Source organism: Sinohyriopsis cumingii, chromosome 15 (genome assembly GCF_028554795.1).
Source record: "Sinohyriopsis cumingii isolate HCF-2022 chromosome 15, ASM2855479v2, whole genome shotgun sequence".
Taxonomy (NCBI): Eukaryota; Metazoa; Mollusca; class Bivalvia; order Unionida; family Unionidae; genus Sinohyriopsis; species Sinohyriopsis cumingii.
Window position 1 is genome coordinate 82,221,437 of NC_142975.1, and position 144,179 is coordinate 82,365,615.

General features: G+C 34.0%; 4 protein-coding genes across 4 annotated transcripts in view; 2 read left to right on the forward strand and 2 right to left on the reverse strand.

The window, feature by feature from the left end:
• The first annotated feature begins 39,129 nt into the window (after positions 1–39,129).
• Positions 39,130–51,110, forward strand: LOC149782190 (transcription factor HES-4-B-like). Its single transcript, XM_089935078.1, has 4 exons — positions 39,130–39,180; positions 39,430–39,525; positions 40,730–40,863; positions 51,089–51,110. The coding sequence occupies exons 1-4, from the start codon at positions 39,130–39,132 to the stop codon at positions 51,108–51,110; spliced, it is 303 nt and encodes a 100-aa protein (XP_089791204.1).
• A 1,318-nt stretch (positions 51,111–52,428) lies between these two features.
• Positions 52,429–70,076, forward strand: LOC149782191 (transcription factor HES-2-like). The gene is made up of 4 exons (XM_089935079.1): positions 52,429–52,479; positions 52,740–52,835; positions 54,105–54,214; positions 70,022–70,076. Exons 1-4 carry the CDS (start codon positions 52,429–52,431, stop codon positions 70,074–70,076), a joined length of 312 nt encoding a protein of 103 aa, XP_089791205.1.
• Positions 68,250–109,551, reverse strand: LOC149782192 (uncharacterized). The gene is made up of 14 exons (XM_089935080.1): positions 109,453–109,551; positions 106,097–106,303; positions 105,745–105,974; positions 103,638–104,557; positions 102,165–102,445; positions 101,683–101,868; positions 97,937–97,946; positions 93,245–93,294; positions 82,944–83,150; positions 81,606–81,835; positions 73,988–74,886; positions 72,585–72,865; positions 72,090–72,275; positions 68,250–70,471 (listed from the first exon to the last, which is right to left on the reverse strand). The coding sequence occupies exons 1-14, from the start codon at positions 109,549–109,551 to the stop codon at positions 70,391–70,393; spliced, it is 3,867 nt and encodes a 1,288-aa protein (XP_089791206.1). The 3' UTR covers positions 68,250–70,390.
• Positions 109,552–128,385: 18,834 nt separating this feature from the next.
• Positions 128,386–144,179, reverse strand: part of LOC149782193 (uncharacterized) — a 20,649-nt gene continuing 4,855 nt past the window's right edge. The window contains exons 2-7 of the mRNA XM_089934850.1: positions 141,445–141,636; positions 140,101–140,330; positions 132,823–133,754; positions 131,403–131,674; positions 130,906–131,091; positions 128,386–129,305 (exon numbers count right to left, since the gene is read on the reverse strand). Coding sequence (XP_089790976.1) covers positions 129,225–129,305; positions 130,906–131,091; positions 131,403–131,674; positions 132,823–133,754; positions 140,101–140,330; positions 141,445–141,636 — 1,893 coding nt within the window. The 3' untranslated portion in view covers positions 128,386–129,224. The remainder of the gene's footprint in view (positions 129,306–130,905; positions 131,092–131,402; positions 131,675–132,822; positions 133,755–140,100; positions 140,331–141,444; positions 141,637–144,179) is intronic.

Sequence of the window (144,179 nt, forward strand, 5' to 3'; positions counted from 1 at the left end):
CGAAGTCCCTACTAAAATCTAGTGGTGTACATTGGTGGTGTGACTGCAGTGGCAGTATTTATGGTTGGAAACCGATAAATTACACAATGGAATCAATAAGAAGGGACTTGGCAGATACCGTTTATGTCACCATGGTGGCAAATGTGATGCATATGTACTGGCGAAATGTGCCTGGAAACCATAGTTTTACTGACCTAAAGTGGCGTAGTTAAAATAGTTCCAGGTGTTAAGGGACAGTCGTATAGTTTCTACGGCGTGAACTGCTGACGGTACGGAAACCTAACGAAGAGAAACCATGCAGATGTGCGGCTGATAGATATTTGACAGGTTGTAAAATATGTGGTCTTGCACTGATTAGAGTAAAATTTATGTATAGAACGGGCACGTGGGGCTTTCTAATTTACAACTGAAGTTGTATGGAAGTCTTTGGAAATTTGGGGCAAACTTGCGACTTTTAGCGGGAATCGCGCCGGGGTTTGACACCGCTCGGTCAAGTAAAGACCCCTGGCTTGTAACAATACTATATTATAGCAGAAGTCAAACAGGTCACGTATGTGCATTTACTCATCTTAATTGAAATATAAATTGCTGTTTTAAAATTTAATACTATTTTTTTTTTACCCTAGAGTATTCAATCGTAATGATTGAATAATCCACGGCTCTCATCAAGAAACTTCCAGGCAGAAATTATTAGTCGGTATGGAGTTTTACAGTGGGGGACAGCAACTATATTGGGCCAAGAAAAAGATGACGTCATAATCTAATCGTAGCATTACAGGGCAGTACGAATTGGTTGATAAACATTCGTAGCTTTCATTGTGACATCACAGAGCGCGACATGCAATCTGGATGGTACTGGATCGTACCTGTAGATTGATCCCGTCCAAAACTGTCCACGTACTGTAACATTGATTTTTCCTTAGGTACTTCTCGAGGCGTGTAATTAATGACCGTCCACAGGAATATGGATGTATGAGGACCCAAATAAATAATTGCTATTTAAAAGTATGTAGAATCAGGTTAAAAAATTTACACTCATTGCTGAAATAATTGATGTTGAACGCATACATAACAACAGAAGATTGTATTATCGCATGTCTATTACTGACCAATGTATCTCATGCTATATTTATTACATAACGGTTGGCTATGCTGTTGTTAAAGAGGACTCAGTGGATCAAAAAGCTTTATTGGTTATCATGTCTTGATGGCATTGTATGAATCGTGACAAACAGCATTTCATGTGAATGGAAAGTAACACGATTAAACAAGTGTTCCATCGTAGAACAACGGTAATTATGTTAAAAAGGTATAGCATAAACACTGGAATAGGCATGAATGGAATAAATAAAGAAAGCTTAACAAAACTATCGATAGTGTTTGACAAGCCAAATTTCTTCGAACGTCATGAACATTAAACAAATTTTCTCAAAGATGTCGAATAATGTAATTGTTCTTCTCTTGAAATATGTTAGTAAAACCCTTGCAATAAAATGTCCATCACAGAAGCAGATTAAATTATAATGTTAACTATTTCCTGAATAAATAACGTCTTAAAGTTAATAACGAAATACAGTGGAATCTTCTTGACTATAACTGGCTTTGTCGGTACTGGCAGAATCTCTATATTTCTTACAGAAAATTAAACTCAGAATGACTAGAACTGCATTTCTTGGAACCATCCATCTAAACTCTGGTCCATTCATTTAAAAATCAGCTTCAAACTGTCTGGACAACATACCATGACAGTCTGTCAAGTCTTGGGGCAAATGCCACCCGCTTTGAATCACTTTGAAAATGGTGTAACCGAAACAGGTTATTTGCCGAAATGTACAGCACAGATCAGTCCATTCCATGTAATAGGTTATATCCTTATCAATATCAAGTTCGTAAACAACATCAAAACTGAACTAAGTTGAGAGAATAGATTTTCCGAAAAGCCAGTGTTGGTCAATACCGAACTCTGAAAAAAATGGCCAGGTACCTTGGAGTTCATCATCATCATCATCTTTATTTCCTTCCATGGAAGATTACATGATATAAGAATAAATCATCTGAATACAATCAATAAATATATAAAAAAAAAAAAAAAAAAAAAAAAAAAAAAAAAATTTTCTATATTGGAATACAAATTCTTACACAATATCAATCAACAAAGTGTTCGTCAACTCATAAGTTGCAAGTTTCAGTACCTTATTTACAGAAGATAGCTGCACACTTCATGACAAAGTATGCTGCATACAGGACGAATAGCTTGGAGTTTTCTTTGTCGATTACTCCTGATGGTAACCTTTTACCTAAAAGATATTGTAGTTGCAGCTCATCTTCTGCATTAAATAACGTAATGTGCAGGCTCAGGGGAAATTTATCAGTAAGGAAATCCCAGAAAGAATTTCGAAAGTTCGACATATAAGGACAACTAACACAACAATGAAGTATCAAGTCTGTATAAACATTCCCACATCTAATACACATATCAAGCTGTGTTTGTGGAACAGCAGCCCATAGTTTAGCTACATATGTAAATACCTTAGTGTGTTGTCTAGTTTTAGCCGACTGCCACACTGAGGCAGGTCGTAAGTATTCGTGTATCGAAGAGAATCTATCAAAATCTGCTTGATTAGACATACGAACTCTCCAGAGGCTATTTTCAAGACCAACAATTTTTGACCTTACAATTTCTTTCCAATTATGTTTATCTGGAATTTCAGAATGATGTAAATAATCAGTTAGATACCCGAGCAAGTCAAACTTCTTTGAGGTATAATATAAATTTGAAATTAACCCGCAGCTTGACATGCATCCGCTCAGAATGAAGTGAAATAACGCAACGTTAAACACACGTTTAGTATGTACATTGTTAGGCATCAAACACAATCTGTGTAAAAACATCAATTTTCTTCTATCAATTTCGGACTGCGCTGATGTCCATCCTAGCATTCCCAGGGCAATGTCTGATCTTGTATGTATTGGAAAACCTTGTAAATGTTTGGCAAAATACCTCAGAGTTTTATCCAATAAAGCGAGGTCACTTTTTGAAATGTTACACCATAATTCACTTCCATAAAACACTGAAGGGAAAATTACCTTTTTAATTACATTTGCAGCAACCAAAGGATTTAAACCATTCGGTTTAATGCCAATACCAAACAGACCGTGAAAAGATTTTTTCCCTTTCTTGCATGCATCGAGTATTGCGTCATGCGACGTCAGCTTTGAGTTAATCCGGTGACCCAGGTGTGTTGCCGAATCGGTGACCGGCAAACATGACGGGCCAAGATACCATTTCATATTGATAAAATTCTTGTATTGGGGTCCGAAAATGATAATGTATGACTTTGTAACACTAAGCTCGAATCGCCACTTATTACTGTAGTCGTATGCTATATCTAACAGCTTTTGTAGATTGCTAGGATATATAGCCAAAAGTGAAATATCATCAGCTAGGGTTGGATTTCCCACAGCTAAGGATCCAATCTTTGCTCCAAATCCACTATTTTCTAACTGTAGCAGCAAGTCATTTATAAATATTGTGTACATCAAGGTTGACAAAACACCCCCTTGTCTCACTCCTTGGCCAATTGAGAACCAATCTGAAAATTGCCCATTTACAAGAACTTTACTCTGTAAATTTGTATACATGTTAAAAAATATCAAAAGGGATTTACCCGTAATTCCCAACGTGAATAATTTAAAAAGCAGTCCTTCGTGCCACACGGTATCAAATGCCTTTTTTGTATCAAGAAAAGCAGCAAAAACCCGTGAACCCATGTTTACATTATATTGTACTGATTGCAACAGCACAAAACTCGCTGTTGTGCAGCCTAAACCTTTTTGGTAACCATGTTGTTGTGAACTGGGTATACTAGAATTAGTATCTTTGAGCCAAGTTACCAAACGTTCATGAATAATTTTCTCAAAGGTTTTGTAGATAACAGGCAGTAAAGTAACAGGCCTGTAACTTTCGAGGGAGTTCTTTGATTTTCTGTTACCTTTGTACAGTGGTATTACTAACCCTTTTTTGCAATCTACAGGTATGTAAGATTGATCAATCATCCGAGTAAATAAAATTGTCATACACTCGATGAGGTAGTCGCTACCATAGATCAAATGTTCATTGCAAATTTGATCATGGCCCGATGCTTTTGATTTCTTTAGACCTTTAATGATTTCTCTTACTTCATTTAAACTGATACTGGTCTGTAAGGCCTCGATATGGCTTACTTCGTCCTGTAGACCCCGATTTAATTCTCTCTCTATAAATTCATAAAAGTTTCCGTCAAAACTATGGTTTAAATTCGGCGTGTGAATGTCCTCATAGTATCTAGCAAAGCCATTTGCGATGGAATCATCATCACGGACACAAACTCCATCAGTTGATAGTTCCTGACAAAAATTTGTATTGTTCCCTCTCTTAATGTTGATCATTTTCCAAAAGTGTCTTACATCGCATTCATGTGCTTTTTCAATTTCTTCATACACCTCCCCCATATATTTTTCCACAGCCAGTTTTTGAACGTTTCTAAAGTCTCTCTTCTTATCTTTATATTCTCTGTAAGAATTAAATTGACTACCCCTCGGTCTTCCCTCATTTATCCAAGTATACCTAGCTTGTCTTTGAAGTTTATGTGCTTCTTTGAGTTCATTTGACCAATATGGTTTGGCATGATAATTGAATTTAGACTTTGGAAGCGCGATGTCGCTTGACTGCTGTATTGCATTAACAATGTGCTGGTAAAAGCTATCAACATTGTCCGAAATAGTATCTATATCTAAAGTTTTCAGGCGAAGGTCCAGCTCAGATTGATAGTTTTTCAAGATATCAGCGTTTAATTTATTCCAGGCTATGTTGTTTCTCTTCATAGACTGTCTGAAGTCTCTCCCACAGGTCACTGTACGAAGGGAAGTAAGGATAGGGAGGTGGTCAGATATCGCGTGCTCTTCGTGATCTGAAACAATGTGCACACTTCGTAATCTACCTATGCATTGATCCGACAGTACAAAATGATCAATCATCGTTCTTGCTGGGGTGAACGTATAGCGGGAACCAGTGCATATTATTAAATGTCCAGCACTCACTAGATTATTATATCGCAAGAACTCATGAAATACTCTATCTTTGTAATCTCTGAAAGTGGCTGGTTCAGCTACTGCATTGAAATCACCAGTAAAATACACGTCCCCAGCTGTGAGTACTGATCATAGAGATTTTGAATCAACTCAATTTGCGCTTTGTAACAATCTATGCCATATAATAGGGTCGGCATATATACACAAAAAATATATACATTTTGCATATCAGGAAATTTGAATTCTATGCCAACAACTCTGTCACTATTAACTTCATCTATAAAGTTAGCATATCTCATGAGAGAAGTTTTGCAGAAGATTGCAACTCCTCCTTTACCACATTTTATTAACATACAATTAGAGGAAATATCCTCTGCCTTAGCAGTGCATTTATAATCAGAACGAATAGTATCGCAAAATGGAAGTATGTGCTGTAATAGTTTATGTTCAGTTACGCAAGCTACGTCAACATTATATTTATCCAGCATTGCACTAAAGCTAAGAGCAGAGGACATAATTCCTCTAACATTCCAGGTCAGTATATTAAGATTCATATTAACTTGCAATATAGGCATATTAATACTTATGCATCGTGAAAGCAGGACTAAAATGACAAAGATGACAAAACACATTAACTTACGACAGAACATAATGGCAAATTTATGAACAATTAACTGTCACCCTAGTCACAGAATATCGCATCCTGCACCTTCATTTGCCTCCTGATCGCGATTGCTAAACCTGTCTCGCCAAGATTGATTCCCATACCACCTTCTTACATAAACACCTTTTGGCCATGTTACATCATTTTCAACAGTGTCGCAGTCTGAATTATATACAGTCAGCTTGGCCGATAGACAATTACGTCTACTGTGGATAAACTTTATGGATAACGGATCTATATCGTATTCTTTCAAGAATTTACCGAGGCCTTCAGCAGTAGATTTGACGCCAATGCCACCCACATAAAAGCGCCTTGTTCTACGTCTAACTACACCTTCAAATACAACATTCTCATTTTTGTCGTCAACATCCTCATGTCCAACAATACTCTCTGAACCTATTTCTAAACCTGATTTACCAAATGATCTAGGTCTTTCTACCTGACCCCCAATAACGGTAGGTATCTTGCTAGGAGGGGTTTTCAAGTCTATACCTTTCACATTACTGTTGCTAGTAATCGGATGCCTAGCGTTCTCTATCCTGGTCGAAGTCGAAGTTAACAGTTTATTTTGATTCTGAATGGGTGTGCGCACAACATTTGTCACATCAGGATGAACACTGGCTTTATAAATCTGTGGGATATTTCCATCGAAGGGGGCGATATGTCTTCTAACGAAAGTCTGTGAAATTATATCCGACCTTTTTGAAACCAGAGTTTGCAGAGCACTGACCCCACTCTTTTCCATAGTTGTTTGGGCCGTTACACCGGTTCGTGACTCCACTGCCGTTGTACCTGGTGTAGATTCGTCAGCCTCAACCAACACGGGAGACAAACAGTTGGACACTGCAGTTCTGTTCTGAGATTCACTTGATAGGCGGCAGTGTGTATCGCAACCAGTTTTGTTAGAGTCAATCAAGACGGAAGATGAACAGTTAGACACATGAATCTTGTTCTGAGCAGCAACTGATGGAGAGCTATCACCACATCCATTGGGACTACATGATAGGTTACTTACAGCTGGACTATTCGTGCGAACGACATCCGCATAAGACATGGGTTTACTCAAAGATTTCATCAGCTTAACTCTAAGTTGCTCGGTGATGGTGTGGAGCAAATGCCACCCGCTTTGAATCACTTTGAAAATGGTGTAACCGAAACAGGTTATTTGCCGAAATGTACAGCACAGATCAGTCCATTCCATGTAATAGGTTATATCCTTATCAATATCAAGTTCGTAAACAACATCAAAACTGAACTAAGTTGAGAGAATAGATTTTCCGAAAAGCCAGTGTTGGTCAATACCGAACTCTGAAAAAAATGGCCAGGTACCTTGGAGTTGAACTGTGGAGATTTAAATGTAATTTTCACTGTATATGATACTCAGCACTTAGACATTTAGAGAGGTTAATAGTGAAAATATGTACCATCTTTTAGAAGTGTTACGAGCAGGAAGACGTATCTATTTTTGGTCATCGGTTTATATGCTTTAGCAACCATGGTTATGGTCTTGAGAGGTGCAAGCAATGTGTGATAGTGAGTTAACCCCAGTTATATAGAACCAAGAAGGCAGAGACAAGTGACTAACATATTAGCCATAACTTAGGGACTGAAGCAAGACCTTACTGGAGAATGATATAGTTTTGATAGAGACCCATATACCATTTTTAGAGCTACAATTTACATCTCTTGTTAAAGTACTTCAAGCGTTCGTCCCCTGTATTTTTTAATGCCTGTCCTTTTGGGAAAAAACTCTGATCCATACATGAAACAATGATGACTCATGTTAACAGTATTATACTTAAAACGTCGCGTCTAAGATGTCTGACATACATTGAGCAACGTGTGCAATACCTTAGTATTACGTCTGATCTATTTTGTTTTCAAAGAATGTTAAAAACAGTGAGTGGAATTTCAGATCATGAAAAACTGCCTCATAACAGACAATCTTGGTACAGGTTTGAAGGAAATAGCACAAATGGTAAATGAAATTTAAACTGATTGCAGTCATAATTTAAATTTCAAATTGAATTTCGTAATACTATATTTGCCGACGTGGAAGACGTTGTAGACATTTTCATTGTTTACAATTATTATTCTTGATTATACATGTCCTTACAGTAATCTGCCATATTGTTAAGCACATCTGACAACTATTGGCATCGTACATATCGATACACAATCCATCTTCAGAGATCATAACGGCAGTTCCTTCCAGGTGAGAAACTTTGACACTCTGCCTGAATGGGAAGGTATAAACTGGATTAATGCTAATTTCTCCAGGTGTGTCGACGTGCAAAATAGCGTGGATACATCTTTAAAAGTGTCACCACAGCCATTGATCTCAATATGCTGATGATCAATTCATCTTCACTCCACATCTGTCATTCACTGATTATTCCCAAAAACTATAAACATTTGTCACCTGAGTGAAATCGTTACGAAATTAAGTGCAACATAACGATGGCATGCAACATCTGCATTGCTTTAAGTTGTTCATGAAAAACAGCTTTAAACTGAAATATGTCACTTCTAATATGTATCATGTCATGGAATGATTCAATTTAATTCAATGTGTCGTAGGGTTAGTTTTCAAAGTTTATTATGGTACTTACACGAGACAATGATTTACTTCTACTCACACTTTTTAAAGTAGTTTTCAATGAAATTATTATGCTGACTGATTGAATCCTTTAATATGAAAAGCTTGCCTAAATATCAACTCTTAACCTTTATTGAGAGAGAGAGAGAGAGAATATAAGTGTTCAAAACGATTAATATCAATAAATAAGTCATCCATTCATGATACATGCCCTGTAATAAAATATGTTCATAACGGGCAGTTCTAAACATTATTTTTTTCTAACTCCATTCTTTTTAAAAACTAAAAAAGACATATCTAATTTAAACAATGCAGCAGAATCCTGCAGCTAAAGCCATATCGTCATTATTTATTTTGTAGGAATTTATCATTGAAGTATCATCAAAGATTCAATCAAATACCCTCCCCCCCCCCCATAATAACAACAACAAAATAACCATAACCCCACAACCTGTTAAATTGAATAAGTTTAATTCGGGTACAGATGACTGGCTAAAAGAAAAACTTGCACTTGCAAAACAAATATCCGATCTACATTTTCCATCATTAAAAGGAACATATAAATTCTTAAAATACATAGTAGTGGCAAAGATATTACAGCTATAGACAGAGAGAAAAGTGAAACTAGAGTTCCATTAAAAATCTGTAACTAATATTTTAGCCATCTCTTGCCCAAGAACACGTGTCTAGTAAATCTTCCATGGTCTTTCAGGAAAGGATTGCGTGGTCTGATAGCTTTTACGTCTGAGATAAAGTTCTGTTATTTTCTGTTCTGGATCAATTAGTGTGTTTGATGCACATTTAACCATCGCAAATGTTTATATCTTATGCATCGATACAGCTAGAATCGCTAAATTTAATATCTTTTACATCGATACAGCTAGATAAGCTGAATTTAATATCGTATACATCGATACAGCTAGACAAGCTAAATTTAATATCTTATACATCGATACAGCTAGATAAGCTGAATTTAATATCTTATACATCGATATAGCTAGACAAGCTAAATTTAATATCTAATACATAGATACAACTAGACAAACTAAATTTAATATCTTATACATCCATACAGCTAGATAAGCTGAATTTAATATCGTATACATCGATACAGCTAGACAAGCTAAATTTAATATCTTATACATCGATACAGCTAGATAAGCTGAATTTAATATCTTATACATCGATATAGCTAGACAAGCTAAATTTAATATCTAATACATAGATACAACTAGACAAGCTAATGTGAACATGTACTACGTCAGAGCGGTTCATGAATCAAAGACTCAGCTGATTGAAAAACAAGGCCATGTTGCATGGTTAAATTAATATCCATTCCTGACTGTCAAACATTACGTATTATGTCATTCTTATTTTTTTATCAGGACAGTTTATAATGCATGTATGTTTGGTCAGATTTTACAAAGAAAGAACACAAGACGTCATGCTCATTTATTAGAGGGGGTTAATTCAGTGAAACTGGTTGATACTTTTCCTGCAAATAGCAATGTTTATATATTCACAACGTAATCTACAACGTTCTTGCTTCATAGCGGCTAAAAATTCCCTCTACATAATAAAGCTAATCAGATTCAAAAATCGTTTTATGAAAATGTTGGAAAACTGGTTATTTTTGCTGCAATAAGAAAGACACATGTAGTTTTTGTAATCAAATAATAGACATTTTCTTTCCTTATAGAAAGAAATGGATTATAAATTCTCTTTCAACTTATTGACTTGCACGTTTTTATTTTCATGTATCAACTTATTATTATGCAAATAAATGATTGTATATTTAATCGAGAAATCATAAATCTGAATATATGATAACTGAAGTCATATATTCTCAAAAGATAAAACTATTTCGATGCGTCAATATAATGCGGTACTTTCAATATCCTTTATTGTATAGCAAAATTTACATTTGCTTATATATATATATATATATATATATATATATATATATATATATATATATATATATATATATATATATATGCAGACTTAAAGAAATGCTTGCCTCTCCTTTCTTTCTTTCTTAACATGAAGATACTTTCCGGAGAGGCGTATGAAACATTTACTTTTTTCAAAATTTGCATGGATGGTTATTCTAATCTGTATGGCAGAATGTAAAAACCTGGAAAGTGGAAAGTAAAGAACAAATCAATAACTATAAAAATAGTAATAATAATAATAATAATAATAATAATAATGACATGAAAGATACTGACATCGCCTAAAACAATTGAAATAATTACTTGATCACACAGAAATTCCATACACCAGAGACAAAGAACGTTGTTGAATCTTTTGCGTTCATATTGTCTCAAGGATATATGAAGGTCATAACCTTTAGTGAAGCACTCTAATGATTCTCTGATTAACTGGGAAGTGCAATAGTGTTGTAATTTTAGCCCAATTATTTGTCTGTGTCGCATTTATTTATGGTGCAAATTTGGCATTGATACTGAGAGGAAAGTAGTAAAAGTATTATTTCAGTGATGTTGACGATAAGAATGCTCGTGATGTTTGAAAAATTAACCAGTTCCGGGCTGTCACATCAATTCTGTCGGCGCACCCCAGAAGTGCATTGTGGGTGAACGCCGAAACGACGCTCTAGGTAATGGAATCCCCAACAGATGGCGGAACCAGTTTCTATATGAAATCGATATGAAGAAAGATAACAACAAGCTCCAATTATATTGAATTGCAATCTTACATTTCAACGTTCGAAGGCGTTAATTATGACTGTACTCCTGAAAATTAAGATTTACCGAAATCGGTTAAACAGGGCAAGAAAAATGGATATTTGCGACAGTAAAACCAGCATCATGGTTCTCATATCCCAAACACACGACCGTTTTCTTAATTCTAACACATTCTGGAATATTATTTCGAAAAACATCCAAAATGTAATTCTCCCTTGCACTAAGAGCCATAACGTTTTAAAGTCCTAGAACTTTACACACGTCTATCGTAGATTTTACTAGACTGTATCAATCTCTTTCTTGCAGGCTGATCAAAGGTAGTACCCTCTTCCACCATATTGTCTTTATATCATGAGAAGTTTCACTCCATAGTTTTGTGTTTTGTGGGTGGCACTCCAAACAATTGAAAGTAGCGGACACACAAATATAATTTCAAGCAGAAACTGAATACTTAATTTTGTATGCATTAGTTAGAAATTCCTCAAACACGTTGGTAGATTTTTCAATGTTGACACGTTCGAGAGCTTTTGTCCCTCCTGTGTCAAACAAGCACTGAGTGATGAAGTGTCGCCATAGTTGCATGTGCACTTGTCTCAAGAGGGATATAGATGAAATCATTTACCTTTTTACCAACTCCCGAACCCCTCCCCTCTTTGTAGTCTCGTTGCATTGGTCAGAAGTTCAAGAGCTTCTGCCCGTCTTGTGACAAACAAGCACTGAGTGATGAGTGACGCCATAGTTGTATTTGTACTTGTTTGAAGAGGGATGTAGATGAAAACATTTACCTATATGTCCCCTCCCTCCCACCCCCAATCTCTCTCTCAGGATTAACAAATCTTAAAATGTGTGTAGGCTGTAAACCCTCTAGTATGCATTTATTTAACCAATATGGAGATGCTGATCATAAACATAGTAAGCGATTTGCGAGAACTGCGTGAAGCAACACTCATGGGTTTTCCAATTGTCGATAAGTAGTAAAAGGGACATACCTTCGTATAGATGCGACTGGTTATGAGACAAACTTCTGCAGCAAAAAGCAATTTCCATGCCGGTGATTCCCATTTACTGCATAAGTTATAAAATACATGAGTTGCTTTTGTTTTTGTTTTCTTTTTCTTACTGCAAATGTCACCTCTGTTAGCACAAATTATCAAGCATCGCATTGCATGACGGAAAATATTTCTTTTTTTTTTTAAATAGAATGATGCATTTTTCACATGTTAAGATATAGAGAAAAGACATGAAAAATATTTCACCGGTGACTTTCTGTATTTCACACTTCAATATATGAGATATAATGGTAATCTTTTCATTTCTCACGCGTAAATGTTGCGCCAGGGGTTGATTAGTTAACACAGTTACATACAACACAATAAATTATTAGATATGAGTTATTTTATATGAACAAGAATCAGTCACCCTGTGAAATATGTACCTATAAACTTAAACAAGTTATGGTAATTAGTTGCACTCTTTGTCACATCTTTGTACAACAGAATGATACAATTTTCAAACTTCTAACAGGAAAAATATATATATATATATATATATATATATATATATATATATATATATATATATATATATATATATATAATGAATTATTGATAATATTCCCCCCTCCCCGTTCTATTTGACCTGGTAATTTCATGTCGCTCTCCACACGTTTTGCAAACTGCCACTTGCAGGTTTAAACAATAATAAGCCAAACTGTTAAGCTAGAAATCAGCACGGCTTTGGGGGTGATTTGGATGTAGCAAATGTACATTGGACGAGATTCTTAAATATACTGCGAATATATCTTAGACGATTTCTGCATGGAGTCAAGGGATATAATCCTTTTGTGGTTCAAAGCATTCTTTCTAATTTAATATTGACTTTGTTCAAATACTACAAATCAATTCTATGCATGCACTTATAAAACTTTGTTTTAAAACTGAAGATGAGATAATCGTCGGACTCGAGATAATTTTCACCCAGTTACTGTTAAGATACCAATTTTAATATCCAGTTGGGCCTAGCTGCATATTTACGAAAAATGTTAATTGCATTATCTCATTTTAAATATTAACGAGAAAAGGAGAAGAGACAAATGCTATACGGAATATAAATAAGAATAGCACGAACATAACATAATAACAGCTTCCAACATGTCCAACGCAACACTGTTAGGACATTATGGCATAAATTAAGAGCGCACTTGATTTAGACAATCTTCGTACATAATTAGAGCACTTATTTACTTCTCTGACTAAAGAGCTTTTGATTCGTGCAATTCAATATTCATAACAATTTCGTTTGTTGTGACTGTTGTGGCTGTTGCTGGTGTTGTTGCTTTTGGGGTTTATTAAATGCTTTATAAACAAGTTTGTCACACAACATGCACATGGTCATCTTAAATCAGTCCTCTCTGTAAGCCAATTATCCTAAGCCATGGGGGATAAACTTGTATCCATTACTGCGTGTGGATTAAAACAGGACAAAAGGAGGATTATTTACAAAATCGTACATGCATATACCAGTATAAGATAGCGTTGAATCTTATCTCTGTAGTTTCCCACAGTAGTCTGCATGACTATAAAATCGGATCTCATATGTTCCTTTTACTAGATTCACATCAACAATTTCCAGCAGCCCTCCTAAATTCAAATCTTTTGCAATTACCATTTCTCTACGATTTTCACTAAGTTATCACCTCGACACACAATTCATTTACTTAACAAATATTTTCCTCTATTTTCACAGTCAGCAAAGTACCAACATTACAAATTGCGGTCATTGCCATAAAAAAACTGTTTTAAGATATCTTCTTAAAATATAGGAGCAATTAACAGCATCTATTCATTCTCTCAAAATGTAAGTGTATGTTCGTACGTTTAGCTTTCCAAGCAAACATTTCTATGTCCCACATCAAATGAACTTTAATGCCTTTAAATCATTTTCTTTTTCCAATTCCCAGTGATACTTCTAGTAAGGCATTAGTAACCGATCATAATAAAACATTAACAGAATATAATGAAAACCCTATAACATATTTATGATATATAGTGAAAACAAGACGTCACAGTTTTTGTAGGATACAATGAAAACAAAACAAGACGAATTTATAGAATATAATGCAAAATAAACAAAACACATTTGTAGAACATAATGAAAACAAAACACACTTACAGAATATAATGAAAACTAGATACCTATATCTAGAGCATAATGAAAACAAGATATGTGTAGAACATGGTGAGAACCGGACGACACATTTGTAAAATATTGTGATAGCTAGACACCAAAATCTTTCTTATTATTACATTTCGTTTTAGTTCCGTTTAATAGAAGAATCTTTACTGCATATTTGCATATCGGTCTTTTGCACACATATTTTAATTATTGAAATTACACCGTGTAATTGAAAACGCAATAATTTACTTCATAATCAAACCTTCAGATGTATGCTTCAAAATATGAACCATTATTATTCTTGATTATACATGTCCTTACAGTAATCTGCCATATTGTTCAGTACATCTGACAACTATTGGCACCGTACATAACGATACACAACCCTTCTCCATAGGTCATAACGGTTGTTCCTTCCAGGTGAGAAACTTTGACACTCTGCCTGAATGGGAAGGTATAAACAGTATTAACGCGAATTTCGCCAGGTGAGTCGACGTGAAAGGTAGCGTGGATACATCTTTAAAAGTGTCACCACAGCCATTGATCTCAATATGCTGATGATCATTTCATCTTCACTCCACATCTGTCATTCACTGATTATTCCCCAAAACTATAAACATTTGTCACCTGAGTGAAATCGTTACGACATTAAGTACAATAGAGCGATGTCATTGTGTAATGCAACGTCTGCATGGTTTTAAGTTGTTTATGAAAAACAGCTTTAAACCTAAATCTGTCAATTGTTCAACCGTAATGTCTATCATGTAATGGCATGAATCAGTTTAGTTAAGTGTGTCAAAGAGTTATTTTTCATGACCAAATATTATTGTGGCACTTCCACGTGAGAATGATTTACTTTACTCACACATTTTAAAGTAGCGTTAAATGAAATTATAACACTAATTAACACCAATTAATTTAATCATTTAATATGATAAGCTCGTCTAAATAGCTGAACCTTTAAAGAGAGAGAGAGAGAGAGAGAGAATAGAAGTATTCAAAATGATTAATATCAACAAATTACTGATCTATTCATGATACATGCCTGTAATAAAATAAGTCAATGCGAGCAATTCAAAACATTTTTTCTCTCATTGTATTCCTTTTAAAAGCTGAAAAAGACATAGTTAATTTGAGGAGTGCAGCAGAATCCTAGAGTAAAAAGTGATATCGTCATTATTTTCGTTTGTAGGAATTTATCATATAATTATGATAAAAAGTTCAGTCAAATACGCCATATATATATATATATATATATATATATATATATATATATATATATATATATATATATATATATATATATATATATATATGACCATAACTCTCTAACCTGTTAGACTGAATAAGTTTAATTCGAGTAAAATTGACTGACTAAGAAACTTGCACTTGCCACACAAATATCAGATCAACATTTTATATAATTAAGACTAAGATATAAATTCTTAAATAAACAGTACCAGCAAAGATATTACAGCTCTCAACAGAGAGAACTTTAAATTATCGTTCAATTAAAGAACTGTAATTACTACTGTTATGCACCTCTTGCCCAAAGAACACCAATTTATAGTAAATCATGCATGGTCTTTCAGGAAAGGATCGCGTGTTTTGATAGTTTTTACGCTTGAGAATGTTTTGTTATTTTCTTTTCTGAAAGAATAAGTATATGCTTCATACGCATTTGCCTAACAGAATATGTAATATCTTATACATCCATCGATATAGCTAGACAATCGGAAAATGTAATATCTTATACATCGATATAGCTTGCCTATCGGAAAATGTAATATCATATACATCGATATAGCCAGACAAGCTAAATTCAACATCTGATATATCGATATAGCTAGACAAGCTAAATGTAATATTTTATACATTGATATAGCTAGACAAGCTAAATGTAATATTTTATACATTGATATAGCTAGACAAGTTAAATGTAATATCATATACATCGATATGGTTAGACAAGCTAAATGTAATAGCAATGTTTATATATTCGCAACGCGATCTACAACGTTCTTGCTTCATAAGGGCACTATATATATATATATATATATATATATATATATATATATATATATATATATATATATATATATATTGCTTTATAAGTGTACTTATACAGCAGTGTGAACTAACAAATCATAGGAAAGAAGCAAAGGAGTTGAATAATCCAAGCGTTGTCTTTGATTTGTTTGCCATCATATGACAAACAGCAGGTCTGATGTTTGATCTCTAGCCGTGGGGAGATTGCCCTCACTCGTCTGTCGATGCAAATTTTCGTATAACCTTTAGGAAAACAAGCCGGCAACTAATTCCTCTTACAGACCAATGAATATTACCGCATTCTGAAATACTGGACCGTGCTTATCTCCTCGGACAATAGAAAATATGTATCTGTCGTATATAACTTGGTGCTTACTGACATGGAAAGAAAAAGTGTGCATCGTTAGTCCGAAATTTGGTAAATAGTTTTGATGTGGGGGAAGTGTGGATAAATCAAGATGTTGGGAACATCTAGTTTTTCTGGTCATTTTTGTGGTCATTTTTCAAACAACAGCTAGCTGACCGGTTTATCAACAAAAAAAATTGGGCTTCAACAATCAGTCATCAAATTTTAGCTATATGGAGTATTTTGATATAGTAACAGTGACAATATTTAGAAAAGCCCGTTCAAGAACAATGGCATCTGCCCATACTTTACATACTGAATCAGGGCGATGGAGGATGTCTGCCCGTAGTTTACACATTGAACCAAGCAGATGGAAGAGATCACAATGCACTCCAGTAGATCAGTTAATTTTATGGGTCTTTTGGCCACGTGCTGGAAGATGAGTATCACATTGTATAATAATAACGATGCTATTTGCCGCTAAGAAAGATGTATATAAACTCTTATATTTGGAAAGTGCCTATGTTGAAATTCATTACATTACAAAATTACAAAATTCCACTAAATCTAATGCGGTTAGAAATATGGGAAATCATATTCAAAGAACAATAATTAAACGTAGTAAAGTGATGAATTCTACTTAACATTACGATATTTAGTTAATTTATTATTATTATTATTATTATTATTATTATAATCATTCCTTTTTAAGTGCACTGTTACTTTCATCTCATCTTCATTTCATTGTTTAATACATGCATTAATCTATCATATTTTATACATAATGTTCTTATGATACTATTAAGAAAAGCATTTTGAATATTGTATATAAATATGTATTTTTATATTATTGTATGTTAATGTTTGGGTTTAACACCATTTGTCAGCACATGATAGGCTATACGTGGTGGCCACTATAAATGGTGGAGGAAGAACCTGGGAAAATCTCGGTAAAAACCTCAGACCCACGGGAAGATACTGGCAGCTTTCTCTTATACCCACATTAGATGTAGATAAAGATTATTCTTTCTATCTTTTCTCGCCAACGTGTGGCCATTGAGTCACACTTTATGCTGCTGGCGATGTCTCAAAGACGCAATACTACAATAAAGGAACCTTTATACTATATTTGAGATTTAAATAGCGCACGTGCTCTAACGTAAATAATTCACCAGTTTCCAGTAAACGTCGAGAGATATAGTGATACATGCAAGGCCACGTGCAGTTTCCAATACAAAACATTTTAAAAGATAAAACTTCGTCCAAGTTATTAAACGTAAATGTCTACAAACCACTGCATGGTATTCAACAGGAAATCATGTATGGAGTAAAAACAAACCCCTTATATGACTAATACGCACTGTAAATGTACGTATGTGTTAAACTTCCAAAGTCACAAAACGAAATTTTCACAGGAAGCCACCAGCTAAAAGCTTGAAATATTTGCTTTGACTTGCGTGAAGAATTTCATGGCTATTTAAATTAAAGTCCGTACGAATTAAAAATTGAAGATAAAACAGCTATATTAACTATTCCAATGTATATAAAAATAATTTTAGCGTGTAATGAGCTTTGAGATTACTTGCAGCGATGTCGTATCAGATAACTTCTGATAAAACATTGACACCATTTTTTTTAAATCTGTGATAATTAGTTTTACCAGATAAACAAAAAAAAAAAAAACAAACAAACAAAGGTGAAAACAAAACTTGTATTAAAAGAAAGTAATAAAGTAATTTAGACGTATATAAATGCAATAAATACAAATTAGTCTTTGCACATAAAATGCTTCATTCAAATGTGATACAGATGATTAAAAGAACCCAGGATTATGTGCAGGATGAATATATATATATATATATATATATATATATATATATATATATATATATATATATATATATATATATATATATATATATATATAGAGAGAGAGAGAGAGAGAGAGAGAGAGAGAGAGAGAGAGAGAGAGAGAGGATAAAATAACAGATCCTGCGATTTGTTAGTTCACACTGCTGCATACTGCCTGAAAGGGAAAATCATATATAACAGATATAACTTTAGTTTGCTATATATCATACAGTTATCCTGTATGAAGGAAACTACCTTCTGTTATAACAATATATTCGTGTCACATTTTAAGTCTGATTTGCTCTTCCGACTTACCATAGAAAATATTGTAATTTAACAAGTCTGTTGCAACGCATGATCGCGAGTTTTAAATTCAGTCTTGTTGTAAATTTGAGTATTTCCTCGCTATATCTGTTTGGTAGTATCAGTTTAATGCAGTCACTTATACTCAGCTTTAAACCATTTTGTTAACACCTCTTACAACGAGTTAATCCTTATGACACGTGTTTGACATTTTAAAGACAGGATATATGTTACGTTTGGCATAAGAGAAAAATAGCGAATAATAATTCCGTCATATGTCTACAATAGATTTCAGTCCAAAGGGCTTTAGATACGTACGATTTTCATTAATTGTTCTCCGTTCAAGCGTATAATTGACCCTTAGGCTGGCAATATCTCTCTGCTGGCGCGTGCCGGATAGTTTTGTCGCTTAATACCTTCAGTTACATTCCACAACAGGAAACACTGTATCAGCGTGTGATTACCGCTGCATAACCAATCATAACAGTGCTTTCGTCGAGATGACGGTTTTGGTACTTGTGTTTTGAAATCTGATTGGAAGGAGTTCGAGATTTTAATGCCTCCATAGCCATATATAAAACCGCCGTTTGTAAAGACTTCTCATAACTGTTCAGTTGGAAATCAACAATTTTTGTGTGGATTTATATCTCTAGTTTCGAGAAAAGACGGAATATTCTTGTGTCTAGATATTATTACGCATCATGCAGGAATTTCCAAACTCCTCGACGATGGCTGCATCTGTTCTAAGAAAGGTTATATATATATATATATATATATATATATATATATATATATATATATATATATATATATATATATATATATATATATATATATATATATATAGGCTGACACATAATACATTATGAATTTAAGAGGATATATAAGCATAGTTCATGTAGAAATTATAATTACGTATACATGCGTTTACAATCAGTTATTTAATTTTTAAAATATTATTCATTACTATTAGAAAGTAATATCTGGAATATTTCCAGTCTACGTAATTTTAAATAAGATCCCCTTTATTAATAGCATTTGTATTTGAAAAATTATTTTCATTTTTTATTTAGTTATTTTTTTATTTATTTTATTTATGTATTTATTTATTTATTAAGATTAAAAAGCCCATTATAGAGAAGAAGAGAAGAGACAGAATAAATCATTCTCTGGAGCAGTTGAAGAACATTTTACTGGAAAATGTCAGAAAGACGGTAAGCATTACATATTCAATTCTGTTTGACAAAAGCATTTTCTGAATACAACTATTTTTGCTACTCTTTAAGAATCTTGTGCAATGACAAAGAAAGTATATCTACATTTTCTGTGTTCTTCAGCTTTGGTAAGAATTTGTCAGTTCTAATTATAATTTGATTTGTATTTAAAATATTTACATGTATATGTGCATGTATATGAAATATCACAATTTATGCTTTTTTAAAAACTGCATGTTTGCAGACACACAAATGGTCTATAAATTTATCGGTATGTTTATTCTATTTGTTATCGGCAAATTCATTATATTTGCCATAGTGAATTGATTATACTTGTTATCAGTAAATTCATTCTACTTATTATTTATGAATTGATTATATTTGTTATCGGTAAATTCATTTTGTTATCGGTAAATTCATTTTGTTATCGGTAAATTCATTTTGTTTTCGGTAAATTCATTATACTTGATATTGGTGAATTGATTATACTTGTTTTCGGTAAATTCATTTTTACTTGATATTGGTGAATTGATTATGCTTGTTTTCGGTAAATTCATTCTGCGTGTTATTGTAATCTTTGTGGATAAATATTCTAAATGCAAAGCCCATATTTGCTTGGAACTGTATCAATCACCGTTACTTTTCTTAAAATGTATGATTTTTTATGCCTAATTCTTTGAAATCAATTCAGTCGAGTTTTCATTAAACTAATTATTTGTGAACACATTTAATTTTGGTAGAGCTAGTAAGTCGTGTAATATTTATTCAAATTGCATATGTTGGCCTTTACCACGCATTATGTTTCTCGTATTATTAAATCTTGGTTATTGTTATTTCAACAGGATACGCCAATTTCAAGATTAGACAAAGCAGACATTTTGGAAATGACTGTCAAGTACATACTGCAGCTACAAAAACAGATCAGCACATCGACAGTGGCGCGTGATGACACAATAGCAAAGGAATACAAATCTGGATACGATGAGTGTACACGGGAATCTATTCATTATTTGAATTCTGCGAACGGAGTAAGATATGACATTAAATCTCGTGTGGGGATTCATTTATCAAACTGCGTTGGTCAAGTTAACAGTGAACTATCTACACTTAAATATCCCCAAAGAAATTCAGCCTTTCATACGCCTCTCGCTGTTCCTGGTAATTGTTCTTACCTCACACCGCTTAATGTCAACATTCCATCTTCCATAAAATGTCAAACTACAACGCCCAGGAGACTGGATTATAATAGAGCATTGCTAAAGCCAGTGCCCATTCATCCAATATTGAAGACAGAATCACCCTTTTCTCCTTACTACCCACCGATCGGAAGTGTATCCAGTATTTGTTCTACCCCAACGGATGATCCGCTCTCAGATCAATCCTCCGGGTACGGTTCGTGCAATAACCAATCTTTTCAAGGAGCTGATTTGTCAACGGATTCGTTGGGCATCTCTGTGAACAACAATTCCTTAACGTTTGACAGTGTATGGCGACCATGGTGATATATGTACTGTAGATAATATGCAAAGGTGTTCTCTGCATTTATTTTGTAATTTTTTGTGACGTGTCGAATGTGTGTATAAAGTGCTATTACACTTTCGAAACCCGTCACAACAACCTGTGATACATTTTTCGATATTATTCATAATACAATTTTAATGTGACATTATTTCGTTGTCTTTTTCAAAAACAAAATCTTTCTGCACAAACACAAAGCTCTGCTCTTCTTTATCTGTCTCTTTATCTATCACGACAGATAAAGTTCTTATGTTCTTTTTATCTGGACATGTATTGACACTGCGCTTAATATCGGTCATAATTGACGACAAACTTAAGAGCGAAATTAAGACTAATAGTATCAGAAATAAACATTTCCATTTTTTCCCACTAAAAACTTCGAACGCTAGACATGCATTTGGTGAATGACTCTATGCCCTTGTTTGCCCTTGTAACCTCACACAAGCGCACAAGAGCGCGCGTTTGTGTAAAAACAAAGTACATTATTTTTATAATTATTTCATTGCATGTTGAACCTCATTTAAATATATTTTGGCTTAAACTTTTTCATCGCATTATAGGTATCTTTATCCAAACACGGGCATATTCAGCAGATCAGAAAATTGGGGGTGGGGGCCTTTATTTCTTCCTGAACATATTATATTGTCTGAATGAAACAAGTGGTGTTAGGCGACAATTTATGCAACTTAAGAATCGCTCTTCTTCAAAAGTATTTCTGATATATAGTCAGAGAGATAGACAGGGGTGGTGTCGATTGTAAGAATGTAGAAATGAAGTTTGTGTTTTTTTACCGATGGTGGTGGGGGCCCTTGTGAGGGCTACCGGAAACTCCTGCATTTTAAGCTTTAATCGTCTTGATGTAACGAAAACGTATTTTATAAACACTCTGGTTCTTTTCCTCTCATTGTTCTTTGTTTCGTGTTGTGTTGTGTGTGTTTATGTGTGTGTGTGGGGGGAGGGGGGCTATTATTCGATCTTCTGACATGCTCCTCTCAACAACATATTTCCTTTTACCTCCGCAACATAATAACCAGATAAAAAAATTAAAAAGGTGTTCGAATGTATTATATGTTTGATCAAGGAACTAAATTACATGGAGAATATAAATGATGGCTGACATTAAATGGATTATGCAGCCAGCTCAGAGATAACTCCAGCTGTAAGAGTGTAATTTTGTTTCCCATCTTTCACTCTTTTACTACTTATGCAAAAATTGCGTAATTTCGGACTTAATAAAATTATAAATGATGCAACTCAACAATTTCATCTTTTTCAAAGCCGAAATACGAAAGCACATTCATATGTTGATCATGAAATAGTCATACGCTTATCATCAAACATTCATACGGTTATCATTTAACATGCATACGGTTATCATCAAACATTCATATGCTTATCATTTAATATACATACGCTTATCGTCGAACATTCATACGCTTATCATTTAATATGCATACTCTTATCATCATTCATACGCTTATCATTTAACATGCATACGCCTATCATCAAACATTCATACGCTTATCATTTAACATTCATATGCTTGTCATTAAAATTTCACATGCTTATCACTAAATATTCACACGCTTGTCATTAAACATTCATATTTAATTATCAAATCATTAAAAATTCATACGTTTTTCCTACATTGAAAAAATCAAATTGACTAAATAGAAAATAGTAGAATTATCCAGGCATTTATAGGTAATGGAGTGCAACAGATGGGTGAAATCTTGAAGGGCAAAGGGGAAAATAGAGGGTGAATAAAGGCAGAGGAAGGAGCGCACCTGTTTCTATCAAGCTGGCCGCATTGAGTTATCTATTGAATTATATTTTGTAGTAAGAGTTTTTAGCTCCATATAGTTTTTGAGTCAGATGATTCAAGTTTATTAGCATTAGTTTAACCCATGGAAATAATAATGAAAGAGTATGATCACAGTACAAGTTGCTTCCATATTTATGATATCACGATTGAGAGAGAGAGAGAGAGAGAGAGAGAGAGAGAGAGAGAGAGAATTTTATGAAGAATTTAAATAATTTTAATAAAGAAATGCAATACATAATGGTCAAAAATAGATAGCTCAAAAACTTTCTAACCGTATGAATTAAGTATGATTCTAACTTTTATCAGCTTCTAAACAAATGCATTCGAACATTATTATAAAATGCTTTAAAAAGACATGCCATTATCTGATCTATTGCTGCTACATTCTATATTCTTTCACATTTCTTCAAGTAATCTTTTTTTATATCATTTCATATACACATTTTTATCCTTGTATATTCTTTTACTGTTGCTATCTGGGCCTCTAACATTTCTTGCTTTGATCCATTCTCCACGGACTTTTCTCTTTTTTTTGGATGAAACTAACAGAGTCCGTTTTTTCCCCAGTATGTCTTCAGATGCAATCTGAAATAAGAGTTCGGAATATATTTACATGAAGCCAATTTTACACGTGTTTGTGTTAGTTCATTGTACTTCTCTATGCTGTCCATTTATTTATACTCTAGGCAAAGTTCAGGATTGCATTCACGTCATATTATTGCATGATCAATTCCTTTAGATTAACCAACTTCCATTTATTTCTTCGAGAACTACGTGTTTTCGGCTTTCTTTAAACAAATCTTTTCCAAGTGCTGTAGTTACTGGTAAGAGATCCGATTTTGCCTAATTTATTACATCATTCACTGTGTGTGCTTTAAATACCACCTTTGATTTTATCAAGAACTAGCATATAATCTAGTGTAAAGGTCCGTGATATGACGTCCGATCTATGAGTTATGTCATGTTCTTGACGTTTTGTCGATGCGATAGGAATGATGTTTCTCTGTTCTGTTCTGTTTCTGAGTCAGATTTCCTCTGGATGGAAGTATCTCTACCGAATGGAGTTTACAAACAATATCGGCAATACTGTTTCTGATGACTGTGTATATTTCTGTTCAAATGAGCATATATCATACACATTAAAAGCATCACAATATTATGCACATTGTCAGTTCTTGTTGTTTAGGGAAAGTAAGTTGCAATCAAAATGACGTGTTTCAGATCTCTTATTATGACTTATGGCTTCATAATATCTGACGGGTAATGGGTGGTCTTTTACCTATCGCCATCATTTCACCTCTGTGGGTCTCGGTCAATGAACTAATGTGAGAAATCTTTCCAGTAGCTTTCCGTGGGGCGGTGGTTCTTACCGGGGTTTTCCCGGGTCCTTAATCCACCAATTACACTGGCCACCAGGTATAAGCCTATCATGCGCTGAAAATTTCGTTAAACCCAAAACAAAAGCAACATACATAACTTTTGATAAGTCGTTTTGCAAAGCTCTTAATTTACCTGATAATGATTGGTAAAACAAGGAAACAGCTGAAACTTTCTATAGCAGTATGATTCTATTTAGCTGGAAAGGCTACTACTTCGAAATCGAAATGAAGTTTATCTAAAATGTTAGATCCTCTTCATTAAGCCAATTCAATTAATTTCTGCGTGTAAAGAATTGCAGCACAAACATTTCATGTCGAGATAGTTAGCATAAATGCAATTATAACACAGAACAGTTCCTTTACCTGTGTTCATAGGCACAATGTGTTATATTCATCATAATTTTCATCGTATGAAAATTCCTCTTCACACTTTCTTTTTGAGATACATTCTCGACATTTTGTTTCAGAACTCCAAACACATGATTGTTTATCGTCCGATTAAAATATTTCCTCAATACATTTAGTAGAAATGTAAATATATTTTATCCATTCCTCTAAGATCTTTCTTATGTAAGGCGGACGAATGTTATCGTCACACCCTCCGTCCTTCAATAGCTTGTTATAGCTGTCGTTACGCTATTGAATATTTTTCTTTATATGATATTGGACAGCAAAATGTGTCTTATTTTGTGTCTTATAACAGGTCTAGAAACATTCATTCGATATCTGCTGGATTTTGGTCTAATAATAATGATCTCAAAATACCCAAATAATATATATTTCCTCATTTCTATGTTGACGAATGAAGTGGAATCAGTCGTACTGTTGTGTTTAGTTTTTAATTTTAATTAATTTATTCAAATTATTCACTGAAATTACAAAGTGTTCATTAATACTTCTGAAACTAAATCATTAATTTGCAATTATAGTGAATTCTGTCAGGGACATTTTAGATTATATTATTGTGATATATCAAAAGACTCTTAACACATCAGCACATTCCAGGCCATTGGTACATTAACACCTTTGAGACTGCAGGCACACCAGTATATTCAATACTGTAATTTATTTGGAATATCATTGAAATTCAGTTGAAACTCTATAGATTTGGACTTGTGATAGAACTTTGAGGATTATTTGTGCTATAATTCACTTTACATTATGTTCTTTTTAAAATTTTCACTTTGTATGCTATGGAAATAAGTTAAGTTGTTGAATCTTACAAAACACGTTGGTTGTCGTTCTTTTTTCCAGCGTTTCTCATTTTTATGAAACACGCTTTGGCCTTCTGATGATCAGACAAGAATATTATTTTATTCGTGCAATTTTTATTTATTTTATTGTGATACCATCTTTAACATTTTTCACATCGTAACATGTTGTATTAATTTATTGGAATGTTTACTCTTCAGCTTCTCTTGCTCTTTGAGACGCAACGGCAATAATTCATTTCGTTTACGTCATACTCGTGTCCTGCATGCAATTATTGTAATATAAATAGCGCATCAATGGTATTTAACAGAAAAGAATTTATGGGGTTAAATCAAAACATTAATTAATGTGAAATGCATTATAAATCTGTTTCAGTGTTCAACTTGCAGCTTTGCAGAACCACGTATACACGAAAAAGTACTAGAAGCGTGAAATATTTGCTTCAAATAGCGTGAAAAATCTCCGGTTCATTTAAATTAAAATCAAATGGAAATTAAAAATGCAAGACACAAACAAGAAATTATCTTACCTGTGAACCCGAACGTGCATTGAACCCTCAGATGACCTGCAACATTGTGTCATATCATTATTGACAAAACATTGCCAACTACTATATTTCTTTGTCACAAAGCCCTTTTTTCTGAGAGAATGAGATGCACCAGCTAAAACAAAACATTAAAACGAACTAACCAGTACCGAAACGAAAAGAAAACAGCAATTTATTCGTATATAAATGCAGTAAACGCAATATCGTCACTGTACACAAAATAAATACTTAAAAGAGCGAACAAACTTTACTAAATCAATATTCATAAAAGCAGAGACATTAAAACACGTACAGAAAGTAAAACTACTAATACAAATATACAGAAAGTAAAATTGCTAAACAAAGAATATATACTACGATTTATTTAATTCTCAATGCGACATTATTATCAGAAAATTACACCGCATATTAACAGATATACCTTTAGTTTCTAATATATGATACAGTTATTGAGTGGAAAATATATGACACAGTTATCGAGTAGAACATATATGACACAGTTATCGAGTAGAACATATATGACACAGTTATCGAGTAGAAATGAAATTACCCGCTTCTAGAAGAATGTAAGTAACTGTTTTCGTACGTTTTATATCAGTCTTGTGTGAACTACTTCAGTTTGTTTTCTTGTTTTATGTTGGTTGTGTTGTTTATCTTTTTCGGGTTGGGTGGGGGTGGAAGTGTTACATTTTAAGTACGACAAGCTATTCCGACTTACCATCGAAAATATTATACAATTTTTCTACAAGGCTTCATCAGAAGTTTTGAATAAAGTAAGTCTGGTGTAGATTTAGGGATTTCATCACTATATTTGATCGGTAGTATCAATTAACACAGTCATATACACGTGTCTTTAAGCCAAATAGTTTTCACCTCTACAAAGAGTTAACAGATATGACACGGGTTGACATTTTAAATACCGGATATATTTTACGTTTTGAACAAGAGAAAAGCATTAAACATTAATTCCATCATCTGTCTACAATAGATTTAAATCCCAAATTCTTTTAGATACGTGTGATTTTCATTAATTCTTCTCCTTCCAAGCGTAAAACTGACCCCTAGGCTATCAATATTTATCTACTGGCACGTGCCAGATACAGTTTTGTCGATTAATACCTTCATTTACATTCCAAAACAGGAAACGTATTGTATCGACGGGTGATCCATTCTATCTCACCAATCACAAACATGTTTTCTTTTATATTATGATTTATTAGACTATGTGTTCTAAAATCCGATTGGAAGGTTCGTGATAGCTATTACGGTACTAACACGCAATATATAAATCGAAGCTGTAAAGACTTCACACAATTGTTCAGTTAGAAATCGACATACATCGTTTGGATTTATATTCTTTGTATTGAAAAAGGAGTAAATAACCTTATCTAAAATAAAATCATTGCTAATTATGGCGGATGTTCCAAAATCCAAGACGATGAATGCATCTGTTCTCAGAAAAGTAATAACGTATTTCAAAAAGACCCGTTCTTAGCAACAATATGGTTCACTTACAAGTTTTGTGTTTCTTTTTATAATTACACGAATATGTGTTTACTATGAATTATTTTATTTGGAAATCTTATTCATTATTATCAGAAAGTAATATCAGGATTATTTGGAGCCTCTGTAGTTTATGAAATTATCAATAAGATAATAAAATAAAATGTATTTGTAACATTATTATTATTATTATTATTATTATTATTATTATTATTATTATTATTATTATTTCAGATTAAAAAGCCTCTTATAGAGAAGAAAAGAAGAGACAGAATAAATCAAAGTCTTGATCAGTTGAAAATCATATTACTGGAAATTGTCAAAAAGAAGGTAAGTATTACATTTTCGATTTTGGTTAAAATAATACTTATTAATTCCAACAATTATACTATCCCTTAAGAGTACTGTGCTATGAGTCCTGTACTAAGAGTCCTGTACAATCCCCCAAAACTATTCATGCATTTTATAGGTTCTTCGAGTTTTGTTAGAGTTTGTCAAATTTTAAATATGTACTTGTATATATATAATATCAAGTTACATACTTGTTAAAAAACTGTACAGGTCGAATGTATAAAGAAATATTACGTCCTAAGGGCTGAAACTAAAATACAAGGAAAGGAAAAAATTCAACAAGCATTCCTAAGTCCAAAATATAGATTTATTTCCCTAAAATTTAAAGTCAAAGTGAAAAATTTAAAATAACTTACATTATACTATGAATCCCATGAATATTTTCTAAATGTACTTTCAATTTCAAGGAACCAGGAAACGCTTCATAAGTATCCCTAATAACAGTTGTATGTACTTATGTGCTAACACCACGGAAAAGTCGCTGTTCTAATATAAGAAAGATTTTTCTCGAACACTATACCCCTCGCCCCTCGCCCCTCGCCCCCCGCCCCTCCGCATCCCAGGCGGACGCTATATCCACTTAGGCCACTGGAGAGCGGACTAACATGAACTTAAAGATTCAGCCTTGATGTATGAATGAAAATAGTACTACATTTTGATTTGCACTCTATACACAGGACGTAACCTCAGCTTTAAAGTGCATTATATAGTTTTAGAAAAACAATTAATAGAGCATTATCATTAACCCAAATTACTCAAATAAAAAATATGTTATAAAAATAATATATCTGGTGTAGATATCCGTAACAAGAATAGCTATACATTAATGAGTTAGTAAAGAGCTTCGAACTTTGATTCAACTTGGCATCGTAATCTGTTTATATAAAGGTCAATTTTGTGGTGCTGTTGTCTCTTTTCTTTTCTTTATGACAAGTTGTGAAGAATTTAAACCTAAATCTAGATAAACTATAAATACTCAATTCTTTTCACGAGAATTGGGGTTTGTTTTTACTAATTTGATTACATTTTAATTCGGTCCATTTCTATATAAACGAGACAGTCTCTACAATTTTAATTTATAAGATATAAGTGACTGGTGGAATAGGGCTGACTTTGCGTAAATGGTCTATGATGGCCTTCATTTCAGTTTCACACGTATGTGTACTCTACCGGTATTATAGTGATTCATGTTATCAACTCTTGTTTACTTTTATTTTCAATTAGGAACATCAGGTTTCAAGATTAGACAAAGCAGACATTTTGGAAATGACTGTCAAGTACCTACAGCAATTACCAAAACAGGACATTACTTCTACAGCGGAGCGTGATGACACAGTAGCAAAGGAATACAAATCTGGGTACAAAGAGTGTATACGGAAAACAATTCATTATCTGAATTCTTCGAACGGAATAACACACGACATGAAATCTCGTATGGAGAGTCATCTATCTAGCTGCATTGGTGAAGTTAATGATGAACAATCTATACTTAAATATTCCCGAAGAAATTCGGCTTTTCGTTCGCCTCCTTGTGTTCCTGGCAAATCTTCATACTTCACACCGCTTTATGTCGATATCCCGTCATCAACACAATATCCATCCACCAAAGCGAGGACACCGGATTCTAACGGTGGCTTGCTAATGCCATTGCCCGGTTATCCAGTAATCAAGACAGAAGACCCTTATTCCCCGTATTATTACCCTACCCCGCAGAATGACTCCATCATCTGTGCCATCCCAACGGAAGATTCCCTTTTAAATCAGTCCTCGGGGTACAGTTCGTTGAATGAACAATCAAGTCAAGGAGTAGATTCTTCACCATGCAGACTTTCTTTGAGCAACTCGGTAGGCAATACATCGGTTACTTGTGATAAAGTGTGGCGTCCATGGTGATTTATGTACTATGAAAAATATACTAAAGTGTTATCTGCACGTTTGGTGTAAATTTTTGTGACGTGTCAGGTGTGTGTATAAAGTGCTATTACGCTTTCGAATCCTGTCACAAGAACAATCTGTGATACCTTTATTTCCAATATCATTTAAAATATAACTTTTCATGTGAAATCGACATGGGTTTTTTTCTAAACAAGTTTTATCTAAACACATGAAGTTTTATTCTCGTCATATTTGTTTGTTTGTCTGTCTGTCTGTCTATCCATCCATCCATCCATCCATCCATCCATCTATCTATCTATTTATCTATCTATCTATCTATCTATCTATCTATCTATCTATCTATCTATCTATCTATCTATCTATCTATCTATCTAAAAAAAGTTCATGATCTGATTTAAACTGGAAATATTTGGACACTATCAGTCATAATTAACTGGGGCCCCGAGTGGCCGAGTGGTCTAAAGCGCTCACCGTTCCGGATCACTGCCATCTCACCTCTGTCTGCGTGGGTTCGAGTCCAAGGCTCGGCTAGCGTGGGTACGTGGGAAAGCCTGCCGGCAGCTTCTCGTGGGTCGGTGGTTCTTCCCCGGGTTTTCCAGGGTTCTTCCTCCACCAGTTATACTGGCCGCCATGTATAGCCTATCTTGTGCTGAAAAATGGCGTTAAACCCTAGATTAACAACAACAACAAGATCATAATTAACTAAAAACGTCCTGAGCGTTATTAAGACTATTAACAGATAAAAATATTGCGATTTTCATCAGCTGCAAACTATAAGAAAACATTTAACTCCTACCTATATATATATATATACACGCACATATACATCCATGTGCATGCATACACATCTGTATGCTCGCGCACACATACATGCATGTCCATGTATATACACCTGTACGCGCACGCACACATCCATGCATGTGCATGCATATACACCTGTACGCGCAAGCACACATCCATGCATGTGCAAGCATATATACCTGTACGCGCAAGCACACATCCATGCATGTGCATGCATTTACACCTGAATGCGCACTCACACATCAATGTATGTGCATGCGTATACACCTGTACGCGCACACACATATCCATGCATATCCATGCATTTACACCTGCACGCGCACGCACACATTCATGCACGTCCATGTATAGACACCGGTATACGCACGCACCACATCGATGAATGTTCTTATGTTACGTGTTTAAGCTCGAATAAAACGTATCACAAGAATGAGTGAAAACTACAAGCTTTATTTCCCTGGAAAAATACTGTGAAATGAAAAAATATAAGCTTACGGTTTTAAGAATCAAATCCAAAAATAATCCGAGAATAATCCACAAATAAAATTTTAGAAGTCCTAATAATAAAATGTCCTAATGATTTCAAGTTCAAGCCTCGACGAAGAATCCAAAATGGAAAACTATGACGCATGATGTAACCTGTACTGTTTTGAAGTCTACAGTTCCTTGTACAAACAAGAAACATCACTCCGGTTTTGGAAATCCGAATAAATTTTTATAACAGGCTGTCTTTTTACAAGAATTTCGTTTGAGCACACGTATTTTCCAGGAAAAAAGAATTAATCCTTTTGAATCCAAATAATTTGAAATAACTCCTAACGACATAGCAGAAACTGCCCAGTGTAAGAGCCCAACTGAGAACATTTCTCTAAAACAAAGGTTATATCGTATTCTAAAACGCAGTTTCGAAAATCCCCAAAGTGCGAAATCGAAATCACGTGATCGTGTTTATATCACGTACGCCTAACATGACCCTGACGAAAATCAATCATTTTACTCGACGAAATAAAATACAAAAGTTGTTTACATCTTAAACTAGGCAGTCCCATCATGACCTCGACAACAACCGTTCATTTTAAAATAAAAATAGACTTTATTTACGTAGCTGCTACTAATTTTTAATCAAGGCCAGGATCTAGGTCAACATTTGGTGTTTATTAAAAGAAACAGTCAAGGTCAAACTATTTTCTGGAAAAAGTATGAGTTTCTATTAAACATTTTGACATATAATGAAAGTTGAACAAATAAAGATATGTCATTGCTTGCAACCAATTAAATCAGATATAATTAAATCAAATATACATAAAAATGCCCATGGATACACACCAGTATATACACGCACCACATCCATGCATGTCCATACATGTACACCTGTATACGAACGCGAACGCACCACATACCTTCATGTGCATGCATATACACCTGTATACGCACGCACACATGCATGCTTATGCATGCACATATATATGTATACGTACGCACACATACAGGTGCATATGCATGCATATACACCTGTCTAAGCACGAACACATCCATGCAAACGCACACATCCACATTTGCACACACATAGATGCATATGCACACATAGACATCTGCATATACACTCATGCATAAGCAAACATATACATTTGCATACAAACGCATATACATGCAAACGCACACATCCACATCAGCACACACGTATACATGCAAACGCACAAATATACATCTGCACACACACATATACATGCAATCGCACACATATACATCTGCACAGACACATGTACATGTGGATACACACATACATGCACTCTCACACATACACATGTGCACACACATACTTGCACACACACATGTGCACACACATACATTCACACGCACACCCATACATATAAATCTATATACACATATACATTTACATTCATATATGCATATACATATAGATACATATTCACATACACATACACAAAACATACACATATGCATACACATACACATACACTTGTCACTTTGCTCGTATGCTAATGAAGTGATCAAATGAATCGTGAGATAGATTCAAGAAAAATTCAACTTTCAGTAATATTTCGGATTAAAAAACCAAAACAAATTTCGAAACAAAAACACATAATATTTTTAGTTATTTACTACCGAATGTGTACAGGATATATCTTCCTCTGTAAGAGTACAACTCAGTCGGTACAAAAGACCTTTCCTAAAATATATATATATATATATATATATATATATATATATATATATATATATATATATATATATATATATATATATATATATATATATATATATATATATATATATAGAGAGAGAGAGAGAGAGAGAGAGAGAGAGAGAGAGAATTATAAATATACAGCAGTTAGAATGGAAAATTTTATCTCTGGATTCTGTAGAAAAATGCTTGTTAATAGAAGGCAGAATTAATATTTTAATACAAATAATACTATCATCCAGGTTTGAGAATTTTTAATTCGTACTCTACGGATTCGAAGTCAGGTCCGCGGGTAAACGGCATCCATCGTCTTGCCTGCACACACGAGCCCATATTCCCTCACGACTAAGCACACATCACCAAAAATGATGTCACTCAGTCGGTGATATATGCAATCGTGCGTAGCAGACCCACTCACATGATGACCTAGTAATTAATTCTCATGTATCTACACGGTCATTCCGGATTCTTATGAAAAAAATCAAGGTATATAGAATTAATTATAGAGAATTATGAATATACACCAGACAGAATGGAAAGTGATATCCCTAGATTCTGTAGAATAATGCTTGATACAAGTAGGAATTGGCAACCAAGGCTGCTCGCAAGAGCGCACCAAGGAAACAGTATTTTTTTCGAATGAAGATTAGAATAAAAAACATTGCAACAAAACATTAATAACAATTTACAAAAGTGAAATGGAAAGCACAAGAGTGAACTGTATTCAAGTAAGCGACAACGACAGGAACAAGGAAAGCGAGAAAACATGGCGGCAGCATACAAGGAAATACGAAGGCTTCATAAGTCTTTTAAGATAAAGTGTGTTGTGTTGTGATATGATTTGGATTTTTAACGTAACTTTAACAATTTTTCAGTCATATCGCTACGATGTCTGCAATGCTGCAGTTTATAGTGATGTCTAGCACTGGGGCATCATGCCGCAGACATATAGCATGATGTCCCACCTAGTCACATTATCCTGACCCCCAGGCCGGCCAGTCCCTAACACGAACCTCTTAATGCTGAGCGCCAAGCGTGGCAGCTGTTAGTACCATTTTTGTAAGTCTTTGGTATGACTCGGCCGGGGATCGAACCCACGACCTCCTGCATCCGAAGCGGACGCTCTGACCACTAGGCCACTAGAGCGGTCTTTTAACATAAAGAAGAGTGTAAACAGAAGAGGGATCTTTTCTTGAATGCTTATACAAAGAAGGCACCCAATAATTAGACATGTCAGCAACAAAGGCTACATTCTACGCCCAACAGGGAACATGCTGATAATACCAAACGTAGAAATCAATGTTATGGTGGAAAGAGTTGTAGTAAAAAAGCCATCACCATTCCTAAAGAAAATAAAGAAACAAACAGGAGAGCGCCACCTATCAGACATACCTTAGGATATTCCACTAGAGGCAACAGTGGAAAGCTTCGAAAATAAATTCAGCATTAAAGTTATATCGTCAAGACTAGCAACAATCACACAGACATCTGTGTACAAATGGACTAGAATTCTTGAAATTGAGAAAAGCAGATTGCGAAAGATGAAAAGGGCTTTTTTTTCTAACCGGGTTTCTAAGTCAAGGTACAAAGGGTATATCCACCACAGAACATGAAACAGGTGTGAGAGAACGGGTCACACTCGACACAAATACCAGAATAATCAGGAGACTCAAGTGAGGGCAATTGAACGAAAGAAACAAACATTCGTAGCGATGACCGAAAACCCTACAAAAACAAACCAATAGGAAGAGCAGATAGAACAACAACAACAACAACAACATATACACCGAAGTAATCAAGCAGAGATTCAAGCAGCGATAAGCAAAAAAAAAATTAAAAAAAATAAATAAAGAAATCCATGAGGTGACCGCAAGTATATTCCCAAAAACGAAAAACCAGAAAGACAACAAAAACAACAACAACAACAGTCCCACCAAGGGAGAAACCAACGCCAAAGAGAAGAAAAACTAGACGTAAAACAACTGCGGCAAGAGACACAACAACAACAACCAAGACAGAAGCAAACTCAACAACAACAAACCCTAGTCCAAGCAGAAAAACAAAAACTAGTACATCAAACAATTCAACAACGAAAAGAAGATATAGAACCACCACTACAACAACCAAGACAGAAACAATCTCAAAAACTACAGCAGAAACAAAATGAAAATGAAATGGGGAAACAACAACAGCAACAACAACAAGTCAAATATTTTCCCAAAAAAAACCCAGCAAAAACAACAGCAAGAACTTGGACGAAAAGACTAAACCAGAAAAAAAAGTATTAAGAAGTAGTACGTCAGAAAACACCGAACAGGAAAAACTAAAACAACCAGAACAAAGACGGGGCGAACAAGACCAACCAGGAATACCATCAACAGAGACAAAATCTAGCGAAATAAAACAACTAACCGTAACAGATGATTTAAAAGAACAAGAAAGAGAAAGAGCATAGAATGATGGAAACATATTTACTGGTGAAAAAATGTTTTGAAGATTATTTTGTAAATATATAAATAAAAAGATAAATATACGCCAGATAAAATCCAAATAACTTTTCTTTTACAAATCTTAAATAATAACAACTCATACAATATAACAACTCATATATTTAGCACACACTTAATAGTAGGGCAGGAGGGCCTTCCAAACTGGTCTGCGAAGATCAAACAGGTGAGAGCACCCTCCCCCCACAAAAAAAGATAATAGTAGGCAGAATTTATATATATATATATATATATATATATATATATATATATATATATATATATATATATATATATATATAACTGATTTGCAGTATTGTCGTGTCGTATCTAAGCTGTATAAAGCATTGTTAAATATTCGTTTTGTTTGTCTGAAAACGTCCCCGCTGATTCTGAGAAATAACCGTGCCAATTAAAACAAAAGATTAAAACCTAATGGCTATTATCAAAGGAAAGCAAAATAACACATTTTTTTTTACGTAAATACAGTAAATACAATATCATCGCTGCACGGAAAAGACATGCTTGAATGAACATTGTTTAAGAAAAGAAGCACAAACTGGCTCTCTTCATTGGCTCTATTAAATCAAAATTCATAAAAGCAGAGGTGCATAAAACAAGTACATTGGTATTAAAATATAAAGAAACAAAATAAGAAGAAACACAAAGATACTGAAATTTGTTTAATTCATACTACTTACAATTGTGACCGAAAATTTAATCGGATATCTACAGATATAAATTTAGTTTTGTTGTATCTGACATGTTATTGAGTATAAAAAAAATTACCCGTTTCTGGAACAATATAATCGTTTTATTGTATTCCATGTTAGTAGTGCATGTGTTATTAATATATATGCTATATGTGCTAATTATTATGATGGTAGATCAAAATGGTTATTTACTAAATAGCATATTTTTTTACTAATATTCTTTATAACTGTAGATGTGTACTCTAGGATGGGTCATTCTTGTATACACATTCATAATTTTAAAGATAGCGAAATGTACTCGTATTGAAGTAAACATGTATATGAGTTCAGTACAGGTCATAGGATTCCCCCATGAGAAATCCAGATGACCTAATTTCTAAGTGGCTATCCTCTACACTACTTTACCTTGCTTACAGTTAGTGTGATTGAGCAATGCCAAGACGATTAATTCAAGCCTACTATTGTTTTCTGTATTGCGTCTCTGGTTTTGACATAAGGGATCATTTACTGGAAATTAGTTATTCCTAAGATTATCTATGGTATTAGAAAAAACAAATCGTTGCGATCATTTAAGTGCATTTATTTAGTTTTGAATTATTCACTGGAATTATAAAGTGTGCAGATTTCTCGGATTTTGTAGCTGTTTGGAATTAATGGGAATTTCTTTGAAGACATTTTGGATTATATCTTGTGATACTTCGAGATTAGTGTCACATCAAAGCAATAGTGACCACCATTTGGATTTACGCTGGAACTCATTTTGGAATACTCGATAATTTTGGGCTTGTGATAGGACGTTTTAGGATTTTTGAGGATTTCATTCATCATAATGTAAGTTAGTTTGAATTTTCCCTTTCTATTTTAGGGAAATAAAGTACACTTTGAATTTTACAAAACCTGTTGGTGTTCACTTTCCTTTTTTACTTAGTATTAAGACTGTATTGTATTAAGCAAAGTAATAGAAAAGAGCAAAATAAAACAAGGTTTGTAAAATTCAACAAATAATTTACACCCCATGAATACAAACTTAAAATTTTAAAACGAATTTGCAATATTGCGAATTACATCCCAAATAGGTCAAAACGCTCTACTACCAGTCCTATGAATAACATTCTAACTAAATTCTAGCGGTGTTTGAAATAAGATCCAGTGATGTGCATGTAGTCTTGAATGTACTAACGTGCCAGTAGCCTGAAGTGTGAGGATGTACTAACAGTCTTCCATTTAATCACAATAATTTAGTCCAAGATGTTCTTGTCTAAATTCATTGTAATTCGAAGTTAAAGCTTCTGTAATAGAATATATTTTACATTTGACTTTAAGCCAATTAATTTTCAGTTTTATTATATTAAAATAACACTTGGCATTTCCAGTGAGTATAATTTGAATATATAATTTCACCCGAGGCAAAACCTGAGCACAACAGTACAAATGATTTCTGCTTCAGATATTATAGCAGGAATGAATAATTTCTCAAGTACACATTATTGTATAACAAAACATAAGACAAAAAGAAAAAGCAGGATGATGGTCAGGTTCATTTCTCTAAAATTCTAAGCAGTTAACATGATAAACGTTGTTACTGAAACTACAATAAAGAATGTAGTAAGCATCAGGTATAACAGGTTATTCCGTGGGAAATACCAATGTCCTAGACCCTGACCCAAATAAATATTTATACTTTTATTAATAATGAAAATAATATTTAACCTAAAGTGATAGGGAAAATATTAGCTATGTATTATTTATTTACCCCAAAAAAGTTACTGGTCAGGTAGACAATGGACTTGATTTCGGATAAAATCCAGTTCATAATACAAGTATGTATAATATAATCATTGATAAACAAGCCAACAAACAATCCGAATTAAAAAAACATAGTACTTAATTTAGGGCCATGGAGTGATAGCAATGCAAGCCCTTTGTTGCTTTTGTAGATGTTGTAGGTTTCGTTCCGAAATTTTACTACTTTTTTGTAAGTGTCACGCTTTTAGTCTGACTGGTGCGTCCGACTTACCATCGGAAATATCGTTGTTTAAATAAATGGCTGCAAGACATCATGAGGAGTTTTGTATAAGTTTCTGGCGTAAGTTCAGGGATTTCCTAACTACATTTGTTCGGTAGTATCAATTAACACCGTCATATACACGTGTCTTTAAGCCAATTAGTTTTCACCTCTACAATGGGTTAACATATATGACACGTGGTTGACATTTTAAATACAGGATGTATTGTACGCTTTGAATAAGAGAACAGTATTGAACAATAATTCCATCATCTGTCTACAATAGCTATCAGTCCAGGATTATTTTAGATGCGTGTGAGTTTCACTAACTATTCTTTGTTCAAGCGTACAATTGACCCCTAGGCTAGCAATATTTGTCTGTTGGCACGTGCCGGTTACAGTTTCGTAGGTTAATACCCTTTAAATATAGGAAACGTTTTGTATCGACGGGTGATACACCAATCGCAAGCATGCTTTCTTTTGTATTTCGATTTATTAAACTTGTGTTTTGAAATCTGATTGGAAAGTATGTGATTCAAGACGCTTGGGATCACGGTATTGCAAATGTCTCCTCACGCAATATATAAATCGTGGTTTGTAAAGACTTTTCACAATTGTTCGGTTGGAAATCGACAAATACTGTGTGGATTTTTATGATTAGTATTGAAAAAGAAGTGAATAGCATTGTGTCCGAAAATCGTTACTACTTATGGCGGATTTTCGAAAGTCCTCGAAGATGAACGAATCTTTTCTCAGAAAAGTAATAACTTGTTTCAATAAGACCCTTTCTTTGCAACAGTATGGTTCACGCATAGGTTATAATTACACATACTGTATATGTGTTTACGACCGATTATCTAATTTAGAAATTTTATTACTTATTATAAGCAAGTAATATTGTGATTATTTGTAGTCTTCGTATTTTATGAAATTTTCAATAACATTTATTTGTAACATTTTTGTTTGAAAAGTTATTATTATTATTATTATTATTATTATTATTATTCAGATTAAAAAGCCCCTTATAGAGAAGAAAAGAAGAGACAGAATAAATCAGAGTATTGATCAATTGAAGAGCATTTTACTGGAAAATTTTAAAAAGAAGGTAAGTATTACATTTTCAGGTTTGTTTGAAAATAGTACTTGCGGAATACAACATATTTATTATACTATCCCTTAAGAGTTTTGTACAATACCATAAAAGTATGCCTACATTTTCTGGGTTCTTCGAGTTTTGTCAGATTTTGTCCAATTTTAAATATTTGCACTAATATATAATATCAAGTTACATACTTATATAAAAACTGCTTAGGTCGAATGTATAACAAATATAACGTCATAGGGGCAAATACTAAGTAACAAGACAAGGAAAAACCCTACACGCAATCTTTAATTTAGAATATACATTTATTTCCCTACAATTTAAAGTCAACAAAGTGAAAGGATAAAAAATAACTTAGAGAATTTGCTATGAATCCCTAAAATATTTTCTAAATGTATTTTCAATTTTAGAAGAATTTGGTAATAAGCATCCAAAAGTATCCCTTATGAAGGTTCTGTTGTACTTATCTGCTAAGACCACATAATTGTCGCTGTTCTAATATCCAAACGATTTATTTCGAATCCGTGACCCCACCCTCACCCCACACCTGCATCTTAGGCGGATGCGCTATCCTCTTAGGCCACTGGAGAGCGGTCTGACATGTACTTAGCAATTTGACCTTGATTTATGACTAATTATAGTACTACGTTTTGACATGGACTCTATACACCCCACCTCTATAGTGTATTCATAGTTTTAGAAAACCAATCAATAGAACATTGTCATGAACCCAGATGACTCAAATAAAAATTATATTTTAAAAATAACAATTCTCATACAGATATCCGTAACACGAATTATCTCTAAATTAACGAGTTAAAAAAAATTAGGATTTTGATTCAACTTGCCATTGTAATCTCTTTATCTAAATGTCAATGGTGGGGTGCTGTTGTTTTTCTTTTTATTTCTTTAGGGTACAAGTTGAGAAGAATTTAAACCAAAATCTGGATAAAACTATATAAATATTCAATTCTTCTCCAGAGAACGGGAATTTATTTTGACTAATTTGATTAAATGTTAATTCGGTTCATTTATATATAAAAGAGACAGTCTCCACAATTTTGATTTATACGAATAAGTGACTCATGGAATATTGGAAACTTTGTGTAAATGGTCTATAATGGCCTTCTTTTGAGTTTTATATTTATATCTGCACTCTAGCAATGATTCATGTTATGAAATCTTGTTTACTTTTATTTTCAAATAGGAACATCAGGTTTCAAGATTAGACAAAGCAGACATTTTGGAAATGACTGTCAAGTACCTACAGCAATTACCAAAACAGGACATTACTTCTACAGCGGAGCGTGATGACACAATAGCACTGGAATACAAATCTGGGTACGAAAAGTGCATACGGGAAACAATTCATTATTTGAATTCTGAGAACGGAATAGGACATGACATGAAATCTCGCGTAGGGAGTCATCTATCTAGTTGCATTGGTGAAGTTAATGATGTACAATCTACACTTAAGTATTCCCGAAGAAATTCGGCTTTTCGTTCGCCTCTTGGTGTTCCTGGCAAATCTTCATACTTCACACCGCTTTATGTCGATATCCCGTCATCAACACAATATCCATCCACCAAAGCGAGGACACCGGATTCTAATGGAGGCTTGCTAATGCCATTGCCCGGTTATCCAGTAATCAAGACAGAAGACCCTTATTCTCCGTATTATTATCCTACCCTGCAGAATGACTCAAGTGTCTGTGCCACCCCAACGGAAGATTCCCTTTTAAATCAGTCCTCGGGGTACAGTTCTTTGAGTGAACAATCAAGTCAAGGAGTAGATTCTTCAGCGTGCAGACTTTCTTTGAGCAACTCGGTAGGCAATACATCGGTTACTTGTGATAAAGTATGGCGTCCATGGTGATTTATGCACTGTGAAAAATATACAAAGTGTTCTCTGCACTTTTGGTGTAAACTTGTTTTGACTTGTCAGGTGTGTGTATAAAGTGCTATTACGCTTTCGAATCCTGTCGTAAGAACAATCTGTGATACTTTTTTTTCCTATATCATTTAAAAAAATACTTTTCATGCAAAATTGATTTTGTTTTGTTTTTTCTAAACAAAAGTTTTATCTAAACGCATTAATCTTTATTCTTATCATATCTTCTCTCTCTCTCTCTCTCTCTCTCTCTCTCTCTCTCTCTCTCTCTCTCTTTATCTATCACGATAAATAAAGTTCATAGGACAAGGGTTGGGGGTGGGGTCACTTTACCTCAATACGCGTTTTGGCCTACATCTGTAAAATTCCCGCACACGTTTTTGCGCACACAAAAATGGGACATATATATTTATTATGATAGAGAGAGAAAGAGAGTAATATTAGTAGTTGTATTCCTAGTAGTGGTATTAGTAGCATAATTATGCGATTTTCGATTTTCATTTTTTTTTTTTTTTTTTTTTGATTTAGGTTAAGCCATAGCAGTATGATAATATCGGTTTTCTACTTTTGTTACTGATCTAAATGAAAGCATTCAACACCGCCATCAATTTTCCCTCACATCACACGCATCGACATGAAAACCCGCGATTGTAATCTGCATGCGTCTACGACAGATGCCCTTGCAAGAGAATATTTATGTGGGGTAGAAGACCTCCAACAAGATCAGTAGCCAACAATACCATCGTTCCCATGATACTTTTGGAAAAGATACATGTATACTGAATATCTACAAAATAATGCACACGAAGATGTGCAACGCACAAGTATAAGTATCATAGACACGTATATCAACTATCCCTTATCCACATACCACTATCATGATTTGTAACAAGACTCGCATGATAAACAATCCGACAATTTTTACTGGATTGTAGTACACACAAAGTTAATGTAGTCCCAGTTATCAGTTGACTGTACTGGCAGACCGATCTAGTTTTAAAAAATGCTTAGTGTAGCACTCTCTCTCTCTCTCTCTCTCTCATCTTTTCGAAAAGGGTTGACTCTTATATAAGGATGTTCTAAATATTATTGCCTGTGTTCATCTCTCTCAAACGGGATAAAATATTTCTTGACTTAATATAAAAATCTAGTATTCTGGCCTACCTATTATTATTTTCAAAATGTAATCGTACATTTCCTGTTTTTATATAAGATTCAGCCAAACAGATAATTGTCAATGTGAAAACATATCAAATTATTGCTGGTGGAAGTGCTATCGAAATTTAAAAGACATAGAATTATTATTTTAAGACTATGTGTGCTTACCATTACACCGGACCATGTAAAGAATATTTAATCAAAATGATAAAACCTTCATATTGATTCAATATAGGAAGAGTGAGCGCATGCTATTCCAACACGCTGATAACTGCAAACATGAATTATTTCATTGATTCGTTTAATGTTTCCAGTGGGCTCGTCAGTTGCATATATTCTGGACATTGCATGTTCGAATCAAACAAACGGAAAATACTATTTATCTTTAAGAATTGAGAAACTTAATGTCATTATTACGATGTAAATTCACTTGGAAGATGTAATATCGTTGTCAGTTATAATAACGAGGCACATGATCCTTTAAGTTGTAATTTGGTTTGAAACTTCATATGAATCTGCTAGTCTTTCGTTCCACATTACAGGGCATATATGGGGTTGTAAATTCAAACTGTTGTAATTAAAACTGTCTACACAAATATGATGATCGTAAAAAATTCAGGACCATGAATGCTTATAATCTCAAAGAAATATTTATTTACACCACAGCTCGAGGGGAGACTGTTTTATTTTATTTTAAACAATCAGCGATATATATGTATTTATACCACATACATTAAAAATAACATGGAATTTAAAGTGTTGTTATAAAGCAAATTCATATTGTTATGCATATTTGATTTAATTTATATTTGATTTAATTTAATTGTTTGTTTGTTATTTATGTTTCTATTTATTCCATTACATGCTATTATAATGTAACTTTATTTACTGGACTGGAGTTCAGATTGACTGATTCTTTTTATTTTTGACATTAAAGAACTTTATATAAACATTGTATTTATTGCTGACCTAGGTCCTGACCTTAATTCATAACTAGTGATAGATTGTAGTAAACAACTTTTACAAAAAAATGATTCTTTCTCAGAGTAAGATTTTTAAAGTTGATTCGAGGTCATACTTGGAGTACGTGACAAATAATATGTATTACTTAGGTTTTTCCAGAGGATTGATCCACATGCAGGCATTCGAGTGCGTTGTAGCTAGATTTATCACTGCTATTTTGAGAAATGTCAATTACTTTTGCCATAACATTTGAGAAGTTAAAGTGTTTATGTTGTGACCAGTTTGGGGCTAATTATTTTTGTTCTCTTCAATTTATTTTGATTTGAAGCTTGTTTTCCCTGGAAATATTGGTTTTCAAAACTAATTCTTGGACAAAGACATTGATCGAAATTTACACTGAATTAAAAAACTGGAATATTATTTTCTGTATATCAACAAAGAACTGTTGACACGTCAGTACGACGATAACCACAACATACGTGATCGCCTTCCATTTTGGATTTCATCGGAATTCGAACTCAGTTTCATTAGGACTTTTTATTGCTAGAACTTCTATTTTTTAATTCTTTGAATATTTTTGGATTTGGTTAGTAAAACCGTAAGTTCTTTGTCTCATTTTTACCTTTTTTTGTTACATTTTATAAAGTGTGTTATCTTTACTTTTTTCTTGTTACGTTTTGTAAGAGCCTAAAACGTAACAATATACCAATACTATTGGTATATCGAATAGCATTAATATATAAACATTCTTTCAACCTCGGGTTTTTGATCAAAGATGAATTTTCTCTCATTAATCAATATTGATGTATGAAAATAACGAAAGAAAATATTAATTGTCTCCGTTTTCCAACTGAATTTAACATGGTACACAATTTCATCGCAATCCTTTCTTTTTTCCGTTCCCCTCTACACTTACACACATAAGGGGCAACATACACAGAACTATGAAGTGAGGGAGAACAACAATTAGAGTTGGACGAAAACCTTAAAACTAAACTTGCACTAAGTAACCTACAGTAATATGGTTCTTCGTAACGGTATGTTTACATTGTCCTTGGGATCTATCAATAGTACTCATAATATCGATGTTGCATAGTTGCAATTGCCTGTGGACACGAAAAGTTAAATTTGTCCGTTAGAAGGCACACATGCAGTAACGTATTTAATGCTTATTATTGTTGTTCCTTAAACCCTTTTAATGTTCTCAAATTCGATTACTATGAATTAAATATGAAAATATCATAAATGCGCTCCCTCCTCCCGCTCTGACTCTCTCTCTCTGTCTCTGTCTCTGTCTCTCTCTCTCTCTCTCCAATCGTAGCAAAAAGAAGAAAAAACAACGGGTGAAAATCCATGAAAATACGATTTGGGGATATTCGCTTGTGCCATACGACGATATCTCTGGACCTATGAATGAAGGTAAAGTTAAGTCAAACCGTCCAAAGGAATAGAAGAGAGAGAGAGAGAGAGAGAGAGAGAGAGAGAGAGAGAGAGAGTTTTATGGTCAGTAGTAATGTTAATTAAAGCAGACTACTAACTTAGATCAACTGTAAATATATGTATACATATTTGAATTACCTCTTGTTGGTTCGTCATTTTGCTTAGTTTATATTCCACACTAATTTCCTTACGCCAGTACGTGAATATCTCAACGTTTAGTCTCTACGAGAAGCTAACGGGTTTGTAGTTTTATACGTTCTTCATCAAAACAATCTTTCATGTTTAAGTCATAAGCGTGTCCTATATTGGTTCAATCAATGTGAATAAAATAGGAACTTAAAATAGCAGTCGACTTATTAATTTGTAAATGTGAATGTGAACAGCAAGAAAAGGCACAAAACTGTATTTTGTAGAGGTCACACTCGCAGGGATGTGAGGAGTTCATTTACTCGGTCAATACACAGATTCCCGGAGCATATCTTAACTCCGTTCAAAGGGCAAATATGTGTATTTTTGTATGATATAAATAAAATGTATGTATAGTAGATGTATAGTATATACGCTGTATCAATGATATACAACTCGGATAAATTTGTCGTTAAAAAGAAACTCGTCAAGCCTCCATACCTTATAATGAAAATCTTATACATCTCGTGGTATATCATTGATACATCGTACATACTATATATATATATATATATATATATATATATATATATATATATATATATATATATATATATATATATATATATATATATATATATAAGTACCCGAGAGTTAGTTACATTAACGTAGTGACTTTTTACAAAATTACAATTATGCCGAATGAAAAAGAGTCAGGTAGGGATGGAGAAAACATTATTCCACACGGGCATTATTCTCCGTGTGAATTTGATAATGCCACTTAGGCGTGTTAATGGTGATCGATTTCAAATCACAAACCCATGGATTCATGGTGCTAAACCTGCATTCTTGAATCACATGTACAGGTAGAAATAAATGATGAAACTGATAAAGCTTTTGCAAAGTTTCGCGAGACGTTGGAAAAATTCACCGACAGAGATGTTTCGAAGTTCGACTACATATTCGACATTAAATCGTTTTTATCGCGGGTCGAGTTACATTCCGACGCAATAATCAATCTAGAAAATGATGATAATCAATGTTTTGATATATATATTGTAATTTCTTTTCATTATTGTAACTTGTAGTGATTATATGTAAAGAAGATATTTCAAAACTAACTTTCTTTACACGTGTGTAGGTTTTATTTTAAAATATTAAGAGTTTGTTAATTGCAGGGGATCTATAAGTAGATCTTGTCAAAATTCTAATGATAAAACTTGTTTTGAAGTTTGGAGTTACTTTCCACTGCATAGGTCAGCTAGGTGGGTTCTTAGAAGAGTTTGGTAATTTCCCATTGGATGGGTAGGTCAGGTGAGTTATTTTAGGTATTTAAAAAATGTTACGCAGCGAGTAGAAGAACATTGCGTTTCTAGACTCTATGCCTGAATGTAAGTAGGTGGAGATGGACAATTCATTCATTCTTATTTCCGCTATTCTTTTTGTTGCACTAATCTGCAGATGTATTTAATGTTGTGTTTAGATAATTTGTTAAGATTATTCACTAGAACTACACAGTACTCATTGGACTAAAATTTGATTCTTGGACTATTGTGAATTTATTCAAAGAAGTTCCGAATAATGCCGTTTTTACATATCAGGATCGAGGCAGACCAGTACATTCGCGGATCTGGAATTCATTTGGAATGTTTGATACATTATGACATGTGATAGAACTTTTGGAACGTTTTTGATTTAACTAATAATACTGTAATCTCCTGTTAAATTTTCATTTTAAGACTTTTCTAATTCAACTATTTGTTATGCTTTGCAAAACAGTTTGGTTTTACTTCTTTACGTTACTTAGTTCATGATCATAGGGCCATTACACACCATGTACATTTCTAGACCAGGTAGTGGGTATAAGTGCAATCACGACACAAAACAGTTCCTATGTCAGTGTTCATCAGCACAATGTTTAACATTTATCATCATTTCATCACATGAAAATTCTTCTCGCCACTTTTTCTAGATCCATTCTCTACATTTTATTACAGAACTTCAAAATAATGGATTTTTCTTAATAAGATTAAAATCTTTCTTCTGTACATTGAGTCGAAATGCAAATTTATTTTATCCATTCCACTGAGGTCCTTTTTATAAGGTGGACTAATGTTATCGTTACACCATCACCCTTGCAATGCCTCGTTCTAACAGTTTTAACTACATCCAAATTCTGTCGAGATTTGACATTGGACAGACAGTTTATCTTATTTTACCTCTTATTACAGGTTCAAAACATCTGATTCGATCTGTTTCTGACTTTGCCGATAATAATTATCTCAATACACTGTAGTTTTCTTCATCAGTTTTTTATCATTTTCATGAAATATGTATATACACTTAGTTTATCATCGGTGTTATGAAACATGCTTTATACACTATATCTTTCCTCCTTAGTTTATCATCGTTGTTATGAAACATGCTTTATACACTATATCTTTCCTCCTTAGTTTATCATCTTTGTTATGAAACATGCTTTATTCACTATATCTTTCCTCCTTAGTTTATCATCGTTGTTATGAAACATGCTTTATACACTATATCTTTCCTTCTTAGTTTATCATCGTTGTTATGAAACATGCTTTATAAACTATATCTTTCCTCCTTAGTTTATCATCTTTGTTATGAAACATGCTTTATTCGCTATATCTTTCCTCCTTAGTTTATCATCGTTGTTATGAAATATGCTTTATACACTATTCATTTCCTCCTTAGTTTGTCATCGTTGTTATGAAACATGTTTTATACACTATTTATTTCCTCCTTAGTTTATCATCTTTGTTATGAAACATGCTTTATACACTATTTATTTCCTCCTTAGGTTATCATCGTTGTTATGAAACATGCTTTATATACTATATCTTTCCTCCTTATTTTATCATCGTTGTTATGAAATATGCTTTATACACTATTTATTTCCTCCTTAGTTTATCATCGTTGTTATGAAACATGCTTTATACACTGTTTATTTTTATACACTGTTTATTTCCTCCTTAGTTTATCATCATTGTTATGAAACATGCTTTGGTCAGCTGATGATCTGACGACAACAGCGCCATATTTGTACAATTGCTTGTCGTTTAATTGAATCACGTCGTTATGCAAATTCACATCTTAACATTTTATGTTCATTTGGTAAAATTTCTGCTCCTCCCACTTTCTTGCTCTTTAAAACGCGACGTACACTTTTGACTCACATTTGCTGGTTTACTGATCACACAGTTCCGTGAAAGTGGCGAAGTTTCTGCGGTAAATATACAACGGACACATTTCTAAATGAATTGTCGGCAGAGCTGTAGCATACCTTTCCTGAATCTGTCTTCGTCCATATAATACGTTTTTATCATTAGCAGAAGATGAATCATATTTTCTTTCTATGTTGATGATACATGACCTCCCTTTTGCCCTAAGCTATATGTTTTTCCACTGTCTTCGTTATCTTGTTTGTAGAAAACCCTGTTACTTTAAAGACAGTCTATCAAATTCCGAAGGTATACTACGTTTGCACGCGCGCGAGCGCGTATGTGTGTGTGATTTCGATTTTTAAATTAGTTTTTTTTTTTTAAATTCAGTCATATCGCTACTATATCTCAGTGTGGCAGTTTATAGGGATGTCTAGCACTGAAGCATCATGCCGCAGACATGTAGCATGATGCCCCACCCAGTTACATTATCCTGATACCAGGCCGACCAGTCCTAACACTAAACTCTTAATGCTGAGCACATTTTTCTTCGATTTAAGTAGCTCTATTTCGGTGCTGGCTTCTTGAAGTTTCTAGGCTTTTTCATTTAGATCTAACATCAGTCTCATCAGCTCTCTCTCTCTCTCTCTCTCTCTCTCTCTCTCTCTCTCGATTGATTGCAATATCATCTAACTGGAATTCCAATGAAAAATATTGTTTTTCAGCTTTCTCATTTGTTTGTTTTGCTAGTTGAGCGAATGTATTGCTACCACAGTTTTCATCTTTGTTTTGAAATTCATCATCATTGACTGAAACGTTCTGACATTGGGGGTACGGACGCTTTGCGATGAGAATCCAAATGTTCTTTTTCACTGTACCGGTAAGTCTGTAGTTTCCGTCAGTAAGGAATGTACAATAAATATTGTCACGGTTTTACTGATATTGACGATTTTTTTTCATTATTCATGCCAAAATGTTAGAAAACATTACCTTTTTAAAAATTAGTTGCGTCTGCCACAAATTTATGATGCCAGTATAATTCCGTTTATTATCCATTTATCGTATCCTTGTCACTTGTCACGTATGCTAACGAAGTAACCACATGAATAGTGAAAAAGATTCGGGCAAATTTTAACATTCAGAAATATATCGGATTAAAAAGCAAAGCAAATTTTCAAACAAAACACATATTATATATGTGGCAGTGTTGTAAACGTTCCACTATCCGACCCAAAGGGTAATTAAATCATTTCTTCATTTTATTCTTTTCTTTTCTTTTCTCAGCTCTAACAGCGCTTTACAGTATCTTAACGACCTTTCTCATGATGTGTTCATATTTTTCTCCCTTCCTAACGCACTTTAACTGAATTTTCCAAGCTTTTCACTGACAACACAAAAATTACAAATTCTAAATAAAACATGCAACTGCCCTAACTATTTAAATGTAATATGTGAAGCTGCATGGAAGCCTGGGATGATTTCCAGCGTTGTGGTGTCATATCAGTGCTGTATAAAACATTGTCAACTATTAATTTTTGGGCCAAAAGTCCATTTTTACTCTGATAATCGAGTCACACCAATTAAAACAAAAGATTAAAACAAAATCACTTCATTAAAATAAAATAGATGAGCAATTTATTTTGTACATGAATGCAGTAAACACAATATCATCGCTGCACGAAAAACAAATACTTGAATGATGATCATTTAAGAAGAGGAGCAAACTGTTCATAATCTTTATTAAATCAAACTTCATAAAGCAGAGACGCATAAAACACGTAAATTCCTATTATGAATATAGAGAAACATGGTAGTAAAAAACGCTAAAATACTAAACTTTGCTTAATTCCCACTGCAACAATTTTGAAATAAAATTCTATTGGATATCTTCAGATATAAATTTAATTTTTAGTTTTATTTTATTTATGATACGGTTATTGAGTAGAAAAGAAACTATCCGCTTCTGGAACAATACAATCGTTTTTTTTAAATTACATATTAATAGTGCACGTGTTATGAATATCTATAGCATGTGTGTTAATTATAAAGATTCAAGATCAAAAGGGATATTTACTAAATAATATATTTATTACTAATATTCTTCATTATAATACGTTCAATTTATATAACTTAACTTTACATTGTCAGAGTAGTGCAGTATTTTATGATACTGAACACCTTCATAATGTACCCACATGCACCTCGTGTGCCTAAAGATAGTTTAGTGTATTAGGAACTACTTCGTAAACAAACAATGTACACTCATGTAGTAGACGCTTTAGGGTTTGGTTGATCAAGCTAGTTTGTGAATTAACTAAAACAGCCGTTTCGTACATTTGGAAGTATAGATGTTACAGTTAACGACGTGAACGAGTTCACTGAGTCAAAACAAAATTGTCAAAAGAGCAAATGAATGAGCATGACATTCGCAATGTCAACATCAAGCACGAGAAACACAGTAACTGAAAATACCGTTCTGATCATTGAAACAGATAGTTATGATAATATTCGTATCTTTTCGCAAATAGAATGGTTAAGACTAAGACAAAAGCTCTCTAGGGTCTAAAGAAATATAGCATAGAAAAGCATACTGAGGCCAAGGGCTATCTCATATTTACTAGAAATGTACCATTTTACAAGTTTGTCTAAATACTAGATTCGATTAAAACAAACTGCAACTAAAGCTTTTGGTAGGAAACTAAAAGCATCAGAGCCAATAATCCAAGACGACAAAAAAGTATTATTCCCGCTGGGTAAATGGAGTGTCACACAACAGTTGCTTTTCAATTTTCCTCTGCTTCAGATATAATAGCAGGAATGAATAATTTCTCCAGTACACAGGATTATATAACAAAACATAAGACACAAAGAAAACGCAGGATGATGGTCAGGTTCATTTCTCTAAAATTCTAAGCAGTAGACATGGTAAACGTTGTTACTGAAACTATAATAAAGAATGTAGCAATCATCAGGTACAACAGGTCATTCCGTGGGAAATACCAATGTCCTAGACCCTGACCCAAGTAAATGTATACCTTTATTGATAATAATAATTAACCTACAGTGATAGGGACTAGGTCATTACGTGGGAAATACCAATGTCCTAAACCCAGACCCAACTAAATATGTACCTTTAGTGATAATAATATTTAACCTACAGTGATAGGGAAACTATTAGCTATGTATTATTTATTTACCCAAAATAAAGGTTACTGAACAGGTAGACAATGGGCTTGATTTTGGATAAGATCAAGTTCAAAATACAAGTGTGTATAATATAATCACTGAGTAACAAACTAACAAACAATACGAATTAAATAAACATAGCACTTAATTTATGGCCATGGAGTTATAGCAAGGCAAGCCCTGGCTTTTGTAGATGTTGTAGGTTTCGTTCCGAAATTTTATTACTTTTTTGTAAGTGTCACGCTTTTAGTCTTACTGGTGCTTCCGACTTACCAACGGAAATATCGTTGTAAAAAAATGTCTTCAAGACATCATGAGGAGTTTTGTATAAGTTTATGGTGTAAGTTTAGGGATTTCCTCACTACATTTGTTCGGTAGTATCAATTAACACCGTCATATACACGCGTCTTTAAGCCAATTAGTTTTCACCTCTACAGTGAGTTAACATATATGACACGTGGTGACATTATAAATACAGGATGTATTATTGTACGCTTTGAATAAGAGAACAGTATTTAACAATAATTCCATCATCTAATCAGTCCAAGATTATTTTAGATGCGTGTGAGTTTCTTTAATTATTCTCTGTTCAAACGTATAATTGACCCCTAGGCTAGCAATATTTGTCTGTTGGCACGTGCCGGTTACAGTTTCGCAGATTAATAACCTTTAAATATAGGATACGTTTTGTATCGACGGGTGATCCACCAATCGCAAACATGCTTTCTTTTGTATTACCATTTATCAAACTTGTGTTTTAAAATCTGATTGGAAGGTATGCGATTCAAGACGCTTGGGATCACGGTATTGCAAATGTCTCCTCACGCAATATATAAGTCGTGGTTTGTAAAGACTTTTCACAATTGTTCGGTTGGAAATCGACAAATACTGTGTGGATTTATATGATTAGTATTGAAAAGGAGTGAATAGCACTGTGTCCTAAAATCGTTACTACTTATGGCGGATTTTCAAAAGTCCTCGAAGATGAACGAATCTTTTCTCAGAAAAGTAATAACTTGTTTCATTAGGACCGTTTTTTTTTTTTTTTGCAACAGTATGGTTCACGCATATGTTATAATTACACATCCTGTATATGTGTTTACGACCAATTATCTAATTTAGAAATTGTATTAATTATTATAAGAAGGTAATATTGGGATTATTTGTAGTCTTCGTATTTTATGAAATTTTCAATAAACTTTATTTGTAATATTTTTGGTTGAAAAATTACTATTATTATTATTATTATTATTATTATTATTATTCAGATTAAAAAGCCCCTTATAGAGAAGAAAAGAAGAGACAGAATAAATCATAGTATTGATCAATTGAAGGGCATTTTACTGGAAAATTTTAAAAAGAAGGTAAGTATTACATTTTCAAGTTTGTTTGAAAATTGTACTTCCGGAATACAACACTTTCACTATACTATCCCTTAACAGTTTTGTACAATCTCATAAAAGTATGCCTACATTTTCTGGGTTCTTCGAGTTTTGTCAGATTTTGTCCAATATATATTCTGATTTACAATACCGTGATCCCAAGCGTCTTGAATGTATATTTATTATACATTCGACCTGAGCAGATTTTATAAAAGTATGTAACTTGATATTATATATTAGTGCAAATATTTAAAATGTATAATATATATAACGTCATAGGGGCTAAAACTAAGTAACAAGACACGGTAAAGCCAAACAATCATTCTTTAATTCAGAATATACATTTATTTCCCTACAATTTAAAGTCAAACAAAGTAAAAGTATAAAAAATAACTTAGAGAATTTGCTATGAATCCCTAAAATATTTTCTAAATGTACTTTCAATTTCAGAGGAATTTGGTAATAAGCATCCAAAAGTATCCCTTATAAAGGTTCTATTGTACTTATCTGCTATGACCACATAAGAATCACTGTTCTAATATCCAAATATTTATTTCGAAACCGTGACCCCACCCCCACCACACACCTGCATCCTAGGTGGATGCGCTATCCTCTTAGGCCACTGGAGAGCGGTCTAACATGTACTTAGCAATTTGACCTTGATTTATGACTGATTATAGTACTACGTTTTGACATGCACTCTATACATCCCACCTCTATAGTGTATTCATAGTTTTACAAAACCAGTCAATAGAACATTGTCATGAACCAAGATGACTCAAATAAAAACTATATTTTAAAAATAATAACTCTCATACAGATATCCGTAACACGAATTATCTCTAAATTTACGGATTTAAAAAAAAAATAGGACTTTGATTCAACTTGCCAATCCAACTTGTAATCTCTTTATCTAAATGTCAATGGTGGGGTGCTGTTGTTTTTCTTCTTATTTCTTTAGGGTACAAGTTGAGAAGAATTTAAACCAAAATCTGGATAAAACTATATAAATATTCAATCCTTCTCCAGAGAACATGAATTTATTTTGACTAATTCGATTACATTTTAATTCGGTCCATTTATATATAAAAAGACAGTCTCCACAATTTTGATTTATAAGAATGAGTGACTCATGGAATATTGGGGACTTTGCGTAAATGGTCTATATGGCCTTCTTTTGAGTTTTCTATGTATCTGCACTCTAGCAGTGATTCATGTCATCAAATCTTGTTTACTTTTATTTTCAAATAGGAACATCAGGTTTCAAGATTAGACAAAGCAGACATTTTGGAAATGACTGTCAAGTACCTACTGCAATTACCAAAACAGGATGACACGATATCAAAGGAATACAAATCTGGGTACGAAGAGTGTATACGGAAAACAATTCATCATTTGAATTCTGCGAATGGAATAACACACGACATGAAATCTCGTATGGAGAGTCATCTATCCAGCTGCATTATTGACGTTAATGATGTACAATCTACACTTAAATATTCCCGAAGAAATTCGGCCTTTCGTTCGCCTCTCGGTGTTCCTGGCAAATCTTTATACTTCACACCGCTTTATGTCGATATCCCGTCATCAACACAATATCCATCCACCAAAGCGAGGACACCGGATTCTAACGGAGGTTTGCTAATGCCATTGCCCGGTTATCCAGTAATCAAGACAGAAGACCCTTATTCCCCGTATTATTACCCTACCCCGCAGAATGACTCCATCATCTGTGCCATCCCAACGGAAGATCCCCTTTTAAATCAGTCCTCGGGGTACAGTTCGTTGAGTGAACAATCAAGTCAAGGAGTAGATTCTTCACCATGCAGACTTTCTTTGAGCAACTCGGTAGGCAATACATCGGTTACTTGTGATAAAGTGTGGCGTCCATGGTGATTTATGTACTATGAAAAATATACAAACGTGTTCTCTGCACGTTTGGTGTAAATTTGTGTGACGGGTCAGGTGTGTGTATAAAGTGCTATTACGCTTTCGAATCCTGTCGCAAGAACAATCTGTGATACTTTTATTTTTCTATATCATTTAAAATAATACTTTTCATGCAAAATTGATTTTGTTTTGTTTTTTCTAAACAAAATTTTTATCTAAACGCCTCAAGCTTTATTCTTATCATATCTTCTCTCTCACTCTCTCTCTCTCTCTCTCTCTCTCTCTCTCTCTCTCTTTCTCTCTCTCACGATAAATAAAGTTCATTGGACAAGGGTTGGGTGTGGGGTCCCTTTATCTCTATACGCGTTTTGACCTACATCGGTAAAATTTCCGTACACACATTTGCGCACACGAAAATGGGACATATATGTTTATTATGAGAGAGAGAGAGAGAGAGAGAGAGAGAGAGAGAATGCTAGTAGTTGTATTCCTTGTAGTGGTATTAGTAGTATAATTATGCGATTTTCGATTTTCAGTTTCTTTTATTGATTTCGGTCAAGCCATAGCAGTATGATAATATCGGTTTTCTACTTTTGCTACTGGTCTAAGTGAAAGCATTCAACACCGCCATCAATTTTCCCTCACATCACACGCATCGACATGAATGCCCGCGATTGTAATCTGCATGCGTCTACGGCAAATGCCATTGCAAGAGAATAATTATGTGGGGTAGAAGACCTCCACCGAGATCAGTAGCAACAAATACCACCGTTCCCATGATACTATTGGAAAAAAATACGTTTATTATATACTCATTCCTCTCCTCCCCCGTTATCTTTACATTGTCAGAATCGTTTAGTATTACCCGATACTGAACTCGCGCGACAATACACATATAGCATTCACGTGCATAAAGGAACTGCTTTTTATTGTAAAGAAACAATGGACGCAGACGCCAGAACTTTTGATTTGTACACAAATCATGTACACTCGCGTAAGAGGCTCTTTACGTTGTGGTTGTTTAAATTTGTTTCTGAATGAACTAAAACAGATGTTTCGTGGACTGCTACATACCAGCTGCTTTGGCACATTCCGCATTGATACAATGTTACGGATTTAGGCTAGCTACATTATATAACAGACTCAAGATAAGGTCCTTACAAATATCATATAAGTGACAAGTCATATACTCTCTTCTTTAGCTGGTGATAAGAATGGCAAAATAAAATATACTTACAGTTTTACATCCCGAATTTCCTCAAAATGTATTTCCTTAATTCTGCAAATCCGAATTACATGAGCCATGTCATTGGTTTTCAATCTGGATTACACATTTCGACATTGTGTTGTAATTTCGATGATAAGTGCAATTGCATCCTCCTTACTGTACTCAAAATGAAATAAGCATTAAATTCCATTGCGTCTTTTTGATAATTGCAATTGAAAGACTTCATATTTTTCCCACATTATGATTTCAAACATTCAATGACAGAAACAGGAACACATTTGCAGATGTCAACACGCTTCTCTCTAGCTTACTAAATCTCATGTATTTCATGTGGAATCGTCACATACAAGTCCAGTCCATAATCACGAAATTTCCTAGAATCGAGAAAAATACCAAAATCTATTCATTCCCGATCAAATGGAAAAGTTGTTGCAGTGCACATTCATTCACAATCTGACTCCAAATTTCAATTTTAACTAGACACGCCATTTTCTTTCGAAAGTTATGTCGAGGGCGCGACTAAGTTCAAATATATCTGGGCGGAGTTATGTGCGTAGTAATAATGTTGATTTGTGTAATGATGAATATGCACTTGTGTATTTAGTTTGGAATGCGGTATACATTCATTTACGTTGTTTCTTGTAGTGTATTGTGTTTATATAATTAAACCTTAGGTAGAATAAAAATGAGCATATAATAAAAAGGTTACTGCATTTGTATGGGAAAATATGAACTCGTTTTGTCGGAAGGATATACTGCACTGCCAAGGTCGTGCTGTATTCCATCCCAAAACTCGTATTGTATCTGCAAATGGAATACACTCCAGCCCAGTTGATCTATGTTGTGGTGTTCCACAGGGGTCTGTTCTTGGACCTGTTCTCTTCATTCTGTACACTCAGTCGCTCTCAAGTGTTATAGATAGATCATCATCCAGTCTCTCACCAACTGTACGCTGATGACACCCAAATATACAAATCTAGCCACCCAACTGAAGTTGATGCTACCATCCAAGGTGTAGGGAGGTGCATTTCTGATGTGAAACCATGGATGACTTGTAACAAGCTGCAGATGAATGATGATAAAGCTGAGGCCATTCTGATCACAACACAACGACTTTCTCATTCACATCCTTTACCTCAAACAATAAATATCACCAACGCCAACATTAAAATCACACAATTAGTACGAAACCTAGGTGTTACTCTGGACAGTACTCTCACATTGCACCAACATGTCATGAACATATGCAAGGCTGTATATCTTGAGCTGAGACGCATCAGCTCAATTCGCAAATATCTTTCAGTTGATGCCACTAAAACACTTGTGTGTTCATTAGTACTTTCAAGACTGGACTATTGTAACTCAATTCTGTCTGGTTCATCTCAATATCTACTCCAGAAACTTCAAAATGTTCAAAACACAGCTCCTCGGATCATACTTAGAATACCACGATCAGAGCACACCTCCCCGCTGCTCTGTACCCTACACTGGCTATCCATTCGATCCAAAATCAAACACAAAATGTGTTCTCTGTGCTACATTTCACTGTCGGACTCTAGTCCAACATACCTATCTGACCTTACCCATGTGTACACACCAGCAAGATATTTACGCTCCTCCTCTGACAATCGCATACTCATTATTCCCACTATGAAAACAAAGTCATATGGACAGCGTTCTTTTGCATACCAGGGCCCAGCAACGTGGAATGAATTGCCCACTGAACTTAGACACAAAGACACAGTGATCACATTCAAGAGGGCTCTAAAAACTCACTTATTTCGACTTCAAGAACAAACTTAACGACCTAATAATGTTTCCTACCTGAAATATTCGCAGCATGTTTTTTATTTTCTAATGTTTTTCTAATTTCATGTTGTTTGTTTTTGTAATAATATTATTATGTTTCTTATCTTATAGGTGTTGTCTAATGTTGTAAAGCGCTTAGAGCTTCTATGCAAAGTCCTCATTATTATTATTATTATTATTATTATTATTATTATTATTATTATTATTATTAAATGTAGGTAAAGCTACCTGACTAGTTTTAAATACTTTGTGTGAAACAATTTATATACTGTTAGCTACATTTAACGACGCTGACCTGAAAAATGTATGTGCTACAGATTTGATAAAATTCTAAGGACTATAGACTTATACATTTCATAGCCTCCCAACTCTCTTAACAACTAAGGAACACTTAGTAACAGCTAGAAATGTGTTATATAAAACACGCTTTATTCTAATTTTGTTAATCATCTTCATTGTGCCCCGCTTGAATAAAAAATATTACTACAATATTTAAAGACAAATAATGCACTTACCAGCCAGAAGGAATCATTTATCCGCCAATACCTTAATCCATAATCAAATTTCACAGGCACTTGCCATATTTCCAGGACAGAAAAATAAATGTTCAAAGAATCCGTGAACTTGAAAGTTTAACACATGGTTATCCGTTAGAATCCGTTTTTGGCGGGTCTATTTATACACGGTGGTAATTTTACAATCAATATTAAGGACAACACAAGTATGTCACACACAGTTTCACCTCCTCCAAAGAAAAGACTAGTTATATACGATAGTGACACAGATCTCTAATTACCCATGGATAATCTAAGAAAGATGCTACTCTTCGTAACAGCTTGTACTAAGTATAACTACAGTAGAGCTGAGTAGCCAATATCGTTTTATTATTTACAAGATAACTTTTCAAAATTGGAATTGATGAAAATAAAAGTTTCTTTTAATAAATATTAATTATTTATTGTCAATTTCATATAACATCCATATATTAAATGTGATAATACCTCATTATTATGCGACGTTTTATGTTGTTATTTTTCTTTGCTCACGCGTATGAAATGTGTACTTCGGACGCAACGGTGACACCACATCCCTCATTAACATATTTATATTATTGCGCCGCATGTAAACATTGGACGTGAACACTAGGGCAGAATTCTTTTTACTTTAAAGGAAAATATTGGGTGAGAAAAATAATCTACGTTGGGGTTTGGACTGAGACAAGGAAATCCCAGTCGCGGGTTTATATTATGTGTCTCCCCATTCGGACAAGCCTCGTGGAGAGACAAATAATATAAACCCTTGACTGGGATTTCCTTGTCTCGGCCCAAACCTCAACATAGATTCTATATAGCAACTATCCTTTATGCACATACCACTGTCATGATTTGTACCAAGACTCGCATGATAAACAAACCGACCAGTTTTACTGGATTCTAGTACACACAAAGTTAGTGTAGTCCGTTATCAATTCACTGTACTGACAGACCGATCGATTTTTAAAAATATGCTTAGTGTAGCTCTCTCTCTCTCTCTCTCTCTCTCTCTCTTATCTTTTCGAAAAGGGTTGACTCTTATGTAAGGATGTTCTAAATGTTATTGCTTGTGTTAATCTCTCTCAAACGGGAAAAAAGATTTCTTGACTTAACTACGAAATGTAGTATTCTGGCCTGCCTATTATTATTTTCAAAATGCAATAGTGCATTTCCTGTTTTCATATAAGATTCAGCCAAACAGATACTTGTCAATGTGAAAACATATCAAATTATTGCTGATGGAAATGGTATCGAAATTTAAAAGACATAGAAATATTAATTTAAGACTATGTGTGCTTACGATTACACCGAACCATGTAAAGAATATTTCATCAAAATAGTTTAGCCTCCATATTGATTTAATATAGAAAGAGTGAGCTCATGTTTTTTTTTCCCAACACACTTATAACTTCAAACATGAGTTATTTCATTGATTCGTTTAATGTTTCCTGTGGTCTCGTCAGTTACATATATTCTGGACATTGCATGTTCCAATCAAATAAACGGAAACTACTTTTTTTTAAGAATTGAGAAACTTCATGTCATTATTACGATGTAAATTCACTTGGAAGATGTAATATCGTTGTCAGTTATAATAACGAGACACATGATCCTTTTGATGTAATTTGGTTCGAACCTTCATATGAATATGCTAGTCTTTTGTTCCACATGCCAGGGCATATATGGGGTTGCAAATTCAAACTGTTGTAATTAAAACTGTCTACACACATATGATGATCGTACAAAATTCAGGACCATGAATGCTTATAATCTCAAAGAAATAATTATTCACACCACAGCTCGAGGGGAGACTGTTTTACTTTAATTAAACAATCAGCGATATATATATATATATATATATATATATATATATATATATATATATATATATATATATATATATATATATATATATATATATATATATATATACCACATACATTAAAAATAACATGGCGTTTAAAGTGTTGTTATAAAGTAAATTGATATTTTTTATGCATTTTTGATTTAATTTATATTTGATTTAATTTAATTGTTTGTTTGTTATTTATATTTTTATTTATTCCATTACATGCTATTGTAATGTAACTTATTTACTGGATTAGAGTTCAGCTTGACTGATTCCTTTTATTTTTGACATAAAGAACTTTATAGACACATTGTATCTAATACTGACCTAGTTCCTGAGCTTAATTCATAACCAGTGATAGTTTGTATTAAACAACTTTTCTTAAGTTCTTTCTCAGAGTAAGATTTATAAAGTAGAATCGAGGCCATACTTGGAGTAAGTGACAAATAACACGTATCATCTGGGCATTTGTGTGCGTTGTTGCTAGATTTATTACTGATATTTTGAGAAATAATAATTATTCTTGCCATAACATTTGAGAAGTTAAAGTGTTTTATGTTGTGACCAGTTTAGGGCTAAATTTATTTTTTGTTTTCTTTAATTTATTTGGATTTCAAGTTTGTTATCCCTGGAAATACTGGTTTTCTGAATTAATTCTTGGACAAAGACATTTATCGAAATTTACACTGAATTGAAAATGGAATATTATTTTTTTTGATTCGACAAAGAACTGTTGACACATCAGTACGACGCTGACCACATCATACGTCATCGTCTTCCATTTTGGATTTCATCAGGATTCGAACTCAGTTTCATTAGGCTTTTTATTACTAGGACTTCTATTTTTTAATTCTTTGATTATTTTTGGATTTGATTCGTAAAAGCGTAATTTTTTTTCTCTCTCAATTTTACCTTTTTTTGAAGGAAATAAATTATTTGCTAATTTTATAACTATACTATTGGCATATCGAATTGTGGTCCACCCATGGGGCAATAGTATGAAACATTCTTTCAACTGCAGGCTTATAGATCAATGATGAATTTGCACTCATTAATTATTACTGATGTATGAAAATGACGAAAGAAAGTATTAATTGTCTCCGTTTTCTAAATTAAATTTAACATGGTACACAATTTCATCGCAATCCTTTCTTTTTTTCCGTTCCCCTCTACACTTACATGCATAAGGGGCAACATACACAGAAATATGAAGCGAGGGAGAACAACAATTAGGGTTGGATGAAAACCTTAAAACTAAACTTGCATTAAGTAACCTACAGTAATATGGTTCGTAGTGACGGTATGTTTACACTGTCCTTGGGATTTATCAACGGTGTTCCTAATATTAATGATTCATAGTTGCAATTGCCTGTGGACACTAAAAGTTAAATTTGTCCGTTAGGAATCACACATGCGGTAACGTATTTAACACTTTATTGTTGTTGTTATTGTTGTTGTTTCTTAAGCACTTTTTCATGTTCTGAAATTCGATTTCTATGAATTAAATATGAAAATATCATAAATGCGCCCCGTCCTTCCGCTCCGTCTCTCTCTCTCTCTCTCTCTCTCTCTCTCTCTCTCTCCAGTGGCAGCAAAAAGAAAGGACAACGGGTAAAAATCCATGAAAATACGATTTTGGGATATTCGCTTGTGTTATACAACGATATCTCTGGACCTATGAATGAAAGTAATGTTAAGTCAAACCGTCCAAAGGAATAGGAGAGAGAGAGAGAGAGAGAGAGAGAGAGAGAGAGAGAGAGAGAGAGAGAGAGTAGTAATGTTAATTAAAGCAGAACAATAAGTTAGATCAACTGTAAATATATTAAAATATTTTAATTACCTCTTGTTGGTTCGTCATTTTACTTAGTTTTGTTTCCAAACTAATTTTCTAACGCCAGTACGTGAATGCCTGAGCGTTTGGTCTCTACGAGAAGCTATCGTGTTTGTAGTTCTCTACATTCTTCATAAAAAAACAATCTTTCATGTTTACGTCATAAGCGTGTCCTATATTGGTTTAATCAACTAAATATGTACCTTTATTGATAATAATATTTAACCTACAGTGATAGCTATGTATTATTTATTTATTTTTACAAAAAAAAAAAGTTACTGGTCAGGTAGACAATGGATAAAATCAAGTTCAAAATTCAAGTGTGTATACTATAATCATTGAGTTACAAACTATAAAACAATACGAATCAAATAAACATGACACTTAATTTAGGGTCATGGAGTGATAGCAAGGCAAGCACTGACTTTGTTGCTTTTGTAGATGATGTAGGTGTTTCGTTCGTAAATTGTATTACTTTTTTGCAAGTGTCAAGCTTTTAGTCTGACTGGTGCTTCCGACTTAACATCGGAAATATCGTTGTTTAAAAAAAATGTCTGCAAGACATCATGAGGAGTTTTGTATAAATTTATGGTGTAAGTTTAGGGATTTCCTCACTACATTTGTTCGGTAGTATCAATTAACACCGTCATATACACGTGTCTTTAAGCCAATTAATTTTCACCTCTACAATGAGTTGACACGTGGTTGACATTTTAAATACAGGATATATTTGTACGTTTTGAATAAGAGAAATATATTGAACAGTAATTCCATCATCTGTCTACAATAGCTATCAGTCCCAAATTATTTTAGATACGTGTGATTTTCATGAATTATTCTCTTTTCAAGCGTATAACTGTGCCCTTGGCTATCAATATTTGTCTGCTGGCACGTGCCGATTACAGTTTTGTCGGTTAATACCTACACTTACATTCCAAAACAGAAACGTTTTTTATCGACGAGTGATGCAAGCTATTCAACCAATCACAAACATGCTTTCTTCTGTATTACAATTTACTAGACTTGTGTTTTGAAATCCGATTGGAAGGTATTTGATTCAAGACGTCTGGAATCACGGTATTGAAAATGTCTCCCCATGCATTATAAAAATCGCCGTTTGTAAAGATTTTCCACAATTGTTCAGTTGGAAATGGACATACATTGTGTAGGTTTATCTGATTAGTATTGAAAAAGGAGTGAATATCATTGCGTCCTAAAATCGTTATTACTTATGGCGGATTTTCCAAAGTCCTCAACGATGGATGCATCTGTTCTCAGAAAAGTAATACTTTGTTACAAGACGATTTTCCTGCAACATTTTAGTTCACGCATATGTTATAAGTTCACATATGTGTGTTTACGGTGAATTATTTAATTTATAATTATTTTGCGTCATTATTATCAGAAAGTAATATTAGGATTATTTGTAGCGCTGGTATTTTATGAAATTTTCAATAAGATGAAATTAATTTTGTTTAAAATAGTATAATCACAGAAGAGATTTATCTAGCTATGAATAAACTGAAACGTGACAAACCTGGGAGAGTCTATGCCACATCCCGCAATTTCGTTTTATGTACGATCAACATAACTGCACAAATATTAACAAACTTATTTAATAAATTATCCAGAGTATTTATCAAGGACTATCATTATACAAATTCTGAAGATGGCGGATTCAAATAAGCAGAGGCAATATTATGTAAAAAGCATAATGTTGACTTGGATTTTGCATGATAGGATAAATTAATGGGTGGACGAAAACGAATTACCGGTAGAAGAACAAAACGGATTCAGAGCGGGCTTTTCTACAGCCGATACTCTATTTACATTATATACATTTAGTTGTTATTATTTATGGGATAGATTAAATGCATTATTCATAGACTGCAACAAAAGCTAGTTAATGAAAATATTAGTGGATACATGTTAAGAATCATTACTGCAATTTATAATGATGTAAAAGCATTGTTAATCCAACAGTTTTATTACCGATGTGTTTAATTGTTCTATGGGCGTACACCAAGGTTGTGCAGTATCGCCGTTTACTCTGTTCTTAATTTTGAACAATATGAAACCCTTTTTTAGCTTAAGTAAACAGGGGACTTTTGGTAGAAATCTTATAATTTTTTTTTACTGTTGCATGCGGAGAATTGAATTGAATTGTTTTTGCTGACACTGTCCACCAGTTGCAAACTATACTCCTTAGGTTGCACACATATCGCCTAAAGTGTGCATTTAAAATGAATATGGAAAACACCAGAGCGATTGTAATTCGCAGAGGTGTATATCTCAGAGGTTACAAATGTCATACTATGGCCCTACAGAAGTAAAGACTGAATCATATTTCCCATATATATATGATACATATTGTTTTCGAAAGGCGATGTTCAAGAAAACTCTATTTTCGCAAGCTATGCAAATATTGAAGTAAAATCTTTAAAAATTCGACAAATTACTGTAACTGGACTGCTTCGTCTGCTTGACTCGAAGACAGCTCAGATTCATAAATATGAGAGCTGAGTATGGGCTTTTAACGATTCCAAAGATATTGAAAAAGTACATTTGTCATTTTGTAAATATATTCCTTGTTCATCAAAGTCTACTCCAAACGCATTGTATATAATGAATTAGAAAAATTATTATGCCGATTATAAGATATAAAGTAGTTTGCAATGTTGGATTAGAATTCTAAAAGTGCCTGACGACCTATACCATTAGCCATGTTACAATTTACAGCCGATATGGGGGTGGGTGGGTGTTAGAATTGTGATTGTTGGGCTAATAATGTTAGAAAGTTTCTATGTATGTATCAGTTTGGCAATGTTTGGTGTACTAAGCGCGTAAATGATGAAATTACATTTCTTAGATTGTTTAGTCACAGATGTGAAGATATTTTTTAGACAAAAGCTGCAGCATGTTACTAAGTCAATGGAAAGATTGAGTTTCCATAGGTCGCCTAGGATTGAATTCACTTGTTCAAGATATCTAGAATTGTTAGAAGAAAGCCATTCTTTTCATACACTACACTTGCCAATCAGAGGTAATATAGGAAGATATGAAAATATTTATTTGATATAAAGCTTTAGTCAAATTTATAATGTTAATATCGATAATAAATTCCATTTTGCTAATGCTTCTCCGCTATATGGCGTATTACGAAGAAAATATTTACCGACTTTTGTATGTTAAAATCAAAATACAAAAATCAAACTTTACACAAATTTTAGGACTTTTATACAAAACTATTCAGGTAAAGTTCTGTTGACTAATTTAGCAATGTTTACATTAAAAGTCTTAAAGATACGAGACCCGTTGCACCAACAACGTTTGCTATATAGACACTAGATCAATATAACAAAACGTATATTGGCTCCATGCAGGCGTTAGAGTTTTCTTTACTCTTTATTGTGTGTCTATTGTGTAATACATATTTGTCTTTCACCCAAACAAAAACAATATATAATAATTAAAACGCATCGTATCCATAGAAATGTTATACATGCAAAAGTGTATTACATATGTCATGTATAACATTTCTATGGATAAGAGGTTTGTTCTGTTGCATACTAAAAGACCTTTTTGTATCGCATGAGGAATATATATGTATCATGAGCCAATTGACCGTATAAAAATAAACACTTTTATTATTATTATTATTATTATTATTATTATTATTATTATTGTTATCATTTAGATTAAAAAGCCTATTGTAGAGAAGAAGAGAAGAGACAGAATAAATCATTGGCTCGATCAGTTGAAGATATTTTTTACTGGAAAACGTGAAAACGAAGGTAAGTATTACATGTTCAATTTTGTTTGAAAATAGTAAATCCTGTTTGAAAATAGTAAATCCTGTTTGAAAATAGTAAATTGTTTTGTTTGAAATAGTAAATCCTGTTTGAAAATAGTAAATTCTGTTTTGTTTGAAAATAGTAAATCCTGTTTGAAAATAGTAAATTCTGTTTTGTTTGAAAATAGTAAATCCTGTTTGAAAATAGTAAATTCTGTTTTGTTTGAAAATAGTAAATCCTGTTTGAAAATAGTAAATCATATTTTGTTTGAAATAGTAAATCCTGTTTGAAAATAGTAAATCCTGGTTGAAAATAGTAAATCCTGTTTTGCTTGAAAATAGTAAATCCTGTTTTGCTTGAAAATTGTAAATCCTGTTTGAAAATAGTAAATCCTGTTTGAAAATAATAAATCCCGAGTAAGACTTTTTAAACTATTCTTTAAGAGTATTGTACAATCACATAAAGGTATACCTGTATTTTCTGGGTTATTCAAATTTTGTCAGATTTTGTAAAAAATCACATATATATATATATATATATATATATATATATATATATATATATATATATATATATATATATATATATATATATATATATATATATATAATGTATCAAATTGCATACCTATTTACAAACTGCCCAGGTTGAATATATATGGAATTATTTCTAAATTAAGAAGTTAATAAAGAACTTAGAACATTCATTAGATCTGTCATCGCATTCTCTTTTTTATAAATATCAATTATATTGATATTACTGTAGGATACAAATTGGGGAAAATTAAAACCCAAATTTAGATAAATATAGATATATATGTATTCCTTTCCTTAAAGCAAGTGAATTTGTTTTGCCAGATTCGATTAAATTTAATTTTTTTTATTCAAACGGGAGATCTTTTAATTTATGAGACTAAGTGACTCGTGCAATATGGGGGACTTCGCTTGAATGGTTTATTATGGGCCTTGTGTGAATTGTACACCTCTCTGGACTGAACCGGTATTGTTGTAATTCCGATTATTAAATCTTGTTCACTTTTATTTTCAACAGGAAACTCAGATTTCCAGATTAGACAAAGCAGACATTTTTGAAATGGCTGTAAAGTACATTCAACAGTTACATAAACAGGACCTTATATCTACAACGGTGTGTGATGACACACTAACAACGGAATGCAAATCTGGGTACGAAGTGTGTACACGGGAAACAATTCATTATTTGAATTCTGCGAACGGCATTAGAAATGACATGAAATCTCGTGTGGGGAGTCATCTATCTAGCTGCATTGGTGGAGTTAATGATGTACAATCTACACTTAAATATTCCCGAAGAAATTCGGCCTTCCATACGCCTCTCGGTGTTCCCGTCAAATCCTCATACTTCACACCGCTTTATGTCAGCATTCCAATATCAATACAATATCCATCCACGACAGCGAGGGGACTGCATCGTAACTTGCTAATACCATTGTCCGGTCAAGTAGATGTGCTGTCGAGATAGATCCCACTTATTCTCCTTATTCCCCAACCTTGCAGCGTGTCTCATGCACCTCTACTACCGCATTAGAAGATCACGTTTTCAATCAATACGCGGGATACAATTTTTTGAATAAGCAGTTTTGTCAGGTACTAGATTCTTCAATTTGTAAAGATTCTTTGAGCAACTCTGTAAGCAATAAATATGTAAATTGTGACGAAGTATGGCGACCATGGTGATATAGGAGACTGTAAAAAAAATACAAATGTGTTATCTGAACTTTTGGTGTAATTTTGTGTCACCTGTCTGATGTGCACACCTTGCTAGTACATATTCGAAATACTTCGCGACAACAGTCTTTGAGATGTATTTACAATATTTAAAAAAAGTATAATTTATCATGTGATAATATATTTGTACTCTTTATCAATAATTTTTTTGTTGTCTCCACACATAAATCTGTATTCTTCTTATACTAATATCTATCTATCTATCTATCTATCTATCTATCTATCTATCTATCTGTCTAGCTGTCTATCTATCTATCTATCTATCTGTCTGTCTGTCTGTCTATCCATATATCCATCTATCTATCTGTCTATCTATCTATCATGATAAAAGAAGTTTGTGTAATACTTAAAACTGGAAATATATTGAAATGATTATTCATAATTGACAAAAATTTTTAATGTGCGGATATAAGACAACAAAAATACTCAAACAAAACAGAAAAAGTCAATCAGAATTTTCTCTGGATGCAAACTTTGAAAAGATAACAATAAATTTCTACCTATAAGGATGGTCACAGTACATTTTGGGGATCAGTCATTTGATCCTTAGGTAAGCATTCGCCCATCGACTGCAATCTTCTTTTCTTGTGTTCCCACACGCATATATATATATATATATATATATATATATATATATAATATATATATATATATATATATATATATATATATAATGAAAACTTGATCCCAGTTTTCATACACCCTCTGCATGGTATTTAGCGAAAGTTAAAACACTTATTGATGTCAAAAGTATTGTAAATGTGTTTTGATGATTAAGTTCAAAGTATATTGAATTAGTTCTTCACATAAAAATACAAGCTAGAAGCTTGAAATATTTGATATAATTGTAGATATAAACAAGCAGCAATTTTAACTATTCAACTGTACATAAAACATAATTGAAGCCTGCACTGAACCATGAGAGGGTTAGAGCATTGTCGGGTCAAATCACTGCTGACAAAACATTGGCAACTATTTGTTTTATTCGTCACAATATTGACCGCCTACAATATTGACCGAAAACTAAAGCCGATATCAATCGATGAACCTTAAGTTTGCAATGTATGCTACATATATTGAACAGAAAAGAAATAACAGGCTTCTAGTACAATATATTTTTATCTTAGTATTGTATTCACACATTCAGTTTGTTTTCTTGGTTTTTTTAATTGTTGTTGGTTTCCATGTTACATTTTTTAAGTGTTACGCTTTAAGCCTGACTGGTACTTACTATCGGAAAAATTGTAATTTAACATTTTTTTTTCTGCAACCAGTCATAATGACTTTTCAACAGAGTATTGGTATAAGTTTATATATTTTCTCACCACAGTTCTTGCTAGTATCAATTAATACAATCATATACACGCGACTTGGAGCCAATTATTTGACATTTTAAGTACAGGTAATACGTTTCATTCTGAACAAGAAAAGAGTATTGAACAATAATTCCCTCATCTGTCGATACTAGATATCAGTATTGACTAATTAGAACTGTTGTAAATTATGACCACTTATAGTTTAAAGAAATTAAAGAATAAGACAATTGTGTAATATGGGTGGTTGCTTAAATGGTATATTATGGTCTTATGTTACTTGTTCAGCTTCTAATAAACAGCAAAAAAAAAAAAAAGAAAGAGCGAAAACAACAAGCTTTGAAAAATTTAACTTATAATTTATTTGTTTGGAAAAATACTGTAAAAATGAAAAAATAGAAACTTACGGTTTTCAACAATCAAATACAAAACATAATCAAAAAATAAACCACGAATTAAAGTTTAGAATTCCTAATAACGAGATGTTCTAATGAATTCAAATTCTAGTCCCGATGAAGAATCCAAGATGGAAGGCGATGACGTATACGGTAGCTAGCTATTATTGTGCTGTTGTGTCTACAGTTCTGTGTTATTCACGTACGATAATCCAGTGTTTGAATTTCCCAATAAAATGTAATGCATACGTGTGTACATCCATCCACACACACACACACACACACACACACACACACCATACCTGCCTACCTACATACATGCATACATATATGCATACATACTATTTGCATCATGTAATGCTGAAAATATATCAGAATAACTATTTTACCGATATAAACATAAACAAGAATTTTTGTTTTACGCCACTTTTAAGTGATTTCTGTTATGATATTACCATCAGATTCAAATAATGTCCCTTACACACCACGCATTCTAAAATTATAATAACCCATATTAAATTCCATCACTTGTCCAACATGTCTGTGTCAATGTAATCTCGGGAACATGTCAAAACGTAATTGCAGGAACAAAAAAAATTGTAGGATTGCAGAAATTTCGCGGCAACGTACTGCATCATAAAATAAGTCATTGGAATGGCGGGTGTTCCGATTTTGATTCTATCTTCTTCTACCGCCATCTTGTACAATAAAAGCACAATTCACTGAATTAGATTCTAGTTTTTGTCACTTCTTCCCAAAGGACAGTGGATGTTTCCATCGGTCTCTCTACATGGAACAGAAAACCTTCCAGATGACAGCATGTAAACTTGCAATTTACATTATGTATTTACCTGGATAAACTAAAGTATGTTGGGAAAGAAGAGCTTAAAATATAACAGTTGCGATGTTTATATATAGATAATTTAATTTATTATCTGTTCTTCCTTTTCCGGTAGTCTCTTTCCAGTTTAGAGCTAAACCGATTTGCTCCAATCTGGTCTTTTGGAGTTTACCCTATGATTGTAGTTTAATTTGGTGATAACTAGAAACTCTAAAGTCGAACTACAGGGAGTTGATTTTGTGTCAAACGTTCTATGTTCACTTGTTTGCTTCCTCCAGCATAGTCCGTTTACGACTTGGTAGTTCTAGGGATAGTTGATGCAACGTTGTTGGCATGTTTTTGTTCCATCTCAAATATGATTCCAGTCACCTGCAAAAAAGAAATTATCAGATTGAATTCGAGAATGATTAAAAACAGAGGTAGTGCCAATTTTAGACAATTTACCATTTGCTGACCGTTAGTAAAAATAGGTAATTAGTTTGACCAAATAGTTTAAAGGAGCACTTAAGTCTTTCCTTCGTGAACAATAGGACTAAATTGGAAAGTAATGAAAATACTCATTTGACTGGTTTTCTTATTATGGTATTCATTTGTACAAGAAGATAAATGTTATACTACAGTTGCTAAACATAAACAGTCATCTAAAAACAGTACAGCTTGATATTTATTTCAAGTAAAATTACTACACGAATGACAAAATTAGTGCATTATAGGCGTACATTTGTGTTCAGTAAAGCAAGGCAAAGGTACAATAAAAGATGTTGAAAATAGTGTCAACTAAAACTGAAAAAATTGAATATAAAAAATAAATTGTGTTAAAGTACCTCATGAAAGTTAAATTTCAATTATTTGCGCGCATAATGTGACATGCCAGGGAACCAGAGCCGGCACAACCATGTAGGCTATTGGGGCACCAGGATTTAAGTGGTTCTACATTAAGCCAAAATGAATTAAATTTCCGGCCGAGGGGGGTGGAGGTAAGGCTTTTCTTCGACATAGTCATAGTTCGCCCAGGGCGCCAAGAAATCTTAGGCCGGATATGACTGGAACAAATCATTGTCCCTATCACATGAAACATTATTTTAAAGTCTCCTCATGGAACCCATCAAGAAATTATATTTGTGTTGTCCCTCTTTAATGTGTTTCCAGTATGTATTGACAAGCACATAACAACGGCGGCAACGTTCAGCCGTGTTTGCTTTCCAAATGAGGATGAAATAAATGAAAGTTGATAAAGAAGTATTCTATGAACAAAAATAAATATATAACGGTCGCAGTTAAGTGATTTATAGATGATTTAAGGGAACGTGAACGACAAAATGTTGACCTCCTGGAGGATATTCACTTTGAAATGGATGCTGCCCTGCGAAAAATGTATTCAGGTGTGGATACTGAACATGAGCTTTCATTAAGAAATCTCCATTACAAAATACAAAGTTACGACTAGGAATAATGAAAAATGTAGTGTAACTGTTAGTAGGAGATATGAAGATTGGTTCACGCACGACTAGTAATTTTCCTCTTGAGTTTCGCCCTCATGGAACATTACTTGCCCTGGGTGAATCCATCTTAATACATCTCTCCCTAACAAAGATAATAAATTGTTACAAAATGTCACTTTTAATCCAACCACCGTATGTAGTCATAAGTATAAATACAACTGTCTTACTATAGCTTTTGAATAATCGTTATGCATTAAGGTTAAGCGTCTTGTAAGTGTTTGTGATTGTTATCTGACTGGTTCGTGTTTGGAATGAAAAATGTTATTCTGCTTCGCTTATTAAAGATGTGAATAGAAATAACAAGAAATAACACAAATAGAAATAATACTAAGTTTATATTTGGATCTTCGATTAAACGTAAGTGATATTAAATTATATCTTTACGTTTCTGTCCCTATATGAATGCAAACTTTGACGCAAATGCTGTATAAATAATTGTTCCGAATTCGAATTATGACGACATGTCATCTGTTAAAGGTATTTACCCAGGTAAAGAATGCTGCGGTTCCCAAACTTGTAGCACAGACAGTCTCAAATTTAGTGCCTTCTAGCATCTGCTTGCTTCTGAGAGCAACATCTAGCGGGATGTTTTCTATATCAAACTCTGTGACTCTCTTTTTGAGTGATATCTTTCCAGTTTTACCTATCAGTGCTTGGACATTTTTCCAGTCCTATGATAAATAATAATAATAATAATAATAATAATAATAATAGCTCCGTCATCAACAGTGATGAAATATATAAAAGGCATACAAATTACATAATCAGCTTCCTACTAAGTGTGGATAACTTCGTTTAAATCATTACAGTTTCCGTGACGACAACGACGATGATAATGATGACATCGACGACGTATACAATTCTGAAATTAAAGATAGCAGTTTCACGTGACGATGATAAAGGTAAGCATGGTAAAACAACAACAAACAAAAAAATAAGAAGAGGAGGTAGAAATAAGTGTTTTTTCTCTATGGTTTCACCTTTGTTTCGTCTTCATAATTCCCTAGCAGAAGAAGGGTTGCTTTCATCACTTTGTACACCTCTGATGGAGGTTTGGAATAAGAGCGTATCTCGGCTATAGTTTTTTGGTTCAGATTTAGCACTCCTTGCATGAGTTTCTGAATACGCTTCATCCTGTTTATAACTTCTCTAGCTTCCGCAATTTCTACACCCAGCTCCGCCATGTAGCCTTTTTTTATGGCATCTCCCACCGCTGATTCCAGCTGATCAAATGTTTTGCTTTTCATTGCATTGTGAATGGCTGAAATATATTTTGTTACAAAATCATCACACTAATTTCACACAATGTTGAGTGTTTGCCATAAACGTTGAACCATAATATACTCCGATTTTCAAGTTATTTCTTTAACTTAATTATTATCTAAACTTCAGCTCTGATACATGACGGCAATAGGTTCCAAAAGCCTAAAACCATAACTGAAAACTGCCCAGAGTACCGTTATAAAAATAAAACCCCACCACAAAAATATGTTTAAAACAAACCATGATATCTACTAACATATGTCTCCATAATGGATGTAGTTCATGCAATTTCGTAATAAAAAACATCAGGAAGTATGTCTAATAATAAATATGACAGCTTACGCATTTTATTGATTGATAACCTTTCTTGATATGGTAAGTTATAGAAATAATCAGAAAAAATGGTTAACTCACTGTTCGGAAAATTTGGTGTTAATTTTATATATTATTAATTCAGGTTCTGATATTAACTTGTGTTGTTTTGCAAACCCTTCGGCTTTCGTCTCTATCGATGTAATGCGATACATATTTGTTTGTGTACTCTCACCTGGTATCACATTCTCTCCCTTTATTTTGGAGTGAGGGGAAAGGGGAGCAAGGAAATGGTGTGGTAACTGCAAGTGAAATTCTTGTATGCCACACAAACATTATGTAGGTATCAATAAATAACAACATGCAACACTGCACTGAACCTATGCAGTCTGCATATTCTACTCTCAGACATTGTAGATGTTAATTTGATGGCAGTCTTGAAACAGTTGTCTCTCCCGGCTTCTTGGATTTCCTGCAACTTAAATATCCAAATCAAGCCAGCAGCTATACCGTTAAATAAGCATCGTACAAGTTTCTAAAACTTTAATGTGCATTACAAGTTTTATCAAAAGAATATGTAAGTGCTCGCCCATGCAGTTTTCATAGGTTCGTTCAGACTCTCTGGTGGGCTCCACCTAAAATACTGCCCCCCCCCCTTAACTAACACTTGGACTGCTCTAATACTTGTGCAGTGGATGAAAAATAACCAGACTTTTTACATAACAGAAACAGATAACCATTCAGCCCCTATTGATATTGAGGCCGCATTAGCATTCGATTGAAATGTAGAATTATATTCCATTCTTACCTTGTCTCAATGAATCTCTTGCATTGGCCATTTGCGCGTTTTTCTTCATCTCTTCTCCAGCTTTTGCCTTAGTCAGATCACTCTGTGGTTGTTCTTCCTTTCGATGCGTACCGATCGAGACCGATTTGATGTCATCGTTCTGCAAGGCTTTGTTTTGATTGATCTTCTTTACGTGAACTCTAAAAATGGCAATCCAATCAAATCCTTTGCCAGTTTTATTGACTTTCCCCTCTTTTCCAACAATTTCGACCTTGTATTCGCCAACTTCTTGAAATCTTATCCTAATATTTAGATTTGTTTCATCATTTTCTTCGCCTAATGTTATGTTAACGTTCGCTGCTGAAAATGGCATAGTGCTACTGTTGTTTCTGTTTCTACTACTATCGTCATTTTTCTTCTTCATATCATTCGTGTTTCGCTTTTTGTTTGGCTTTATTCCTGTTACATAGCATTGAAACGTTTGCTCTTTTGATCTCTGGGGATTCAGTCCAAACACAAAAGATACATCACCGTCTATTGTCTCAAGACAACACAAAGAGCCTTCTGGGGATTTCATATCAAGTTTAAAAAATCTCTCCCTCAAGCATACTTGCCTTTCAAATTCCTTCATTGAGATTGGTTTTTCAAGAAGTTGCCATTCCGGAATCTCCGGGAAATGGGTGTAAATAAAGTGATTTGGATCGGTTAGAAAGTAATAATCACTGAAAGAATATTTAATTTCTGTTCTCGATTTTCCCACCATCTCACAGGCTCCCCAGAATGGATCGACTAAGCACCACATATTATTTATCAGAACAGCATTCCATTCTGTTTTATGTTTTCTGGTGATCTTCTCGCCAACTTCATATGTTGATCCTTTAGCAAAACCGGAAATGACGACACAAGGCACACCAACCATTCTGAAATTATCATTTTGACTTCATGATGATGAGTTAATATAACATATTTTATAGAAGACTAGCACCGTCACCAATAGCGAATTTATTTTGAGTTGATTAATAATATAAAGCTACATCCTCCTCATGCTACAAATAAATCAATATCAAGTGGAATTAACAGTCGTACGTGGGCTAGGTCTGCCTTATAATCGGAGATTCCCTATGATTTCCGCTACGCTTATTATCAAAATGCCATTCTTTAAGATAGCTAAGAACATCCTGTATACGAAGTACAGCGCATTAGTTTTGTATTATGTTGTCAACATGTTTTGTAACTAAAGGTCGATAATTTTTCTAATTTTGGTAATTTTTATTCATGGCTGCAAATTGTGCACAATATTACAGAACTCTTCATTGCTTTTGCCTCTTCTTGTTACTTAGTTTATGACCATATAGTCATAACAGAAATTGAAGATCCTTACGGGATGTAAATTTTAGAACTATTTCAGAGAAATTAAAGGTGTTGTGAAATTCAAATTTATTTTCAATATTTTTCTATCCCTGCTTTTATGATTTTACAACAAGCTGTAATCTAAATGGAGAGTTGTTTTTAAATCCTACCCAGGAACGGTTAAAGTCCTTGACAAAGATTGAATTGGTCCCACTTGCCAGACACTATGATTTATCGGAGACAAATCCGTCTTTGTTAAAACAAGAAATCTAAAATATTTTGCTTCAGTGGTAGGAAAAAAGTTTCGATAAGAGCGTTTTGGGTGTGATTAGAAAGTGTTCATCTTACTCGAACTTGCAAGTTATGGAATTGAAATTAAAATATAAGAATTAAATGAAAGTTACAAAAGCTTGAGCTTGCGAAAGAGGGAAGAGCAAGACAAATTCAAAAACACGAAAACAAAATGGAAATAAAATGAAAACGCAGGTGCAAATGCAGGAAAATACAGAGGCAGATACAGAAAGAAGAGCGTTGCAAATGAAATTGCAAATACAAAAGAAAAAAGTGAGATGGAATTGCAATTAAATTAAAATAATTAGAGCTGACAAGAAGAAAACACCCATTCATGAAAATTCGAATGTCACGTTACAAATAATATCATATTGGTCCTTTCAAAGAAGAAATATTGAGATTGGTATTTTTCACTTTTTTAAAATGGCCGAGAATGTAAAATAGATAAGAAGCACTGGACTTTGTTATTGGAGAGCGCACTTAATGGCAAAGCTCGTGAACTTTATACTTCACTGTCAGTAGAAGCGAGTGCTGACAATGGTTTGGTGACGGAATGTATCTTAACGGGTTGAGTTTGCTATGGAGTAAGAAGAACTATTTGACAGGTGGAGTGTATCTAAAAAGATTGATAATAATTATGGCAAATTTAGACAGTTCGTATTAGCCTGACATTTAAAGATCTGCGCCAAGATTGCATCAAAATGTACCTTGATGAATGAGGGATATATAATGTAGTACCTGCTGCTAGTACAGTGATAAATATTCGTTGGCTCATAAAGTTTTTTCTTTTAATAAGTTTTCCTCTCAGCTGATGGTTAGTAAGAACCAAACCAGCCTCTAGTGTGTACTTACATATTTTAATCTGATGCACCTAATAAGAACCCAGCGTATGATAAGACTGATGAGAAATCCTTATCATTTCCTATGAGCACTTATTGAAAGAAAATACGGCATGTTATTTCTGATTGCTTTAAGCTAAAAACAATAAACAACACGATAAAAACAGTGCAGTTCCAAATGCATTGTTTCTAATAGGTCAGTGGTATGGTTATGTATTGGAAACAATACATTTTGTTTTTGTCAAACAGCCCTCAGTGTGATTCTATTATATAGAATTACGAACCATTCATGTCAATAGGTTCTATATCATTTATTGGTGATTTGACCAACCGTATCCCTTTAAAAATATTAAAGGACACAGGAACTACTCAGAGTCTTTTTTATCAGGTACTTTGCCTTTGTCCGAGAAGACTTCTTCTTCTGAAAGTGAACTTATTCACGGGATAGAGTGCGGTTCAAATTCATCAACATAATTGCTTCTGAACCAGCGACAGTTGGTGCTTTGATTTCTTTGTCTGTTGAGGGTCTTAACTTATTGAACCAGTGACTTAGCTGGATATAAGGTTTTAGTTAAACCACTTGTGACTGACAAACCTTGCGGAGGTCAAAAACAGGATACTATTGAAAATAATATTCCTGATTTATATCCTGATTGTGCAGTTACTAGAGCTATGGCAACAAGAGCTTTTGAAATGATGTTGATCAGGAAATTGTTACTTTGTCTGATGCATGTATTGGTAAGGCTTTTCATGTGGTCACTTTTGCTCCTTTACTGATCAATCAAATGGTATTGATCTTTTAGCTACTCATTATTTATTTATTATCAGGGTGATAAACGACAATGACATGTCATCTTACAGAAATGTTACCCTGAGATCTCCTGTTCATTTTAGGGGCTATTAGTTAAGCTGACTCCGCAGAGGTACCGCCTTGCTATATTTTCTAAACAAATGTGGCGATTATCAGAAAATGGAGACTATCTGAGGTACCCACTGATAACGAGTGATTAGTGAGCTATCAAACTGTGGTACTATGTCATATAGACGGGATATGTTACATTAGCCATTGAAACACACTTGTCATTTGGAAGTCACTAATACATACCACAAGATCCTGCATTATTTATAATGGCCAAACATTAAAACTATTATAATTAGATACGGTAGATCTTGTCAAACTTGTCGAATTGTAGTAAAACCTAACCAAAAGATACCTCAGGCTCATTTACAACAAATTCCTGCAGTTGACGAACCATTGAGTAGAAAAATGGTAGACTGCCTAAGTCCCTCACCTAAAGGCAATTTAGACAACCAATAGCTGTTGACCATAATTTGTGCGTCGACAAGGGTTTCAAAGTGTTGCGGACTATTAAGGCTAAGCTTTAATAAAGTTCCTTTCATTTTTTTGGCCTTTTGAAGACCGTCCAATATGATTAAGGTTCTAATTTTATGTCAGGAATCATCTAAAAAGTTATGTATGAATTAGATATTCAACATAAATAGCCCTATGCGTATCACCCTGAAAGCCAGAGGGCGTGGGAAAGATTTCATCAGACATTGAAGAATATGATAAGGTCATATTGTTTTGACAACAGAAACACTGAAGATGAAGGTATTAGCTTGTTGTTGTTTGTTGTAAGGGAGTCAGTTAAAGAGTCACTTGGATTTCGTCCTTTTGAACTTGTTTTCTGACATACTGTCCGTGGACCATTGAAGTTTTGGACAGGAAATATGCTTTTAACAGACGACTCAGGGATCAATTTACTTGTTTATGTCTCTGATTTTAAATGCAGAAAAGTGAACAGTGTCACCGAAACATTCATTTCCAATACAAAGGGTTGATGACTGCATTATCAGAAATGAAAAAGCAAAATATGTCACCAAGTATGACCTGTTAAAAGGATCTTGGCAGATTCCACTTACTGAGAGAACAACTCCAGGAGGACTTTTTCAATACCAAATGATCCCATTTGGTATGAAAAATGCTCCCTCTACGTTCTAGAGTTTAATGAATATGATACCATCTGGTATAGCTAGTTTCATACATCGATGACAAAATTATTAACAGCAATTCTTGGAAGGAACATCTGGAAACGATCCATACATTCTTCGTTCGCTTGAGTGAGCAAAGTTTGACAGCTAATTTAATCAAAAAATAGTTTTGCCAAGCTTGTGTCACATTTTAGGGCATATTATGGGACATAGTCAAGTTAAGCTTGTAGAATCTATGGTTAAAGGTATCTATGAATTCCTTGTGCCTATCAGTAAATTGCAACTGATGCAAATTTTTAGCATGGTTGGATTTAAGGGACATTTTGCTCAACTGTTTCCATAACTGCTGACCTCCTGACTAATTGGTTATGAAGAAAACCAAATGTTATTGGTCTGCCGAATGACAGGAGGTTTTCGATCAAATAAAGCCCATACTTAAAAGTGCACCTGTTCTTTCAGCTGCAGATTTCAACCCATCGTTTAAGGTTTCTGCTGATGTAAGTGATTTAGAGGATTGTGGCGTATTTCTTCAGGGAAATAAAAATGGCATGGATTATCCAGTGTGATATTTCTCTGAAAACTTAAATAAGCACCAGAGAAATTATTCCACTATCGAGGAGTCTTTGATTCAGTTTAACTTTACAACAATTTGAAGTGTATATTAATTCTGCTTCTTCTCCGATTATTGTACGCAGTGATCACAAACCCCTCAGTTTTATGAACAAAATGAAAACATAAACATGAAAGCTTGTTGAGATGGAGTTTGATGCTGCAAGAATACAAAATCGATATAGCCTGCACATCAATGGATGATCTAATATCGGAATATCACGTATATAGCAGTTTTATATTCTTTATTCTGTTAAATGTTTGGACATTCGTGATCTATCTTCCTATGTAATTTCATTGTTATTATCATTTATGTGTTTGATTCATATCGAAAAAGAAAACTTTATTGCATAAATCTTTCTTTTTCTTATGAGGCGAGGTGTTATGTATGTATGTATGTATGTACGTATGTATGTATGTATGTATGTATGTATGTATGTATGTATGTATGTATGTATGTATGTATGTATGTATGTATGTATGTATGTTGTTGCTGTTGTTGTTGTTGTTGTTGTTGTAGGGTTTAAGCCATTTTTTAGCACAAGATAGGCTATACATGGCGGCCAGTATTAATAGTGGAGGAAGAACCCGGAAAACCCCCGGAAAGAACCACCGACCCACGAGAAGCTACTGGCAAGCTTTCTCACATAACCACATTAGCCGAATCCGAGACTCGAATCGAAGCAGACAGAGGTGAGATGGCAGTGATCCGTAACGGTGAGAGCTTTAGACCACTCGGCCACTATGTATGTATGTATGTATATATATATATATATATATATATATATATATATATATATATATATATATATATATATATATATATATATATATATATATATATATATCTGTCTGTGTGTGTGTGTGTGTGTGTTTCTTTAAATTCCTGGTCCACCAATTTCCGCTTTTATTCCTGGCTGTACATTGTACAGCATATCTTAAGTTCGATTTTCTTTACGTGACATGAGTCTGTTAAGACTGTAACAATTATATAGAATATATAAGTATATGTTTACATATGTGTTGACAAGTACTAATAATAGTATTATTGACTAGTTTGGGTTACATATTCATTGCCTGATTGTTTTAGATGAGTCTAGAAGAATTTAGTAACTTCCCATTGGATGGACTAGATTACATGAGTAGGAAAGTTCGAGGCAAAATGAGTAGTACGATCCGTCACGTTGTGTATATTGTGAAATATAGTAGAACTAAAGGTGTGTATAAGGAAAGGACTGGGCAATCAGATTCATTTCAATTTTGTGAATCCTCACTTGTTATGTTCCTGTTGTAATTCTGCAGAAGTGTTTTATGTTGTACTAATATATTATTCGAGAAGAAAAACATTTTTGGACTGTTCCTTGGAAATAAAACGTGCTCATTATTTGGTCAATAATATTATTTTAAATTATTTAAAGGAGTTCTGGACAACGTCTTTTTGACAAAGTCACGATTCGTACATTTCCGGTTTTGAAATTTAGACGGAACTGTTCATTATTTTCGGCATTGATAGAACTGTGTCAAGATTGTTTCGGATTCACGTCTTAATACTATAAGTTTCTCTCAATATTTCATTGATAAGTTTGATGATTTAATTCTTTTTTTATATTTTACCAAATTCGTTGTTTTGTTTCTTTCTCTTCCATGGTTTGTGTCGATACAGTCGTAGCATATCTATAAACTATAAGCAATTATCCGATTAAAAAAAGATAATATTTTTTGTACAAGAGTGCATCTTGTGAATAGATTATTTTTTTAGTACAAAAAAAACAACAAATCAAGATGGATTATTCAGCAATAGTCAAATCTTCAAATTTATTTCTACCTTTATATTATCCTTTACAAAAGTAAATCTAATTTGAAAACATTGGAAGCCAGTCTTATTCAGCAATCTGTGAAAGCTATTTCCCTGTTATTTTTTTGCAAAGATATTAAAATAAGTTCACCATCAGGTCTTCTGCAGAATATAGTTGATAGGATGATTTTGCCAACATTATGTTAAGAAATGATGATTGAATTAGTTCATATTCAGGTTTGTTCAATTGTTCTGGAGTAATTGTTTATATTATTTTAGACTTGTTCTGCCTTTTCTCTACTTCCGTCACACACAACACACTCTGACTCTCACACACACGCACACACACATGCACACAAGAAAAAGCAGCAGATAAGTTACACTCAATTTGTTGCATGTATTTTCGGAGGGAAAGAGTGCAAGTTTCCCCTATGCATCTGTTCAGAACATTAAACAATGTCAACTCCTAAAGGTAACAAACGGATGTTTAAATGGAACATAGAACGCTAAAGGGAATGTTAATAAGACCAAATCATCAGTAAAAATGAAAATTCAGTAATAATAATAATAATAATAGTAATAATAATAATAATAATTGAAGAGTTTGAAAACAGCATTAATTTCGGAGAGAAATAGGAAGCATTAATCACAGCATCTAAACAATCCACGCCAAGGCAGCATCTTTCTTGTGTGACTTTTTCAATTTTATAAGTGAGAAATACAAGTTATAGTTGATGTAGCTAGTATGGCACGTTAGACTTACCCACACAGTATGCTAAATAGCTGGGCATATGTTAACTGATTTTCTACCAACTGGAGAAGATACTGGGTAGTAGTCTTGTTTACTTTGGTCGAATATTTCCTAGTTGTTCTGATTGTTTGTGTCGTCAGCCAACGGTAGACGGCCCTTGTCTTTGCTAGGTCATTGTTGAGCCCCTTAGTCAACGCTTCCACCAAGTGTTTCAATGGCTTTTTGTTCACTATTTGTCCTATCTACAAATTATGAGATTCATATATCATAAAGCATTACTTGTGAAGATGAAGATGGCCCTTTCCAAATTAGATGAAAAAACTAATGACATTTATTGTTAAAAATAACTAATGCAACGGCAAATTAAGCAACTCTGCATATCTTTATGATTGTCATCCTAAAACGTAATGGGGTATAATAAGTTTGAGCAAGTTCTTGAATAACATATTCTTAATGAATGAATCACTGTTTCGCCCGGCCTGTTGCTCGGTCACACGCACATAACACTTATACACACACAACTATAATTCTATATTTAGCATACTCTATGACTTTTCACTGACAACTTAACATTTCCTCCGTTACTGATGGCATTTTCAACAGCAGATTAAGGCATGTCATCAGTGCCTGAATACATGAGATCAACTACTCGTCCTTTAGTCTTACAAGCACTTTCTGGATTTTCCCTAATGGAAAGGTTACATCCTCTTGAACCTCTATATCGCGCTTCGCCATATTCACTAAATAATTGACTCTGTTATCAGGTGATTTGCTATTCCAATTTTGGATGTTATCCCTACGCCGACCAGCTCTAAGGACACGTCTGTACGCTAAAAGTAACAAAACAGTTCCAAACACTTGGCACACTTATTTGTTTCTTTCCATGGCATACGAGGATCATTCTAATACAAACCTTGATTATAATTTAAACTAGTCAAAATCTGTGTCAACACTTGTGTTTGCAAAATTTAATATTTCTCATTTTTACTCTTTGGAGCAAGTCCGTTTTGGATGTGAGTAGACTGACATACTGTTAAGCTATTCAGTTTCGGAGGCAAGTAAATCTTGTATGCAAACCGCAATACCATAATGCCAAGACAGAAATTATCGTTTGTGAGAATACAAAGGAACTTGTGACGCTTGCATCTATATATCTTTCTTTTTTTTTTTTTTTTTGAATTCCCAAACTGTGACTTCGTCTTCTCCTGAAAGATTAAGAAAAACGAAATGCCATATTGGAGAGACACGCAAGCACGAGAAACACCATAATGAAACAATGGTAGAAAATAGTTTCAACTTGGATTTTAAACAAGAACCAATTAAGCAATTAGTGCGTCACCTGCGACTTACCGATAGAGCAACAATGTCCGCTTCAATTATGTCCTTTGACCTTAGGATATAGTATTTCCTTCCATTCGAATGTCCAGGACCGGGTATATTGCTTAATCTGGACAAATCATTTGTGTAGACGTGATGGCTGCTAGAATATTTCAGACCACGTATGTGAGCTGGTTTTGAGGAAAACAGTAGCCATTCGCAAGAATGATCTTGGTCAACCTGAAAAAATAAACAAATATTTGATTGAATCTTTCAAGAACAGCGTTAGCTAAATTGTGACTTTAGTTTTATTTCGCATGAAATTTTGGAAGTTGTATGATGCAAATCATTTTAATCTTACTCCTTGTGACATTTAGAGCCGAGAGCACGATGATCAATAAATTAAATTAAATTTAATATCTTTTTTAAAAGTAATTCCTAATTTTCATGTTCTTCCAATATAATATGTTTTTTATTATCGTAAATCACGAATAGTTCGACACTTCTGAAACGAAAGCAGAGCATTTGAATTGGACAAAAATTATAAGTAATTGCCCGTTATGAAGAATTAACCTCATTGGCATCAAAGTTTTTCAAAACTCATTGCTCTCGAGAGATCTAGATTAAACCAAAAGTAGAGAGACAATGAGAATGCACGCACATAGGGGTAGAAGTATCAGCGGAGGGGGTGAAATGACCATTTGCTGGAAAGTCCATTTTTGAAAAGTAACGCTTCCTAAAAAAATGAAAATATAAGGTCTATAACGTCAAAACAAACCTCTAACTAACCGAGAGTTTCTCTAACTGGGTTAGTTTTTGTTACTTTATTGTAATCGTTTGTGTTTTTAAAATGTTAACCCACAATGACGCTTCACTGAGATTGCACCAACTCTGCTGCTGTAAATAAATCATTGTTATATCAATAATGGCACCAGCTATGGAGTCTCATAGAGCTAGATTATCTCAAGAACGACTAGAAGCGATTAAAAGATATCTTCCAATCCGTGATTCTGTTAGACAGAAAGTACAAGAACGTCAACAATCTCAAGCTGAATTCGCAGAGGATACAGAACAGTTATTTATACCTGTTACAAACGTTACTGAACAAGTTGTGGCAGCTACTGAAGGTATTGTTCCATCTGCAAGACAAACTGCTGAACAAACTGAAAAAAATAGCGGCATTAACCAAACAGATAAAAAAGATTTTACGAGATATTCCAACTGAGATAGCTGCCGCACAACCTCCATCAGTCGATTAAGAAATACTTGAGGTCATTGGCAAAGTTCGTACTGAAATCACCGATGTCAAAAAAGAACTTGCACCTAAACCTAGAAAAGTAAATCTTGAATTAAATGCAAAATTTAAGGAGAGGGTTGTCAAAGAAATTAAAAATACTGAAAGAGATAAAATAGCCCAAAAATATATGTTAGTTTATCTGATAAATCTAATAGTTTAAACACAGGTTACCATAATGTATCTCGCGACAAAAATCAAACCAGAAGTGATGATCTTGAATTTAGAAATATTCTTAATGAAGTCCAAAGACTTGATAATGCAGCAGCTGCACAAAGTTTTCCGCAGAGATCCCACCACCACCTCCTTATTCACCACCACTGCCACCACCACCGCCATCACTGCCATCAAAACCATCGAAACCGTCTAAAGAAGTAACAGAAGAAATAAAACAGAATGTAAGAGAAAGGGAGCAACGGAGAGAAGACAAATACGAAGAAGAAATGAAGGAATGGAGACAAATGACTGATACAGAAATAAGGGAAAAATGGATGGATCCATCGAAGCGAATAGATGAAGAAAGGAGGCAAAGAGAAGAAGATAGAAGAAGAAGGAGAGAAGAAGATTATAAGAAGAAGGAGAGAAGAAGAAAAGCAAAGAAAAAGAGGAGGAGATCCTCCTAGAGCTAGTGGAAGTGGTTAGTCAGCGGTTGTCGTTCAAAATAACATTTTTCTGACTGAGAACGACTAGAAATTCTGATTGGAGGGTAACGTGCTGAAAATAATTATCCAGAAATTAATAATGAAGCAGCTGATACATGTCGAAAATCATTTACAGGCGGTATCATGGACATCGATGTTTATCGGTCTCTTATCGATGAAATCATTGATGAATATCACGGTGATTAATTAATGAACAACAAATAAGATAATAGCACATAATACTTAACGTGGACCTGTAAAGTTCAAGGTGATGAATGCGCGATTATCTATTTATAAAGCGATTTACTGTGATGGGCTCGACGATGTTGTTCAGGCTCTTTTCTAAAGGATACCTTCAAAAGCAATACTGATTGCAAAACAACTAGGAATGAAATATATCTATCTTATTCGTGGAAAAAATTCCTGGCGCGATTGGTGATGTTGCCGGTAAAGCGTTTTCGGCAATCAAAGAAAGACTAGCATGATTAATATGAAATCCACAGCCACCAGTGAAATTACCCAGCGCTGAAGTTATGCCTGCAAATGTCAGTAGCAACATCAATCAAGCCGAAAACCAAAAATTAGCAGAGATGACTGGTGAAGCAGGAATACCAATACCAAAAAATAAGCGTATATGCGATCAAGCGTTCGACATGGACGCACTAGTCCTTAAAGATGAATCGGTAAGTGACAATCAAGTTTATTGGTATGACGCACGACAACCAAATCAGCTTGGAAGAATTGAATTACAAATTCATTATACAAGTAGATATTTTCTACCCGCTGTGGCTTTTATTGTGGTGGAAGGTGATATTGTTAAAACGGATGATACGATGCTAATTGTATTATTGGTTTTGTCAATAATGGTATTATGGCATTGTTTGACAGTGCTACGTATATGATTGATGAAAACGTTCATGTTGTTTCAGCAATAATAGATTTAGCAAGATAATCTGGTCATTATAACAGATTAGCTGGTCCGACAATGATGTCTGCCAAAGATGATTCTGACGACGCCATTTATGATCAATCTATAAAAAGACAACCAAAAAAGCTGCTGGTAGTTAAGATACTGATGCAGAAACTATCCTAATCAGAATCAAAATGCAGGATTTGCAAAACTTCAACTTGCGTTGATGGGTAATTGTGGATGATTTCCATGCCCGGTTCCACTATCCCACATTTGTGGATTTTGCAGAAATATTAGAAAAGTTATCTTCGGGGCTAAACACACTGTTGTGCTCTTTAGAAAAGGTGTTGATAATGAAGCTATCTGGCGAGAGGATATTGCAGGAGTTGATGCTAGTAAAGTAATACAAACAAAACTTTCACTGTGGAAGCCGGTAATGACTCCATCGATTGCTGAAGAATAGAAATTGCTGTCTATACTTGATTCAGGTGGCAAATCATTGTTGTCATGCTTAACATTTCAAAGTTAAGAAAACTTTCGACGACGTAGATTTGTCAAATTACGTGACTAAAGATGAACTCGCTACTATTAGGAACCTCTCTGGAGTTGATCGAGATGAAGTTGTTGCTTTTGAGGATAAATACGCTGTTTTAAAAACCAGTATTATCAAATGGAATGACAAAGTACTACCACGGATAATATTCTAGTATTACTGACGTTGGAAAAATCAAAGACTCGAATATATCAATTGCAACTATTAGAAATGAAATAGAACAAAGTGTTGTTAATCGTTTGCGTACCACTGGCGATACAATGAAAGGTGAACTCAGCATGAATGGAAATAAAAACGTTGTTTTATCAGATCCAACATATGATGAAGATGCCGCAACAAAAAAAATATGTAGACAATAACTATAATACAGTAGATATTAACTTATCCACGCTGCGGGCCGAGTATGACGTTCACGTAAATATGTTTATGAATACTCGTATAAATTTTCAAAGACTCAATAAAATTGCAAATGATTTCTTTGGCAACCCGTTGACTGTTGACGTGAAACTCTCTCATATTAACAGAAAACTCGATGGTATTAAACCATTTTTTTCAGATATTGAAACGATTAGATAATAAAAACTCGAAGATTTCACAAGTGGGATTCCCGAAATCTTTAAAACAATTAATCTGATTAAAATTCCACACAAACTGATTACCAACAACGCATGCACAGTGTCATCAGGAGTCACAACATGGTCATAGCAAAATAACAATATCAAACATACCGCGGAAGTCACTGGTGTGTATAGCTTGTCTGTGTTCAGTACTATAACATTCAATATATACACTACGTATTCCTGACGTCATTCAACCGATAAGTTTTCTGGAACCATGTCGATTGTGTTAAATAGAGGAGACGAAGAAACATTTATACTGAAATCATCTGATAAAAAATTAACCGCAGCGTCTTACTGGTGGTGTCTGGAATTTGTCGCTGAAACGCATCAATTGAATACTAAATAAAGTATAATGAACCTTCCAAATGTGCATAATTTTAGGTACGAATGAAAACAAAACTAAAACATATCGTTGACGAGTATACAGGTAAGTTTAAAAAAATATCGTAGACGCGCAGTTGTTATCAACATTGTGTTATTGCTGGAACCGGCGTAATTTTCTCGGCTCTAACACAATTTCTAGCAGTTGTAACAATTTGTGTTTCAGCGTCCCATAGCGAAAAAAAGTATTCACGTGCACGAATGCAAAATTACGCAGTTATGTAGTAAAATTACGTACAGCGACGCACGTGTATTCTAAATTATATTCAATGATATCGTCACGCCTCAACGACGGTGCAATATCAGATTCTGAGTTTGACGGGATGGTTAAAATCTACAACGAAGTGAATTTATATAATCGGGATTTAAATAGCAGTGACGGAATTACTTCAGCAGATCGTCACAAATACAGAGCCGTTGAAAGCACGATTATATCAGTAAGCTCAACCAACCCTGAAGTCAATGTTCTTTTTCCATCTGCAAGTTCAGTAAAAGAAATAGCTCTTGCACAATTGCGAGTATATTACAGCTGTCCCAATATTAGATCAAAATCATTTGGCGGATTACCAGCAAATAAATATCTTGTATTTGCAAATAGAAATCTCGACGATGGAAATACTGATTGGCAAATTGTAGGCATTCCAAGGGTAAATAATCAAATCGAACAAATCAACGATGAATTTCAGCACAGAATAAAATCTATAATAAAAAGAGAATAAAAAATAACTATAAATGTTCGCGAACCGACGTTATCATCCGCGATAGACATAATTTCGCCAGATTACGTCGTTGATATTTATTCTTCGTCGATTAGGAGTGTTTTAGGATGGCACTGCCAGCGCCTACAGCAATACATGAGCCTGCGCTGGCTGATTTTACTTCAGAAAAAAGCTCGTATCATGACTTTATTCCATAATATGAAAGATACTGGTTTTTTATAGCAGCAAAACAGTATTCACCTAGTGGCGAGCTCGGGTATGCTGATGCATACAATGATACTATAGGATGGTTTTATAAAGGGATGCGTGATTTTCTTGGTTGGCCCGCATTACGTGGGGAGGATGACTTGCGTGAAATCAATCTAAACGAAGTTCTTGGACTTATCTATGAGGAATATGAAAAGCATTCATTTGCTTTTCAAGTATTTGTTTTCATTGTAATCTCAAGAGAAAATGTTAACTTACCAGACATCAAGAAAAACATACTTGTAATTTAAATACTTGTCTTAATTATACTATGGAGATATTATCAGCGATTAATCCATCTGAATACAGATTCGATCTTGACAAAAGAACCACTGACTTATCGATGCGATCTCTGGTTGATCCGACGAAAACTCTGATTAATAGTATTTGAAAAGCCAAAAAAGAATTTCGCATCGATGGTGCATCTCACGTGTGGTCGACATTCAAAATCATACACAATGACGAAGTCATCGTCGCTGGTGTCACCGATGCTACAATGAACCACAAACGAGCGCATAGGTTATTAATTATCTCAACGATCAAAGATATTTTTCAAAATAAAGTTTATTGTATTAGCAGAAACAGACAATAATACTTGGATTATTCGTAACAAACGTAACCCTGTCCTTCATAATGAAAAACTCACCGTATTAAGTAACATTTCCAAACCAGTAATGTAGACTGGAATTGACAAACCGTATTATGAACGAGCGTATCCTGTGGCCGCGGTTATTTATGGAAATTATCCGCTGAATGATAATCTCGACATTAATGATCTTGTGCTGATGAAATTTTCAAAGATAAATTGAGTAGCCGAGCGAGTAAAGAAACATTTTAGAAACGCGATACGTGGAAATGGTCTAACGGATCGGCGACGTGAAAAAAAAAAAACAAATGGGAAGATTCGGTCAATGATACCGGAGCTTCAATAAATAATGTTGCGAATTAAGAAAGAAATTAAAATTCAAAAACAAAACGATTACAGGAGAGATTTTATTCGAATCAAAGAATAAATCGAGGGGAGCTTCAATTAAAATTATCGATCTTATTGTGCATGCGTGGACTAATGCAGTAACAATATTTCCACGAAATCGAACTGTTAAATTTTACAAGGAAGATAAGTTCGATTTTATTAACGAAATAAGTAAAAACGATCCTGTATCAATATGTTTTTTTTCAGAGTTCAGAAAACAATGATGAATTGATTAGACCAGATGGAAGTATCTGTATCGAAGATAAAAGTAAGTTTGATCAGTTTGTAAGACCTAGGAGCGAAATATATCGCAAAAAACCTCTCCACGTAAAAATGAAAAATCTTGCGCGGCACTATTTATCGCTGGACCCTGACTATATCAGGTCTGAACAAATAGTGATTAATTGTCTCACCGTTCCCTCAGTCGCGGCACATATTGCTCAGAAGAAAAGAAAGAAAAATTCGTGGAAACCAACTCGGTTTGATTTTCTTGAAGAAGTACAACGTAGTTGTATAGAATATGAACACGGTGGATTGTGGAATACTAAATACAATTTCAAGGATGTTATCTCGGTTGATATGGTCGCATGTTATCCAGGTAGTTTTCTTTGTATGGGAGAGTGCTCTGGGTATTTTAAAAGATTTGGACATCCCACACACGAGTTGTCGAGAGTATCGATAAATGGACCATTACCGGATTTTGACTTGACTGAATTCGTCTGTTACAAGTAATCGAGTTTACTGACGGTCTGATTTGCTATGTCTGGTTTGGTAAACACTTTTCAGAAAAAAAGTTGGGCACCAGTAGTTTTATTGCGATATATGCTCGATGTGAAAATACTAATATCGTTGATTGTAAGTAAAGCAATTATATCGTATCGTTCTCAGAAAGAATTTGGTTACCGCCACAAAAGAAATATTCTGAAGAAGATCCTGCTCGGCCCTGGTATGCAAAAGAACGAACTGATTATAAGTCGAGAAATAGTTTTCTTGCCAAATGGAACTGTATTAGGTACAATTGTGAGTTATATGGATGGTGAGTCACCGCAGTTTATTAATTTAAGATCTTCAATGTTCGTGTACGTTTCGATAAATCTAGTATCGATGATAAACAGAGTTCGTGAGTTTGCTGTCAAAGTCGCTACGGATTCATTTTATATCAACAAGAACATAAAACTGCTGGAAGAACTATATATCGGCACTTCTGTTTATGGTTTGATTGGATAAGAAAGCGAGAAAATATACTTTATTATTCCGAATCCTTGTTGTTTCGGTTAAAGATACTTATTACCCCAAAAAATCAAATATAAAAATTGTCATCAGCAACATCGGTATGATCCTCTGACTAGAAATAAGACGGTTTAGCTCAATGAACCGGGAGATTGTGGTAAAACAACTCGTGTGATCGAATTATGTAGACAGAGTTCGTCATACTCTGTTGATATAAATGCATTAACACCTACACACAGACTCGCAAGAGAAATGAGAGGAACAAGTATTAAATCATGCACTTATCATAAATTATTTCGATTGAAGGGCGATCAATGGACTCTTGAGCGAATGGGCGAAAATTACATTCCAAGAATTTTTGTTTGGGATGAAATATGTACAGTGTCGCTAAATACGCTAAAATTATTTCTTGATTGGCTGTTAACAAAATATACAGATGTAATAATGTGTGACGATCATGGTCAAACACCACCTTTTGTTGGATTATCTCCCCACGAATGGCTAAAGAATTTTGTGGATTATTATGAAGAAATAACCGATGTTCATAGAGCACTTGATGTAGTGTTCTTAGAGTTTACGAAATTAATCAGACTACAACCGAATAAAATTCAATGTCAAGTAATGGCTGAAATAATTTCAGAAACTTCTATCAACGAATTTTCTGCAAGTGTAGAGACCAAATGACATACCGGTTGATATACCGGTTCGACGGAGAAACATAATCTTGTATTAAATGATATTGTTTTAGTTACTACGGACAAAACTCCGTGGACGATGGGATACGCAATGACAATTCATTCATCTCAGGGGTTAACTATTTTTGATACGCGAGTTTGGATCGTCGAAGATAGTAATTAATGGTCACATCTAGTTTATCTCGCAATGTCTCGATTCAGAAGAACATCTCAGCTGCAAAGAATTGTCATAGACCTCACATAAACTTCTGGCGAGTTATTGACAATGATATAGTAAGAAAACAATTAATTATAAATAATGTGACAAAAAATAAACTCTATGCTGAATTTATCATGAGGCAAAAACAACGAGCTAATGATCATTGTGCGAGCTTTAATACAGTAATATTGTGGAGCAATATTCTTAATAATCCAAGACGATTTACCGTAGATAGAATTAATAGTAGTCTTGGTCATACACGAGAAAATATTAGCTAGCTTACAAAAGTGATTGCGGTGGTAATTGTGTATCTTCAGGTATTACTTGTAACTGATCGCGTACAAATCCACGTTGAGGAGCAGTTGAATCTAATCTGTAGATTGCAGGTCTGCCCGTGGATCTTACCACGCCAGAAATGTTATGCGTTGTAATGCTCTAGATAGATTATGTTGCTCTCATTTACAGTCACATTACTTAATACTGGTTGTTTTGAAAATTTATGTCTTTCTATTGGTATGTGTTGTTTTGTGATAATATTAATGAGTATCAACGCAGTTGTTCGAGTAATTTCATTATGTAATGCAGCTATCACACTTGAAAATCTTGCAACCCACTCGCTATATCTCAATTTTCTGAAGTATTTCCTTCGCGTATTGATATCCAAATAACCGCTCATCATCATCATCGTCATCTTCATTTCCGTACATAAAAGATTACATGATATAATAATAAATCATCTGAATACAATCAATAAATAATTATTAAAAACATTAGTCTTAGAATGCAAATTCTTACAGTACATAAATCCACAAAGTATTCGTCAACTGCATAAGTTACTAGTTTTAGTACCTTATTTGCAGAAGTTAGCTGCATACTGCATACATTTTTAAAAAAAAAAGACACTAAGGAAAACAATAAAGTAGCCACAAAAACTAACCCAATTAGAGAAATTCTCAGGTAGGTAGAGGCTTTGCTTTGACATTATTGGCTTTATTTGTTTTTTTTACATTTTCGTAGGAAGCTTTATTTTTTAAAAATGGACTTTCCAACAAGTGGTCTGTTCACCCCCTCTGCTGCTGAAGCATTTATTGCAAAGATTTTAAGATTTTATTTATAAATAAAGAAACTGGTACAAATTGCTCTAAATGTAAAGTAATACGAGTTTCATTGATTTTATCTGGCTAAAATGCCAGTCTGCGAATTTTGCTCATGGCCGTGACGGCAATAGAAAGCTGTTCAATCGACTGTATCGCATTAAGCTGTAGATGGAACACGCAACGATGCATGCATTTAACGGAGTTGTCAATATAAACGTTACAAAATATATTAAATGCGGTTTAGCGCATTCAGTAAAATAGCAAAAACAAGCAGCGTCTCAGTTGACAGACATTATCTGTGGCTGTCTTGATCGAATTCCCAAATCGATACTTACTGCGTGATTAAATTATAGACATCAATTTTCTACTGTTCAAGAAAATAAGAACTGGTTTAACTATTTCAGACCAAATTTTAACGGAAATGAAAGAAAACAACTATTCACCATGCCCAATCTAGATGTAAATCCCGGTATTCGTATGTGCTTGTCTTTAACTTGTGACCTGGTTCACTGAGTGTCGTGTACATCTAATTGTATCTAGTTGCCAGCAAGGCATTATGGTCTTAATATAAAATTAATTATAATCATACTTCTGAGTTAGTCGTATTCTGAAGAAAATGTAATTAATAATGATAGATCTTACTAAATATTACATACGAAGTATATTTTCCCGTAAATATTGCAGATTTAACTTCATATAGTAATTTTTCGTTGTGTGACTAAATTGTACTTAGATTCAATCTAAATTTTACAGACATTACTAGTATTAATACTTACTACTGATTGACAATTCTTGTTTCCCATTATTCGATCATTTGTCGTGTTGACTGTTCACGAATAACATAGAATAATATTCAATCTGCTATTATCACTAAAACATAACACCTAGGCATCTCAGTGTAACTATAAACGTTGGATACTCATGTACAAACATTAAGCCTTTTTAGAATCCTGTTATTCTTTTATGACACTTATGTATGTGGGTGATAATGAAAAGTGAATTAATTATTGGCATAGTTTGTGTTATATATTAAGCACAATTTTAATATGAATCAAATAGACATGCATATGTGCCGAGAGTTTTACGCTATGTATATCTTTTCTTAAGTGAAGAATATCCCGCCATTTTGTAGCAAGGTCTTGCAGCTTGAACTTGGACGTTTTTCTAAGACTTCTTCACCAGGAATGTTTTCACTATAAGGATATATATTATTTAACATAATACAAGACGTTTAAAGGATTAAACTATCCACTTTTATTGATCTAAATTGTTCAAAAGTTGGTTAAAACACATTTATAGATGTTAAGGAGGAAATTCATTTCAAATATCTAGTACTATGTAAGTTTTGGTATTTAATAGAAACGTGAATTTTAATCCATCTTCCCTCTCTTTGACCCACACTCACCAGCTCTCTCTCTCTCTCCCTCTCTCTCTCTCTCTCTCTCTCTCTCTCTCTCTCTCTCTCTCTCTCAACTTAATCTATTACCATAGGTATAGATGATTAGTATAAAACTCGTCAGTAAATATATTGTGTTACTTTGATCTTACAAATAGATAACATACACACGACAACAATGGTGGACTCAACGGATTTAATTGGCCTACCACACGGTTGTGCTCATCTGATAGAAATACACATCCACGGTTGCTTGCTTCATCATGATTTATGATTTGAAAGTCATGCAATAGTCATTGGCAGGGTTTGCAATTATATTGAGCCACTTTGGCGTTATTAATTAATATCACAATCAGTCATTTCATATAATAATATAATCGAGTCGATATTCATCTCTTCATATGCAATTTATAATTAAATAAGGTTTTGAACAACAAAACAAACTATCGAAGAATCTATGCCTGAATTAGGGTGCAACAAGAAATGACGGTCAAAACGGTACGATGTAAATCTGCATGAATTCTGATAGACATTTTGAGCAAGCATATTGACTACAAGGCAAGCGGCTTAAAGCTAAAACATATGTCACATTTACATTATTAACTTGTATTTAAGAATCAAAACTTTTTTGCTTTGAAACTTTAAAATGATCAAATCTTTCTATTAAAAGAAATGTTTAAAATCCCAAGCACTACTGTACAGCCATACATGTCTAATTAACGAAACTGGGCTACGAACGTTTTGCATATAATGTTAATACAAAGTTTAAAACTATCACACAGTTAATGCAATATGATGGATAATAGACATTCTCTGGAGTAATTAGACAATCTCATGGAGTAATTATGTTCTCAATGAATAACTGGTCAGTAATTCCGTCGTTGCGCCTCTCTCTCTCTCTCTCTCTCTCTCTCTCGTCATCAGCCTCCTGGTTGCAATCTGCACTATATTTCCATTGTATAGTACATGTTTACGTAGAGCTACTTTTCTTTCCTTGAAAAATAAAATTTGTCACCCAGCCTAAATACATGTCAAGATTGTATTCTCTGAAATCAATAAATATTCCCACTCTCTTTTGCGCCAGATATCGTCTATCGAAAGTCAACAGAACAAGCTATGGTCATTTCGTACTGGTGCACAAACAATCTATTATCATAAATCTAGGTCTGGCTAGTTGCTGCTGCATTCTTAATTGCGAACCAGCCCTCTCCGATACTGTTATTGCCCGCTGTGGCCATGCATTTACTAATGGACCTATCAGTCGACACACGTTCCTAATGCTAGCTAGTTACTAATTATGAGTTTCAGAAAGTCCCTTTCCCTGTAACAGTATAACCCATGTTTATAGTATTATCTTATCATTATAGTTATTAAAATAATTATGAATCAATATCTCGACAAGCTGAAGAGCTTTTTACTGGTAGAAGTAAGAAAAAAGAAGGTGCTTGTGTTATGTAGAACGTAGCTTTAACAATGTTTCAGTCATATCGCTACGATGTCTGTAGCATGGTAGTTTATAGTGATGTCTAGCACTGGGGCATCATGATGCAGACATGTAGCATGATGTCCCACCCAGTCACCATATCCAGACACCAGGAAGACCAGTCCTAACACTCTGGTATGACTCGGCCTGGGATGGAACCCACGACCTCCTGCATCTGAATCGGACGATCTAACCTCTAGGCCATTGGAGCGGTAAGTATTATATGCTTAATTTTCCTTGACAATACTACTTTCTGAGTACAGCTATATTACGAACTCTCCTTTAACAATCATATAAAAGGATATATGTAATTTCTGGATTCTTCAAGTTTGGTCAGATTTTGTCAAATTCTAGTCATAGCTTGATTTTTCATTTAGATTGTTCCTGGTCTTCGTAATATCAAGTTGCATAAATTTTGAAACACAAAACTGTACCCGTTGCGGACGGTTAGAATTGTCTCTAAATTAACGAGTTAATAAAGAGTTCATAACTTCATTCGATTTGCCCACGTAATATATTAGCTTAATGTCAGTTTTATTGTTGATGTTCTTTCGTTTGGTGCTTTTCCTTTTGGTGGTGTTTTGTTTTTGCTGTTGTGTCTGCAGAGTACAAGTTGGTGAAAATTTAAAACCATGTCTAGAAAGATCAATAATAGTTTTGGCTAATTTGAATACATTTTTGCAGGTACATTTTTATTTAACAGGGACAGTCTCAGCAATTTTAATTTATCAAAATAAGTGACTCGTGTAATATAGGAGTCTATACTTCAATGGTTTATTATGGCTTTTTCCATTTTTGTACGTCTCTGCATTCTACCATTACTGTAGAGATTCCAAGTATTAAATCATCTTCACTTTTTATGAGGACGCTCAAGGAAGTTAAAGATAGAACAAAGAAGACATTTTAGAAATGACTCTCAGGTACCTAAAGCAGTTACCAAAATAGGAAATTATTTCTATAGAGGCGCATGACGAACTTCTAGCAAAGGAATATAAATCTTGGTAAGAAAACTGTACTCGTAAAGTAATTCATTATATAAATTCTGAGAACGTAATATATGAAATCCCGTAAGGACAGTAATCTGCCATGCTGCTTGGTTTAGCTAATGATAAACTATCCACACTTAAATTTTTCTGACCAAATTCAGCCTTTCGTTCGCCTCTCTGTGTTCCTGTCAAATCTTAACTTTATGTCAACATTCCATTATCAACACAATATCCATCCGCCATCCATCCACCAGAGCGAGGAGACTGGATTGCAATGGAGCCTTGTTAATGCCAGTGCCCGGTCATCCGATCATCAAGAAAAAACTTTTTATTCTCCTTATTATCCCCCCCCCCTTCCCCCGAGGGTGTGCATCAAAACCGATGTTCCACTTCAACGGAAGATTCCCCTTTCGATCAGTCCTTGGGGTCGTTTCAAGGACTTGATTGTTCAACGTGACTCTTTTATCAATTGTGTGCAAAACAATTCGTTAACTTGTGACAAAATATGGCTACGATGATGATAGGTGTGCTGTAAAATACATAATATTATGTCTCCTGCAGTTTTTGTGTAATTTTGTGTGACGTGCCAGATGTGTGCATAAAGTGCAGTTACACTTTCAAAAACAGTCACAACAATCTCTGGAAACTTGTATTTTCAATATCAGTTTTGAATATGAAGGTGATTCCAAGGATCCTAAGATTGAGTTTGTGCTTAATATTTTTTGCAACTGACAAAAGGTTTACTGAGCTAGGTTAGGTCTAATAATATCTGAAATAAATATTATCATTCTTTTCCTGCTTCAAATGTAAACAATTTACTAACTTTAAATTAAAATGATATTGTTCCCAACCATATCAATATTCGTATTTTTTTGCATGAAAGGGGTCTCACTACTCATATTTGCATGATGTCATGACAACAGCTGATGTCATCTGACGGGTTTTTACACGCGCGAATACGACAAATCATTTACTCTAATCACCTAATGATCGCAAGTCACGAAATTCTAATCTAATCTAAACGATCTTTTTAACATGGATGCCTGGTATAACAAGGGCATATTCTTGAGGAAAGTACACGTGTGTAGGGATACGACAGTCGTTGTTAGGCAACACTGTATGCAACTTAAGAACAATCCTGCCGGAAAATGAGACCTCGACCATATTTATAATGATGCTTTATTTTCAGTTTCCAAAATACAGTTTTGAATCTGGAGAAATATCAGTATCTTACAATTATGGGACATATATTTTCTCCCTCAAGTCTCTTAGCCCATAGTTATTTTGTTTCCTATGCAGTATTATATGTATGTAAGAATAACTGTTAGGTTCATCTACAATATTTATCATTGTTATTGCCATGTCTTGTTGTTTATTGTCTGAATATCATTGACAAATAACAAGAATTTAACATGAATGCGTCATTTTAAATTACCCCTGTAGATGTTGGAAAACAGAATAAAACTTCACATAAGCCTGCCTCTGCACCATTAAGCAAGCCAATTATTAACAAAACAAACTCAGAAAAATTAAAATAAAAAATGATTGTAGTGTGGAATTAAAGGGATTTTAAATAAAAATAATAAGGCTTATATGGAATAACCTCTGGATACCTGGTTTAACAAATATAAAGTTGTAGTTCTTATGCTGCTTTAAAATAGCCTCTTGGCAATGTTATATTAAGTTAATTAATATTTTGAATCAGGTTTGAAGTTTTCATGATTTTTAAATCAGTCAAAATCTAATCTTGTCGGACAGGATAACTCTTTACTCCTTCTAGCTTGGCAAAGTTATCTTCCATAGGTAACGTTGCGTGCACGGTTTTGTCCTTCCCACATTGACAATTTCCTTGATACTGCGTAAAACAGCATTGTAGTGTGTCAAGGTGTATTTATTTCCCAAACTTTGGAACTGATGTATATGGCGCACATTATCAAGTGTGTGTGTGTGTGTGTGTGTGTGTGTTGAGAGGGGAAGGGGGTTGAATACGTGTTTAAAAGTGTTAAAGACGTTCTGCTGGAGGTTTTAGGCCCCTATAACATTTTAGATAGGTTGTAAAACCCTTTAACAATCATACACTTTGATTTTGAATACGTCTTTCAATAAGCTGTGTATTAGGCAAATATTGATGCACAGAACGGACATTAAGAGAGGAATAACTATTAAGGGATAGTGTTTTTTCTGTATTCTTTGCTATTATGTGACTGAAATCCTTTCCCACAACCCAACTTATCCTGATACACCTTGACTTTAGATGTCCCTTGATCCTAAGGGTTCCTATTTCCTTATGACGTCAATAAAATATTGGCGGTGAAAAGCGAAACAAAGTATTCTCTCCTCCTAAAACATAGAGTCTTAACATGACTATAATTTTTTGCTCAGCGTTTGAATCTCTAATTTCCTCTTATCTTTACTTCTAACGCAAAGAAACTTGTGTAAATACTTTGTAACTGTAATTAATACCTTATACCATGCATGTAAAAATGAAATCTTGTCCAGAATTTTGAGTGCTAAATATTAAAATGGTTTGGAGAGATCTTGAATCCTTAGCTCCAATTGTCGGACTATCCGTTCTTACTTTAATTTATATAGATAGTGTCCATCCCTCCCCAAACTCCTCATCTTCCTCTTCATCTTCAGGAAATGAACCTTACATCAATCCCAAAGGAATCCAAGGACTTACCTACCTACCTACATACATACAATTTTGCCTTCCACCAGTTTTTAGCGATCTGTGTTATAAATTTGTCAGGATATTCAAACAACGTCTCTCAACCTCTTCTTATATTACATGTTGAAGCTCTAATAAACAGTATCAAAGAAAAAGTGATAACAACAAGATTTGAAAAATTTAATAAATATTATTTCCCTGAAATAAAACAATGTAAAAATGAAACAATAAGAACTTACCGTTTTAAGAAACAAATCCAAAATTAATCTCAGAATAATCCATGAATGAAATCTTAGAGGTCCTAGTAATGAAATGTTCTAATGAATCTGAGTTCAATTCTCGACGAAAAATCCAAAATGGAAGGTGATGACGTTTACTATAGCCAGTATAGTGAAGTTATGTCTACAATTATTTGTTGTTCTACAGATAATAATGTTCCGGTGTTTGAATGTTTGAAATTCGGAATAAAATTTCAAGAAATTTCTTTGTCCAAGAATTCTCTATGAGCACTCAGATATTTCCAGGAAAAATAATCAATAATTCCAAAAAAATAAAATTCAAAAAACACTCAACTCAAATGGTCGCTTTTCAGTTTTTAAGGTAAAAAGCCCAAATGAAATTATATCTCAAAACCTCACTATATAGTATGACTACTGAGCACTTACGGTAAAATCAGAATTTCGAAAAAGAAACTATTTCAATGTGCAAAGTCACGTATGCCAGTACAACCTTGATTTAACTATAAATAGCTCACTCTATAAAGCACACAATAAGAATAAAAAAGAACTTGTTTACTCAAAACGTTACTAATTTTGAATCAATGTCAGGAACTAGGTCAGCATAATGATACAAGGTTCTGTGTCTACGACAAAACAGTCAGGTCAAACTAATTTGTGGAAAATGTCAAATTCCAGTTACAAAACTACATTATTATAACATGTAATGTAAAAAAATTAAAATTTAAAACTAACAAACAATCAATTAAATTAAATCAAATATAAGTTAAATCAAATATACATAATACAACTATATGCATTCTATATTGCAATGCTAAATCTTAATAAAATCTATTATTTTTAATCCAGCATGCCTGCTGATGACGTACTCTCGGGGAAAAATCCAGACCAGGATGAAGAGTAAAATATAAAATTTGGGTTGTTGATCAATCTGTGTGTGTGTGTGTGTGTGTGTGTGTGTGTGTGTGTGAGATGCTAAGGTATTTATATATAATTTTCTGTCTTTCGTTTTCCGATAGCCTCGTCTCACTTTCGACTTTTCCAATATGCTCCTATCTGGTCCGTCTTGTGTGTACCCTTTTGATTGTAGTTTAATTTGATGATAATTGGTAACTCTAAAGCCGGAACTACAACAAGATGAAAGGGCACCAAATGTTTTGTACTATCTTGTTTGCTTTCCTCCAGTGTAGTCAGTTTCTTGTTTACGATTCGGTAATTCTAGGGATAGTTGATGCAACGTTGTTGGCATATTTTTGTTCCATCTCAGAAATGATTCCAGTCGTCTGCGAGAAAGAAGAAAATATCATGTTGAATGAATAAAGAAATAAAATTAGAGGTGGCAGCAATGGTAGACATTTGACCATTTGCTGACCGTTTGTAAAAATAATAGTTTCTCTTGACCAAATGGCCTAGAGGAACACCTGGAATATTGCCTTCATGAAAAATAAAACTAAATTAGAAAGTAAATAAAATACTGATTTCAAAGATGTACGTGTGAATTTATATGATTACAAAAATCAGTTAGATGGCGCTGCAACGAAACATGATTACGAAAGTTATACCACGCAAAAGTACCAAAAAAAGATTTTTTTTAAATACAGTCAACTAAATCTGATAAATTTGAATAAAAACATAAATTCTGTTAATATACCTCATACGAGTTGCAGTGTTAATGATTGGGGGTGGGGTGTGTGCGGTGGGGTGGATGCAAAAGGGATCTTGAGCCTTGGGAGCCAAAAACCCTTGGGTGAACACAAAATCGTGTCGTCATCACGCAACCAATTTTTTTTTAGTTTTCTTTATCTATATGGAACCCCTCCTGAAATTCCGCTTCGCCCTCATCGAAAATGACTTGCTTTGAGGGAGACAATATTATTAAATCTCTCTATAATAAAGTCAAGAAATTGACAAAAAGTTACATTTAATCTAACCAACCATCTGTAATCATAAGTGTCAATCCAACCATGTTATTATAGTTTTAAATGCATAGTTATGCGATAAGGTCAAGCAGCATGCAAGTGTTTGTACTTGTTATATGTTCGTTTCATGTTTGAAATGGAAAATGTTAGTCAGCTTCGTTTATGAAAGATATGGATAGAATAAATATTGATTTTTTTATATATCTCCGTTTATGGAAAACCTGTATTGTTGGATGATGAGTGGTACGTTGGTTTGTGGTAGGTCGTGGGATGGTAGATGAGATGATTTTCATCGATCACGACAGTTTATATATTTCTAAACAGTACAAATATGGGTGGGGTGGATGGGGCTGTTAAAATAACCCGTTGTAGAAGAGAAATGTAAAGATAGAGAGCTTGAATCAAACCAATAGGGCGGACTTTCTTCTTTCCTGTATCCATCCTGGATGGCGTATATTACACTTTGACACAAATAACTTTATATGTAATTGTTCTGGATGTGAGTGATGTTAAGAGTTGTTACCCAGTTAAAGAATGCTGAGGCTCCCAAACTCGTAACAAAAACAGTCTCAAATTTAGTGCCCTCTAGTATCTGCTTGCTTCCGAGAGCGACATCTAGCGGGAGGCTTTCTATATCAAACTCTGTGACTCTCCTTTTGAGTGATATCTTTCCAGTTTTCCCTATCAGTTCTTGGACATTTTTCCAGTCCTATAATAATAATAATAATAATAATAATAATAATAATAATAATTCTCCGTCATCCACAGAAATGGAAAAAGCATCAAAAGTATATAAAATAGCTTCCTTCTAAGTGTGGACAACTTTGTTTAAAGCATTAGAGTTTCACTGACTACAGCTACGACAATAATTATGCCAAAGATGACACAGACGACCATTATGTTGAAGATAACGATCAAAGTAGTTTAAATAACTATAATAAAGAAAAACATGGTTAAAAACTGTACAGAGAAAGGAGAAAGATGAGGGATTTTCTATGGTTTCACCTTAGTTTCTTCTTCATAATTCCCAAGCAAAAGAAGGGTTGCCTTCATCACTTTGTACACCTCTTCCGGAGGATTGGAATAGGAGCGTATCTCAGATATAGTTTCTTCTTTCAGATCTAGCACTCCTTGCATGAGTTTCTGAACACGCTTCATCATGTCTATAGCTTCCCTAGCTCCCGCAATTTCTACACCCAGCTCCACCGTGTAGCCTTTTTCTATGGCTTCTCCCACCGCTGATTCCAGCTGATCAAGTTTTTTGGATTTCACTGCATTGTCAATGACTGAAATATATTTGTTACAGTCATCACATTCATTTCACATAATGTTGAGTGCTTGTCGTAAACATTGTACCTTAGTGTATTCAGATTTATAAAGCGTACTTATCGAAAATTATTCAAATTTCAAAGAAAGGAAGGAAGAGAGGCTTCGATCCATGGACCACAATCAGCTCTGATACATTACGATAATAGGTTGCAAAAGCTTTGCACTGACAATCGGTCACATTAGCCTAATAAAATAAAACCCACTACAAATTCTATATATATATATATATATATAAAACCAACAAAACATCCAATGATATCCGCTCACATATGTGTTTAGAAACGGGGTGTAGTCCATGGAATTCTGTAAGACGAAACATCTGGAATTGTGTCTCCTGCTAAAATTTCAAAGAATGCACAGTTGCTTAACTGTTAACCTTTCTTTATATGGCACATTATGGAACTAATTAAAAAAATGGTCACCTTTCCTTCTGTTAATTTTGTATTGGTGTTAAATATTATTCATACAGTTTCTGATATTAAGCTTTGTTGTTTATTTGCCAACCCTTGTGACTTTATATATTTATTAGGGTAGTTCTCACCTGGTTTCATCACCTCTCCCTTTATTTTGGGGTTGGGGTGAGGGCAAGGAAAAATATAGTATTACTGCAAAAGCAATATTGCAAGTCATGCGGTAACGGAAGCAAACATTTTACAGGAAATCAAAACAAAACAACGTTTAGCGCCGCGGTGACTCACGCATTTAACCTCTTCCGTGGACAATTCGATACCCATTTCGTACATTGTAGTTGTCGATTTCATGCCAGTCTTAAAACCGCGGTCTCTTTTGATTTCCTACACCTTAAATATCAAATTATGCCTGCATCTGTGTCGTCAACTGCATATCGCACAAGTTTCAAAACTGATTATGCCTTACAAGTGTTATGAAAAGAAATGTTCACTAATTTTAAACGTGAATATATATGTGACTGCATACACAGTCTTCATAAGTTTGCTAAGACTCTCTCGTTTGCCTCACCTAAAATATGCACCCCACCCTTAAACGAACATTTGGAATGCTCTAATATGTGTGAAGTTGATGCAAATAAACAAAGGTTTACATAACAAAAACGAACGGCCACTCTGTCTCTGTTGATATTGAGGCTTTAGCAGCAGTCGGTTGAAAAGAAGAATTATCTTTCGTGCTTACCTTGCCTCAGTGTATTTATTTCATTGGCCATTTGCTCTGCTTTCTTCACCTCTTCATCTGTATTCGCTTTTTCCACTAATTCTGTCTGTGGATTTGTCTCAACTAAATTCCTCTGTGGTTGTTCTTCTTTTTCATGTGTCTCACTCGTAACCGATTTGATTTCATCGTCCTGTAAAGAATTGTGCCGACTGATGTTCTTCACATGAACTCTAAAAATGGCAATCCAATCAAATTCATTGTCCGTGTTCTTGACTTGCCACTCTTTTCCAACAATTTCTACATTGTATATGCCAACCTCTTGAAATCTTATTCTTATATTTAGATACTTTTCTTCATTTTCCTCGTCTACTTTTACGTCAACATTCGTTGCTGGAAACGGTATGATAGTGTTGTTTGTGTTGCTACTACTGTTGTCATTTTTCTTCTTCATATCATTCGTGTTTTGCTTTTTGTCTGACCCTTTCACATAGCATTGAAATGTTTGCTGTTTTGATCTGTCGGGATTCAGTCCAAACACAAAAGATACATCGCCGTCTTTTGTCTTAAGACAACACAAAGGGTCTGCAAGGGATTTCATATCAAGTTCAAAAAATCTCTGCCTCAAGCATGCTTGCTTTTCAAATTCCTTCACTGAAATAGGTTTATCAAGAAGTTGCCATTCCGGAACCTCTGGGAAATGGGTGTAAATAAAGTGTTCAGGATCCGTTAGAAAGTAGTATTCATCGAAAGAATATTTAATTTCTGTTCTCGATTTTCCCACCATCTCACAAGCTCCCCAGAATGTGTCAACTAACCACCATATTTCGTTTATCAGAACCGCATTCCATTCTGCTCTGTGTTTTCTGGTGATCGCCTCTCCAACTTGATAGGTTGATCCTTTAGCAAAACCGGATATTACGACACAAGGCACACCAGCCATCCTGAAATTAAAGTTTTGTCTTGATGATGATATGAATGAGTACATAGAGAGCTAATAAATCACATTTTATAGGTGAATTGCACCTTTACCAAAAAGCGAACTTATTTTGAATTGATTGTAATTTAATGCTACAACAACAACCCCACCCCCGCTCCAAAGAAAACAATTACAAGTGGAGCTACATTCACCTTTCAAGCGCTGATTCGCTGTGTTTTCAGGTACGACAGATTATCAAAGGTGATTTTTCAAGATAGCCAAGAAATTCCTATTGCGTTTTCGATGAACTGGACATCCTCTTACGAATGTATAAATTATTTGCATTTTATCCGATCCAATGCAGTGAATATTTTATAATAGCATGCTTCTTTGGAATGTATTATTTCATGGGACACAAAGAATAACTCAGATGGAATTTTCAGCAACAATCACGTGTTTGAAAAGATATAACTTTCTCTATATAGATCATTCGTTTCCTAAGTGAACATAACTTCGACAGACTGAAAACTAGTCTTGGTCAGCAAGCATGGAAAGCTATGTCTGTACTTTACGAATAGCTATAAAGCTCAGTTCACTACAAGATGTTCTGCTGAATAATAATAATAATAATAATAATAATAATAATGATAACAATAATAATGCTATTAATAATAATAGTAATGATGATGATAATAATAATAATAATATTAATAATAATAATAATGATATTAATAATAATAATAATGATAATAAAATTAAGAATAATGATATTATTACTACTACTACTAATAATAATAATTAAAAATGACATTAATAGATTTAGTAATAATACTAATAATAATAATGATAATGATAATAATAATGATAATAATAATAATAATGATAATAAAATTAGTAATAATGGTATTATTACTACTACTACTAACAATAATGATATTAATAATTTTAGTAATAATAATAATAATAATAATAATAATAAAATATGAGAGGTTGAAAGGTGCATATACCTCGTAGGTGAAATACGAGGTACTGAGATGCTGATAATAGCATTCAAACAAGAATAATTGAGGCAGCATCTACATATTGCTAATGAGACCTATTCAACTTAATAAGTAGAAAATAGAATATTATCAATGACAAAATAATTTGGGAGATACAAGTTATAGTTGATGTAGCTAGTATGGCACTATCTAATAAGTACGTTAGACTTACCCGCACAATGTGCTAAATAGCTGGGCATATGTTAACTTATTTTCTACCAAATGGAGAAGATACTGGGCAGTATTTTTGTCCCCTTCGGACGTTGACCTTTCAATTGTTCTGACTGGTTGTATCGTCAGCCAACAGTAGAGGGCCCTTGCCTTTGCGAGGTCATTGTCGAGCCCTTTGGTCAACGCTTCCACCAAATGTTTCCATGGCTTTTTGTTCAGTGTTTGTCCTATCTGCAAATTATGAGATACACGTATCGTAAGACATAATTATGACGAAGAGGATGACGCTTAGCAAATATGAAAACACTTAAACAAGGACCAATTAAGAATGCAGTGCGTCTCCTGTGGCTTACCGAATTAGCAGCATTGTCCGCTTTAATTATGTCCTCTGACCTTAGGATATCGGACTTTCTTCCTTTCAATTGTCCAGGACCAGGTATATTGCTTAATTTGGACAAATCATTTGTGTAGACGTGATGACTGTTAGAATATTTCAGACCACGTATGTGAGCTGGTTCTGAGGAAAACAGTAGCCATTCGCAAGGAAGATCTTGGTCAACCTGAAAAATGAGCAAAATATTTCATTGTATTTAAAGAGTAGCATTCGCGAAAATGTGACTTATATAAATCCTTGTTTTCAATATTGATTTCATAGGAAAAGTATGAATTTTTAAGATGCAACGGATTGACGGACATTTAAATCTTCATCCATTTAAAGGATTTAAAGCTGACCACACGATGATTCATAACTTAAATTAGAGAACAAGTTTTTAAATAACGATTTCGAATTTTTGTGTTTTATTAAAGGTAGTAGGATGGAATATCTGCTTTGAGTTATTGTAAATCACAAATAGTTCGACATTTCCGCCATAAATGTAGAGCACTCATGTTGGGAGGAAATTGATAAGTTATTCCCCTTTAAAAAGTCTGCGTCATTGTCATCACAACTTACCAAAACTCATCAATAAGGCCGAGGCATGTGGATCATACGGTAATTTAATAAACAATGCTTACGCACGCATGGAGGGTTAGGGTCATTTATTACCAACATTTTATATATAAAAAAGAAAAACTGGTATTAGAAAATGTTTTAAATACATGTATACAGTAAAACGAGTTTCATTGGTTATCTCAGGCTATAATACCAGTCTGAAAATTTGCATTCGACCGACACAGTGATAGAAAAGTCACAACTGACTGATGTCGGTGTGCGCTGTACCACATTCTGCGTCCACAGGTAGGCGCAATATGTGCATTTGACGGATTTGTCTATAAGAGCACTGCCCAATATATGACACCAAACGCGATTTAGCGCGTGCTGTATAATGCGAAAAGTAAGCAGCATCTTAGTAATTTTATGTGCCTTCCTGTCGAATTAAAAACACAAACTTGTATCAGACATCAGTTTTACTGTTGCAGACATCAGTTTTACTGTTCTATAAAATAAGTATCATCGGATGAAGAAGGAAGGTAATGAACCACTCTGCCAGATCTAGACGGACATACCAGATTTAGTATGTACTCTTCTTTAAATTATGTCATGTTTCACTGAGCTTCGTGTGCATATAATTGTATCTATGTGCAGGTAATTTTATATAAGGCACAAGTAATTGTATTTAGGTGCTGGTAATTATATCTAGGATACCGGATTATATCTAGGGAACCCGCAATATTATATATAGTGCCGGTAATTTTATCTAGGATGCCTGTAAGACATAATTATTTGATTAATGCCTGTAATAATGTAAGCATAATTATAATGTATACTTCTGTATACCTCTGATCTAATTATGTTCCAAAAAATATACATAAAGATTGATATATCTTAATAATTCAAATTTTTTTAATAATGAATCGGACTGTCTGCAATACGATTGGCTGTAAACGGTCACGTGATACTGATGTGGGATTTTCTACGCATCGATAAATTCTCGGACTATTTTCGGTTTTGTACTTTTTGCAATATAAATAAACATTGCAGAAACGTCATTGTGAAACTTTTGTTTCATCTTTAAATTTTTTTATTCAGCAAATAAATATAAAGTATACCCGTTTTCTACTTTTTGTTCTACATAGTCGCTTAAAATGTATGATTACGGTGATTTTTCACTGCAATTTTCTGCGGAGTTTTTTGAATAATTAGATGACAAGTAGTTGAAAGAAATAATAGCAGCGATTGAAGCAGATGAAGATGGACTTGACGATAATGCGATGGATGTTACACACGCTGAAAAGGAAACAGAACAACATATACTGATAAATTCCCTCACACAGCATTCCATGATATCAGTCACCCTAGCCATTCACAACAACAACAATACTAGGGTGAGAACTGTGCCAGTCAATTTTGAGGCCGCTGAGGGATATAAAGCAAGATTCGATAATTTTTTTTATTATCTGAGGAGGACTTAAAAGCTTTTGAAATAAATCAGGCTACTAAACGAAACACAAAATGGGCTATTGGCGTTTTAGATGGTAATTGTTATTTAATTTTTTTATTTTCATTTTGTTTGCTTATTTAAAAAAACGTGCGTGGATGTTGCTGGTATGGTGAATATGACAACTTACACAAAAATAAAAAGAAATATTTATGAGACCGTTATTTAAGGACTGAATAAAGTTTTTAAATGGTAAAACTACCATCTCCATCAATGTGACTTAACATCATTGAAAAATGTATATAATAATCCATAAAGGTGATTGTTTTGCTAATTTAAACTATTTTGGATGTGTAGTCATTCATTCCTTCCAGAACTCGAGCACTCAACCATGCAACCAAACAAAACATATGGCCGCCTTTGAGAGCAATCTACATTTAAAAACTGCATAATTTAATTTAAGATTAGATAACTGAAAGAGTCTTGTTAAGTATTAACGCTGATGAAAAAGATATAAAATATTATTCCTGAATAGAACATGCTGAAATTAAAAAAGAAAGTTATTTGTTTTTAAAGTATGAAAAGAAATGAGCTGACACCACGGGTAGCCATTGCCTAAGATGTCAAGTATGAAGTTGCCGAATAAACGTAACTGTGACACTAGTTAAATTTCATTTGACATTAGATCACTGAACGGGTCTTTACAAGTATTAACGCTGTTGAGAATGATATAAAATGTTATATTTGTATACAGTTTATTTAATTGTTACCTTTATGTTAGTAATGGATAGCATCATCTTGTTCATATTTCCATGTTGTTCATTTATAAAATCCATTATGATTTAAGGTTTGATTGGAAATTTAATCATTCCGTATCAGCTGTTATTATGTAAGGTCAGGGTCATCTGACGTAGCAGATGGGACTGACTAAAATTGAACAAGAACGTTGTAAATGAACTAAATGTATTGAAGCCATCAGTTGCCATTGCCTAAGATGTAAAGCATGAAGTTTCTGAATAAACTTAACTGTGACAGTAGTCAACATGTGCGCATGATTCTGTACATGTTATGTATCATGGGGCGATGTAAAGCGGCGATTGAAAGGAAAGTACGCGCTACTTAAATTGGAATGCATTGTTGATGGAATAAGTTGATTTGACAAAGAAGAGACGAAATTCGGACTTTATTTACTTTGTGAGTGATTAGGTAAAATTTACACATCGATAAATACCCAACAATAGTAAATATTATATACGACGTATAATTTTCTTGAGTATGTGACTTTTTCTCTCAATCAAAGGTTCACAGTCAGTAATATTATTAATACTTACTGTTGACACAGAATTTCTGTTTCCCATTACTTGATAATTCGGTGTTGAGTTTTTAATAAGATCAAAGAATACTCCTAGATCCAATTCTATCACTAGCATAACACCTATGCATCGTCGTACATTTACAAGCCATCGACACTCGTGCACAAAAATTAAGCCTTGTTTCAAACTCTATTATTCCTAAATTACAGTAATGTATGCATATGATAATGTAAGTCTATAAAATATTTGCATATTTTGTGTTGTGAATTAAACACGATTGTATTAAAATAAAAAAATAGGCATGCGGACCAACAGTTCGATACCGTACATTTATGTTGTAAAATAAAAACTATTTCGCCATGTGTAACAAGTTTTGCAGCGTGAACGTATTCATGATTGTAAAATGGTTTCTGTAGTCATGTCTCTGTAAATGCATATGTCGTTTAGCTTATTTTTGTTAAAGACGAAATTAGTTTCAAATAGCTTGCTGTGTGCAAGTTAAGGTATTAATTAAAACAGGATCATAGTTTAAATTCTCTCTCTCTCTCTCTCTCTCTCTCTCTCTCTTTCTCTCTCTCTCTCTCTCTTGCTCGCACGCTCGCACAAATACACATTACCCATCTCTCTCTCTCTCTCTTTAACTTAATTTGCTATGACATGTATAGAACATTAATATAAAATTCATCAGTTGATGGGTCATATTAATGAGACCTTAACAAATAGATTAAATACAATGGAAAACAATAGTGGACTTACAGATTAAATTGGCCTACCACACGGCTGTGCTCTTCAATCATATCAATACACCTTCAAAGCTGCTGGCTCGGTCGCTCGGTTTATCAGCTGGTAGTCATGCAATGGAGTCATTTGCAAGTCTTTGTGTTGCTGGAATGCTAATCATCGTCAAGTACATATTATGTAAATAAATGCCACCGTCGAGTTGGACGTACAAAGAAACTGGTCTATTTTAGTGACATATATTAAATATGCCTATTTTATATAGTCTTTCAAAGTCAGTTACAATTAGTTTGATTATATTATACATATTTCGAATACGATAAAGTGACTGACATCATTTATTAACAGAGCAATCGTTTATTTCTTATTCTTGAAAATGATCTAGCTGATATTCGTGTACTCATATGCATTGATGATATCATCGACGAATTGTTTTTAAAGAAAACACGCTTAAAGCGGAATACATGTCTGACTTAGTGGGGCACGAAAATATGCACTCAAAAATCTTTCCTTTTACAAAATACTCGACACGTTGTAAATCAGTACAAATAAATAGTTTAAGTAAAACTATTTTCTTATAGGCTAACGACTGCTCTAGAATGACCACCTGGCTAAAAGAACTTTGTATTAAACTCATTCAGACCTCAGTCTCTGGCATAATCGTCCATTCTTTACAACTGTTGTGTTAACCGTTGTGTGCATATATGCAGTACTATTCAAAGTCAACCTAGCCAACTATCGATTCTCACATCAACAACACCTGAAGAAAAATGAACTCGTTGATAATCCCATTCCTTTCATTCCAATGAATGTAAACTTTTTATGTTTGATATCCTTATTGTACTGCGAATCGTACATGATTACGGAGAAGAAAATGGACAGGGGGCAGTAAACAGGCCTATAATTTAAAATTTACTTATTGTAATCATTAATTTAAAACTAATAGTACGTTTATTTATCTGATGCGAGTCTTTAATTTGTCAAATGTCCCCAAACTCCAATTTTGAATCAATTTGATAAAGTTACGTTACATTCTCTGATGAACATCGCTTAACGTCACTGGTCCTATCATCTGGCTGCATCACCTTACGTATGTATGTATACATGCATGTATGTATGTATGTATGTATGTATGCTTGCATGCATGCATGCATGTATGTATGCATGTATGTATGTATGTATGTATGTATGTATGTATGTATGTATGTATGTATGTATGTATGTATCAATGTATGTATGTATGTATGTATGTATGTATGTATGCTTGCATGCATGCATGCATGTATGTATGCATGTATGTATGTATGTATGTATGTATGTATCAATGTATGTATGTATGTATGTATGTATGTATGTATGTATGTATGTATGCATGTATGTATGTATGTATGTATGTATGTATGTATGTATGTATGTATCAATGTATGTATGTATGTATGTATGTATCAATGTATGTATGTATGTATGTATTTATGTATGTATGTATGTATGTATACCCTGTGTAACGTGTCGAATTTTGAATTGTATTGAACCTTAAAGTTGAATGCATTGAGCATTAAAATTGTATCACATTTAAGCAAGAAAAGTCTTTGTAACGCATCACTTCGACCTTTCTTCTTTTCTCTCCCCCCATGTCCGTGTTAAACATGAAAGGTTAACATATATGACTCATTGAGATTTGACCAGGGTATTGCAACGCTGTCCTGATAAATTAAACATTTGAGCTACCAATCACAACCGCTTGATATGAACCCATTTCAAATTATCATTTTCAAAGGGAAGTTGATTGCAACATAGTTCAGAGATTCTAGGCTATCCAAAATCTGACGAAAGGAATGAGTATCTTGGGATAATTTAGAAACCGCTGCTTACGATTGGTCAGAGTAAATTAAGGCGTACGCTTTGGAAGTAATGTGAATTTAAAGTGACAACCTGGGTCAAAATTCTTTAGTCTAAAAATCCAGAGAGTAGTTTTACTCCGTGGACGCTTGAAAAGAATAGTGTTTTCCTCGTTATTTAAGAAAAGGGGACCAGGTGACCGTTTTGTAAAAAAAGACAGGACTTAGTGCAATGACACACAATTTCTGAAAGTGAACAGTATTAAGGTACGCATTTTTTTATTTTTTCCCTAATTTTCTACTTTTGTTTGCTTGTTTTATGCAAATGTGTTAGACATGACTAGGATCCATATTATGTATCGTTTATTCAGCTTCGTGGGAATATGTTGATGCTAGAGTTGTTATGCAATTTAATTTTACAGTTACTAGTTCATTGATAGACTTGACGGATTGCATGCTATCAAAATGTTCGTATGTGTAGGATTTCATAGGGTTGTATAAAATAATTCCCTTTGTCTGTTAGGACGATACTGATTATCGTGAGTTAACATTAAACGCATATTTATATCTGACTTTGTAATGTTTAAATAATCATGTAAGTTAGGGATTGCTGTGAACTAGAATTTTGTGAATTTTGTGCAATAGTAATTGAGCATATGTGGTAGCGCAGGTAAAGAGATACGGTAATGTTAAATACACCGCTCACGTGTTAATTTATGGTCGGTCGCTGTGAAGCGAGAGTGATGATCTATCGAATTATGTCAGAATTTGTGCAAATTTCGGATAGTATCTGTGCTTCTGAGTAACGTAAGGGACGAACATTTAGGTACGTATAGAAAGTGATAAGTATAGAGTTTTAGGGGTAAGTTTGCCCTTTAAGGAAACAGCTTTCTGGGAGAGACAGGACAGTCCGAAGACGGAAGTCGGAAGCCCTGAAATAGATGAAGTGTTCAGAATAAAGGACTAGGAAGTTACAAACAGATGAAGCATTAGGAATAGAAAGACTAGAGAATAGGAAGCCTTGATATACGGGTAAAGAGAGGAAGCTGATGCAATCAGTCGTGGACATTGCTCTTTTTCACCATTCGTTATTATGATGAAATAAATCCAAATTAGACGCTGCTATTAAATTTTGTTGACATAACTTAGACTGAATTGGAGTTGCCGATATTAATTGTTATTGATTAAATTTTGTTATTTTCTTTTGTCTAAGGGGGCTCGTATTGCATTATTTCTTCCCAATAGTCTTACTCAGTTCTCTGTTGATATTCTATCTTTCCACTCTCACAGGGCTATACAATCGAGGGAGGTCATTCCCTAGATAACGCCAACCAGATCCAATTAACCACCCCTCTTACTAAGAGTTAGACGTTACACCCTGTCCGATATTTTTCTGAAGTTTTGCAACAGTACTCGCCTTTACCGTTCATAGCTATGTCACCTCTCTCAGCGTGGATTCAAGTCTCAGACTTGGCCAATGTGAGTATGTGAAAAAGCTTGCGAGTAGCCTCCCGTGGGGTTGGTGGTCCTTACCGTTTTTTTCCCGGATGCATCCTCTACCAGTTATTTTGGCTGCAATGTATAACGTATCATGGGCTAAAAAATTAGTTTAGACCCCAAAACAACAACAACAACATATATATGTATATGTACATGTGCGAGGTTAGAGATCATTGATAGAAGCATTCAGTAAATGTGTACACTACGTTTAATCATGAATATAGACGTGATCTTTAATATCTGAGAAATTTTGGTGTAACTCCGAAATCTTAGTTGGTTTCTGTATACGACTATATGATTATTTTGTACACCATATTACATGTGTAGCTGTATTAAATGTTTTCCCAGTGATATTGTTTGCTACCACTTTTGGGAGCATTCATTTTATATATTTGTGAAAAGGGAAACATTTGTGTCAAATAAACCGATTAAACGGCCTGTAATTTAATGTGTTATTAATCTAATGGAGTATATTAGTGGTATACTGAAAGCCCTATGTTTCCTATATTAACGCATATATGCATATACAAAACATTTAAAGTTCCGGGTTACATTTGCAAAAAAGTAACCAGTTGCGATTTGAAAAAGGAGATATAATTGGCCAAAAACGTAAACATGTTTTCAACACGTTATTTTATTTACAATATAAAAGAAACATAATGTCTAGCGTTTTATTCGTTTAAAATTAACGTGTTTACTTCATTAATGCTGCTTATAAATGGCTATTGATAGTAATTGCTCATGCCCTGTCAGATGCTTTTCGTAAGTTTTCGGAACTTGCTCTTAATTTTAGAGAATGCACCAAAAATTGATAAAAGCATCCCTGACGATACATTTCAAAGAAGTTAGAATTGAACGCGTAGATAATACAGAGAATACGAACTGAAGTACTCAAACTGATGTTTGTAATTTACTTGCAGATAAAGTGGCGGGTGTAAATATATGACAATGAAGTACTCACACTGAAGTCTGTAATTCACTGAAGTACTCACACTTAAGTCTGTAATTTACTGAAGTCCTCACACTGAAGTCTGTAATTCACTCAAGTACTCACACTGAAGTCTGTAATTGAGGAGCATGTAAATTGGGATATCATTTACCGGAGTTATCACCCGTGGTGGTCTTTCTTTCATTGGACATCAGTTGTAGATTTACAATGTAGCCCCATGAATGGGAGGGCGAGCTGTGGATAAATTTAAAGTACACCCAAACTATGAGACTTGCATTTATAAGGATATATGTTTGTGATCGCACCCAATGTGTCTGATATGAGATCTTAATGAGAACCGTTCGTTATATCAGGGTGGTCCCTTGGTCAGCATACCTAGGCGTTAATGACATCACCAATCAATGGCGATACATATATTTACCGGGTGTGATTAGATGCAAATATTAATGTAATATTGGCCATTAGGTAAATTATTATTGAGCCAAAATACTTACCTCTGTATCTGCTTTTGCTTGGACTTCCCCAAAGGTCCTTTTGACCCAATATATGGGTATAGTTTGTGGGCATGAATGGGATAATGGATGGAAGCTTGGAAATAATTATTTTACACATAAATCTATTCTTTTCCATTTCAAACTGATATTTAAAAAAGCTATGGAATATGTCTTCTTACTTAGTAGTACAGTTTTAATCTACCAGCAAAATCAAGTACCAAGACTTTTCCCACCTACGCGTTTAAATGTTCGAAGTTCCTTTTCTATCTTTCGTTGTTGTGAAAACCAGAGGGTATAAAATAGCCTTCATCTCGTCATTCCAACCATCCTTCCTGTGTGTCTATGGAAACATTTTTCTGTTATTGTTTTAATATGCTGAAGGTTTTCTTAGCATCAAATGAACCTCAAGATTCCGGTGATTTTAAGGAGCTATGGTCTTTTGTTGTTGTTGTTGTTGTTGTTGTTGTTGTGTGTGTGTGTGTGTGTGTGTGTGTGTGTGTGTGTCCGCGTTACAGCTGTTAATAGTTATACCAAACTTTCATATTCATCCTAAAACTTGAATATTATTAATTGGAACAACTGCTTCAAATAATAATATAAATTGAAAAAGATCGACAATTTCTCCTTAAAAGTAATGTATTCGGGATGACAAAGAAAAATAGTAAAAGGTTCTGCGCTATGAAGACTCAACCCTAATGACATCTAACACCAATAAAACTGGTCAGTACTCCTGAGGATCTTAATTATAAGGTCATTGCACGAATCTAAAAACGATCCCAACTGCATTCTTTGGATTTTGGTGTGTCTAATTTAAACGGGTTTGGGAGGATTTACTTGACAATGCGTCAACGAGCAATGACGGTTAGCAGCACATGGTGCCAACATTTTCTTAAAACATGTGGGATACAGAGCTCTAATTATAATGGCAATCGACCTGATGAACTGATGACGGTAGACATTCAGCTGACAACGGTACTCGCAACTCGGCATTGGACTTAATCGGAGAATGTACGGCATAGTGAGGTAGAACATTGATAAATGAATTCTGCACGTGCTGCTATAACGCGAAAAGTCGAGCATCGTCTGGGGTCACTGACAATAATGCGAAAATAGCATAAGTGGTACATACCCAATGATTAACAATAACAGAAAAGAATAAAGAAAAGAATAATTGATTATTTTCAACGAAAATTTCATCTCATGTAGAAGGAACCAAAGTCCTTCTCAGCAGATTAACATGAAACTCTAAGTCTATTATTTAACTTGTGATATTTCACATTGTTTCATGACAGCTATAATGATATATAGGTGTGAGTGTTACATAATTCTTCAGATGAAACCTAGAGCAGTGCAAACGAAATAACGGCTCATAACATTGAGTTTGTTGTGTTCCTAATAAAGTACATTATAAAATAGAATAACTTAGCAAACGATATGTACGAACCGTAGTTTGCATGTCATTTTTTCATCCTTATTTAAACTCATGCTATAAGTTTTCATTATATGACTAAAACTTCTCTAATGATTCAATCAAAAGTTCAGAAATAAAATATATACTCACTGCCATAGCGTTTACAAAAATTAAACTTCATTGAAATCTTTATCACACTGATGTATCCAGGTGACATTACACAGTTAATGAATTAACATTGATGCATATATTTTTGCTATATATATATATATATATATATATATATATATATATATATATATATATATATATATATACAATGTTTTTATTGCAAGCGTACTTTAGCTTGGCATTTACCTGCAGAAATGATGTTTAAATGAGGGTTGATCATATTTATTCTGTTAGACAGAAAACTCGTTTCAAGTAACTTGTTGTATGGAAACTTAAGTATGTAAAGAAAGCATGATAGTTTAAATTATTTCTCTCTCTCTCTCTCACACACACGCACACACATTATTGTAACTTAATCTATTACTATAAGTATAGAATAGTATTATAAAACATATAATTGAATATATACTTTTTCGGGGACCTTAAACAATATATTGCAAACAAAACACCATGGGATTGATTTGCTAAATCGACCTACCACTATGTTATGTTATGTATCTCTGTCATATCAATGTACCTTCACAGTTGATCGCTCCATTTATGGTTTGGCAGTATATAATGCATTGTTTGTAATACAAATGCGAATTGTATATACGTGCATATTATGTAAATAGATTATATCTGATGGTCGGACACACAATGGCACATACATTTTTTAATGTAGTCTTCTAAAGTCAGTTGCAATTATTTTAATTGCATATGTCTCCAGTTAGAGCCATTTTGACGTTATTAAGTAATATCAGTTATTCATCCTATTATAGAAATGATCGAGTCGATATTCGTTTAATTATATGCAATTTAGAAATAAATAAGGTTTAGAACAACGGAAGAAAAAAAACCGGGATGAAAGTAGAATCTTTCCATGTCTGAGTGGAGCACAAAAAGAAAGCCAAATATGCAAGTTGTAAATCTACATCAACTGTAATAGTCTGGAAAACATATTGACTGCTAGGCTTTTGCCTGCTTTAAATTTACACGTTGCCAAAAAGTTTCTGAAGAAAAAACATGCACTGAAAAAATTCCTATAATTACGGATTATAAGGCAAATTTAATTCTGGTGTCTCAAGAGTCTTTGGCCACGTTAGTATCGCTTTCTCAGGTAAATGAAGTTGATAAATAATATCTTTACGTTCAGAAAATTGATGAAAACTTGAAATTGCTTTGGGGTTTTAATTGCAAAGTATACTTATTGCTAATCTCGTAAAATCTACATTTCACCATCAGTACAACAGTGTTGATTATGGAGCGCTTGAAAAATATTTCTTGAAGGGTTATGAGTTGGTACATGAGGCATATCGACAAAGGTTTTGGAACTGTAGAAAACAAACTGAACAAACCAATGTCAGAGGTGCATGTGAAAATCAACAATTATTTGATAGGTCCTGAAAAAGCCAAGAAGGTTTACCAAGATTACGATAAACTCAGTCAGCTCATATTAATTGAGGAGTTAAATAATTGCATCTATACTGGCATCATGACCTAACTTGATGAGCAAAAGGTGGAATGTTTGGAACATGCTGCTTGCACAGCTGATGAGCCGAATCTAATGATTATTCATGGAATCACAAAGTTTCATGTCTCATCAAGCCTTCATCTCGACAGTTTATTGGTAAATCGAATCGTCTTAGTTTCATACGAGTACTTCGAAACTCAATGGAATAGTTTGAGAAATCAAAACTTCTGATGAGAATGGACAGAAATTCTGATCTCTTCCTACATGTACTTAATGTAAAATGAAAGAGTATGTCTGAATCTTACAGGTTGGAATAAAGAACCAGAATAAAAACAGAGGTATTCCAAATGCTCTTAGTTTAGACAGGTCGTGGTCATAGTCTTATACTGAAGCAATACAATCTTTTGATATGTCACTTTTTCTCCTTGTATTGATCAATAAATATATATTGATTCTCATTTTACTACTCATTCTCTCTAAACAGGGTGAGACAACACAATCACTAATTGTCAAACAGGGACAAGATCCTGCGATCTCCTGATTGTTTCAGTGGGCCATTTGTGAAACTGAATCGACAAGTCCCTGTTTGTTATTTTGTGAAAGATGAGGTACTTTGATGACGATTGGTCAGATAGATATCATATTGATGTTCTGAGGTCATATCGACAGGAAATTATTAGTCTATTCCGTTAAACTCCTTTAGCTGCTCATTTTGGAGTCAATCAGATTTATCTCTAGAACTCTAATCGTTTTTATTGGCCGAAAATTAAAACTGATGTATCTAGATACCATAGATCTTGTTACACTAAGACTGATCTGCTACTTATTCCTTCATTTGACGAAACATTTAGTTGGACGATGGTAGACTCTGTCGGTCCCTTACCTAAGATCAAGTCTGGAAACCAATAATAGTTAACCATAATTTATGCATCTACAAAATTTCCATAGGCAATTATTTTTAAAAATATTAAAACAAAAACCATATTAAAAGCTCTGATAATTTCTTTTACACTTTTTCGTCTTACCATGTCTGTCCATTCTGATCAAGGGTCAAATTTTATGTCTGAAATTTTCCAAAACGTTATGCATGAATTTATCATCCAACAATTTAAATATTCCACCTATTACACTGAAAGTCATGGGGCTTTAGAAAGATTTCATCAAAGTTTGAATAGTATGATTCTGTCATATTACTTTGACACAGTGAAAGATTGGAACGAGGGAGTTCTTTTATTGTTGTTTGTTTTTAGTTAATCAAGAATCATTGGTTATTAGCTTTTTTGAACAAGTTTTAAACATACTGTCCATGAAGTATTGAAGTTACTAAAGGAGAGACTTCTTTCAAATGAAGAATCCAAGACTAAGTTTCTTGACCATATTTCGGTGTTTAAATATAAGCTGTTTCGTCAAAGTTGGAAATGTTAAACAATCTAGACACAAAACTTTCACATCTACAAACACATGACAAAGTGAACTAAAACAGCTATAATTATGTGAATATGAGCATTTGTTTCCAGATGTGACAATACGAACAAATAAATTATGTAATGACGTTGAGATTGTAGATCGTACATCTGTGAAAGAGCATCCTTACCGGCTGACTCCAATCATGCAGGACTGTATAAAAAAAAAGGAAATGAAATATTTACTGGAGATTTATTTCATATAATCAAGTGAAAAAAGTTCCTCGTGTATTCTTGTACCTAAAACAGATAATACATTATGCATGTGTATTCACTATAGAAATGTCAACTGTGCCTCCATGACCGTTTCATTTCTAATCCCAAAAATAGATGATTGCATTGACAAACTTTGAATTAAAGAAAATGTCACCAAGTTTGAGCCTTTAACATGATTCTGACGAATTCCACTAAAGGAAAGTGTACAAGAAATTTCATCATTTGCAACTTCAGACGAACTTTATCAGAATAATGCGATGCCATTTGATATAAAAGGTTCTCCGTCAACAATCCAGCATTTAATGAAAATGATACATCTGGTCTAGATAATTGTGAGGCATACATTGATGACATTATCATTTAAAACAATGTCTGGAAAGTGTATTTGAAAACCATTCGGAATATCCCTGATCAGCTCATTGATACAAATCTGACACTCAATTTAGCACAAGCGAGCTTAATTTTGCTTGTGTTACATTTCTGAGACCTGTTGTGGGACATGGTCAAGTTATGCCTGTAAGTCTTAAGGTCAATTCTTTCTCAGAATTCCCAGTACATCTTAATAAAAGCAACCAATTCCATATTTTTGTTTGTTGGTATGGTTTGTTATTATCGGAAAATTTGCTCAAATTTCTCTATGATTACCGAGCCTCTGATAATTTTTTAAGTAAGAAATCCAAGTTTTATTGGTCTGATAACTGTCAGGAATCGTTATACTCATTAAAGGCCATACTTTAGAGTGCACTAGTACTTTTAGCTCACAACTCGATTATTTCAAATGTCTATTGCTCAAAGTAATGTAGAAGTTGGTGGAGTATTTATTCAAGAATATAAAATATTTGACGATCATCCATCCAGTGTGATATGTTTCTAAAAATTAAATAAGCACTAGAGAAATTATTTTACAATCGAGGAAGAATGTTTTGCAAGATTTTGAAGTGTATTTATTTCAGCTCCTTCTCCGATTATTATATTCAGTGATCACAACCACTAGTATTTCTTAGCGAAATGGAAAACAAAATCAAAGATCGTTTAACTGGAGTTTGATGCTGCAGGAATGCAATATTGGAATCAGAAAAGTCAACATTATGAGATATTGTGATTTCAAATGCATTTTTACGTTTATTGAAGTAATAATGCTTTTTGTGTTATCAATAATATATCTCCCTAGTAATAATAATATGATATGTATATTTGACTAATGTAAAAGAAAGGCTTGTTTTATAAGGAATGTGTTATGTATCTAATGTGCTTAATGTTTGTCCTAGATTAAAGTTTGTGCCTACCTGATATTTGTAATGTTTCTAAGAAGTAGAAAAGACGTGTACTGAAGTTTGATTTGAAGAACTGACCTTTTTACGAGTTACTGTGTTTCTCTGTAGAAGACGTATTACGTCACAGGCAACTGAAGCTTGTAAATATTGATATTTAGTAAACAATTCTTCATTTATGATTAATATCCGTCTTTGGGAATCCGTGATCAGAGTTTACAACTGTGTTAAAATATAATTTGAGAGGAATTATGTATTTCAATTATTCATTGGAATTACGCATTACATATGGCTCATTGACATTTAGGACGAAAACACTAATTTGGGTATTTGTTGAACTTATTCAACGACATTATTGATGATATAATTTTGGTATATGAGCACATTCGAGACTGTTAGAATTATTTCGGAACATTCTACACCTTTGGACTTGTCATAGGGCATTATGAGTATTTGGAATTTAATGCACAATAATGTAAGTACCTTTTGAATTTTGACTTTATATTCTTGTCAAAATTGATGGTTTCACATCTTTTCTATTACATAGTTTAAGACCATATAGTCGTGACAATATATAATGTTATATTGTTTTGTATATACCTATACAGATATAACTTCTTTTAGATTTTCATGTAAAGGAAATACAGAAAGAAAGTGAAACTGATCTTCTAGTATCGTTGTTTCAACGTATAACATCATGGACAATATCTCTCAGTTATTTCAAATCATCTCGACCTTTGCCGATGTTAAGTATATGATTCAAACATCCAGATTTACATGTCATCGTCTACGGTTTTCTAACTTTTTTGTTTCGCTGACAACCGTTCAATTGCTTAGGGTCTCAGCGGACCAGTTACTGATCTTTTATATTGTTGATTGTACCGTTAGCTAACTATTGCAAACTTTTCCCGCATTTATGTACACATGCCAATTCTGCATCGTGTAATCTTGTTGCTTTTTGGGAAACAATTTATTAAATAATATTATCGTCACCCTATGAAATCCGAATTCCTTCAAAACAGTATACTTAACTAGACTGGGTTTCTAGACTTTCTTTCTAGACTGGGTTTCTTGCAATATTGACGATCTTAGACTTAAATAAATATCTTTTTTTTTTCTTCATTTCTTTCATTTCCCTAAGAACCATAATATAATAATCGCAGTTAGCTGTAAGTCACATTTCCCACTCCAACCACCAAAAGAAGAAAGAAAAAAGTACGTTTAAGGATACGATATTTTAAAGCAAAATTTACCAACCCTTGGAGAATTGCCGAAAAGAATGCGACCAGCTCTGGCAGGGAATCTTGTCTTAACAACGGATGAGAAACTCAATGGCATTTCACAGGTCATGATAAGGTCTTAGGTTCATTTCACATCAATTGTACACTTAGTCTGAAAGTTTGTTAAGGGGAGTATGATATTTCTTGGAACTCAAAGATCAGGGAATGAAAGGCCAAAAATCATCATGGGTCATTTTATTAAAACATCTTCAACTGATATCATATCGAGCTTTCTGGTCAGGTTTTCGTTAGATTTGTATTACATTATAAACATTTCTGAATGACATATCACAAAATTAAAGATCAAATTCGCTGGTATATTATAAACCCAGTGACTATTTTCACAGCAGACGATGTCAATTTTATATCACAATTATGTTTCTTTTGATCTGAATTTGAAAGCACCAAAATCAAAGCAGAGAATGATAGAAGTCAAAATTATGAACTGTTTGTTGTTTGTATATTTGTTCCTGAAACACGATTATGGTAGGAAAAGTGGAAACGTAGTAACTATATTTCTTTCTTATTTTGTTCTATGTGGCTATATGAATCGCTTGCCCGTCTGTCAATATTGCAATAGTAATTGTGTTTTGAATGTCATCAATTTCTCATGTTTTTATTTTCACTGGAACATTAAAATAGTTTCCTCAAGAAATAAAGAGGATCAGAATATATTAATGTAAGAAAATATAGGTATGGTTCCAACATGTCAATTAACCGAACTCAAGACCTCTTATTTGATTCTGTATGTCCAATAGGAAGAACAAAAGTGAGTGCTAACATTTTTTAATTGTGGTGCCTCTCCTCCTTGATACATTTTGTTTAATTCCGTTACAGCCAACAGTTAGAAGCACATTAAGATGATGTGGACAGAATGAAAGGCATACAGCTGGTTGGAACGTTCCTTCCTGAAAATACAGAAGCAGAACTTCACCTGGAATATGTTGTTCCTGAAACTCCGAGACCCGTCGCAGAAGACGAAGACAAGACAGAAAAGTTTAATCTCAGTAAAATTTTATTTCTCACTACATTCGATTTAAATCTGGCATATACAAGGAGACATATAATACAGTATATCTGAAGAAATAATAAAATGCTGCATGCAATTTGTAACGGCTATAATAACAGAGCCTAACAATCTGTGTACAAATGATGAACTGTTTTGGACACTGTATGCACCTGAATAAAATAAACAACGTTGAATGAAAGTTACAAAATAAAAAGCACCTAAATTGCAAGAAATAACGGAATTATTGCAGACACACACACACAAAAATACATACATACATACATACATACTAATGAGGACTTTGTATGGCGCCTAATCTTTAGAAGCTCTAAGCACTTTACAACATTAGACAATCTCTATAACATAAAAACATATAATTATATGATTGCAAAAAACAACACCATGAAATTAGAAAACATAAAATGCAAGCTGAAAAAAATTTCAGGTAGGAAACTTTATTAGGTTTTAAGTTTGCTCTTGCAGTCGAAATAAGTGAGTTTTAAGAGCACTCTTGAATGGGATCACTGTGTCTTTGTGTCTAAGTTCAGTGGGCAATTCATTCCACGTTTCTGGGCCCTGGCATGCAAACGAACGTTGTCCATATGACTTCGTTTTCGTAGTGGGAATAATGAGTATATCATTGTCAGAAGAGGGACGTAAGTGTCTTGCTGGTGTTTACACATGGGTGAGGTCGTACAGGTATGTTGGACTGGCGTCATTCAGTCAAAAGTAGCACAGAGAACAAATTTTGTGTTTGATTCTGGATCGAATGGATAGCCAGTTTAGGGTACAGAGCAGCGGGGAGGTGTGCTCTGATCGTGATACTCTAAGTATGATCCGGTCAGCTGTGTTTTGATCTTTTTGAAGTTTCTGGAGTAGATATAGAGATGAACCAGACAGAATTGAGTTACAATAGTCCAGTCTTGAAAGTACTAATGAACACATAAGTGTTTTAGTGGCATCAACTGAAAGATATTTGCGAATTGAGCTGATGCGTCTCAGCTCAAGATATGCAGCCTTGCATATGTTCATGACGTGTTGGTACAATGTGAGAGTAGTGTCCTGAGTAATACCTAGGTTTCGTACTGATTGTGTGAATTTAATGTTGTTGTTGCTGATATTTATTGTTTAAGGTAAAGGATGAGAAAGTCTTTGTGTTGTGATCAGAATGACCTCAGTTGTATCATCATTCATCTGTAGCTTGTTACATGTCATCCATGATTTCACATTAGAAATGCACCTCTCAACACCTTGGATGTTAGCATCAACTTCAGTTGGGTGGCTAGATTTGTATATTTGCGTGTCATCAGCGTACCATTGGTGAGACACTGGATGATGATCTATGACACTTGAGAGCGACTGAGTGTACAGAATGAAGAGAACAGGTCCAAGAACAGACCCCTGTGGAATACCACAACATAGGTCAACTGGGCTGGAGTGTATTCCATTTGCAGATACATATTGTGTCCTGTACATATCAATATTGTCTTCTCTGAAATCAATAAATATTCCCACTCTCTTTTCCGCCAGATATAGTCTATCAAAAATCAACAAAACAAGCTATGGTCATTTCATATTGATGCACAAACAATCTATTATCATAAATCTAGATCTGGCTAGTTGCTGCTGCATTCTTACCTGAGAACCAGCCTTCTCCGATACTGTTATTGCACGCTGTGGCCATAAATTTGCCAACGGACCTATCAGTCGACACACGTTCCTAATGCTAGCTAGTTACTAATTATGAGTTTCAGAAAGTCCCTTTCCCTGTAACAGTTTAACCCATGTTTATATTATTATCTTATCATGATAGTTATTAAAATAATTATGGAGAAGAAGAATAAATCAATATCGCGACTAGCTGAAGAGCTTTTTACTGTTAAAAGTAATTTAAATAAAGGTGTGTGTGTGATTTGGAACTTAGCTTTAACAATTTTTCAGTCATATCGCTATGATGTCTGCAGGGTGGTAGTTTATAGTACAGGGGCATCATGCCTCAGACATGTAGCATGATCTCCCACCCGGTCACATTATCCTGACACCAGGAAGACCAGTCCTAACACTTTGGTATGACTCGGCCGGGGATCGAACCCACGACCTCCTGCGGTAAATATTATATGCTTAATTTTCTTTGACAATACTACTTTCTGAGTACAGCTATATTACGAACTATCTTTAACAATCATATAAAAGGATATCTGTAATTTCTGGATTCTTCAAGTTTGGTCAGATTTTGTCAAATTCTAGTCATGGCTTGATTTTTCATTTAGATATTTCCAGGTCTTTGTAATATCAAGTTGCATAAATTTTGAAACACAAAACTGCACACGTTGCGGACAGTAGGAATTGTCACTAAATTAACGAGTTAATAAAGAGCTCATAACTTCATTAAATTTGCCTACGTAATATATTAGCTTAATGCCAGTTTTGTTGTTGATGTTCTTTCGTTTGGTGCTGTTTCTTTTGGTGGTGTTTTTTTTTTTTTTTGTTGCTGTTGTTTCTGCAGGGTACAAGTTGGTGAAAATGTAAAACCATGTCTAGAAAGAACAATAACAGTTTTGGCTAATTCAAATAAATTTGTGCAGGTACATTTTTATTTAAAAGGGACAGTCTCAGCAATTTTAATTTATTAAAATAAGTGACTCATGCAATATTGGAGTCTATGCTTCAATGGTTTATTATGGCTTTTTTTAATTTTTGTACGTCTCTGCATTCTACCATTACTGCAGAGATTCCAAGTATTAAATTATCTTCACTTTTTTTTTATCAGGACGTTCAAGGAAGTTCAAGACAGAACAAAGAAGACATTTTAGAAAATGAACCTCAGGTACCTAAAACAGTTACTAAAATAGGAAATTATTTCTACAAAGAAATTATATAATTATAGAAAATTATAAATATACACCAGATTGAAAATCAAATGATTGTAGTATGAAAATATTCGTTACATAAACATTTACGATTATATGCTATGAATGTTAGATGTAAATCCCTGACATAAAGATAATGTGGCCTTGTTGGTGATAACTTCTTTTTTTTTCCCTGGAAGGTTGCTTGCATATCAATTTACACAGATTTTTTAAAAAGCTTTCCGTTTTCCCAAAATCTAAATAAATAAAAACTGACATATTATAGTCCATATTTTGGAATTAAATTTCTCTTGTGTTCAAATAAATATAAACAATATTAAGTGAAACTAATTAGTAGAGTCTTATCTTAACTGTCAGCATTCGGGTAGACTTGACGATTGGGTATAACGGTACCATTTACGTAAGCCCACACGGGAGGGGGAGTCAAACATGTATGGGGAACATTATTGCCTGTTGTATAAGTTTAAGTTCTTATCATGCTTTAAAAATTAGCTCATTTGCAATCTCATATTAAGTTAATTAATATTTTGATTCTTATCTGAATAATTTTTTAATTTTTTTTAAATCAGTGTAAATATATCTCTTGTGATGTGATAACTCTTAACCCGGTCTAGCTCTGGCAGAGTTATGTCCCTTACGTAATGAGGTGTGCATCGTTTTGTCGTTATTCGGCTGACGATATACGATTCATCTCCTTGATAGTGTGTGGAACGCATACTGATGTGGGGCGCAGAGGTTGTTGTTGTTGTCCTTGTTGCAGGGTTTAACGCCATTTTCAGCACAAGATAGGCTATACATGGCCGCCAGTATAAATGGTGGAGGAAGAACCCGGGAAAACTCCGGAAAAAAAAAAAAAACAGAGATCCACGAGAAGCTACTGGCAAGCTTTCTCACGTAATCACATTGTCCGAGCCCGAGACTCGAACCACGCAGACAGAGGTGAGATGGCAATGATCCGTAACGGTGAGCGCTTTAGACTACTGGGCCACTCGGGGCCCGCGACGCAGAGGTATATTTATTTCACCAAACATTAGCACTGGGGTTTATTGAGTACATTATTAAGTGTGCGGAGTGGGAAGGGATGCACGTGTTTAAAAGGTTTAGAGACTCTCGGCTGCATGTTATAGGCCCCTGTGACTTTCAAGATAAGCTGTGAAACTCTGTTTCAATGAAACGCTTTGATTTTGAATACGCCTTTAAGTAATCTGTGTATTTTGAATACTCCTTTAAGTATTCTCTGTATTTTGTAAAAGCCTTTAAGCAATCGGTTTATTTTCAATACTGCTTTAAGTAATTTGTGTACTTTGAATACAATGTTTAAGTAATCTGTGTATTTTGAATGATCATTTAAGCATTCGGTTTATTTGAATACTCCTTTTAAGTACACGGGGTATTTGGAATACTCATTTAAGTCAATCTGCGTATTTTGAATACCCCTTTAAGTAATCGGCTTATTTTAAATACTCCTTTCATTAATCTATGTACTAAGGAAATAGCAATACCTATAATGGAAATTAAGGGCTGACAATCTTACCGTGATACACCATGAATTTAGACGTTGATTCATCCCAAAGATTCCTATTTTCTGATAACTTCCATACAATCTATTGGCGGGAAGCCTCTTAGTTCGAAAGAGAAAAATACAGCATTGTTTCTTCGATTCGCAACACGACTATTGTTAAATTTAGTGTCTGACTAATTTACCTTTTATCTTGACTTCTAGCTTAAAATTACATGTGAAATACTTTCTAATAGTAACTGTTACTCAATAACAGCCACATAACAACGAACTCCTATCTGGAACTGTGATTGTTAAATATGACACTGTGTAAGAAGCGATATTGAAATCCTAGCCTCGACTGTCGGAACATCCATATTTATTTACATTAATATAGATAATGCCCGCCCTGCATCTAACTCCTCCCCTCTTGGAAATGTACCTTAAGTGAATATAGAAAGCTTCCACTGACAAAAAAAAAACAACAACAAACAAACAACAAGAAACAACAGCAAAACAACAACACAGAAATTCAATTTACAATCAAATTTGCTTCCTATGCAAAACAGTTCTGTCATTGGTTAATATTAGACAATATTTCGTTTACGTGATAACTAAACGTGTTAATGTAATGCATGCATACGTGTGTACATCCATCCACGCACACACACACACACACACCATACCTACCTACATACATACATGCATACATATATACATACTATTTGCATCATGTCATGCTGAAAATATATCAGCATACCTATTATACCGATATAAACATCGACAAGAATTTTTGTTTCACGCCACTTTTAATTGATTTCTGTTATAATATTACCATCAGATTCAAATAATGTCCATTACACACCATGCATTCTAAAATTATAATAACCTTTATTAAAGTCATCATTTGTAATCCAACATGTCTGCTGTCAACGTAATCTCGGGAACATATCAAAACTTAATTGCAGAAGCAAATACAATTGTTGGATTGGAGAAATTTCGCGGCAACGGACTGCATCATAAAAGAAGTCACTGGAGTGGCGGATGGTGTTCCGATTTTCATTCTCTCTTCTTCTACCGCCATGTTGTACAATAAAAACACAATTCACTGAATTAGATTCTAGTTCTTGTCTCTTCTTCCCAAAGAACAGTGGATGTATCCATCGGTCTCTCTACATGGAACAGAAAACCTTGCAGATGACAGCATGTAAAATTGCAATTTACGTCATGTATTTACCTGGATAAACTACAGTATGTTGAGAAAGAAGACCTTAAAATATAACAGTTGCGATGTATATATATATATATATATATATATATATATATATATATATATATATATATATATATATATATATATATATATGATAATTAAGTACGGAACATTTCAAATCAAGCCAAATTATTTGAAGCCTTAGATAATTTTATTGATTATCTGTTCTTCCTTTTCCTGTACTCTCTTTCCAGTTTTGAGCTAAACCAATTTGCTCCAATCTGGTCTTTTGGAGTTTACCCTATGATTGTAGTTTAATTTGGTGATAACTAGAAACTTTAAATTTGAACTACAGGGAGGTGATTTTGCTTCAAACGTTCTATGTTCACTTGTTTGCTTCCTCCAGAATAGTCCGTTTACGACTTGGTAATTCTAGGGATAGTTGATGCAACGTTGTTGGCATGTTTTTGTTCCATTTCAGATATGATTCCAGTCACCTGCAAAAAAGAAGAAATTATCAGATTGAATTCGAGAATGATTAAAAACAGAGGTAGCGCCAATTTTAGACAATTGACCATTTGCTGACCGTTAGTAAAAATAGGTAATTAGGTTGACCAAATAGTTTAAAGGAGCACTTAAGTCTTTCTTTCGTGAACAATAAGACTAAATTGGAAAGTAATGAAAATATTGATTTGAATGGTTTTCATTTTATGGTATTCATTTGTACAAGAAGAGAAATGTTATACTACTGTTGCTAAACATAAACAGTCAGCTAATAACAGTACAGCTTGATATTTATTTCAAGCAAAATTACTACACGAATGACAAAATTAGTGCATTATAGGCGTACATTTATGTTCGGTAAAGCAACGCAAAGGCACAATAAAAGACGCTGCAAATAGTGTCAACTAAAACTGAAAAAATTGAATATAAAAAATAAATTGTGTTAAAGTACCTCATGAAAGTTAAATTTCAATTATTTGCGCGCATAATGTGACATGCCAGGGAACCAGAGTCGGCACAACCATGAAGGCGATTGGGGGACCAGGATTTAAGTGGTTCCACATTAGACCAAAGTGAATTTAATTTCCGGCGGAGGGGGGCAGGAGGAGGGTCGCAAAAGTCATAGTTCGCCCAGGGAGCCAAGTAATCTTAGGCCCGATCTAACTGGAACTAATCATTGTCCCTATCTCATGCAAACATTATTTTAAAGTGTCCACATGGAACCCACCACGAAATTATATTTGTGTTGTCCCTCTTTATTGTTTCCAGTATGTATTGACAAGCACATAAGAACGACGGCAACGTACAGCCGTGTTTGCTTTCCAAATGAGGATGAAATAAATGAAAGTTCGACAAAGAAGTATTCGATGAACATAAAGAAATATATAGCGGTCGCAGTTAAGTGATTTAGAGATGATTTAAGGGAACGTGGACGACAAAATGTTGACTTCCTGGAGGATATTCACTTTGAATTGGATGCTGCCCTGCGAAAATTGTATTCAGGTGTGCTTACTGAACGGGAGCTTTCATTAAGAAAACTCCATTAAAAAATACAAAGTTACGACAAGGCATAATGAAAAATGTAGTGTAACTGTTAGTAGGAGATATGAAGATTGGTTCACGCACGACATGTCATTTTCCTCTTGAGCTTGGCCCTCATGGAACATGACTTGCCCTGGGTGAATCCATCTTAATACATCTCTCCCTAACAAAGATAATAAATTGTTACAAAATGTCACTTTTAATCCAACGACTGCATGTAGTCATAAGTATAAATACAACTGTCTTGGTATAGCTTTTGAATAATCGTTATGCATTAAGGTCAAGCGTCTTGTAAGTGTTTGTGATTGTTATCTGACTGGTTCGTGTTTGGAATGAAAAATGTTATTCAGCTTCGCTTATTAAAGATGTGAATAGAAATAACAAGAAATAACACAAATAGAAATAATACTAAGTTTATATTTGGATCTTCGATTAAACGTAAGTGATATTAAATTATATCTTTACGTTTCTCTCCCTATATGAATGCAAACTTTGACGCAAATGCTGTATAAATAATTGTTCCGAATTCGAATTATGACGCCATTCTTTTACCCAGATAAAGAATGATGCGGCTCCCGAACTCGTAACACAGACAGTCTCAAATTTAGTGCCTTCTAGTATCTGTTTGCTTCTGAGAGCGACATCTAGCGTGATGCTTTCTATATCAAACTCTGTGACTCTCCTTTTGAGTGATATCTTTCCAGTTTTGCCTATCAGTGCTTGGACATTTTTCCAGTCCTATGATAAATAATAATAATAATAATAATAATAATAATAATAATACTTCCGTCATCAACAGTGATGAAATATAGAAAAGGCATAAAAATTACATAATCAGCTTCCTACTAAGTGTGGACAACTTCGTTTAAATCAGTACAGTTTCCGCGACGACAACGACGATGATAATGATGATATCGACGACGTATACAACTCTGAAATTAAAGATAGCAGTTTCACGTGACGATGATAAAGGTAAGCATGGTAAAACAACAACAAGAAAAAAATAAGAAGAGGAGGTAGAAATAAGTGGGTTTTTTATATGGTTTTACTATTGTTTCGTCTTCATTATTCCCTAGCAGAAGAAGGGTTGCTTTCATCACTTTGTACACCTCTGCCGGAGGTTTGGAATAGGAGCGTATCTCGGCTATAGTTTTTTGGTTCAGATCTTGTACTCCTTGCATGAGTTTCTGAATACGCTTCATCCTATCTATAGCTTCCGCAATTTCTCCACCCAGCTCCGCCGTGTAGCCTTTTTCTATGGCATCTCCCACCGCTGATTCCAGCTGATCAAGTTTTTTGCTTTTCATTGCATTGTGAATGGCTGAAATATATTTTATTACAAAATCATCACACTAATTTCACACACTGTTAAGTGTTTACCGTAAACGTTGAACCGTAATGTACTCCGATTTTCAAGTTATTTCTTTAACTTAATTATTATCTAAACTTCAGCTCTGATACATGACGGCAATAGGTTCCAAAAGCCTAAAACCATAACTGAAAACTGCCCAGAGTACCGTTATAAAAATAAAACCCCACCACAAAAATATGTTTAAAACAAACCATGATATCTACTAACACATGTCTCCATAATGGATGTAGTTCATGCAATTTCGTAATAAAAAGCATCAGGAAGTATGTCTCATAATAAATATGACAGCTTACGCATTTTATTGATTGATAACCTTTCTTGATATGGTAAGTTATAGAAATAATCAGAAAAAATGGTTAACTCACTGTTCGGAAAATTTGGTGTTAATTTTATCTATTATTAATTCAGGTTCTGATATTAACTTGTGTTGTTTTGCAAACCCTTCGGCTTTCGTCTCTATCGATGTAATGCGATACATATTTGTTTGTGTACTCTCACCTGGTATCACATTCTCTCCCTTTATTTTGGAGTGAGGGGAAAGGGGAGCAAGGAAATGGTGTGGTAACTGCAAGTGAAATTCTTGTATGCCACACAAACATTATGTAGGTATCAATAAACAACAACATGCAACACTGCACTGAACCTCTGCAATCTGCATATTCTACTCTCAGACATTGTAGATGTTAATTTGATGGCAGTCTTGAAACAGTTGTCTCTCCCGGCTTCTTGGATTTCCTGCAACTTAAATATCAAAATCAAGCCAGCAGCTATACCGTTAAATAAGCATCGTACAAGTTTCTAAAACTTTAATGTGCATTACAAGTTTTATCAAAAGAAAAATTCATTAATTTTAAACGCGAATATGTAAGTGCTCACCCATGCAGTTTTCATAGGTTCGTTCAGACTCTCTGGTGGGCTCCACCTAAAATACTGCCCCCCCCCCCCTTAACTAACACTTGGACTGCTCTAATACTTGTGCAGTGGATGAAAAATAACCAGACTTTTTACATAACAGAAACAGATAACCATTCAGCCCCTATTGATATTGAGGCCGCATTAGCATTCGATTGAAATGTAGAATTATATTATATACTAACCTTGTCTCAATTTGTCTCTTGCATTGGCCATTTGCGCGTTTTTCTTCATCTCTTCTCCAGCAGCTTTCGCCTTTTCCACTAGCTTTGTATGTATATATGTCTTAGCCAGATCACTCTGTGGCTGTTCTTCCTTTCGATGCGTACCGATCGAGACCAATTTGATGTCATCGTCCTGCAAGGCATTGTTTTGATTGATCTTCTTTACGTGAACTCTAAAAATGGCAATCTTATCAAATCCTTTGCCAGTTTCATTGACTTTCCCCTCTTTTCCAACAATTTCGACCTTGTATTCGCCAACTTCTTGAAATCTTATCCTGATATTTAGATTTGTTTCATCATTTTCTTCGCCTAATGTTATGTTAACGTTCGCTGCTGGAAATGGCATGGTGCTACTGTTGTTTCTGTTGCTACTACTATCGTCATTTTTCTTCTTCATATCATTTGTGTTTTGCGTTTTGTTTGGCTTTATTCCTGTTACATAGCATTGAAACGTTTGCTGTTTTGATCTGTGGGGATTCAGTCCAAACACAAAAGATACATCACCGACTAATGTCTCAAGACAACACAAAGAGCCTTCTGGGGGTTTCATATCAAGTTTAAAAAATCTCTCCTTCAAGCATACTTGCCTTTCAAATTCCTTCAGTGAAATAGGTTTTTCAAGAAGTTGCCATTCCGGAATCTCTGGGAAATGGGTGTAAATAAAGTGCTTTGGATCGGTTAGAAAGTAATAATCAATGAAAGAATATTTAATTTCTGTTCTCGATTTTCCCACCATCTCACGGGCTCCCCAGAATGGATCGACTAAGCACCACATATTGTTTATCAGAACAGCATTCCATTCTGCTCTATGTTTTCTGGTGATCTTCTCGCCAACTTCATATGTTGATCCTTTAGCAAAACCGGAAATGACGACACAAGGCACACCAACCATTCTGAAATTATCATTTTGACTTCATGATGATATGAATGAGTTAATATAGCATATTTTACAGAAGACTAGCACCGTCACCAATAGCGAACTTATTTTGAGTTGATTAATAATATAAAGCTACATCCTCCTCATGCTCCAAATAAATCAATATCAAGTGGAATTAACAGTCGTACGTGGGCTAGGTCTGCCTTATAATCGGAGATTCCCTATGATTTCCGTTACGCTTATTATCAAAATGCCATTCTTTAAGATAGCTAAGAACTTCCTGTATATGAAGTACAGCGCATTAGGTTTGTATTATGTTGTCAACATGTTTTGTAACTAAAGGTCGATAATTTTTCTAATTTTGGTAATTTTTATTCATGACTGCAAATTGTACACAATATTACAGAACTCTTCATTGCTTTTGCCTCTTCTTGTTACTTAGTTTATGACCATATAGTCATAACAGAAATTGAAGATCCTTACGGGATGTAAATTTTAGAACTATTTCAGAGAAATTAAAGGTATTGTGAAATTCAAATTTATTTTCAATATTTTTCTATCCCTGCTTTTATGATTTTACAACAAGCTGTAATCTAAATGGAGAGTTGTTTTTAAATCCTACCCAGGAACTGTTAAAGTCCTTGACAAAGATTGAATTGGTCCCACTTGCCAGACACTATGATTTATCGGAGACAAATCCATCTTTGTTAAAACAAGAAATCTAAAATATTTTGCTTCAATGGTAGGAAAAAAGTGTCGATAAGAGCGTTTTTTGGTGTGATTAGAGAGTGTTCATCTTACTCGAACTTGCAAGTTATGGAATTGAAATTAAAATTCAAGAATTAAATGAAAGTTACGAAAGCTTGAGCTTGCAAAAGAGGAAAGAGCGAGACAAATTCAAAAAACACGAAAACAAAATGGAAATGAAATGAAAACGCACGATAAAGAGACAGGTGCAAATGAAAGAAAATACAGAGAGGCAGATACTTAAAGAAAAGAGATGCAAATGAAATTGCAAATACAAAAGAAAAAAGTGAGATGGAATTGCAATTAAATTAAAATAATTAGAGCTAGCAAGAAGAAAACACCCACTCATGAATATTCAGAATGTGATGTTACAAATAATAACATATTGGTCCTTTTAAAGAAAAATATTGAGATTGATATTTTTCACATTTTGAAAAATGGCCGAGAATGTAAAATAGATAAGAAGCACTGGTATTTATTATTAGAGAGCGTACTTAATGAACTTTGCTCGTACTTAATGAACTTTATACTTCACTGTCAGTAGAAGCAAGTGCCGACAATGGTTTGCTGAAGGAATGTATCTTAACGGGTTGAGTTTGCTAGGGAGTAAGAACAACTATTTGACAGGTGGAGTGTATCTAAAATGATTGATAACAATTATGACGAATTTAGGGAATTCATACTAGCCTGACATTTAAAGATCTGGGCCAAGATTGACATCAAAATGTACCTTGATGAATACGGGATATATACTGTAGTAAACGCTGCTAGTACAGTGATGAATATTCATTGGCTCACAAAGTTTTTTCTTTTAATAAGTTTTCCTCTCAGCTGATGGTTAGTAAGAACCAAACCAGCCTCTAGCGTGTACTTACATATTTTAATCTGGTGCAACTAATAAGAACCCAGCGTCTGATAAGACTGTTGAGAAATCCTTACCATTTCCTATGAGCACTTATTGTAAGAAAATACCGCATGTTATTTATGATGGCTTTAAGCTAAAAAACAATAAACAACAGGATAAAGAGAGCGCAGACCCAAATGCCTTGTTTCTAATAGGTCAAGGTTATGGTTATGTATTGGAAACAATACATTTTTTGTCAAACAACCCTCACTCTGATTCTATTGTGGAGAATTACGAACCATTCATGTCAATAGGTTCTATATCATTTATTGGTGATTTGACCAACCGTATGCCTTTTAAAGTATTAAAGGACACAGGAGCTACTCAGAGTCTTTTTTATCAGGTACTTTGCCTATGTCCGAGAAGTCATCTTCTTCTGAAAATGAACTTATTCACGGGATAGAGTGCGTTTCAAATTCATCAACATAATTGTTTCTGAACCAGCGACTGTTTGTGCTGTGATTTCTTTGTCTGCTGAGGGTGTTAATTTATTGTAGCAGTGACGTAGCTGGATATAAGGTTTTAGTTAAACCACTTGCGACTGACAAACCTTGCGGAGGTCAAAAACAGGATCCTATTGAAAATAATATTCCTGATTTATATCCTGATTGTGCAGTTACTAGAGCTAGGGCAACAAGAGCTTTTGAAATGATGTTGATCAGGAAATTGTTACTTTGTCTGATACATGTATTGGTAAGGCTTTTCATGAGGTCACTTTTGCTCCTGTTACTGATCAATCAAAAGGTATTGATCTTTTTGCTGCTCATTATTTATTTATTATCAGGTGATAAACGACAATCACATGTCATCTTACAGAAATATTACCCTGAGATCTCCTGTTCGTTTTAGGGACTATTAGCTAAGCTGACTCCACATAGGTACCGCCTTGCTATTTTTTCTAAAAAAATGGGGTGATTATGAGAAAATGGAGACTATCTGAGGTACCCACTGATACCGAGTGATTAGTGAGCTATCCGTCAAATTGTGGTACTAAGTCATATAGATAGGAAATTTTAAATTAGTCCTTGAAACACACTTGTCATTTGGAAGTCACTAATACATACCACAAGATCTTGCATTATTTGTAATGGCCGAACATTAAAACTGTTATAGTTAGATACGGTAGATCTTGTCAAACTTGTCGAATTGTAGTAAAACCTAACCAAAAGATACATCAGGCTCATTTACAACAAATTCCTGCAGTTGACGAACCATTTACTAGAACAATGGTAGACTGCCTAAGTCCCTCACCTAAAAGCAATTTAGACAACCAAAACTTGTTGACCATAATTTGTGCGTCGACAAAGGTTTCAAAGTTTTGCGGACTGTTAAGGCTAAGCTTTAATAAAGTTCCTTTCATTTTTTTGCCTTTCGAAGACCGTCCAATATAATTAAGGTTCTAATTTTATGTCAGGAATCATCTAACAAGTTATGTATGAATTAGGTATTCAACAGAACTAGCCCTCTGCGTATCACCCTGAAAGCCAGAGGGCGTGGGAAAGATTTCATCAGACATTGAAGAATATGATAAGGTCATATTGCTTTGACAACAGAAACACTGAAGATGAAGGTATTAGCTTGTTGTTGTTTGTTGTAAGGGAGTCAGTTAAAGAGTCACTTGGATTTCGTCCTCTTGAACTTGTTTTCTGACATACTGTCCGTGGACCATTGAAGTTTTGGACATGAAATATGCTTTTAACATACGACTCAGAGATCAATTTATTTGTTTATGTCTCTGTTTTTAAATGCAGAAAAGTGAACAGTGTCACCGAAACATTCATTTCCAATACAAAGGGTTGATGACTGCATTGTCAGAAATGAAAAAGCAAAATATGTCACCAAGTTTGACCTGTTAAAAGGAACTTCCCAGATTCCACTTACTGAGGGAGCAACTCCAGGTGGACTTTGTCAGTGCCAAATGAAGCTATTTGGTATGAAAAATGCTTCTCTACGTTCCAGAGTTTAATGAACATGATAACATCTCGTATAGATAGTTGTGATGCATACATCGATGACAAAATTATTGACAGCAATTCTTGGAAGGATCATCTGGAAACCATCCGTACATTCTTCGTTCGCTTAAGTGAGGCAAATTTTGACAGATAATTTAAGCCAAAGTGAGTTTTGCCAAGCTTGTGTCACATTTAAGGGCATATTATGGGACATAGTCAAGTTAAGCTTGTAGAATATAAGGTTAAAGGTATCTATGAATTCCTTGTGCCTATCAGTAAATAGCAACTGATGCGATTTTTTAGTATGGTTGGATTTTATGGGATATTTCTCTCAACTGTTTCCATAATTGCTGACCTCCTGACTAATTTGTTATTAAGAAAACCAAATGTTATTGGTCTGCCAAATGACAGGAGGTCTTCGATAAAATAAAGTCCATACTTAAAAGTGCACCAGCTCTTTCAGCTGCAGATTTCAACCCATCGTTTAAGATTTCTGCTGATACAAGTGATTTAGAGGATTGTGGCGTATTACTTCAGGCAAATAAAAATGGTATGGATTATCCAGTGTGATATTTCTCTGAAAACTTAAATAAGCACCAGAGAAATTATTCCACCATTGAGGAGTCTTTGGTTCAGTTTAACTTTACAACAATTTGAAGTGTATATTAATTCTGCTTCTTCTCCGATTATTGTAAGCAGTGATCACAAACCCCTCATTTTTATGAACAAAATGAAAACAGAAACATGAAAGCTTGTTGAGATGGAGTTTGACGATGCAAGAATACAAAATCGATATAGTCTGCACATCAAGGGATGATCTAATAGCGGAATATCACGTATATAGCAGTTTTGTATTGCTTTATTATGTTAAATGTTTGGACATTCGTCATCTATCTTCCCATGTAATTTCATAGTTATTATCATGTGTGCGTTTGATTCATATCGAAAAAGAAAACTTTATTGCATAAATCTTTCTTTTTCTTATGAAGGCAGGTTTTATATATATATATATATATATATATATATATATATATATATATATATATATATATATATATATATATATATATATATATGTTTTAATTCCTGGTCCACGAGTGGCCACTTTTATTCCTGGCTGTACATTGTACAGCATATCTTAAGTTCGATTTTCCTTATGTGACATGAGTCTGTTAAGACTGTAACAATTATATAGAATATATACGTATATGTATGTTTACATATGTGTTGACAAGTACTAATAATAGTATTAATGACTAGTTTGGCTTACATATTCATTGCCTGCTGGGGTTTAGATGAGTCTAGAAAAATTTAGTAGCTTCCCATTGGATGGACTAGATCACCTTAGTAGGAAAGTTCGAGGCAAAGTGAGTAGTATGATCCGTCACGTTGTGTATATTGTGAAATATAGTAGAACTAAAGGTGTGTATAAGGAATGAACTGGGCAATCAGATTCATTTCAATTTTGTGAATCCTCACTTGTTATGTTTCTGTTGTAATTCTGCAGACGTGTTTTGTGTTGTACTAATATATTATTCGAGAAGAAAAACTTTTTTGGACAGTTCCTTGGAAATAAAAAGTGCTCATTATTTAGTCAATAATATTATTTAGAATTATTTAAAGGAGTTCTGGACAACGTCGTCTTGGCAACGTCACGATTCGTACATTTCCGGTTTAGAAATTTAAACGTAACTGTTCATTATTTTCGACTTTCATAGAATTGTATCAAGACTGTTTCGGATTCACCTCTTAATACTGTAAGTTTCATTCACATTTTCATTGAAAAGTTTGATGATTAAATTGTTTTTTATGTTTTTACCAAATTCGTTGTTTTGCTTCTTTCTCTTCCCTGGTTTGTGTCGATACAGTCGTAGCACATCTATACATTATAACAATTATCCGATTAAATAAAGATAATATTTTATATACAAGAGTGCATCTTGGGAATAGATTAATTTTTAGTACAAAAAACGACCTCAGATGGATTATTCAGCAATAGTCAGATCTTCAAATTTATTTCTACTTTTAGATTATCCTTTACAAAAGGAAATCTAATTTCAAAACATTGGAAGCCAGTCTTGTTCAGCAATCTGGGAAGGCTATTTCCCTGTCTTTTTTTTGCAAAGATATTAAGTAAGTTCACCATTAGGTCTTCTGCAGAATATAGTTGATACGATGATTTTGCCAACATTATGTTAAGAAATGATGACTGAATTAGTTCATATTCAGTTTTGTTCAACTGTTCTGATGTAATTGTTTATATTATTTTAGACTTGTTATGCCTTCTTTCTCCTTCCCTCACACACACACACACACACACACACACACACACACACACACACACTCACACACACGCACACACACACATGCACATAAGAATAAGCAGCAGATAAGTTACACTAAATTTGTTGCATGTATTTCCGGAGGGAAAGAGTGCAAGTTTCACCTATGCATCTGTTCATAACATTAAGCAATGTCAACTCCGAAAGGTAACAAACGGATGTTTAAATGGAACATAGAACGCTAAAGGAAATGTTAATAAGACCAAATCATCAGTCAAAAAGAAAATTCAGTAATAATAATAATGATAATTGAAGAGTTTGAAAACTGCATTAATTTCGGAGAGAAATAGGAAACATTAATCACAACATCTAAACAATCCACGCCACGGCAGCATCTTTCTTCTGTGACCTATTCAATTTTATAAGTGGGAAACACAAGTTATAGTTGATGTAGCTAGTATGGCACGTTAGACTTACCCACACAGTATGCTAAATAGCTGGGCATATGTTAACTGATTTTCTACCAACTGGAGAAGATACTGGGCAGTATTCTTGTTTACTTTGGTCAAATATCTCTTAGTTGTTCTCATTGCTTGTGTCGTCAGCCAACGGTAGACGGCCCTTGTCTTTGCTAGGTCATTGTTGAGCCCCTTAGTCAACGCTTCCACCAAGTGTTTCAATGGCTTTTTGTTCACTATTTGTCCTATCTACAAATTATGAGATTCATATATCATAAAGCATTACTTGTGACGATGAAGATGGCCCTTTCCAAATTAGATGAAAAAAACTAATGACATTTATTGTTAAAAATAACTAATGCAACGGCAAATTAAGCAATTCTAGATATCTTTATGCTTGTCATCCTAAAACTTAATGGTATAATAAGTTTGAGCAAGTTCTTGAATAACATATTCTTAATGAATGAATCACTGTTTCGCCCGGCCGTGCTGTTGCTCGGTCATACGCACATAACACTTATACACACACAACTATAATTCTATATTTAGCATACTCTATGACTTTTCACTGACAACTTAGCATTTCCTCCGTTACTGATGGCATTTTCAACAGCAGATTAAGGCATGTCATCAGGGCCTGAATACATGAGATCAACTACTCGTCCTTTAGTCTTACAAGCACTTTCTGGATTTTCCCTAATGGAAAGGTTACATCCTCTTGCACCTCTATATCGCGCTTCGCCATATTCACTAAATAAGTGACTCTGCTATCAGGTGATTTACTATTCCATTTTTGGATGTTATCCCTACGCCGACCAGCTCTGAGGACACGTCTGTACGTTAAAAGTAACAAAACAGTTCCAAACACGTGGCCCACTAATTTGTTTCTTTTCATGGCATACGAGGATCATTCTAATACAAACCTTGATTATAATTTAAACTAGTCAAAATCTGTGTCAACACTTGTGTTTGCAAAATTTAATATTGCTCATTTTTACTCTTTGGAGCAAGTCCGTTTTGGATGTGAGAAGACTGACATACTGTTAAGCTGTTAAGCTATTCAGTTTCGGAGGGAAGTAAATCTTGTATGCAAACCACAATACCATAATGCCAAGACAGAAATTATCGTTTGTGAGAAAAAAAAGAAGTTTGTGACGTTTGCATCTATATATCTTTCTTTCCGTTTTTTTGAATTCCAAACTGTGACTTCGTCTTCTCCTGAAAGATTAAGAAAAACGAAATGCCATATTGGAGAGACACGCAAGCACGAGAAACACCACAATGAAACAATGGTGGAAAATAGTTTCATCTTGGATTTTAAACAAGAACCAATTAAGCAATTAGTGCGTCGCCTGCGACTTACCCATTTAGCAACAATGTCCGCTTTAATTATGTCCTTTGACCATAGGATATAGTATTTCCTTCCATTCGAATGTCCAGGACCGGGTATATTGCTTAATCTGGACAAATCATTTGTGTAGACGTGGTGGCTGTTAGAATATTTCAGACCACGTATGTGAGATGGTTTTGAGGAAAACAGTAGCCATTTGTCAACCTGAAAAAATAAACAAATATTTGATTGAATCTTTCAAGAATAGCGTCAGCTAAAATGTGACTTTAGTTTTATTTCGCATGAAATTTTGGAAGTTGTATGATGCAAATCAGTTTTAATCTTACTCCTTGTGACATTTAGAGCCGAGAGCAAGATGATCAATAAATTAAATTAAATTTAATATTTTTAAAAGTAATTCATATTTTTCATGTTCTTCCAATGATAAAAAGTTAATACCATAGAATATGTTTTTTATTATCGTAAATCACGAATAGTTCGACACTTTTGCCACGAAAGAAGAGCATTTGAATTGGACAAAAATTATAAGTAATTGCCCGTCATGAAGAATTAACTTCATTGGCATCAAAGTTTTTCAAGTCTCATTGTTCCCGAGAGATCTAGATTAAACTAAAAGTAGAGAGACAATGAGAATGCACGCACTTAGGGTTAGAAGTATTCTAACATTTCTGCAAAATCCACAAATGTGGGATAGTGGAACCGCGCATGGAAATCGTCCACGATTACCCATCAACGCAAGTCGAAGTTTTGCAAATCCTGCAATTTAATTCTGATTAGGATAGTTTTTGCATCAGTATCTTAACTACCAGCAGCTTTTTTGGTTGTCTTATTATAGATTGATCATAAATGGCGTCGTCAGAATCATCTTTGGCAGACATCATTGTCGGACCAGCTAATCTCGTATAATGACCAAAGTATCTTGCTAAATCTATTATTGTTGAAAAACATGAACGTCTTTATGAATCGTTTCGATATTGTTTTCATCAATCATATACGTAGCACTGTCACACAGTGCCATAATAACATTATTGACAAAAACCAATGATACAATTATCATCGTATCATCCGTTTTAATAATATCACCTTCCACCACAATAAAAGCCACAACGAGTAGAAAATATCTACTCGTATAATGAACTTGTAATTCAATTCTTCCACGCTGATTTGGTTGTCGTGCGTCATACCAATAAACTTGATTGTCACTTACCGATTCATCTTTAAGGACTAGTGCGTCCATCGCGAACGCTGGATCGCATATACGCTTAAACATCTTTATTATACATATTATCCTCTAAAAGAAGACGACCTCCCGACATTGTATTGTATTTTTTGGTATTGGTATTCCTGCTTCACCAGTCATCTCTGCTAGTTTTTGGTAATCGTGGACGATTTCCATGCGCGGTTCCACTATCCCACATTTGTGGATTTTGCAGAAATGTTAGAAAAGTTATCTTCGGGGCTAAACACACTGTTGTGCTCGTTAGAAAAGGTGGTGATAATGAAGCTATCTGGCGAGAGGATATTGCAGGAGTTGATGCTAGTAAAGTAATACAAGCAAAACTTTCATTGTGGAAGCCGGTAATGACTCCATCGATTGATGAAGAATAGAAATTGCTGTCTTTAATTGATTCAGGTGGTAAATCATTGTTGTCATGGTTAACAGTTCAAAGGTAAGAAAAATTTCGACGACGTAGATTTGTCAAATTACGTGACTAAAGATGAACTCGCTGCTATTAGGAACCTCTCTGGAGTTGATCGAGATGAAGTTGTTGTTTTTCAGGATAAATACGGTGTGTTAAAAACAAGTAATATCAAATGGAATGACAAAGTGCTACCACGGATAATATTCCAGTATTACTGACGGTGGTAAAATCAGAGACTCGAATATATCAATTGCAACTATTAGAAATGAAATTGCACAAAGTGTTGTTAATTGTTTGCGAACCACTGGCGATACAATGAAAGGTGAACTCAGCATGAATAGAAATAAAAACGTTATTTTATCAGATCCAACATATGATGAAGATGCCGCAACAAAAAAGTATGTAGACAATAACTATAATGCCGAGTATGACGTTCACGTAAATATGTTTATGAATACTCGTATAAATTTTCAAAGACTCAATAAAATTGCAAATGATTTCTTTGGCAACCGGTTGACTGTTGACGTGAAACTCTCTCGTATTAACAGAAAACTCGATGGTATTAAAACATTATTTTCAGATATTGAAACGATTAGATAATAAAAACTCGAAGATTTCACAAGTGGGATTCCCGATATCGTTAAAACAATTAATCTGATTAAAATTCCACACAAACTGATTACCAACAACGCATACACGGTGTCATCAGGATTCACAACATGGTCACAGCAAAATAACAATATCAAACATACCGCGGAAGTCACTGGTGTGTATAGCTTGTCTGTGTTCAGTACTATAACATTTAATATATACACTACGTATTCCTGACGTCATTCAACCGATAAGTTTTCTGGAACCATGTCGATTGTGTTAAATAGAGGAGACGAAGAAACATTTATACTGAAATCATCTGATAAAAAATTAACCGCAGCGTCTTACTGGTGGTGTCTGGAATTTGTCGCTGAAACGCATCAATTGAATACTAAATAAAGTATAATGAGCCTTCCAAATGTGCATAATTTTAGGTACGAATGCAAACAAAACTAAAACATATCGTTGACGAGTATACAGGTAAGTTTAAAAAAATATCGTAGACGCGCAGTT

Excerpts from the sequence above, each read along its gene's own strand:
- LOC149782191 (XM_089935079.1), top strand. The coding sequence starts at position 52,429 with ATGGCGGATTTTCAAAAGTCCTCGAAGATGAACGAATCTTTTCTCAGA. Across the intron at positions 52,480-52,739 it reads ACGAATCTTTTCTCAGAAAA|ATTAAAAAGCCCCTTATAGA; the intron begins GTAATAACTTGT and ends ATTATTATTCAG. Across the intron at positions 54,215-70,021 it reads TCAAAGGAATACAAATCTGG|GACAGTGGATGTTTCCATCG; the intron begins GTACGAAGAGTG and ends TTCTTCCCAAAG.
- LOC149782192 (XM_089935080.1), bottom strand. The coding sequence starts at position 109,551 with ATGCTAGTGATAGAATTGGATCTAGGAGTATTCTTTGATCTTATTAAA. Across the intron at positions 81,836-82,943 it reads CGGACATTGTTGCTCTATCG|ATAGGACAAATAGTGAACAA; the intron begins GTAAGTCGCAGG and ends CATAATTTGTAG. Across the intron at positions 70,472-72,089 it reads CCGCAGCATTCTTTACCTGG|GTGACTGGAATCATATTTGA; the intron begins GTAAATACCTTT and ends TCTTTTTTGCAG.
- LOC149782190 (XM_089935078.1), top strand. The coding sequence starts at position 39,130 with ATGGCGGATTTTCGAAAGTCCTCGAAGATGAACGAATCTTTTCTCAGA. Across the intron at positions 39,526-40,729 it reads TGGAAAATTTTAAAAAGAAG|GAACATCAGGTTTCAAGATT; the intron begins GTAAGTATTACA and ends ATTTTCAAATAG. Across the intron at positions 40,864-51,088 it reads GCACTGGAATACAAATCTGG|ATATAATAGCAGGAATGAAT; the intron begins GTACGAAAAGTG and ends CCTCTGCTTCAG.